General features: G+C 45.7%; 1 protein-coding gene and 1 pseudogene across 5 annotated transcripts; one reads left to right on the top strand and one right to left on the bottom strand.

The window, feature by feature from the left end:
• The first annotated feature begins 46,583 nt into the window (after nucleotides 1-46,583).
• LOC134949790 (5S ribosomal RNA) lies at nucleotides 46,584-46,703 on the top strand (annotated as a pseudogene).
• Nucleotides 46,704-57,389: 10,686 nt separating this feature from the next.
• On the bottom strand, nucleotides 57,390-109,297 carry SLC25A51 (solute carrier family 25 member 51). 5 transcript variants are annotated; one of them, XM_063914256.1, is made up of 2 exons: nucleotides 109,174-109,297; nucleotides 57,390-59,175 (listed from the first exon to the last, which is right to left on the bottom strand). In XM_063914256.1, exon 2 carries the CDS (start codon nucleotides 59,154-59,156, stop codon nucleotides 58,230-58,232), a length of 927 nt encoding a protein of 308 aa, XP_063770326.1. In that variant the 5' UTR covers nucleotides 59,157-59,175; nucleotides 109,174-109,297; the 3' UTR covers nucleotides 57,390-58,229. The 5 variants fall into 5 exon arrangements, with proteins under 5 accessions (XP_063770326.1, XP_063770325.1, XP_063770324.1 ...); XM_063914255.1 differs by having other exon boundaries at nucleotides 109,102-109,185; XM_063914254.1 differs by lacking the exon at nucleotides 109,174-109,297 and adding an exon at nucleotides 109,029-109,167.
• Between the last annotated feature and the right edge of the window lie 34,882 nt (nucleotides 109,298-144,179).

A 144,179-nucleotide genomic window follows, 5' to 3' on the forward strand; every position in this document is an offset into this window, starting at 1 on the left:
TGCCCCACAGTGCCAGTTACATGCCCCACAGTGCCAGATACATTGCCCTACAGTGCCAGATACATTGCCAAACACAGTGCCAGATACATTGCCCCACAGTGCCAGATACATGCCCCACAGTGCCAGTTACATTGCCCCACAGTGCCAGATACATGCCCCAGTGTGCCAGATACATGCCCCACTGTGCCGGATACATGCCCCACAGTGCCAGTTACATGCCCCACAGTGCCAGTTACATGCCCCACAGTGCCAGATACATTGCCCCACAGTGCCAGATACATGCCCCACAGTGCCAGATACATTGCCCCACAGTGCCAGTTACATGCCCCACAGTGCCAGATACATTGCCCCACAGTGCCAGATACATGCCCCACTGTGCCAGATACATGCCCCATTGTGCCAGTTACATGCCCCACTGTGCCAGATACATGCCCCACAGTGCCAGTTACATGCCTCACAGTGCCAGATACATTGCTCCACTGTGCCAGATACATTGCCCCACTGTGCCAGATACATGCCCCACTGTGCCAGTTACATGCCCCACTGTGCCAGATACATGCCCCACTGTGCCAGATACATGCCCCACTGTGCCAGATACATGCCCCACTGTGCCGGATACATGCCCCACAGTGCCAGATACATGCCCCACAGTGCCAGTTACATGCCCCACAGTGCCAGACAGTGCCCCACTGTGCCAGATACATGCCCCACTGTGCCAGATACATGCCCCACTGTGCCGGATACATTGCCCCACAGTGCCAGATACATTGCCCCACAGTGCCAGTTACATGCCCCACAGTGCCAGATACATGCCCCACAGTGCCAGTTACATTGCCAGATACATGCCCAACTGTGCCAGTTACATGCCCCAGTGTGCCAGATACATGCCCCACAGTGCCAGTTACATTGCCCCACTGTGCCAGATACATGCCCCACTGTGCCAGATACATGCCCCTCTGTGCCAGTTACATGCCCAACTGTGCTCCCCCCCCCAGTCACTCACTGCTTGTGATGATATGTGAGCGCAGCGCCTCTCCTTCCACTCACCGCTCCAGGTCTCCGGCGGCTGTGTGGCGCCGGTTCGCTAGCCAATCAGAGCTCGCGGACCGGCAGCCAATCAGGAGCCGGTCCGCAAGCTCTGATTGGCTAACGCCGCCGGAGACCGGACACATGCAGCGCTGCTGACAGCGCTGCTAGTGCTGGCAGCGGAGAGGAGGGAGAGACGCTGCGCTCTCCTCCCCTCACATTTCGGCGTAACGGGGGCGAGTGGGGCATGATCCTCTGGCGGTGCTCCCCTCTCCTGGGCCTGCCCAGGGCACGTGCCCCACTCGCCCTACCCTAGTTACGCCTCTGTATACGTCTAAGTCTAGGGGAGTAGTTATAATGTCACGACGTACATTACCATGTGAACTGACGAAAGTGGTATCAGATATTGAAGGTAGATATGTTATTGCTAACGTTTTACTTCACTCCCAGCCCTACACGTTGTGCAGTGTCTATGCCCCGCCTGTCTACACTACCAAATTCTTTAGTACACTACTTGCTGAACTGACACCTCACATGGGAGGGAAGCTGATAGTATGCAGGGATTTCAATCTTGTTTCTGACAAATACCTTGACAGGTCCTCTGCCCCCCAAAAATAATTTTCTTTACCAAACTTTGGGATCCCTCAATTCCTATCCCAATTATCCCTAGTTGATGCTTGGAGGGCCGTCAACCCTACCACCAGGGAATACACTTGCCTCTCCTCTGTTTATCACACTCTATCGAGAATTGACTATTTAATGGTCTCCCAGACTTTGTTCACAAGGGTATCAGACGTCGAGATTGAGCCGATATCATTATCGGATCACTCCCTGCAGCGATTTTCTTTGCGTGTCTCTGATGAACCATCTCCCAGACGGATTTGGAGATTTCCTTCACATTTATTGGTCTCTCCTGAATTCCAAACTATGCTGGTCGAATGCTGGGAGGAGTTCTGCTCCAACAACCAATCTCACGCAAGATCCAACCCTCCTCTATTCTGGCAAACAGCGAATTTCGGTCTTGAGGGGCGCAATTCTCTCATATATGGCTAAACTAAACAAAGCCTATGCTTCTTCCTACCTCAGGTTGCAAAATCAACTATCCTCTACTTACTCTGCTTACTGCCGTAGCCCTACTATGTCCAATAAGCATAACTACACTATCGCTAAGTCCCACTTTAACGAATACTTGACCAACAGGGGCAATAAATCTCTCTACAAGGTCAACTATAAATATCACCGTTTTGGAAACAAAATGGGCAAGCTACTAACTAACATACTGAATGGCACTAGGCCGTCTGCTGTCGTCCATCCCCTACAGAATGTGGATGGCACACTCACCTCCTCCAACGCACAGATATTGCAGATCATGACTTATTACTATTCCGCTCTTTACTCTCATACTTATCCAGCTCCTGCAGTGGATGTGCAATCCGACCCTATGTTTGACCCCTCTGTGCCTACGGACCCCTTCCCGCAAATGGACTCTGCACTGGAACCTGCACTGATTGGCCCTGTCACTGCTGCAGAAGTCACATCTGTAATTAAAAATCTGAAACACGGTAAAACTCCTGGCCAGATGGGTTTGGGGGTAGCTTCTACAAATTCATGCTTCCCCATTTTCTAGACACGCTGGTGGCTACCTTTAACCATATGTTACGATCTGGCCTCCCCCCTCTATACTTTAATGCAGCCTATGTTAAAGTTCTGCCTAAACCGGGTAGGGATCTCACCAACCCAGGATCTTATAGGCCGATATCACTACTGGATTCGGACTATAAGATCTTGGCGAAAATACTAGCGGACAGGCTTAAAGTGGTACTACCGTCTATTATTCACCCGGACCAAACGGGGTTCATTGTGGGCAGACACTCTGTGGTCAATGTGAGGAAGGTCATAGCTGCTGTCCAACATCTCCAACAATCTGTTGACTCCTCTCCTCCATGTGTCATTTTATCCCTAGACGCCGAGAAGGCCCTTGACCTGGTGCTTTGGCCCCACTTATATTCCACCATGGCCCGTTTTGGTCTTCCCCCGACTTTTATTTCCTATGTCAAACTGCTGTATTCCACTCCACTTTCACAAATTATTTGCAATGGCCAAATATCAGACTATTTTCCCTTGTACAAAGGCACTAGACAAGGGTGCCCTCTGTCACCCTTACTCTTTGCCATCGCCATTGAGCCTCTGGCTATTCTACTACGTAACTCAACTGGGTTTCATGGGATCAGGATTGCATCGAATGAATTGAAGGTATCACTGTTCGCAGATGATATGCTTCTATTTATTACTGACCCCCTGACCTCCATTCCCCACATTATGGCATTGATTGATGAATTTGGTAAATCCTCAGGGTATAAAATCAATGTCAATAAATCTGAACTTCTACCAATAGGCAAGTACTCGCTAGATCTTGCTTCCTCCCCGACTTTTTCATATTTTAAAATTAGTACCTCAATGATTAAATACTTGGGTATATCTATCACTAGCAAAATTGTGACATTATATAAGGCCAATTTCACCCCGGTGATACAAAAGATAACAACATTAATGTTATCCTGGGACGCGCTTCCACTCTCCCTACTGGGTAGGGCCACCGTAGTTAAATCAATTATCTTCCCTAAACTGTTCTACACTATCCAATCGTTGCCACTTGCTTTGACTAACAGTGATATTTTGCGAATTAACTCCTCTATCTCCTCCTTTCTTTGGAAGGGCCAACGAGCTAGAATTGCGCTCTCCAAGCTAATGCTTCCTCGGTCACTTGGAGGGCTGGGTATCCCTGACTTTAAATCTTATACCGTGTCGGTATTCTTTCGCTATGCCCGGGATTGGTTGTTGGACAGATCTACCTACACTGATATAAGTTTGGATCAAGCAGTCTTTTTACCTTATTCACCCTCAGCATTGCTGCATCTCCCATCCTCAGTTATTCCGAAACATATCTATTCTAATGTACTCTTCCATGATATTTATCTCCTATGGATTAGTTTAAATAAGAAATTGAAAAGAGACTTTCATTTCTCTCCCTTCCTTACCCTTTGGGGCAACCCCGCTTTCCCGCCTTCAATTTGCAATCCGTTGCTCCAAGTCTGGAAAAGTAAAGGTATCGCCCTTGTGAACAAAGTCTTTGACCCAGGGGGCACGGTTTGCACGTTTGCTGACCTACAACGCCGACATCACCTCCCCAACAGCCATTTCTACTTATACCTACAGGTGAGGCATTATGTTCAGTCACTCCCCTATACACAGCTCACTGACTCTATTGCACATGGTTCCCATGTTATCCTGAAAGTTTTACTTCATAGAACTTCTGCACAGTACAAACTCTGCCACTTATACCCTTACTTAGTAGAGGCCAGGATTGATATACCCTTATGCTCACGTAAATTACTCACTCAATGGACATTGGATTTGCCCACCATTTCCAGTGTGTCAAATGATCTTCTAGTGCAATATAATAAATACACTAAAGGTTTACAATCTGCCTATCTACAGGAAACGCACCTTAGATTTTTCCATAGGGCATATATCTCCCCTGCCCAGTGGAAGTATATGGGAGGTGGGGACACTGGGTCCTGTAATAAATGTACTATGCAAAATGCCAAGCTATTTCACTGTTTCTGGGAATGTTCTAAAATACGTAGGTTCTGGTGTAAATTAACCTCCTTTCTGAGCTCTATCCTTCATGTGCCTCTTACTCCCAACCCTGAGGCTTGCCTTTTGCTCCACTTTCACGAGTGGCAGTTTGGAATGCACTCTCCTCGCTGTATACCGCTTATTGTCCTCATACTGACTCTCGCCAACAAATTAATACCAATACACTGGACCAATAAATCTGCACCCACGCTTCAGGAATTGAAGGTTCGACTTCTAATGTTCTTGTACTTTGATATGCGCTCTCTTTTGCTGAACGAAGTCTTCTTATTGAGGACTTTCCACAACAAATGGGACTTATATATTCTTACCCTGGATGCTGATTCCATAATTACTATTTCATCTTATTTTGGTACTCGTAACTGGTCGAAAGTGAAGCTCTGCCTCGCTCCTTAGATTATCCCCTTCAGTTCCAGTTACCTAAATGTGGTTTATTTATCTTAGACAATGTTATTATGTTATTTGACCTTCCTGCTGTATGAACCCCATACATGTTTGCAGTTATGTGAAATGGTACCCATGAGCTTTCTTTCTTTTATCTCCCTCTCCCCTCTACCTTCCCTTGTCTTATTCCTCTATGTGTGTTTCTTATTTGTGTTTATGCTTATTATATGTTATTACTAGAATGGTCAGCAATGTAATGATTATTCTGATTTATTGAATTTTGTCGACCTTTGTACTCCTGACCTTGATTGTACACCACCCATTGATAAAAACTTCAATAAAATGTTATAATAAAAAAAAAAAGAGGAGGTGGAGGGAACACATACACTGACGTGAACACCCACGGTGTTACCGGTGCGTCCACTGCCACTGCCTGTGGTCTCTCGACCTGGAACAGTAGCTCCGCAGCCTCTTGTTGAGGCGGGAGGCCATCATGTCTATGTGAGGAACCCCCCACCAACCAGTTACCTCCTCGAACACCTCCGGATGGAGGCTCCACTCTCCTGGATGGAGATCGTGTCTGCTGAGGAAATCTGCTTCCCAGTTATCTACACCCGGAATGAAGATTTCTGACATCGCCACCGCATGCCTTTCTGCCCAGAGTAGGATTTTTGACACCTCTGACATGGCAGCCCTGCTCTTCGTTCCATCTTGTCGGTTTATGTAGGCCACTGTGGTCACGTTGTCCGACTGCACCTGAACACCCTGAACAGCCCAATCCTGCAGAAGGTGTGCTGCTTGCAGAAAAGCATTATACACGGCCCTGAGTTCCAGGATGTTTATTGGGAGAAGTGTTTCTTGATCCGACCATCTTCCCTGAAAGGGATCCAGTCTTGAATTCCAAACCTTCGTCCTTCCAGAAGGTGCAGAAGTTGCAGCCACCAGGGGAGTGAAATCCTGGCTTTCCGACACAGGCGTATCCTCTTGTGCATTTGTAGGTGAGAGCCCGACCACTGGCCCAAGAGGTCCAGCTGAAAAGGTCGAGCATGAAACCTGCCGTACTGCAGAGCCTCGTAGGCGGCAACCATATTCCCCAGAAGGCATATGCACTGATGAACCGATACCCGGGTAGGCTTTAAGACATCCCGGACCATTTTTTGAATCACCAACGCTTTCTCCACCGGGAGAAATACCCTCTGCACTTCCGTGTCGAGGATCATTCCCGGGAAAGACAGCCTCCTTGTCGGCTCCAGATGAGACTTTGGAAGGTTCAGGATCCAGCCGTGCTTCCTGAGCAGCTGTGTCGTGAGCGCGATGGATCACAACAACCTCTCCCTGGACGACGCCTTGATCAGGAGTTCGTCCAGACATGGATTATGTTCACCACCTGTTTGCGGAGGAGAACCATCATCTCCGCCATCACCTTGGTGAAGATCCTTGGTGCTGTGGAGAGGCCAAACAGAAGCGCCTGGAACCGATAGTGATCGGCCAACAGTGCAAACCTGAGATATGCCTGATGCGGTGACCAAATGGGAATGTGGAGGTAAGCATCCTTGATGTCTAGAGACACCAGGAACTCCCCCTCTGTCAGTCCTGAGATGACAGCTCTCAGAGATTCCATCTTGAATTTGAACTCCCTGAGATAAGGGTTCAAAGACTAAGTTTAGAATAGGCCGTACCGAACCATCCGGTTTTGGTACCGCAAAAAATGTTCGAATAATAACACTTGTTCCACTGCTGAGGCGGAACTGGAACAATGACCTCTGACACCACCAGTTTTCTGATGGCCTCCAGAAGAACCGTTCTGTCTGCCTGCAGAGCTGGCAAGCCTGACTTGAAGAAACGGTGAGGTGGGGGATTTTGAAACTCCAGTCTGTACCCTCTGGACACTATATCCAGTACCCAAGGGGTCCAGGCCAGATGACACCCAGACGTGGCTGAACTGCCGGAGTCTTGCCCCCACCTGACCCTCCTCCAGGGTTTTTGGTTATAAACAAGGTTTGTTTTTTAAGTGTTTAATTTAATTTAATATAAATATTCTCTTTATATAAATCTATAAATCTTTATATAAATATCTGCAACATCATATTTGTACAATAAATTCTTTATATACCGATTCTCTCTGGCTGGGACTTCTGATTATACTGCGGCAGGATGTTTCCAGTAGCAACCACTGGAATTACTACTGAAACAGCAACAACGGGAACACCAGTCACATAATTTTAGTAGGAAATCTGACTCTCAGAAGGATATATAGGGCATGCAGTCACCATATCCAAAAACAGTTCACTGGTCCCTAGATGCTTGTGTTTGTATTGAGATGACAGGTTGTTAAAGGGGGATACAGTTAGACATTTCTGCACTGGACTTGAGTATTTCAATTCTGAAAACAGGCAAAATTCTAACCAGCATACATTATAATATTACACTATGGGCCTGATTCATAGCTGTACGGTATTGCACAACCACAGGGAAGTCATCTGGTGTAAATAGACAGGTTCTGGCTGCTTCTGTGATCTGCTGCTGCGTCTGAGGATGCAGCATCGTATCACTCTGCAGGAACATCGGTCAAGGATGCAGGTCCGTTCTGCATATGAGAAGAACCGAGTCCTGCGCGTTTGCATTGCCCCCACCATCGGATATGAATCACGCCCAATGTGTGAGAAATATCTCTGTTGGCAGTGCTCCCTAGTGTCAAGGTACCTTCAACTACCAATTTACCACAGCAAAAGTCACCATATATGCATATAAATATTTTCTGGGTAAACTAATCCAGTGGTACCCAAACTCGGTCCTCAGGTCCCACACAGTTCACGTTTCCCAGGTCACCTAGCAGATGCACAGTTGTACTCATTACTCCCTGCCACAGGAGGAGCTACTTATTTCACCTGTGATTCTATGAGGAGATCTTTAAAATGTGAACTGTTGGGGTCCTTGAGGGCCCAGTTTGGGAACCACTAAACTATACAGATATATACGTTATGGTAAGAACTTACCGTTGATAACGTGATTTCTCTTATGTCCACAGGTATCCACAGGATAACATTGGGATATTGTCGAGCGACAGCGAAAATGGCACCAACACAGTCACGAGCTTTCTGACCTCCCAGGATGCATCGGGGCCCTCACCATATAGTCCCGCCCACTGACTCAGTCAAATCAGTTCTTTCCACAGCGATTTTAGGCAGGAACATCAGGTAGAGACCTGTTTAGGCGATAAGAACACACATGCACACCCTTCCATACAAGAAGGAAGAGGTTTTAGTGATTGTCTAGATCCTCAAATCAGATGCGTCAGGGTGGGATCCCTGTGGATACCTGTGGACATAAGAGAAATCACGTTATCAACGGTAAGTTCTTACCATAACGTATATTTCTCTGGCTGGGTCCACAGGATTATCCACAGGATAACATTGGGATTCCCAAAGCCATTTTAGTGGTGGGGACGCTCCTGATTGCACAGGAGGACCTTTCGCCCGAAGTCTGCGTCATGAAAGGCAAAAGTATCCAAGGCATAATGTCTAATGAATGTGTTTATGGAAGACCATGTGGCTGCCCTACATATCTGTTCTGCTGAAGCACCCTGTTGTGCTGCCCAAGAAGGACCTACCTTACGTGTAGAGTGTGCAGAGACATTAGCCGGAATAGGGAGATCTGCATGAGAATAAGCTTCTGATATTACCATTCGGAGCCATCTCGCCAGCGTCTGTTTACTAGCAGGCCATCCTCTTCTATGGAATCCGTAGAGGATGAAGAGAGAATCTGTTTTTCTGATGGCACTAGTACGATCTATGTAGATTCTTAAAGCCCGGACCACGTCCAGCGACGCTTCTCCCGCAGATAGTCCCGATACCTGAAAAGCTGGGACTACAATCTCTTCATTCAGGTGAAACATTGATACCACCTCTGGAAGATAACTAGATCTCGTTCTGAGAACTGCTTTGTCTGGGAAAAAAACTTAGGAAAGGAGACTTACATGGTAATGCTCCTAAATCTGACACTCTTCTGGCTGACGCCATTGCCTGTAAAAAAAACACTTTAGCCGTTAACCATTTAAGATCTGCTCTCTTAAGTGGTTCAAACAGAGGGCCCTGGAGAAATTTAAGAACTAAATTCAAATCCCAGGGAGCTGCAGGAGGAACAAATGGAAGTTGAATATGTACTACTCCCTGGAAAAAAGTACGTACATCCTGTAAATCAGCAATCTTTCGCTGGAACCATACAGTTAACGCTGATACTTGAACTCTCAAGGAAGCAACGTTCAAACCTTTATCCAATCCTGCTTGAAGGAAATCCAAAATCCTGGATACTTTAAAGGATCTTGGATTGAATTTTTTTCCAGTACACCAATGAATATAGGCTTGCCATATTCTATGATACACAGGGGCCGAAGAAGGCTTTCTTGCTCTAAGCATAGTTTGGATTACATGTTTCGAAAATCGTTTAGCCTCTAAGATAGAGGTTTCAACAGCCACGCCGTCAAAGACAGGCGATCCAGATGACTGTGACAACAAGGACCCTGCATTAGCAGATCTGGACGTTGAGGGAGCAGTATCAGTGCTTCCACGGACATCCTCAGTAGATCTGTGTACCAATGCCTTCTTGGCCAAGCTGGAGCTATTAGAATTATTGCTCCTTTTGCTTGCTTTATTGTTCTCACTACTCTGGGTAACAGAGATATTGGAGGGAACAGATACGCCAGCTGAAACCTCCATTCTACTGACAGTGCGTCTACAAGGACTTGTTCTCGATCCGTACCTTTGAACTTTGTTGTTTAGACGAGACGCCATGAGGTCTATCTCTGGTAGACCCCATCTGTTCACCAGTGTCTGAAACACTTCTGGGTGTAATGCACATTTGGTTTCCTGATTGGTGTGTCGACTGAGAAAATCCGCTTCCCTGTTCAGTACACCCGGGACAAATACTGCTGACAATGCTGGGAGATAGAGTTCTGCCCATCTAAGAATGGGAGTTACTTCCTCCATCAATCTTTTTTTGACTGAGGTACGCTACTGCCATAGCATTGTCTGAGCGAATCTGGACTGGTCTTCCTTGCAGACTGTCCTTTGCCTGAACTAGAGCCAAGTAAATGGCCCTTATTTCCAACAGATTTATTGGCAGGCGACTTTCCCTTGCGGTCCATTTTCCCTGGAACCACAGGCTTCCGAGTACTGCACCCCAGCATTGCAGGCTGGCATCTGTTGTCAGGACTTGCCACTCTTTTATCCGAAAGGGTCTCCCCTTGTTTAAATGGTCTGTCTGTAGCCACCACGCTAGAGACCTTTTTACGTTTACTGGAAACTTTATCATCTGCTTTTTTATCGTCTGATGATTTCCGTTCCATTTGGTCAGAATAAGGTGCTGCAATGGTCTGGAGTGGAATTGCGCATATTATACCATGTCGAAGGTTGATACCATCAGACCCAACAGTCGCATTGCTGCATGGACTGACATTGTCTGGGCGTGTAACGCTTCCTGAGTCATGACCTGCACCTTGACTATCTTTTTCTCTGGTAAGAGAACTTTCTGTAGGTCTGAATCCAATATGGCCCCCAAATGAACCATCCGCTGTGACGGATTCAGGGACGACTTTTCCCAATTTATGAGCCACCCGTGTCTCTGTAAACAAACTATCGTCTGTTGAAGATGGCTCAACAGTAAATCTTGCGAATGTGCTAAGATTAACAGGTCGTCGAGGTATGGGAATATTCTTATCCCCTGTTTGCGCAGACAAGCTGCCATAACCAGCATGATCTTGGTAAACACCCTGGGTGCTGTAGCTAGCCCGAAGGGCAGAGCTTGGAACTGAAAATGTTCTTGGAGGATGGCAAACCTGAGGTAACACTGATGCAACAGTGCTATAGGCACATGTAGGTAAGCATCCCGTACATCCAGAGATACCATGTAATCTCCCGGTTCCATAGCCAACATTATGGAGTGTAACGTCTCCATGTGGAACTTCGGGATCCATATGTATTTGTTCAACATTTTCAGATTGAGAATTGGTCGATATGACCCATTTGGCTTCTGGATTAGAAATAGATTGGAGTAAAACCCCTGTCCCCTTTGTGATGGAGGTACTGGGACAATCACACCTGACTGCAGTAATTTTTGGACTGCTTCTTGCAGGGCACTGGCCTTCGACTCTATACGAGACGGGCTGGTGCAAAAAAATCTTTGAGGAGGCTGCCTCCTGAATGGGAACCCATACCCCATAGATACTACCTTCTGCACCCAAGCATCTGCTGTTGACTGTTGCCATATATGTGCAAAATGAAGGAGTCGGCCCCCAACCCTGGAATCCTCCAGGCGGAGGCCCGTCTCTTCAGGCTGACGGTTTCTGTTCAGGCTTGGAAGCTGGCTTTTTGTTAGCCCACTGCTTCCTACCCCTGGATTTAAATTGGGGTTGCTTAGGCTCCTCTTTAGCTATCGCTTTGCTTTGCCAACGAAAAGAGCGAAATTTTAAACCCTTGGACTTAGGCCCTTGGACTTAGGTTTATAAGTAGCCGGAAATCTGACCTTCTTCGATTCAGGTGATAAAAGGTAAGGTATATACAGCGCTAACAGAAAACTGGATATGGGAAAATAATCACAATTTATTAAAAGACATTGTTGCAACAAATAAATTCATATATAAAAGGAGGACAATATTTTGTCATTAAAAAATAAATAAATAAAGAAATATATATAGGGCAGGCACAGCAATTTTTGTTTGATAAATTACCACACGAGGAGACCGAATAGATGTACTGGTATGAGTCCTTGGAATGGTAGCCACAGTCCTAGGGAGCAGTTTGCAGTGCTAGCAGGTGAGGTCCAAATATAAGAGGCAGATCTTTCAGATGTTTGATCCGGGCTGAGGTGCGTCCTGTTGGATTCGTGGATCTTTCTGCGCCTCGTGGACATCCGCTATTTTTCCCAATTAGCTGGTGGACTTCTAGGCTGGTTTCCAAGTTCCAAGAATAGTTCCAGTAATATACGGCTCCTCAGAACCAACGCGTTTCGCTGTATTCACAGCTTTTTCAAGGTGTATGTGCCCTCTGTGTGGATGCCCTTTTTAAAGGCTGTGCTAATTGCCCATTGAAAACAGCTGAGATCGATTTTAAATATCTCAATAAATCAAAAAACAAAACCATATCCAGTTCAAACTAATTGTAATTGGTGGAGACAAATGTATATTCATAAACCCAACAGAAATAATTAGTATAAAAGAAGATGTATAATAAGAATACAGGAATACTTCCTGTTTATTTATGGGCAGGTCACATGACCGCCTGTGTGCGTCGTCATGTATTGGTTCAATCATAACACATGACCTAATCACGTGACTCGGTCACGTGTCTCGCTCCGGTCACGTGACTCGCTCCGGTCACGTGACTCGCTCCGGTCACGTGACTCGCTCCGGTCACGTGACCGGCGCCATGTCCGGACATACAGCAGCTCGTGTCACTTCCTATCTTGTATTTATTAGACATCAGGTCACATGTTGGAAACAAACATGTGACCGGCATCATAGGCCGGAAATACATCATTCCCTTACTCTGAAGCCTCTAAAGGGTCACGTGACCGGGTGCAGAAATAATATTGCCCATAGTAGATGTTTTACCTTTATTCCACAATACAAATTAGTTATTATACTTGTGAAACTTCACTATAGGCAGTATAAATTCTTTAGATAGATAATTGTGGGTATATAAGGAAAAAATAATAAAGATCCCATAACAACGATAGTTGTCAGCAGTTCCAATGAATAATTCGATGCAGTATTAATAAACATAAATAAACACATAAAGTATAGACTTCTTTCAATTTGTTTTATCATAGACTACGATCAGGTATAGACATTATTCCAAATATATATCCAAAAGGTTGTCACATCGTTTATTTAGAGAAAATAAATATATACTTGGAAAGAGCCTTTTCCTCTTCCTCTCTTTACTGCCATCTTGTGGTGGATTTCCATAATGGTATGTTTTGTGAAACCGATGGTAATGTTTCTACGATGTTCCATAAATCTAGATTTTAAGGCTCTGGTTGTTCTACCAACATATTTGAGACATAGTGTATCAAGGCACTTCTTTCACCACCATAACAAAGATCCTAGCTCCCTACGGCTAATCGGATTAGAACATATTCCGCAAACAACCCGGGGGGGAGACAGATTTACTAAACTATGCCGTCAAGAGATCTTTTGGACTTTTCAGCTTAATACATTACACCCCAGTGGTCTCAATGAAGGGTTGGAATTAAATGCAGTACTATAATTTTAGGAAAATGAATTGATCCCCTTACATATGGTTTAAATGATTAATCCACCCATATCTTTAATAATTAATATGGAATATGTGTTCTATATTCCTTTTTTCTTTGTGAAAGGAAATATATACACATAACATGAAAGGTTTATGTATACAATATATTTATATATCCTCCATATACTTGAAAGAAATCAACCCCCTAGATCACATCTTTGATGGTGGTTGTGAAAATCACTAGATATCTCCTTAGGAAATACCATTATGGAAATCCACCACAAGATGGCAGTAAAGAGAGGAAGAGGAAAAGGCTCTTTCCAAGTATATATTTATTTTCTCTAAATAAACGATGTGACAACCTTTTGGATATATATTTGGAATAATGTCTATACCTGATCGTAGTCTATGATAAAACAAATTGAAAGAAGTCTATACTTTATGTGTTTATTTATGTTTATTAATACTGCATCGAATTATTCATTGGAACTGCTGACAACTATCGTTGTTATGGGATCTTTATTATTTTTTCCTTATATACCCACAATTATCTATCTAAAGAATTTATACTGCCTATAGTGAAGTTTCACAAGTATAATAACTAATTTGTATTGTGGAATAAAGGTAAAACATCTACTATGGGCAATATTATTTCTGCACCCGGTCACGTGACCCTTTAGAGGCTTCAGAGTAAGGGAATGATGTATTTCCGGCCTATGATGCCGGTCACATGTTTGTTTCCAACATGTGACCTGATGTCTAATAAATACAAGATAGGAAGTGACACGAGCTGCTGTATGTCCGGACATGGCGCCGGTCACGTGACCGGAGCGAGTCACGTGACCGGAGCGAGTCACGTGACCGGAGCGAGTCACGTGACCGGAGCGAGACACGTGACCGAGTCACGTGATTAGGTCATGTGTTATGATTGAACCAATACATGACGACGCACACAGGCGGTCATGTGACCTGCCCATAAATAAACAGGAAGTATTCCTGTATTCTTATTATACATCTTCTTTTATACTAATTATTTCTGTTGGGTTTATGAATATACATTTGTCTCCACCAATTACAATTAGTTTGAACTGGATATGGTTTTGTTTTTTGATTTATTGAGATATTTAAAATCGATCTCAGCTGTTTTCAATGGGCAATTAGCACAGCCTTTAAAAAGGGCATCCACACAGAGGGCACATACACCTTGAAAAAGCTGTGAATACAGCGAAACGCGTTGGTTCTGAGGAGCCGTATATTACTGGAACTATTCTTGGAACTTGGAAACCAGCCTAGAAGTCCACCAGCTAATTGGGAAAAATAGCGGATGTCCACGAGGCGCAGAAAGATCCACGAATCCAACAGGACGCACCTCAGTCCGGATCAAACATCTGAAAGATCTGCCTCTTATATTTGGACCTCACCTGCTAGCACTGCAAACTGCTCCCTAGGACTGTGGCTACCATTCCAAGGACTCATACCAGTACATCTATTCGGTCTCCTCGTGTGGTAATTTATCAAACAAAAATTGCTGTGCCTGCCCTATATATATTTCTTTATTTATTTATTTTTTAATGACAAAATATTGTCCTCCTTTTATATATGAATTTATTTGTTGCAACAATGTCTTTTAATAAATTGTGATTATTTTCCCATATCCAGTTTTCTGTTAGCGCTGTATATACCTTACCTTTTATCACTCATTCAGGGACCAACTATCCCTTTAAAACAGCAGCTGTAAAGGATAAGCATACCCTCTCAACAGCGCCGGACAAATTACCTTGGTAATTTATACTTTTTTTGCTTCTTCGATTCAGGCTCTGATTCTAGGATATCCGATAAAGGTTTTCCAAATAATATATTACCAACGAAAAGCAATGCTTCCAATTCTTTCTTGGATTCCGCATCTGCCTTCCAGGTACGTAGCCAAACTGCTCTGCGAGCGACTACTGTCAAGGCTGAAGCTTTAGAAGCAACTGTACCTACATCAATTGCTGCTTCTTCTAAGTACTGGGCAGATTGTCTTAAATGGCAAAAACGATCCTCTTGCTCCCTAGTAGGAGAAGGGGTGTCATTCTCTAGTTCCTCTATCCATTCGCCCATTGCCTTTGCTACCCAGGCCGAAGCCATAGTAGGTCTTACCATTGCTCCTACTAGAGAAAATATATTTTTCAAAAGGCTATCTACCCTTCTGTCTGTGACATCATTTAGTGAGGTAGATGACAGTGGTAAAGCAGATTTATGCACGAGTCGCAGAACATGTGCATCTACTTTTGGAGGAACTTCTCTTTTCGAACAATCCACAGCTGGAAATGGATAATAAGAATTCCATCTTTTAGGAATCTTATACTTTTTACTGGGCTCCACGAAAGACTCATCCATCATTTCCGTCAGCTCATCTGACGCTGGGAATTCAGCTTTCACTGATTTTGTTCGTTTAAATACAGGTGCTTTAGCTTTTAACACTCCCTTGGCTGGCTCTTCCAACGAGAGAACAGCCTTCACGGCATTAATAAGTTCAGCTACAACTTCTGAACTAAAACTCTGCGACTGATCATCATACGAAGTATTCGAATCTACTGTATCATCATCCGTTGTATCATCTTGTGTAGTCTGCCACATAGACGTATCTGTCTTAGTCTTACCTGTCCCTTGGTTGCTTGTAGAGGCTACTGGAACCAAGCCATAGGAAGGGAGCTGCATGTATGGGTTCATAGTGTAACCTAACCCTTGAGGTGGTGCTACCAGAGTTAACCTGTCCGCTACAGAAGTTAGAGTCTTTGCGAACATATTCCATGGTGGCTCTGTTGGTGGTTGAACCAACTCCTGTTTTTTACTTTGCTGAAAAGCGAAACCGTTTGCACACAAACCCTCATAAGTGACCAATTGATTCATATCAATTACCCCTGACTTACAAGATAAGCATGTTAGGGCTGTAGGAGTTGTCAAAGTCGAAAAATATCATGATTCATATGCCTTGTATTAACCCCTAATGTGTGCGCATGCTACTCGTCGCCTGGTCCCCCGTGCGTACACATCCCCGCAGGTTTTGTAAGGGACGCTCCAGCGTCTCGTGCGCATGGGATGTGTAAATACGGCGGAGTTTGTGAGCTTGTAGCGTGCGACTCGATCGTAACATATTTAACCCAAATAGCGTATATTATAGTTAAATATTCCCCTTAACAATGTCAGCAAGTATGGTAAGTTTAAAACTTCTTGGACAGAGAGATTCCTCCTTACATACTAGGAAGGCTCAGACAAAGGTTGGAAGGTAGTGTTTAGTATCCAGCTGTAGGGTATTAAAAGGGTATTATGCCTATGATAGTTAGGAAAGATTTGCATATTCCTGCGCATAGTTATGCGCAGAAGTAGAAAATAAGATAAATTGTATTCAGAATTAAATTATAAATAAGTGCAGGGTAAGTAAATGGAATTCAGTCATTTCTTTCCCACAGACTGAATACAATGGCCTTATTTACACTAAGCTTTGAGATTCTATGAAGAGGGCTTACACCTTTGTTTATGAATAGGGCCAGGTTTCTCTCCAGAATAATGAGTGCTGAGTTGTCAATTGTCTCAACTGAAGGAGGGGACAGTGGGGTAAACAAAGCCCAGAGACAGAGTTTGTTTAGAAGATTCAAAACAATAGCTTTCCACAATATAACCAGGCAGACAGGAATTTGGAATACTAACAAGTCCTAGTCATCACCCACTTCTTGAACTAACCAATGGCCCCTGGTGCAGGACATGTCCCACCCCCCTAACCAATGGAAAAAGAGCACACAGTGTCTATTGTAGTATGTCTTGAGCTAGTGAATAAATATAGCTTACAATAGGCTTGGTCACACAAGACTCTGCAAGGTTTTCACACTGAAGGCTGGAGGCCTGGTCCAGGAGCGCCTGCGAATCATTCCCATATGTGTAAGTTCACTGCAGCCATTTTGTTATCCTTTAAGTGTTTGCCATTTATTCTCTTTGGGTTTATTCTATTTGCGATCGTACGCTACTGTTTATATTTCTGTTTAGTTATTCTGTTTAGTTATTAATGTTAGGACTGTAGTGTATAAGCTGTAACTGTTTTTCTTTTCCCCTTTTACATACTAAAATCATCTAGAAAGGTGTTGGAACCTTAACAAGTGTTTGTGTGTTTCACCATTTATTACTAAGGGTTTCTGAGCATCTCAATCGCTCAAACAGCTTGCTTAATCACAAGGTTTAGTGTTACACCATTACAGTATCACGGTATTAAGGTTTACAGTGTAAGCATATTCTGTGTTTAAGGTTTAAAAGGTTATTGTCTGTGTGTACGCTCGCTGTGTGTATTCCGTACACCCAGCGCAGCGTGTGTACGTAACTTTCGTACCACGTGCGGGGTCTTTGTACGCAAATAGCGTACAAAGTGCGTAGCACGTGCACGTGGTTTAGCGGCCATTACGGCTACACGGTATTAGTAAATAGCTTATGTTAAAGGTAGATATTTGACTCTATCAATTGAGGGCTCGTCCGTCCTCCTCTTGTCCGCGGCTTAGCGAAGCCGTGCAGACTTTAGTCATCAGCAAAGGGCGGAAAGGTAGTATCCTGGGGATACGGTAGTGCTGATTGAGTAGGCGTCTGCATCTGCTCCGCTCGGTTTGCGGGGATGCTGGTGGAATCCAGAACCGGAAGGTAAGAACGGTAAGCTATTGTTTTTTCAATCTGGTTTAAATTTCTGTATTGGTACAAATTACATACGCAACACATACACCTGTATTTTCATTTGTGTATTTTTCGCATATCTACCTTCCTGTTTTCCATTTGCATTGATAACGTGCTGAGAAAAATTTGTTGCTATTTTAGTTAAAAGTAAGATTAATACTTAAAGGGAGTAATTATAAAGCACGCACACAGCCTGGCCTAGTTACAGGTTGATACAGTGGAATACTGTGTGGTGTTCGGTAAGCGATTATATTTAAATATCGTTTACATTTATAGAAGCGTGTTATTTGTATTACTGCGGACGTATCCAGGCTGTGTACACGTGTCTCTCACCGAGTGCGAGTCAAGCGTACGCGACGCAAAGGCCTACGCAAGTAGCGTGTTTACGCAACGTGCGTACAGATACGCCCACTAGATACAGATCACACGATAGCATTGTTTTAGTGTGGGCGGTATAGTAGCCACGTGATAATAGCACAAATTGATTTCAGTTTCCTAAAACTAGTTTTAAAAAAAAGATCCTTCTCTTGTTGCAACTCCTCTGGGATAAGCCTGTGTTACCTGAATGAAAGAAATTTTCTGTACAGAAAAATCAAAGAGTATATGAAGTGTAAGAGCGTGTGTATGCAAAAGTTTCTTCTTTTTGGGTGACCCTTGAGAAAATTCGAGGTCTCGTAGAAGTACATCCGTGAAGTGATATCACGTGGTGGCGTGGGAGGAATCTCACGTTAAATAGTATATTCCGTGCCCAGAGAAGGGTTGGCGACGAAAAGAGAGCAAGTAGTGTTAGAAATAGCCGACCAGGAGGTCCGCTAAGGTAAAAGGTAAGACCCATATAGGCCCGTTTTGATAAAGCTCCGGCTAAAGGTTTCGCAGCCCAAACAACCGATTCCGTTGGTCGTACAGCGTATAAATAATAGTTATTTATACGAAGTGCGACTGTACCGCATGTAATTGTGTGCATTAGTTTGTTACCTTGATACCCACTAAAATTTGCTGTGGGATCATAAACGCTATTTGTACATTCTAACGTGATTTGTGTAGGTTTTTTTTATTTTAAGGGAGGTTCGTTGATCACTCAGGAATTCTCCAACAACCGATACTTACTGGGGAGGGTAACCTACTCCCACACGCCCCAGTAAATAAAGGTTTATAGGGGCCCTAGGTTGAGTACGCCAGCACTAAAGCAGTTTCTGTGTGTATTGGTCAACGTGGGCGAGAGTGAGTGAAAGCACTCGTTAAACTTTCACCGTTGCCTTATATTGAGTATTTTGGTTTTTTGTGGGCATTCGCTAAGAAGCCAATACCTGCAAATAATGGGGGCCAGTTGCTCAAATGAGGGACGTTCAACCAAGGTTCAGGTTGATGTGGTACCACGACCTGCTGGATCGGCCAGGTACATAATGTGTGATGGTTCACACGCCGAGGTTTTATGCAATGAATGGGAACGTATGACTGTGAACGATGGAGAACAGTTCTCCAGGGTAGGCAGTTTTAGTCCTGAGGTTTTGCAAAATTTAAGGAGAAGGACAGGTCTAATAAAGGCCGGGAAGCAACGAAATAGACATTATGATTGTTTACATTTATGGCAACAGGAAGGTGAGATACAAAGGGAATTAGCTTACACAGCTGGTTCTCACCTTATCAGGGAAAACATGGCAACTGGAGAACAAATGGCTGCAGAGAATAGCACACTGGTATATGATAAAAATGCACTTAGTAACTGTATTATTAATGATAAGAGTAAATGTAATAAATGTAATAATTGTAATAAATGTAATAATGATAGAAGGAAAACTGATAAATGTACAAATTCTAACCCGTGCAAGTTGCACCCCATGTTAAACTTCCCTCAGGATTACAAGCAAGAAAGTGAGCCCAGCACGATGTCGGCACCTTTTCCAGCAGCCATCATACAAGACACCCAGGTGGGCACGGCCCAATCGGTAAAGGCAGTAGTCAAACCCCCTAACGGAGGGTCAGGTGAGGTCGTGTCCACAGGTAAGTACGGTATTGTATATTATGCACAGACAAATGTACCTCATATTGTAGAGCCAACGCAAGATGATGTAGTTGAACTTAATCCTGTCGGGGTGATCACAGTCCCAAATGGACAGACTGACGCTCTGGGAATCACTCCCGCCAGGAACAGTGCAATGCACCGCCCCTGGTCCCGGACAGAATTAAAGACAATTATGTCTGAATTTCCTGATCCCAGGAGAGATCTAGCCGCATGTCAGAGGTGTATTAAAGAACTAGGAAACTCCACAGAACCCACCAACAAAGATTGGCGGACAGTGCTGAGGGCATGTTTGCCCTCCAATATTGACCCTGCGAAATTCATTACTGATTGTAAGTTAGACACAGAGGTACCTCTTACTGAGGAACACAATCAGGAAAATGTTAAGCAGATCAACATTCAATTAGGAGTATATTTCCCAGCTGTTGTTAAGTGGAACGAAATCTTCTCCATAAGACAAAAAGAAGGTGAAATTGCTTCTAATTATTTCAATCGAGCACTGCAGGTAATGGTTAGATACACTGGGATCACGGACATTGAGGAAAATGTACATCATAGAGAAGTAGTGGTTTACGTATTAATGAAAGGTTTAACAAAAGTGTTGAGAACAAGGGTACAGACCACTCAACCTAACTGGAGAAATATCTCGGTGGCTGCATTAAGAAAGTCCGCTGTTGGGCACGAACGGAATATCAGCAAGCACAGGGAGTCACAGGGGGGTAAGAAGCCTCAGACCCCTGTGGGTAAGTCAAATGTGTTAACATGTTATAACTGTAACAAAGAGGGACATTATGCACAAAGTTGTAGGTTTAAAGATCTACAGAAGGTATATCAACCCCCTAGACAAGAACACGAGCAAAGTTATGACACACAAAATCGTAATCAGGGATCATATATGAAGAATTTTGGGCCGCACCTGTAATGTGCAGCCAGTAAAGTTGATCATTAGCCTTGATAGTAAGCCTGCCTGAGGTTACCGTTAATGTAATTGGGAGGTCAGTTTCTTGTAGACACAGGGACGGCCGGGTAAACTTTGAAATTTATCTTAAAAATGTTTTCTTCTCATCTGTAACGTTCACCAACAGAACTCAAACGTCGCATGGCTACTTGGTCTTTCCAGAGGTCTACCTAACCCCAGTATGTCTTACCAGCATCGTTGTGTTTGGCCAGACGCAAAGGGTGGAGAGGGGAAATACTGGTGGGGGGGGAGACTATGCAGAGATACTGGTGGACATGTTGATGCGACAGCCTGTTGATGAAAATCTGATAATGTTTTTTTTTCTTTTCAAATTGTTCTCTCTCTTTTTGTTCTTTCATGTTTTACGGATGGTATGTCACACAAAAGTTAGACAAATGGTAATGCAAGATTTATGCTCCTTACAGAAAGATCACTGATTGGGAAAGAATATTGTATCACCGGAGTGTTCGTTTTGGGAAGATTGTGAGACAGCACCTTTGAGATGACATCTGAGCAAGAAGAACAACAAGACCAGAGGACAAATTATCGTAACAAGTTTTTTCCCCCTTCAATTATTTTCTGTACCCCCATTACAACTTTCTCTTTCTCCTCCTGTAAGATGGACTCGCCCCAAGAGACTGCAGTCCGTGTTTTCCTGTTGTTGACCAGAGCAGTCTGTTTCGGTGAGAGTACCAGTGAGGTCGAGAAAGGATCTGGAATGGGTTCTGATGATCAGGATGGAGTCGTAGGATTCCAAGAGCAACACAATCACCGGGCAAAGGCGAGTATCAGAAAACGATCTGGTAGCCATGACATTAATAGACATTGTGAAGGATTGTTAGCTGAAGAGAAATGCATCTGTAGGAATTGTGAAAATATAGTTGAGGACGGTTGCATCAAGGAATGTCAGTCCAGTTTCAATATCAACATGGACCGGCATCCATTGAGTTACTATCACTCATTGGTGGGTAAAGTGTTAAATCAGACAGACTGTTGGGTGTGCTCACAAGTACCTCAAGGTCATAGAAAGTCAGGAATAGTGCCATATCCTTTAACGGTAGATGAGGTACTTGAGTTAAAGGGTGGGAGACCGGTGGACAAGAGATTTAATATTTCTAGTCCTCCTAGTTTGAAGCTCCATCAATACCATGTAGATAGGTCCCTAATATGTTTTAACATTTCCAATCCCCGAAAGCCGGGAAATTGGGAAGTGTCATGGAACAACCAAACCATGACCTTTTCACACAGAGCCGACAGAATGCCCATAGATTCAGAGCTTATACGCCACATAGCCGACAGTGGAAAATATTTCCAGTATAGGTACACTCTAGGAAATAGGATCATGCGAGTTGGAGAAGTATCACCAAGATACTGTGCACATGTCATACAGCCTGATAAGTGTACTAGACAAATGAGAGAGCTAGGCATAGGACTGTTTTCATGGAAGGTTTGTAATATGGTTATGTCAATTCTGTCCCATATGTTCTCCCCGATGACGCATATTTCATATGTGGGAGAAAGGCGTATATGTTCCTTGCCCCAAACTCAGAGGGATTGTGTTACGTTGGAAAAGTGTTGCCGGAAGTGAATTTATTACCAAACGATTGAGACAATGTTGTGATAAGATATGATTCCAAGGACCGTTTCTTTCACCTGTTTCTCCTTTGATTTTCTCCGAGGTACCAAGAGATCCGCCTGGAAGAAGAATTTGATGACCTTTTATACAAGACCACTGATGAACTGTGTCACAGACACCTAACGAGCTTTTAGAGACTGTAATTCTTTTTATGGACACTTGAATAAGCTTTTTGTTTGCCAATAAACCTTAAAGCTACAGTAAAGATACGACAATCCGGACAAGACATCAACAAGACCCCAATCCGTGACTGCATACTAAATCTCACATAATCATATGACTGCATTTATAACGCTTGTTTCTTATCTTCATCTCTACAACCTCCAGGTAGTACCCCACATAGTCGACAGGTAATATAGGCACATATATTAGCACTCACATACTCTCCCCCTTCATGTATCATCAACTAATGTGCACCCCATTTGTTGGAATTAAAAGCCGAAAAGAGCTCGGTAGAGTTTGACAGCCCATCCACAGACCCTTAATACGGGATAAGAAGGATTCAAATGTATACTTCGCAATACCTCGAAGCTTGATTTAGAACACGTACGGCACGATGATACATGACCCCTCAGACATGGATCTCATACACACATGCTTTTACTATCTCACTAGGTCATACATTTCCCACCTCCTCCTCTCCTCCCTACTCCCAATCATAATGAGGTATTTTCATGATAACATATATTTTTCTGTTTGGATTATTTAGATAGTGGCAGTTATTGTTGACTGCCAAAGGCTGGACTGTCAAAGTCGAAAAATATCATGCTTCATATGCCTTGTATTAACCCCTAATGTGTGCGCATGCTGCTCGTCGCCTGGTCCCCCGTGCGTACACATCCCCGCAGGTTTTGTAAGGGACGCTCCAGCGTCTCGTGCGCATGGGATGTGTAAATACGGCGGAGTTTGTGAGCTTGTAGCGTGCGACTCGATCGTAACATATTTAACCCAAATAGCGTATATTATAGTTAAATATTCCCCTTAACAATGTCAGCAAGTATGGTAAGTTTAAAACTTCTTGGACAGAGAGATTCCTCATTACATACTAGGAAGGCTCAGACAAAGGTTGGAAGGTAGTGTTTAGTATCCAGCTGTAAGGTATTAAAAGGGTATTATGCCTATGATAGTTAGGAAAGATTCGCATATTCCTGCGCATAGTTATGCGCAGAAGTAGAAAATAAGATAAATTGTATTCAGAATTAAATTATAAATAAGTGCAGGGTAAGTAAATGGAATTCAGTCATTTCTTTCCCACAGACTGAATACAATGGCCTTATTTACACTAAGCTTTGAGATTCTATGAAGAGGGCTTACACCTTTGTTTATGAATAAGGCCAGGTTTCTCTCCAGAATAATGAGTGCTGAGTTGTCAATTGTCTCAACTGAAGGAGGGGACAGTGGGGTAAACAAAGCCCAGAGACAGAGTTTGTTTAGAAGATCCAAAACAATAGCTTTCCACAATATAACCAGGCAGACAGGAATTTGGAATACTAACAAGTCCTAGTCATCACCCACTTCTTAAACTAACCAATGGCCCCTGGTGCAGGACATGTCCCACCCCCCTAACCAATGGAAAAAGAGCACACAGTGTCTATTGTAGTATGTCTTGAGCTAGTGAATAAATATAGCTTGCAATAGGCTTGGTCACACAAGACTCTGCAAGGTTTTCACACTGAAGGCTGGAGGCCTGGTCCAGGAGCGCCTGCGAATCATTCCCATATGTGTAAGTTCACTGCAGCCATTTTGTTATCCTTTAAGTGTTTGCCATTTATTCTCTTTGGGTTTATTCTATTTGCGATCGTACGCTACTGTTTATATTTCTGTTTAGTTATTAATGTTAGGACTGTAGTGTATAAGCTGTAACTGTTTTTCTTTTCCCCTTTTACATACTAAAATCATCTAGAAAGGTGTTGGAACCTTAACAAGTGTTTGTGTGTTTCACCATTTATTACTAAGGGTTTCTGAGCATCTCAATCGCTCAAACAGCTTGCTTAATCACAAGGTTTAGTGTTACACCATTACAGTATCACGGTATTAAGGTTTACAGTGTAAGCATATTCTGTGTTTAAGGTTTAAAAGGTTATTGTCTGTGTGTACGCTCGCTGTGTGTATTCCGTACACCCAGCGTGTGTACGTAACTTTCGTACCACGTGCGAGGTCTTTGTACGCAAATAGCGTACAAAGTGCGTAGCACGTGGTTTAGCGGCCATTACGGCTACACGGTATTAGTAAATAGCTTATGTTAAAAGGTAGATATTTGACTCTATCAGAGTGCTTGATAAATTCTCCTCATCACTTTGCCGCTCACAGACATGGTAATTATCTGTTATTGACTACACAATTTGTGACTGAAAATCACTCTATATGTAAGTATATAGAGGTGAGATCAATCTGACCACAGTGCACCTGATTTGAGGGTCAGAACAGGACTGACATTACACAGAAAAGTCAGCACACATACTAGCAGTCCGTCACATGTTAAAGCATTAGACATTGTCATATGAGAATACAACCTCCATAACAACTTATACATAAGTAGGAAAATTGTACTTCTGTTTTTAACTGGTTCTTTTTTCAACATAACATGCAGAAAACACAGTAATATACAGGTCTCATATGCAATAGGTACTAAAAATTAACAATTCATACTAAGAAGTAGAGAGAATTTTTAGTACTGTATACCCTGCCTCCAGAGAGCGGGATACAGGGAGACTCACCACACTTCCATATCCAAGCAAATACGCTCGTTAAGACGCTGAGTGGATTCAGACGCTACTGATGTACACTACCGCTCCTGATAACTGATAACGGACACGGTCGCTCACTGACGGACACGGACGCTGAGCGGCTTCCACGTGTATGCAGACGCTAAGTCCTGCGCAACCGCAGCGTCTAAGCTGCGACCGAGTACCCTCGTGGTAGCGTCTGAGCCGGAAGTGAGGTCATTCAGTTCATGAAACGAGAGACGCACGGAAACTGGCCATGAACTCGGAGGAGGGGCAGCCAGGAGAGCGTCTGAATCCCCCTGTTGACTTAAACTCCCAGGATCGTGGCCTCTACCTAGTCTTAGCGCCTATGATCCCCAGAGCGTAGCGCTGTCGCACTCGAGATGTTCGGCGCATCAACACACTGTTTGTAGTCTCCACCAAATCAGTGTAGCTGTGTCCTGACCCCTCTAGTAAGAGGAAGTCCATAGACTCACCGTCTCCCCATGCTCCGGCCACAGCCTGGTTACGTCTGCTGGACCTGCTAGAACATCCGACACAGACGCCCGTCGAGACAGCACTAATATCCGAAGGTAAGCGATATTGCGACCCGGTGGGGAGTTGTTGGAGTGACTCTAATATGCGTTTAAGACGCTGTTAAGAGAAGTCGCTCAAAAAAATATAGTAAGTCTATAAAAATAAAATAATAAAAGCTTGAGGCTGCTCTCACAGCAGCCCTGTGACCATGCGGCTTCCTGTCGCACCAAGCAAAAAACTGATTTGACTGAGTCAGTGGGCGGGACTATATGGCGAGGGCCCCGATGCATCCTGGGAGGCCAGAAAGCTTGTCACCGTGTTGGTGCCATTTTCGCTGTCGCTCGACAATATCCCAATGTTATCCTGTGGATAATCCTGTGGACCCAGCCAGAGAAAATTGTCTTATCTCCTCTATGTTATTTTCTTCTTTTCAACATGTGTCACAAATTTACAGAGTACAATTAGCAATAACAGCGGAAAATAAAAAAAGAATCACGCATATACTCATAGGGGGTATTCAATTGTAGTCGGAAACTGCCGTCTTGTTGGAAAGATGGCAGTTTCTGACTTTTTTAGGACGGAAAACACATGGATCGGCAGATTAGCCACTGATCTACATGTTTTGACTGATTCAGCAGCCAAATCCGACAAGTTTTGGCCCCGTTTTTTCGACAATGTCAATCCGACTTTAGTCTGTCAAACGCCCGCTGTGTGTGAAAACGCACAGCAGCAATCAGGCCTGAATCGGGCCCAAAGTTGGTATTCTACACATACATACATAATACTGTGCAAAAGTTTTACGCAGGTGTGGAAAAAAATGCTGCAAAGTAAGAATGCTTTCAAAAACAGAAGTGTCAATAGTTTATTTTTAGCAATTAACAAAATGCAAAGTGAATGAACAGAAGAGAAATCTAACGCAAATCAGTAAATCTAAAACCAGCATCAATTCTTCTAGGTACACTTGCACAGAGTTTTTGAAGGAATGCTGTTCCAAAATCTTGGAGTACTAACCACAGTTCTTCTGTGGATGTAGGTTTCCACGTCAAAGGTATGGCTTTTTGGCAGCAATTCTTCCGTGAAGACCACTTCTGACCAGACTTCTCCGAACAGCAGATAGATGTAACTGGGTCCCACTGGTTTCTACCAGCTCTGAGCTGATGGCACAGCTAGACATCTTCCGAATTCGAAGGGAAGTAAGCATGATGTGTCTTTAATCTGACGCACTAAGTCTCCTTGGCCAACCGCTGCATTTCTGACCCTCAACGTTGCCAGTTTCTTTGTGCTTCAATGGTGTGTAATATAGGCAGGTACTTCTCTATCATACAATACCATCAGGGAGGTGTCTGATTGGCTTCAAATTTATTCTGCAGCAGGACAACGACCCCACACATGCTGCCAATGTCTTTAAGAACTATCTTCAGCGTAAAGAACAACAAGGAGTCCTGGAAGAGATGATATGGCCCCCACAGAGCCATGACCTCAAACATCATTGAGTATGTCCAGGATTACATGGAGACACTGATTTGAGCAAGCCTACACGTACAGATCTGTAGTTTATTCTATCTAGATGTTTAGAACAACCTCCCTGCAGAGTTTCTTCAAAAACTGTACAAGTGTACCTAGAATTGATGCCAGGGCCATAACTAGGTGTGTGCAGAGTGTGCTCCGCACATAGCGCTGTAGGGTAGGGGCCCCTTTTCAACCCTGTCTCCTACCCTCACCCCTTTTGTCACTAATACCTATACAGCATTCATGGACTTGACTTGAGAGCTCTTTGTTGTTCGGTCCTTTATTGCATTTTGGGATGCTGATGTGCCCGGAATTCAAACCCGTTGCCTATGATATTGCAGACGGATACACTATTCATCGAGTGATCTGCCCTTGCAAAGAAAGCTAGAGATTTCCAAGCTGGAGAGTTAACTTTTTGAAGCTTACCTTGGACTTAGTGATGGGGTGATCAACATTGCGGCTGGGCAGATCTATGTAGAATGTGGCTGCACACTACATAAATCTGCTCGATTTTGGTGCTGGTTATTTTTTTACATGAATGTGGTATAAAGAGGATTTGTTTCCAAATCCATTTTCTTGCAGTGTTCTATAAATGTGTGTATAATATAATGTGTGTGTGTGTGTGTGTGGGGGGGGGGGGGGGGGGGGGGCATCATAGTATGGGCTGTATCTGTGATAAATTTTGTTATGCCCCTTCCCCATGAGCCTTATGTCCCTCTTGGACAAATGAAGGAGGAGGGGGGGGGGGCACCAATTCTCTTTCTAGCACAGGGCCCCAAAAAGTCTAGTTACGGCTCTGATTGATGCAGTTCTGAAGGAAAAGGGTAGTCGCACCAAATATTGATTTACTTTAGATATCTCTTAATAGACAATTGTTAATAGACAAAAAAAAATAATAATAAGATTTTACTTACCGGTAAATCTATTTCTCGTAGTCCGTAGAGGATGCTGGGACTCCGTAAGGACCATGGGGAATAGACAGGCTCCGCAGGAGATAGGGCACTTTAAGAAAGCTTTGGACTCTGGGTGTGCACTGGCTCCTCCCTCTATGCCCCTCCTCCAGACCTCAGTTAGGGAAACTGTGCCCAGAGGAGATGGACAGTACGAGGAAGGATTTTTGTAAATCTAAGGGCAAGATCCATACCAGCCACACCATATAATTTGTGATAAACTTACCCAGTTAACAGTATGAACAACAACATAGCCACGGTTCAACTGAAAAACTATAACATAACCCTTATGTAAGCAATAACTATATACAAGTCTTGCAGAAAAAGTCCACACTTGGGACGGGCGCCCAGCATCCTCTACGGACTACGAGAAATAGATTTACCGGTAAGTAAAATCTTATTTTCTCTAACGTCCTTGAGGATGCTGGGACTCCGTAAGGACCATGGGGATTATACCAAAGCTCCCAAACGGGCGGGAGAGTGCGGATGACTCAGCAGCACCGATTGAGCAAACAGGAGGTCCTCCTCAGCCAGGGTATCAAACTTATAGAACTTTGCAAAGGTGTTCGGCACCGCTGTAATGCCGAGACCCCTCAGGCAGCCGCCCAAGAAGAGCCCACTTTCCTAGTGGAGTGGGCCTTAACCGATTTTGGTAACGGCAATCCTGCCGTAGAATGCGCCTGCTGAATCGTGTTACAGATCCAGCGAGCAATAGTCTGCTTTGAAGCAGGAGCGCTAACCTTGTTGGCCGCATACAGAATGAACAAAGCTTCAGTCTTCCTGATTCTAGCCGTTCTGGTCACCTAAATCTTCAAAGCCCTGACTACATCCAAGGACTCGGAATCCTCCAAGTCCCGTGTAGCCACAGGTACGACAATAGGTTGGTTCACATGAAAAGATGAGACCACTTTTGGCAGAAAGTGAGGGCGAGTCCTCAACTCTGCCCTATCCAAGTGAAATACCAAGTAAGGGATTTATGTGATAAAGCCGCCAATTCGGAAACACGTCTTGCCGAAGCTAACGCCAACAACATGACCACTTTCCACGTGAGGTATTTCAACTCCACAGTTTTAAGTGGTTCAAACCAAGGTGACTTGAGGAAACGCAACACCACTTTAAGATCCCAAGGCGCCACCGGAGGCACAAAGGGAGGCTGAATATGCAGCACCCCCTTCACAAAGGTCTGTACTTCAGGAATAGAGGCCAATTCTCTTTGAAAGAAAATGGCCGAAATCTTGACCTGTATGGACCCTAATTTTAGGCCCACAGTCACTCCTGTTTGAAGGAAGTGAAGTAGACGGCCCAAATGGAACTCCTCCGTAGGAGCAGCTCTGGCCTCACACCAAGAAACATATTTCCGCCATATACGGTGATAATGTTTTAACGTCACGTCTTTCCTAGCCTTGATCAGGGTAGGAATTACTTCCTCCGGAATCCCTTTTTCCGCTAGGATCCGGTGTTCAACCGCCATGCCGTCAAACGCAGCAAGTCTTGGAACAGACAGGGCCCCTGCCGCAGCAGGTCCTGTCTTAGAGGAAGAGGCCACGGATCCCCTGCAAGCAACTCTTGCAGCTCCGGATACCAAGTCCTCCGTGGCCAATCCGGAACAATGAGTATTGTTCTGACCCTGCTTCTTCATATTATTCTCAACACCTTGGGTATGAGAGGAAGAGGAGGAAACACAGACCGATCTGAACACCCAAGGTGTTACCAGAGCGTCTACCGCTACCGCCTGAGAGTCCCTTGACCTGGCGCAATACCGCTTTAGCTTTTTGTTGAGACGGGATGCCATCATGTCGATTTGAGACAGTCCCCAACGATCCGTGATCTGTGCGAAAACTTCTTGATGAAGTCCCCACTCTCCCGGATGCAGGTCGTGCCTGCTGAGGAAGTCCGCCTCCCAGTTGTCCATCCCCGGGATGAACACCGCTGATATCGCACTTACATGGCCTTCCGCCCAGCGTAGAATCCTGGTCGCTTCTGCCATGGCCATTCTGCTCCTTGTTCCGCATTGGCGGTTTATATGAGCCACTGCCGTGACATTGTCTGACTGAATCAGAACCGGTTTTCTCCGAAGCCATTCCTCCGCTTGACTCAGGGCGTTGTGTATGGCCCTCAACTCCAGGACGTTGATGTGGAGACAAGACTCTAGGCTTGACCAGAGACCTTGGAAATTTCTTCCCAGTGTCACTGCTCCCCAGCCTCGGAGGCTTGCGTTCGTGGTCACCAGGACCCAGTCCTAAATGCCGAACCTGCGACCTTCTAGTAGGTGAGCACTGTTCAGCCACCACAGGAGAGATACCCTGGTCCTGGGAGACAGGGTGATCCTTTGATGCATTTGTAAATGGGACCCGGACCACTTGTCCAAGAGGTCCCATTGAAAAGTCCTCGCATGGAACCTGCCGAAAGGGATGGCCTCGTAGGAAGCCACCATCTTCCCCAGGACCCGCGTGCACTGATGCACTGAAACCTTATTTGGTTTTAATAGGTTCCTGACCATGGCTATGAGTTCCTGAACCTTTTCGATCGGAAGAAAAACCTTTTTCTGGTCTGTGTCTAGAATCAGCCCCAAAAAGGTCAGACGCGTTGTAGGGACTAGCTGGGACTTCGGTATATTGAGAATCCAGCCGTGTATCTGCAATGTCTTCATGGACAGAGACACGCTGTCCAGCAACCTCTCCAGAGATCTCGCCTTTATGAGGAGATCATCCAAGTATGGGATAATTGTGACCCCCTGCCTGCACAGGAGCACCATCATTTCCGCCATTACCTTGGTGAAAATTCTCGGGGCCGTGGAAAGCCCAAACGGCAACGTCTGAAAATAAGAATTTACTCACCGGTAATACTATTTCTCGTAGTCCGTAGTGGATGCTGGGAACTCCGTAAGGACCATGGGGAATAGACGGGCTCCGCAGGAGACTGGGCACTCTAAAAGAAAGATTAGGTACTATCTGGTGTGCACTGGCTCCTCCCTCTATGCCCCTCCTCCAGACCTCAGTTAAGGAAACGGTGCCCGGAAGAGCTGACACAACAAGGAAAGGATTTGGAATCCAGGGTAAGACTCATACCAGCCACACCAATCACACCGTAAAACTCGTGATAACCATACCCAGTTAACAGTATGAACAACAACTGAGCCTCGGTAACAGACGGCTCATAACAATAACCCTTTAGTTAAGCAATAACTATATACATGTATTGCAGAGAGTCCGCACTTGGGATGGGCGCCCAGCATCCACTACGGACTACGAGAAATAGAATTACCGGTGAGTAAATTCTTATTTTCTCTGATGTCCTAGTGGATGCTGGGAACTCCGTAAGGACCATGGGGATTATACCAAAGCTCCCAAACGGGCGGGAGAGTGCGGATGACTCTGCAGCACCGAATGAGCAAAGGCAAGGTCCTCCTCAGCCAGGGTATCAAACTTGTAGAACTTAGCAAATGTGTTTGAACCCGACCAAGTAGCAGCTCGGCAAAGCTGTAAAGCCGAGACCCCTCGGGCAGCCGCCCAAGAAGAGCCCACCTTCCTTGTGGAATGGGCTTTCACTGATTTAGGATGCGGCAATCCTGCCGCAGAATGAGCTTGCTGAATCGTGTTACAGATCCAGCGCGCAATAGTTTGCTTTGAAGCAGGAGCACCCAGCTTGTTGGGTGCATGCAGGATAAACAGCGAGTCAGTTTTCCTGACTCCAGCCGTCCTGGCTACATAGATTTTCAAAGCCCTGACTACATCTAGTAACTTGGAGTCCTCCAAGTCCCGAGTAGCCGCAGGCACCACAATAGGTTGGTTCAAATGAAACGCTGATACCACCTTAGGGAGAAATTGGGGACGAGTCCTTAATTCTGCCCTGTCCATATGGAAGATCAGATATGGGCTTTTACATGACAAAGCCGCCAATTCTGACACACGCCTAGCCGAAGCCAAGGCCAATAGCATGACCACTTTCCACGTGAGATATTTTAGTTCCACGGTCTTAAGTGGCTCAAACCAGTGGGATTTCAGGAAACCCAACACAACGTTAAGATCCCAAGGTGCCACTGGAGGCACAAAAGGGGGCTGAATATGCAGCACTCCCTTAACAAACGTTTGAACTTCAGGCAGTGAAGCCAGTTCTTTTTGAAAGAAAATAGATAGGGTCGAAATATGGACCTTTATGGATCCTAATTTTAGGCCCATAGTCACTCCTGACTGTAGGAAGTCCAGGAATCGACCCAGCTGGAATTCCTCTGTAGGGGCCTTCCTGGCCTCACACCAAGCAACATATTTTCGCCATATACGGTGATAATGTTGTGCTGTCACGTCTTTCCTAGCCTTTATCAGCGTAGGAATCACTTCATCTGGAATGCCCTTTTCCGTTAGGATTCGGCGTTCAACCGCCATGCCGTCAAACGCAGCCGCGGTAAGTCTTGGAACAGACAGGGCCCCTGCTGTAACAGGTCCTGTCTGAGAGGCAGAGGCCATGGGTCCTCTGAGATAATTTCTTGTAGTTCTGGGTACCAAGTTCTTCTTGGCCAATCCGGAACGATGAGTATAGTTCGTACTCCTCTCTTTCTTACTATCCTCAGTACCTTGGGTATGAGAGGAAGAGGAGGGAACACATAAACCGACTGGTACACCCACAGCTATCGCCTGAGGGTCTCTTGACCTGGCGCAATATTTTTTTAGCTTTTTGTTGAGGCGGGACGCCATCATGTCCACCTGTGGCCGTTCCCAACGATTTACAATCTGTGTGAAGACTTCTTGCTGAAGTCCCCACTCTCCCGGGTGGAGGTCGTGCCTGCTGAGGAAGTCTGCTTCCCAGTTGTCCACTCCCGGAATGAACACTGCTGACAGTGCTAGCACGTGATTCTCCGCCCATCGAAGAATCCTTGTGGCTTCTGCCATCGCCATCCTGCTTCTTGTGCCGCCCTGGCGGTTTACATGGGCGACCGGCGTGATGTTGTCTAATTGAATCAGCACTGGTTGGTTTTGAAGCAGGGGCTCTGCTTGACTCAGGGCGTTGTAAATGGCCCTTAGTTCCAGGATATTTACGTGTAGTGAAGTCTCCTGACTTGACCACTGTCCTTGGAAGTTCCTTCCCTGAGTGACTGCCCCCCATCCTCGGAGGCTTGCGTCCATGGTCACCAGGACCCAGTCCTGTATGCCGAATCTGCGGCCCTCGAGAAGATGAGCACTCTGCAGCCACCACAGCAGAGACACCCTGGCCCTTGGGGACAGGGTGATAAACCGATGCATCTGAAGATGCGATCCGGACCATTTGTCTAACAGATCCCACTGAAAGATCCTTGCATGGAACCTGCCGAAGGGAATTGCTTCGTAAGAAGCCACCATCTTTCCCAGGACTCGCGTGCAGTGATGCACCGACACCTGTTTTGGTTTCAGGAGGTCCCTGACCAGAAATGACAATTCCTGGGCCTTCTCCACTGGGAGAAACACCTTCTTCTGTTCTGTGTCCAGAATCATGCCCAGGAAGAGCAGACGCGTCGCAGGAATCAGCTGCGACTTTGGTTTATTCAGAATCCAGCGGTGCTGTTGCAACACTTCCCGAGAAAGTGCTACGCTGACTAACAACTGCTCTCTGGACCTCGCCTTTATAAGGAGATCGTCCAAGTACGGGATAATTATAACTCCCTTCTTCCAAAGGAGTATAATCATTTCGGCCATTACCTTGGTAAATACTCTCGGTGCCGTGGACAGACCAAACGGCAACGTCTGGAATTGGTAATGACAATCCTCTACCACAAACCTGAGGTACTCCTGGTGAGGTGGGTAAATGGGGGACATGCAAGTAAGCATCCTTGATGTCCAGCGACACCATAAAATCCCCCTCTTCCAGGCTTGCAATAACCGCCCTGAGCGATTCCATTTTGAACTTGAACTTCCTTATATAAGTGTTCAAGGATTTTAAATTCAGAATGGGTCTCACCGAACCGTCTGGTTTCGGTACCACAAACATTGTGGAATAGTAACCCCGTCCCTGTTGAAGGAGGGGGACCTTGATTATCACCTGCTGGAGGTACAGCTTGTGAATTGCCGCCAGTACTACCTACCTTTCCCTGGGAGCAGCTGGCAAGGCTGATTTGAGGTAACGGCTAGGGGGAGTCGCCTCGAACTCCAGCTTGTATCCCTGAGATACAATTTGTACAGACCAGAGATCCATTTGTGAGCGAACCCACTGGTTGCTGAAGTTTCGGAGAAGCGCCCCCACCGCACCCGGCTCCGCCTGTGGAGCCCCAGTGTCATGCGGTGGACTTAGAGGAAGCGGGGGAGGATTTTTGTTCCTGGGAACTGGCTGCCTGGTGCAGCTTCTTTCCTCTACCCCTGCCTCTGGGCAGAAAGGATGCGCCTCTGATCCGCTTGCCTTTCTGAGGCCGAAAGTACTGTACATGATAATACGGTGCTTTCTTAGGCTGTGAGGGAACCTGAGGTTAAAAAAAAAGTGGACTTCCCGGCTGTTGCCGTGGATACGAGGTCCGAGAGACCGTCCCCAAACAATTCCTCACCCTTATAAGGCAAAACCTCCATGTGTCTTTTAGAATCAGCATCACCTGTCCACTGCCGAGTCCATAATACTCTCCTGGCAGAAATGGACATTGCATTAATTCTAGATGCCAGCAGGCAAATGTCCCTCTGTGCATCCCGCATATATAAGACGACGTCTTTAATATGTTTTATGGTTAGCAAAATAGTATCCCTGTCGAGGGAATCAATGTTGTCTGACAGGGTATCAGACCATGCGGCTGCAGCACTACACATCCATGCTGAAGCAATAGCAGGTCTCAGTATAGTACCTGAGTGTGTATACACAGACTTCAGGATAGCTTCCTGCTTTCTATCCGCAGGCTCCTTTAAGGCGGCCGTATCCTGAGACGGCAGTGCCACCTTTTTTGATAAGCGTGTGAGCGCCTTGTCCACCCTAGGGGATGATTCCCAACGTAACCTATCCGTTGGCGGGAAAGGGTACACCATCAGTAACCTCTTAGAAATCACTAGTTTCTTATCGGGGGAACTCCACGCTTCCTCACACAATTCATTTAATTCATCAGATGGGGGAAAAGTCACTGGCTGCTTTTTCTCCCCAAACATAATACCCTTCTTGGTAGTAACCGGGTTAATATCAGAAATGTGCAATACATTTTTCATTGCAGTAATCATGCATCGGATGGCTTTTGTAGACTGTGCATTTGTCTCATCCTCATCTACACTGGAGTCAGACTCCGTGTCGACATCTGTGTCTACCATCTGAGCTAGCGGGCGTTTATGAGCCCCTGATACGCCTGGGCAGGCGCGGGCTGAGATCCCGGCTGTCCCAAGGCTGCTGCGTCATCGAACCTTTTATGTAAGTTGTTGACATTGTCTGTTAAGACCTTCCACATATCCATCCAATCCGGTATCGGCCCCGTCGGGGGCGACACCACACTTATCTGCCCTTGCTCCGCCTCCACGTAACCCTCCTCATCAAACATGTCGACACAGCCGTACCGACACACCGCACACACACAGGGAATGCTCTGACAGGACCCCACAAAGTCCTTTGGGGAGACAGAGAGAGAGTATGCCAGTACACACCACAGCGCTATATAACACAGGGATTTACACTATAATGAGTGATTTTTCCCAATAGCTGCTTAATATATATTATTTGCGCCTAAATTTATGTGCCCCCCCCCCTCTCTTTTTTACCCTTCTTGTATCAGGAATACTGCAGGGGAGAGCCTGGGGAGCTGCTTCCAGCGGAACTGTGAAGGAAAAATGGCGCTGGTGTGCTGAGGAAGAAGGCCCCGCCCCCTCAGCGGCGAGCTTCTCCCTGCAGTTTCTGACTGAAAAATGGCGGGGGTTTTACACATATACAGTCACAGACTGTATTATGTGTATTTTTATGCCAAAAGGTATTCTTATTGCTGCCCAGGGCGCGCCCCCCCCCCAGCACCCTACAGTGACCGGAGTGTGTGGTGTGCAGTGGGAGCAATGGCGTACAGCTGCAGTGCTGTGCGCTACCTTAATGAAGACCGGAGTCTTCTGCCGCCGATTTCATCTCCTTCTCTTCTGTCTTCTGGCTCTGCAAGGGGGACGGCGGCGCGGCTCCGGACGATCGAGGTCAGGCCCTGTGTTCGAACCCTCTGGAGCTAATGGTGTCCAGTAGCCTAAGAAGCACAAGCTAGCTGCACGCAGGTAGGTTTGCTTCTCTCCCCTCAGTCCCTCGTAGCAGTGAGTCTGTTGCCAGCAGATCTCACTGAAAAGAAAAAACCTAACAAATACTTTCTTTCTAGCAAGCTCAGGAGAGCCCACTAGGAGCACCCAGCTCTGGCCGGGCACAGATTCTAACTGAGGTCTGGAGGAGGGGCATAGAGGGAGGAGCCAGTGCAAACCAGATAGTACCTAATCTTTCTTTTAGAGTGCCCAGTCTCCTGCGGAGCCCGTCTATTCCCCATGGTCCTTACGGAGTTCCCAGCATCCACTAGGACGTCAGAGAAATTGGTAGTGACACTGCAAATCTCAGGAACGCCTGATGCAGGGGGAATATCGGAACATGAAGGTAAGCATCCTTTATGTCCAGGGACACCATCCAATCCCCCCCTCCAGGCTGGCGATGACCGCCCTGAGTGATTCCATTTTGAACTTGAACCTCTTCAAGTACAGGTTCAGAGATTTCAGGTTTAAAATGGGTCTGACCGAACCGTCCGGTTTCGGGACCACAAACAGGGTTGAGTAATATCCCTCTCCTTGCTGGAGATGAGGAACTGTGACAATCACCTGTTGAATACACAATTTTTGGATTACTGCCAACACTAGCTCCCTCTCTGACAGGGAAGCCGGCAGAGCCGATCTGAAAAATCGGCGAGGAGGCAAGTCTTCGAATTCCAGCCTGTATCCCTGAGAAACAATCTCTAACGCCCAGGGATCCACCTGCGAGTGAACCCAGACGTGGCTGAAAAACCGAAGACGAGCCCCCACCAGATCTGCCTCCCCTCGGGAAGCCCCAGCTTCATGCGGTGGACTTTGCAGACGCAGGGGAGGACTTCTGCTCTTGGGAACTAGCTGTGTGCAGGTATTTTTCCCCTGCCTTTCCCTCTGGCAACAAAGGATGATCCCCGTACCTTCTTGTTTTTATTGGAACGAAAGGACTGCATTTGATAATGAGGTGCCTTTTTTGTATGCTGCGGGGGAACATAAGGTAAGAAATTTGACTTACCAGCCGTAGCGACAAGATCCGAGAGGCCGTCTCCAAACAACTCCACCCCTTTGTAAGGCAAGGACTCCATATGCCGCTTTGAATCGGCATCTCCCGTCCACAAGAGCCGCCTAGCAGAAATAGACATAGCATTTATTCTGGAGCTTAATAAACAAATGTCTCTCTGAGCATCCCTCATATACAAGGCAGCATCTCTGATATGCTCTATGGTCATATGAATGGCATCCCTATCTAAGGTGTCGATTTTCGTAGATAAGGAATCTGCCCATGCCACAACCGCACTACAAACCCAGGCCGACGCCATAGCCGGTCGAGCAATAGTACTGGAATGATTGTAAATGTGCTTTAAGGTAATTTCCTGCCTGCGATCAGCAGGTTCCTTGAGGGAAGCCGTATCCTGAGAAGGCAGTGCCACCTTTTTGGACAAACGGGTCAGCGCCTTGTCAACTTTTGGCAAAGATTCCCAGCGTATCCTATCAGTTTGTGGAAAAGGATACGCCATGAGAATCCTTTTGGGAACTTGTGGTCTCCTATCCGGAGATTCCCAAGCCTTTTCGCACAAGTCACTTAATTCAAATGAGGATGGAAAAGTGACTTCAGGCTTTTTCCCTTTATACATGTGTACCCTCGTGTCAGGGACAGGGGGTTCCTCAGTAATATGCAAAACCTCTTTAATGGCAATAATCATGTACCGTATACCCTTTGCCACCTTCGGCTGTAATTTTGCATCTTCATAGTCAACACTAGAGTCAGTATCCGTGTCGGTATCTGTGTCATCGATCTGGGATATGATGCGCTTCTGAGACCCCGACGGACCTGGCGCCCCAGGGACAGGCATGGACTGGCTACCTGACTGATCCCTAGCTTCTGCCTTGTCTAACGTTTTATGCAATAGATTGACATTTGCATTCAAGACATTCAGCATATCCACCCATTCCGGTGTCCGCGTTGCCGACGGCGACCTAACATTCAAGCACTCCCCCTCCACATTAAGCGAGCCTTCCTCGTCAAACATGTCGACACACGCGTACCGACACACTTCCCACACACACAGGGAACCCCTTTCCTGAAGACAGTATCCCTGTCAAGGCCCTTTGGAAAGACAGAGAGAGAGTATGCCAGCACACACCCCAGCGCAATGACCCTGGAGACCAACACAAAATGTTTTTCCCCAGCAGCGCTTTATAATATTTAGAGATAATAACACTTGTTATCAAGGGAGCACAAAAATAAAATATACAAACTCTTTATTTTTAAAATGTATATAAACAGAAAAAACCCACATTCAATAAATACATTGGAGTCAATATACATAAACACCGCTATCCATATCTATATGAAAACTAATATATCTATTTCATATTGCCCTTTACGACAACGGAAAATGTCTATTAAAGTGTCCAAGAAATCCTCATGGATAAAGCTGTTGTAAATTTATAATCGTTACTTTCCAGTAGTAGTTGATACTTAAAGTTCCTTCTTGTGGATAAACAGCAACAATTGTAACCACCGCCTCTATTTAATGTTACTGCAGTTGAAAGTTCATATATAACTCACGTGAGTATCAGAGGAAAGCAGGGGGAGAACGCCGTGGTAGTTGGTAAATCACAGCGGTATGCTACGACCCCCGCTATTCGTGGCTGGATCTTAATGACACTCGCGGTTGGAATATTTTTCTCTCGGGTGGGGTAGAGACCTCCTTTGCTCAGCCTCAGATTGCTTTTTCTTCCCCACCGCTGTCTTAGCCATGGACGTCCACCGCAGTGTAGCTTGTTGTAAACGGGCTTAAAGTGTCAGCATTCAGGATGTCCGGTAAAGCACCTTCCTTACGCGTTTCTCCGCTGTTATCCAAGAGCGGTTTCGTCAGAGGATACATCAGCAGCCTAACAGGCTCTTTTTAAACTGCACCGGACCAATAGCATTACTAATTAATTAATTAAATGCATTCATGTAATGACTCCCATATGTATTAGCTTGCTAATTACACATATAAACAGCATTTCACAATCTATTATAGTTAAAAATAAAAATAAGCAACATGGTGGTTTAAGAATAACAATAGTATGTAATTATATGTGCTGTATAATATGTAAACCGCCAATTATGTGCCCCCCCCCTCTTTTAAGCACCCTTTCACCGTGTGTAAGCAGGGGAGAGTCCGGGGAGCTTCCTCTCAGCAGTGCTGTGGAGAGAAAATGGCGCTGGTGAGTGCTGAGGGAGAAGCCCCGCCCCCTCGGCGGCGGGCTTCTGTCCCGCTCAAACTTAGTAAAATATGGCGGGGGCTCTTTTATATACATGTACAGAGCCCACCTGTACATGTATATAGTCTTTTTGCCATGCAGGTTTATATTGCTGCCCAGGGCGTACCCCCCCTGCGCCCTGCACCCTTACAGTGACCGGAGTATGTGAGGTGTATGGGAGCAATGACGCACAGCTGCAGTGCTGTGCGTTACCTCAGTGAAGCTGAAGGCTTCTGCCGCCTGACGACTTCTGTCTTCTTACTTCTAGCTCTGTGAGGAGAAAGGCGGCGCGGCTCCGGGGTTGGACGCCCAGTAAGAACCTGCGTTCACCCCCTCTGGAGCTAATGGTATCCAGTAGCCGAGGAACCAGAGCCTATCTTTGACAAGAAGGTCTGCTCCTCTCTCCTCAGTCCCTCGATGCAGGGAGCCTGTTGCCAGCAGTGCTCCCTGTGAAAAAGTAGTAAAAGGTAGAAAAAAATCTAAACAAAAATGCTTCTAGGCAGAGAACTCTGGAGAGCTCTCTGGAGTGCACCCATCTTGCTCTGAGCACAGTGTAAAACTGAGGTCTGGAGGAGGGGCATAGAGGGAGGAGCCAGTGCACACCCAGAGTCCAAAGCTTTCTTAAAGTGCCCTATCTCCTGCGGAGCCCGTCTATTCCCCATGGTCCTTACGGAGTCCCAGCATCCTCAAGGACGTTAGAGAAAAAAATATTAAACACTTCTATTTTTTAATGCATTCTTCCTTTGCAGCATTTTTTCCACACCTGCCTAAAATGGTTCAGTCATCAATGAATCTTTAATCAACAATTACAATTGGCAAGCAGGTGCAACAGTATGGTGGCAGGAATGGATGGAGAGATTACACAGATTTGGGGATATTATTAGACTTGCACATATGTAGCTACTTGTTTCATGAGTACTTTAAGATGTCGCAGGTGGTGCTTCTAAGTGAAGCAAACAACTGAATCAGTAAGTATCTTTCAGGAAGAAAAGTTACCTACTGTGAAAGAAAAGTAATTGGACAACAGATGAGGTGATAGAGTCACAGCTAATTCAATTTCCATAAAAGCTGTAAATACTGTTTTTTGTGCACTTGTGTCAAGAATATAGCAAATATATGATGTTTTATTGTGTTTTGTTCTAATTCGCATTTATATGTACAAATACAAAATTATATAGATTTAATTTGAGGGGACATACCCCCTTTTTTTTTTTTTTTTTACGATTTGAAACACAGAAAAAAGAAAAAAAGAAAGTTCTTTTGTCCAAGTGATTTATTTGTACAATGAATCAGGAACATAGCTTTTATTTTATAAACATTACTTTTGTATGGAACTTCAAATTTATCATAAATCCATATTTACTGTACATTTTAAAACAGAATAAAAATACGAAAATGTACACACACAACTGTGCAACCATATTTTATACATTCTGACAAACACATTAGCACCCAGTATGGCTGTTTTTGTTCGGCATTCAAAAAAAACCCAAATGCTCTATTGGTTCAGGATTGGTACAGCACGACATAAATAAATACTTTTGGCTATTATATAAATCATAAAATTATGCTATACCAAATTTATAATATTCTCCATAATATTTTTAATATATCTTTAAGCATGTTCTGTAAAATTGTGCATTATCCCATTGTCCACAAACAGTTTTAAGAAGCATATACTGTATGTTTGTCCCACTTGGGCTCCATCTTTAAAAAAACAAACAAAAAAAAACCGAAACAATATTTATGCAAGGACCATCTTATGCTAGGTACAAACTGGTAGATATATTTGCAGATCAACTGATCTGCAAATATATCTACAGATGGACCGGGCAGTGTGTTGCATACACACTGACCGATCAGTCAGGACTGACGTCACGAACTGGGCCCGCCTAGTTGTGCGGTCAATCACCGCCAGCTGCTGCAGCATGTGTACGAGCGGCTGGCTGACCGCCCGTACACACAGAACAATGTATTGGTCAGCATGTGTGCTGCACGACCGATGCAGTATGTCTGTGAATGACGGCATTCACAAACATATCCTTGGTACACACGGGCCAGTGATATATTGGCCATTCAATAGACCAGCCGATACATTGGCCAGTGTGTACCCTGCATTACAACATAAAATAAAACTCCTTTTTGCTGATGAGACCTGCACCGCACAAATACATATTGGAAAATTAAAAACAAAAACATCCACAATATTGGGGTGACACCATGGAAAGCCAGGGGGGACAGATGTATTAAGCCTGGAGAAGTGATAAAGCAATGATAAGTGCATGGTGATAACGCACCAGCCAATCAGCTCCTAGCTAATTTTTCAAACCTGTAATAATTGGCTGGCGCGTTATCACCTTCCACTTATCACTTCTTTATCACTACTCCAGGCTTAATACATCTGCCACCAGGTGTCTAATCTGTAATGGCTTTCATGAATACATATAGATGCATCCGCTTACATCCTTGCTGCAATCACATTAAACAGCCCTCTTAGTTAAGAGCGAGTTACTAACGATGGGTGTATTTTTGTTCATTTTTATACCTATGCCTATATTCTGTGTGCAACTCCAGATGTACCTGTATTCTGGCTGTTTTACTGGAAAACACTGCAACATAACATTTCTTATGCAGATACAGCCGCAGCCACACACACAATATAGGCATGCCGCATACCATTTTGATAAGCAATGCAAATAAGACCCATTTTTGTAAAAAAAAAAAAAAAAAAAAAAAAACAACGACATTCGCAGAGCAGCTTGGGAACTGGCGGATCACTAACAGCAGGCATCTCGTGGTACGTGGCGTATTGAGGCTAGATGAGGACACATCTGTAGATAACGACGGAGTTCTGATCCACGGTTTTGTTTTGTTTTCCCTTTGGAACACTTCTTCACTATAAATTGTAACTTGCCAAGTACATCCTCCTAATAAAACCAGTAAGAGGGACTTATTGTAATCTACAGACAATATAGTACATGTACAGAGTGACTCAGCACATACAAAATAAACCCTGACACTGTCACTACTTTTAAAAGCACGATTACACCAAAATATTTTAACCTCTTTAAAACTGGTTTAGAGATAAATCTGCAATATGACCACAAGTACATTCCATGGGAAATCCAAACCTTCACTTTGTAAAAAAAAAATGAATAACCATCCCTGATGTTATAAGTGTCTGATCAACAGAAGACTCTCATAGGCTTGCTGCGACCACCAATTTACCTGAGAATAGCCCTGCACTGAGGGCATTTGATCAACACCGTCCCTCTTTCCATAACAATTTTATACAGACGCAAATATACACATTAGTGTAGAGGATGTTCACAATACAGTAACAATACAGTAAAATCAGTATATATTGTTACCCATGGATATTACCAACAGGAAGACAGGCTGGAGATTCCCATATCATCTCAATGCCGAACTGTGTCTACACAGCCTTACAATTAATGACTGTAAGAACACATTGCTTGTTTGTTTTCCACATTCATTAGTCATCGGAACCCTCCTAAACTTGCTTACTGTCTTCTATTGCACAAACTTAGTTTGGAGAACTTTGGCACATGAGCTAACGGAAAAGAAAAAAAAAAAAGAAAACCCGCAAGAAACCTTTGTTTGTATTCATATACTACACAAGTACGCAGTTACCTTGTTTTATCGAATACAGAATGAAAACCAAAAATAAGCCCTCACTTCGCCTTTTCAGAGAAGGGGTAATAGAATCTAAATCTTGATTAGCCCCAGAAAAAGCAATTGGTACATGAGAATAGAAGAGGCTATGTTAATACAGTATGTTAAGGATTATGACAGCTGTTACCATACTGAAGTACTACAACATAAGAGAAAAAACACCACACACACACACACACTGTGACCTCTGGAGTAAAAGATAAAACATAATATAATATTTATACTGCTATGCAATAGCTATAGTTTGTGCATATTATAGTGTTTCATTTGGAAGCAGTCAATAGACATTGCAAGCTCCATAACTGGTATAAAAGAACCACCACACACTGGAGTGAAGGTGAGCATTAATGGGGGTATTTACCAAAGTCTGGAGAGTTAAAATTTGTGAGTGATAAAGTACTAGTCAATCAGCTTCTGTCTTACATTTTACAGGCTGTGTTTGAATAATGACAGGAGCGGATTGGTTGGTAATATCTATAGCAATTTTATCACTCTCAGAAATACATACACACACATTAAGTATTGGTGATTGGCGGTCGGGATACCGGCAATCAACGTACCGATGCCGGGATCCCGGCAACCAGAATGCTGGCAGGGGGGCAAGTGCAACAAAGAACCTTGTGGGCTCGCTGTGCTCACCACGGATTCTATTCCCACTCTATGGGTGTCATGGAATAGTCCTGGGCACCTTGCCGGCATTCTGCCGGCGTCGGTATGCTGACTGCCAGGATGGTGACTACATCCCATAATAAAAAGTAACACACATGAGTTCCATTCATGGTATGCAAGAGTTGTTAGGCATTACTGTAAGTACCTGTAGATACTGCAATGCATGGATGTCTAAGTAAAGGCAATCATAAGGCTTCTTTTCACTTTACAAAACACCAGGTGCCGGTAAGGAAAATTATCAGGTTTGTTAAAGAAAAATCATTGTGTTTCTTAAACGCCAAAATACCTACAATCAAATGTATAATTTCATATATGCAAAATAAAATAGAAAGAATGAGTTTGTGGAAATCGATTTTAAGCTAATCTGACATTCCTTTGAACAGAGGATGAACAGACAAGGGGGTATTAGTGTCAAATGCATTACAACGGATTTAAACCATCTTGGGCTTTGCACATCCCCCTCATATAAGGGTTATGTAACATATGTTGCATGACAAGACAATTACTTAACATGTACATAGGAGAAGCAAAACGCATGTGGCATTCTAACACGCACGCGTGTTTCTATAAACAAACGTCATTTTCAAGACAAATTTCATAAACTAAATGAAACTTCAGATAGGTTACTTTGTGAAAATCAATTATGACATAAGTTACCAATGTAGGATTGGCAAGGCATAACTAAATTTTATTTTTAAAAGTAATCCACTATTGATTTGTGGGTGAAGTCTCCCAGTGACATAAATGGAAGAATGTCAAATGTAAAAACCCTGTAAAGTATATTATATATGCCTATGTTAAGCTTTAAAAACACACTTCTACTTATGCACACAGGGGGGTGGGGGATATAGCGACCGTCGGTGTCTTAGAATAGTTCAGTAAGTGTGGATCTAAAACATGTATCTAAAAATGAGTAACCAGATCAAAAAAGTGAATTAAAAAAGGGGGATGTTTATTTAGACACTAAAACAATTTGCAATAGCTAAAATTTAAACAGCAATATTTCTTAAAAAATGGGACAAAAACAACATACACAATGCTTTAAAATACCAGTTAAAATGTGTTAAAAATATGTAAAACAATTTTAACTTAACTTGGTATGAGGTCACTGCCAGGTAGCCCAACGCGTTTCGTCATTCAGACTTCATCAAGGGGTAAAGGCAGAATGAGACTGGACTTCTATTTATACTAGTACTAATCTCATAGTGATTGTGACATCACTTCCTGTTAATTATTCATGACATTGTAAGATGGGTTAAAAATTCTATATTTAAAGAATCTATGGTTTTATTTATTGGTATATGTGTATATAATCTCAAGGCAATGTTCAATAGGCAGATTTGGTGTTTAAAAAGCTTATAAAACTAGCTTGTAAAGGCGCCGGCGGTTCTTTGCCGCCCCACTTCCGGTTTTCGTCCGTCGCGTCATTTCCGCCCCACTTCCGGTGTGCGACTGCGCATGCGTCCGCGGCTGCGGGCGTAAGAGACCAAACAGCACTATGAAGCATGTTCTCAGAAAGTTCATTGCGGCGGCCATCTTTGAGTGGATTTGTTCATAGTGAATTTCATTCAGCAGCCATGTTTGCGGGGACCAAAGTTAGAGACATAGGTTTTATATCTCCAGTAAAGTGCATGGAAATAAATAGATAAAAAAACGGGGATTAGTCACTGTTAATACCAATCTAGTAACGTAGACTTGTTACAGTGAATGTTATATATATGCACACATGGAAATATATAGATATATGAATATATGAAAATATATAAAACATATAAAAATATAAAAAACATATAGATATGTAAATATATAATTATATAAATATATATATAGTGCAAAGTGCAAACTGAAGATACTAGTATATAGTGTTAAGTGCTAAGTGCGAATTTAAATTATGATGCAGATATATTATACTGACATGCTCATGTAGGCTATATTATCGTTAGTTTGGTTACAGTACCTGATCTTCCCAGATGGTCTCCCTGGTCTGGTACTGATCAGGCCCGACACTGCTTCGCTTCCAAGATCGGGCCTTTCCAGTGTGGTCTGACTGTAATGATCACTCTTTACCGTACATGTGTCAATCTCAATATATCAATACAGCTAAGAGGTGATGTTTATCAGACAGGAATAATGTGGATGGGAATGGGGTACGGAAAGAAGGGGTGGGGGGGGGGGGGTGGGGGAGAGGGTGGGGGGTGGGGTGGGATGTGGTGGGTATGGGTGGAGGGATGGGGTCGGTCTAAGGTGAGGATCCAACCGTCACGGTTGGATCCTCACCTTAGACCGACCCCATCCCTCCACCCATACCCACCACATCCCACCCCCCCCCACCCCCCACCCTCTCCCCCACCCCTTCTTTCCGTACCCCATTCCCATCCACATTATTCCTGTCGGATAAACATCACCTCTTAGCTGTATTGATATATTGAGATTGACACATGTACGGTAAAGAGTGATCATTACAGTCAGACCACACTGGAAAGGCCCAATCTCGCCCGATCTTGGAAGCGAAGCAGTGTCGGGCCTGATCAGTACCAGACCAGGGAGACCATCTGGGAAGATCAGGTACTGTAACCAAACTAACGATAATATAGCCTACATGAGCATGTCAGTATAATATATCTGCATCATAATTTAAATTCGCACTTAGCACTTAACACTATATACTAGTATCTTCAGTTTGCACTTTGCACTATATATATATATTTATATAATTATATATTTACATATCTATATGTTTTTTATATTTTTATATGTTTTATATATTTTCATATATTCATATATCTATATATTTCCATGTGTGCATATATATAACATTCACTGTAACAAGTCTACGTTACTAGATTGGTATTAACAGTGACTAATCCCCGTTTTTTTATCTATTTATTTCCATGCACTTTACTGGAGATATAAAACCTATGTCTCTAACTTTGGTCCCCGCAAACATGGCTGCTGAATGAAATTCACTATGAACAAATCCACTCAAAGATGGCCGCCGCAATGAACTTTCTGAGAACATGCTTCATAGTGCTGTTTGGTCTCTTACGCCCGCAGCCGCGGACGCATGCGCAGTCGCACACCGGAAGTGGGGCGGAAATGACGCGACGGACGAAAACCGGAAGTGGGGCGGCAAAGAACCGCCGGCGCCTTTACAAGCTAGTTTTATAAGCTTTTTAAACACCAAATCTGCCTATTGAACATTGCCTTGAGATTATATACACATATACCAATAAATAAAACCATAGATTCTTTAAATATAGAATTTTTAACCCATTTTACAATGTCATGAATAATTAACAGGAAGTAATGTCACAATCACTATGAGATTAGTACTAGTATAAATAGAAGTCCAGTCTCATTCTGCCTTTACCCCTTGATGAAGTCTGAATGACGAAACGCGTTGGGCTACCTGGCAGTGACCTCATACCAAGTTAAGTTAAAATTGTTTTACATATTTTTAACACATTTTAACTGGTATTTTAAAGCATTGTGTATGTTGTTTTTGTCCCATTTTTTAAGAAATATTGCTGTTTAAATTTTAGCTATTGCAAATTGTTTTAGTGTCTAAATAAACATCCCCCTTTTTTAATTCACTTTTTTGATCTGGTTACTCATTTTTAGATACATGTTTTAGATCCACACTTACTGAACTATTCTAAGACACCGACGGTCGCTATATCCCCCACCCCCCTGTGTGCATTAGTCGTTGTTTCAGGGAATTACCATCCCTGTGTTTTTGGGGGACAGCTGACGCCCTGTGTTAGTCCCTAGGGAGTGTCATTTATTTTCTATACGTGGATCCTAGATCATTTGGTGTTGTACACAAGTGGCGCAATAATTTTCCCCCCTATTGTTGAAACACTTCTACTTATGTACATATTATGCAGGTTTGAATACTAGCCACAAATAGCAGCATCAGTACAGCAATCTAAAAAAACAGGCCAATAAATTGTATGTATATGCAGCAAGCCATCAGGGTATCTAAATCTCTGCTCTGTAGACGATCGATGTTGCAGCTTATGTGCAATCAGACAGATAGGTCCTTTATGGTCATAGATTTTGCCAAAACTGGAAACTGATCTGGTCTCTGGCAGCGAGAAGATTAGCACGTGTGGCCAGTGTAAGAAGATTATAAATCATAGGCGTTCTAAATCCATTTATAAAGATTGGGATTACATATACACTACTTCTAAGCAGAATATGCAACTCTGAGATGATCCTGCTGCAGTAAATATTATTTCTCTTACGTCCTAGAGGATGCTGGGGACTCCGTAAGGACCATGGGGAATAGACGGGCTCCGCAGGAGACATGGGCACTAAAAAGAACTTTAGATATGGGTGTGCACTGGCTCCTCCCTCTATGCCCCTCCTCCAGACCTCAGTTTGATACTGTGCCCAGAGGAGACTGGGTGCATTACAGGGAGCTCTCCTGAGTTTCCTGAAAGTAAGAATTTTTGTTAGGTTTTTTAAGTTCAGGGAGCCTGCTGGCAACAGGCTCCCTGCATCGAGGGACTGAGGAGAGAGAAGCAGACCTACTTAAATGCTAGGCTCTGCTTCTTAGGCTACTGGACACCATTAGCTCCAGAGGGAGTCGGAACGCAGGTCTCTCCTAGCTGTTCGTCCCGGAACCGCGCCGCCGTCCTCCTCACAGAGCCGGAAGATAGAAGCCGGGTGAGTATAAGAAGATAGAAGACTTCAGAGGAGGCAGAAGACTTCAGATCTTCACTGAGGTAACGCTGCGCGCCATTGCTGCCACAGAAAACACACATGGCAGGCACTGTAAGGGTGCAGGGGGGGCGCCCTGGGCAGCAATTTACACCTCTGGGACTGGTAGAACTAGATATATTGGCTTTATGGGCTGTATATGGGTATCCCCCGCCAGTTTTTGAATGCATTCGAGCGGGACCAAAGCCCGCCGCTGAGGGGGCGGAGCTTGATCCTCAGCACTCACCAGCGCCATTTTTCTCCACAGCACACGCTGAGAAGCTGGCTCCCCGGACTCTCCCCTGCTGAACACGGTGACAGAGGGGTTTAAAGAAGGGGGGAGGGGGCACATAATTTGGCGCAATCAAGAATATTATAATATATATATATATATATATATATATATATATATATATATATATATATATATATATATATATATATATATATATATATATATATATATATATATAGCGCTATCTGAGAATTTTGGTTTCCAAAGTTATTAGCGCTGGGTGTGTGCTGGCATACTCTCTCTGTCTCTCTTAAGGGCCTTGTGGGGGAACTGTCTCCAGATTAGAGATTCCCTGTGTGTGTGGGGTGTCGGTACGCGTGTGTCGGCACTTCTGAAGCGGAAGGCTCTTCTAGGGAGGAGGTGGAGCAAATGTGTGGTGTCTCCGTCAGCAACGCAGACACCTGACTGGGTGAATTTATTACACAAGAGGTTGGACAAAGCAGAGTCCAGGGAATGTACAGGCAGTCTAGACCGGCCTTTTACTATGTCGCAGGGGCCTTCTGGGTCTCAAAAGCGCCCACTATCCCAGGTTGTAGACACGGATACAGACACGGATTCTGACTCCAGTGTCGACTATGATGATGCGAAGTTGCAGCCAAAATTGGCTAAAAGTATTCATTACATGATTATTGCAATAAAAGAGGTGTTGCATATCACAGAGGGTCCCTGACACGAGGGTGCGCATGTATAAGGAATAGAAACCTGAGGCAACCTTTCCCCCTTCTCATGAGCTGAACGAGTTTTTTGAAAAGGCTTGGGAATCTCCAGACAAAAAACTGCAGATTCCCAAAAGGATTCTTATGGCGTATCCTTTCCCGGCTAAGGACAGGATACGGTGGGAATCCTCCCCAAGGGTGGACAAAGCGTTGACACGCTTATCCAAAAAGGTAGCGCTGCCATCTCAAGATACCGCAACCCTCAAGGATCCTGCTGATCGCAGGCAGGAGACTACCTTGAAGTAAATTTACACACATACTGGTACATTACTCAGACCGGCGATAGCGTCGGCTTGGGTTTGTAGCGCTGTAGCAGCGTGGACAGATACCTTAGCTGCTGATATAGATACGCTGGATAAGGAAACCATTTTATTAACCCTGGGTCATATTAAAGATGCTGTCCTATATATGAGAGATGCTCAGAGAGACGTTGGCCTACTGGGTTCCAGAGCCAACGCTATGGCGATTTCTGCTAGACGAGCCCTATGGACCCGACAATGGACGGGTGATGCCGACTCGAAGAGGCATATGGAGGTTTTGCCTTACAAGGGTGAGGAATTGTTTGGGGAAGGTCTCACGGACCTGGTTTCCACAGCTACTGCAGGTAAATCAACTTTTTTGCCTTATGTTTCCTCACAGCCTAAGAAAACGCTGCATTATCAGATGCAGTCCTTTCGGTCGCATAAACCAAGCGAGTACGGGGATCTACCTTCCTTTCTTGCCAGAGGTAAGGGCAGGGGGAAAAAGCTGCCAACTACAGCTAGTTCCCAGGAGCAGAAGTCCTCCCCGGCCTCTACAAAATCCACCGCATGATGCTGGGGCTCCGCTGAGGGAGTCCGCCCCAGTGGGGGCACGTCTTCGACTTTTCATCCACGTCTGGGTTCACTCACAGGTGGATCCCTGGGCAATAGAAATTGTTTCCCAGGGTTACAAGCTGGAATTCGAAGAGGTGCCTCCTCGCCGGTTTTTCAAATCTGCCCTACCGGCTTCTTCCCCAGAGAGGGAGATAGTTTTAATGTAATTCAAAAATTGTGTCTTCAACAAGTGGTGGTCAAAGTTCCCCTGCTTCAGCAGGGGATGGGGTATTACTCAACCCTGTTTGTGGTCCCGACCCATTTTAAAATTTAAAATCCTTAAACCTATACTTAAAAAGGTTCAAGATGGAATCGCTCAGAGCGGTCATCGCCAGCCTGGAAGGGGGATGGGGATTATATGGTGTACCTGGACATAAAGGATGCATACCTTCATGTACCCATTTATCCGCCTCATCAGGCGTTCCTGAGATATGCTGTACAGGATTGTCATTACCAATTTCAGACGTTGCCGTTTGGGCTTTCCATGGCCCCGAGGATTTTCACCAAGGTAATGGCGGAAATTATGGTGCTCCTGCGCAAGCAGGGTGTCACAATTATCCCGTACTTGGACGCTCTCCTAATAAAAGCGAGATCAAGAGAGCAGTTGCTGAACAGCGTATCACTTTCCCTGAGGGTGTTGCAGCAGCACGGCTGGATTCTCAATATACCGAAGTCACAGTTGGTTCAGACGACCCGTTTGCCTTTCTTAGGCATGATTCTGGATACAGACCAGAAAAGGGTTTATCTCCCGATGGAAAAGGCCCAAGAACTCATGAATTTGGTCAGGGACCTCTTGAAGCCAAAAAGGGTGTCGGTACATCACTGCACGCGGGTTCTGGGAAAGATGGTGGCATCTTACGAGGCCATTCCAGTCGGCAGGTTCCATGCGAGGGCTTTTCAGTGGGACCTTCTGGACAAGTGGTCCGGGTCACATCTACAGATTCATCAGATGATCAGCCTGTCCCCCAGGGCCAGGGTATCTCTCCTGTGGTGGCTGCAGAGTGCTCACCTTCTGGAGGGTCGCAGGTTCGGCATTCAGGACTGGGTTCTAATAACCACGGACGCGAGCCTCCGAGGTTGGGGAGCAGTCACACAGGGAAGAAACTTCCAAGGTCTCTGGTCAAGCAAGGAGGCTTGTCTTCACATCAACGTACTAGAATTAAGGGCCATATACAACGGCCTTCGTCAAGCGGAGACTTTAGAAACATAGAAACATAGAATTTGTCGGCAGATAAGAACCACTTGGCCCATCTAGTCTGCCCCTTTTTTTTTTTTATATATTATTTTTTTTTATCACTAACCTTATTTGATCCTTATTTCTTTGTAAGGATATCCTTATGTCTATCCCATGCATGTTTAAATTGCTCTACTGTCTTAGCCTCTACCACCTCTGATGGGAGGCTATTCCACTTGTCCACTACCCTTTCTGTGAAATAATTTTTCCGCAAATTTCCCCTGAACCTCCCCCCCTCCAGTCTCAGTGCATGTCCTCGTGTCCTATTGCTTCTCTTCATTTGGAGAATGTTTCCCTCCTGGACTTTGTTAAAACCCTTGATATATTTGAAAGTTTCTATCATGTCCCCCCTTTCTCTTCTCTGCTCCAAACTATACATATTGAGATTTCTTAGTCTTTCTGGGTATGTTTTGTGATGTAGGCCATGCACCATTTTAGTTGCCCTCCTTTGTACAGTTTCTAATGTATTAATATCCTTTTGAAGATATGGCCTCCAGAACTGAATACAGTATTCTAGATGAGGCCGTACCAATGACCTATACAGTGGCATTATTACTTCTTTCTTTCTGCTGCTTGCTTCGCGACCTACCGGTTCTGATTCAGTCAGACAACATCACCGCAGTGGCTCATGTAAACCGCCAAGGCTGAACAAAGAGCAGAGTGGCAATGGCAGAAACCACCAAGATTCTTCGCTGGGCGGAAAATCATGTAAGCGCTCTGACAGCAGTCTTCATGCCGGGAGTGGACAACTGGGAAGCAGACTTCCTCAGCAGACACGATCTACATCCAGGAGAGTGGGGACTTCATCAGGAAGTCTTCGCAGAGATTGCAAGTCAGTGGGGACTGCCTCAGATAGACATGATTGCGTCACGCCTCAACAAAAAACTACCGAGGTATTGCGCCAGGTCAAAGGACCCTCAGGCGGTAGCAGTGGACGCTCTGGTGACACCGTGGGTGTTCAAGTCAGTCTATGTGTTTCCTCCTCTTCCTCTCATCTCCAAGATATTGAGAATCATAAGACGAAGAGGAGTACAGACAATTCTCATTGTTCCAGATTGGCCTCGAAGGGCCTGGTATCCGGATCTGCAGGAAATGCTCACAGAAGATCCGTGGTCTCTTCCTCTCAGAGAGGACCTGTTACAACAGGGGCCCTGTCTGTTCCAAGACTTACCGCGGCTGCGTATGACGACATGGCGGTTGAACGCCAGATCTTAGCGGAAAAGGGCATTCCGGATGAGGTCATTCCTACTCTGATAAAGGCTAGGAAGGACGTGACAGCAAAACATTATCACCGTATATGGCGGAAGTATGTATCTTGGTGTGAGTCCAGGAATGCTCCTCCGGAAGAATTCCATCTGGGCTGTTTCCTTCACTTCCTACAGACTGGAGTGAATTTGGGACTAAAATTAGGCTCCATTAAGGTTCAGATTTCGTCCCTATCCATTTTCTTTCAGAAGAAATTGGCTTCTCTTCCGTAAGTACAGACTTTTGTGAAGCGAGTGCTGCATATCCAGCCTCCTTTTGTACCTCCAGTGGCACCCTGGGACCTTAACGTGGTGTTGCGGTTCCTTAAGTCTCACTGGTTTGAGCCTCTTAAAACGGTGGAATTAAAGTACCTCACTTGGAAAGTGGTCATGTTGTTGGCCTTAGCATCGGCAAGGCGAGTGTTGGAATTGGCGGCTTTATCTCACAAAAGCCCCTACCTGGTTTTCCATGTGGATAGAGCGGAGTTGCGGACTCGTCCTCAATTTTTGCCCAAGGTGGTTTCATCTTTTCATATGAACCAACCTATTGTGGTGCCTGTGGCTACGCGGGACTTGGAGGATTCAGAGTCCCTTGATGTGGTCAGGGCATTGAAAATTTATGTGGCCAGAACGGCTCGGGTTAGGAAAACAGAGGCACTGTTTGTCCTGTATGCAGCCAACAAGCTTGGCGCTCCTGCTTCTAAGCAGACTATTGCTCGCTGGATCTGTAGCACGATTCAGCAGGCTCATTCTACGGCTGGATTGCCGTTACCAAATTCTGTAAAAGGCCCATTCCACTAGGAAGGTGGGCTCTTCTTGAGCGGCTGCCCGAGGTGTCTCGGCATTACAGCTTTGCCGAGCGGCGACTTGGTCAGGTTCAAACACCTTTGCAAAGTTCTACAAGTTTGACACCCTGGCTGATGAGGACCTCATGTTTGCTCAATCGGTGTTGCAGAGTCATCTGCACTCTCCTGCCCGTTTTGGAGCTTTGGTATAATCCCCATGGTCCTTACAGAGTCCCCAGCATCCTCTAGGACGTAAGAGAAAATAAGATTTTAAACCTACCGGTAAATCTTTTTCTCCTAGTCCGTAGAGGATGCTGGGCGCCCGTCCCAGTGCGGACTGAATTCTGCAAGACTTGTATATACTTTCTGCTTACATAAGGGTTATGTTACAGTTTTGATCAGTCTCGGGCTGATGCTGTTTTGTTACATACTGTTGACTAGTTCGTATATCCATATTATACGGTGTTGATGGTGTGGGCTGGTATGAATCTTGCCCTTAGATTAACATAAATGCTTTCCTCGTACTGTCCGTCCCCTCTGGGCACAGTTTCTCTAACTGAGGTCTGGAGGAGGGGCATAGAGGGAGGAGCCAGTGCACACCCATATCTAAAGTTCTTTTTAGCGCCCATGTCTCCTGCGGGGCCCGTCTATTCTCCATGGTCCTTACGGAGTCCCCGGCATCCTCTACGGACTAGGAGAAAAAGATTTACCGGTAGGTTTAAAATCTTATTATAAGCATTATTTACAATTCTGTTATGTTATATTTATATGTAATAGATAACATTTTCTAGATTCATTTTAATGGTGTTATAAGTAAACTGCAGATACAAATGAAAACCGGAGCATTTTGCAGTGATTACCTACTGGTTATTGTTATTACCCCCTTCCTCCTAACACCATTTTATAGAATGGGGGGGGGGGAACAAAACCTTACGATTACTCATCTTTTCTATTGCCTTTATCACAAAAGAAAACATACTTTCACTTAAAAGTACAAAATGGAATACCGGTAATATAAAAATGGCAAAATGTTGCTTTCCAACTATTTGGTGGATCCCCTAAATGGACTTGAGGCCTTTCCCCTGATGATACAAACTCATGTTTTGTACATGACCATCCAGAGCAATCCACACATTCTAATTGGAAGCGGCTTTGGTAACCGCTAAGAAGGCCTAAACAAAGTAAGCGGTAGTATCTTAGTCCATAAGATCAGGTGACCACATAAATATAAACATATGACCTGATGAAAATGCACGAATAAAATGCATTGAAACGTTGCCCTTTATCTGGAACATATCCTGACTGTGCTTCTGCAGTGCCACACCTCTCGTTGCTATAATATATATATATATACACACACACACACACACACACACACACACATATATATATATACACACATACATACATACACATATATACACACACACATATACATACACACACGCTTTTCCAGCTCATTGGAAAAAAGCACAACAAGCCAGCACTCACGGTTTAGATGAGAAAACTAAGAAGATTTATTCCATATCAAGGCGACAAGTGTACATACAGGCACAGCCCAACAGCTGTTTCAACCGATACAGGTCTTCCTCAGGGGCTATCTGAGCAGTGTCTAGCACAGGGATATAAACATAAATTGGCGCCAAAACAGCATCCAATGGGAGGAGAGGGAGGCGGGACAAGCCCTGTATTTTTTTTATTTTTTATTATGAAGATTTATTCCATATCAAGGCGACAAGTGTACATACAGGCACAGCCCGCGGCTCCCCAGCTCAGTCGTGTCATCGCCCCCGTCCGCACAGGGGACGGGGACAGTGTAGGCTGCACGGTATATAACAGCCTACACTGTCCCCGTCCCCTGTGCGGGCTCAGTGTTGTCTGTGCTGGTGTCCCCCTCCTCGCACCAGAGCAGTTGCCAGGGGCGGCGCCGGCTTTGTTTACATTAGCGATGACACGACGGAGCTGGAGAGCCGGGGGAGCCGCGGGCTGTGCCTGTATGTACACTTGTCGCCTTGATATGGAATAAATCTTCGTTTTCTCGTCTAAACCGTGAGTGCTGGCTTGTTTTGCTTTTTCCAATGAGCTGGAAAAGAGAGTGCCTTTATGTTATTTTACTGCCTTGCACCATCTATTCATTCTGTACTATGGTTTTGAGTGCTGTCATTTTTGTATGTATACAGGTTGAGTATCCCATATCCAAATATTCCGAAATATGGAATATTCCGAAATACGGACTTTTTTGAGTGAGAGTGAGATAGTGAAACCTTTGTTTTTTGATGGCTCAATGTAAACAAACTTTGTTTAATACACAAAGTTATAAAAAATATTGTATTAAATGACCTTCAGGCTGTGTGTATAAGGTGTATATGAAACATAAATGAATTGTGTGAATGTAGACACACTTTGTTTAATGCACAAAGTTATTAAAAATATTGGCTAAAATTTACTTCAGACTGTGTGTATAAGGTGTATATGAAACATAAATGCATTCTGTGCTTAGATTTAGGTCCCATCACCATGATATCTCATTATGGTATGCAATTATTCCAAAATCCGGAAAAATCCGATATCCAAAATACCTCTGGTCCCAAGCATTTTGGATAAGGGATACTCAACCTGTATGTGTGTGTGTATATATATATATATATATATATAATATATATTATATATATATATATATATATATATATATATATATATATATATAATATAAGGTTTTTTTTGGTTTTTTTTTAGAGAACCGTGTGAAATTTGCATTTAATTAGAAAAAGATAAAATTAAAATAGCTTGTGAAAAACTGAACAGAAATTAAGTTAGGAATTAGAGTAGAAAATTATATACGGTTATATTTATGAAAGTTAAGTCAGCAGTATTAAAAAACACTGATAGATTTTTTTTTTTTTTTGTGATGTCCACACAAGAGGAAATGACAACTACATGAGCATCAGAATTCTTAACACACTAAGAGGGGGGAATTAAATTATTTTTGTGCACGTGTAAGTAATGGAACATCCAAATGCGTAAAGTAGCTAAACCTGTGCAACATAATGGGGGCGCTACCGAAACGACAGTTTGGGTTCCCAAAAGTGTGACTTTGGGTGGATTTTTTGCCAACCACCTCAGGAGGTAGTGAGCTGTAATAATGGGCACACATGGGACTTACGCTCAGTGGCACAAACAATTGAATAGCTCTCGTCACTTAAGACGGGGGGTTGCGAGTTCCCACAAAGAATTGAATTCTTCCCTAAGACTGCATGAGGAAAGCTACAACTGTGGCAGTCTCTTGCAACCATCAAAGTATTACCGCAATTACTTCTAAGAGTTCTAAGACATGACAGAACTACAAGGTGCATGCTGTCACATATGTGATTTTAAACAATATATTTCAAGGGAAAATGCAATCTAAAACGTAACTTTACAAAACATTTACAAAATGTAGATTTACATTTTATTCCATAGCTTAGGTTAGTTGTTTTAGCTCTACAATATACAAACTTAATTTCGTATATATGCTGCAACACAATTATTTTTATGATCAAACGTGGTTGAAAACATAAGTTCTGTCATGAAAGCTTGAACCCAATTCCTACCTAATATTTACCTGACAAATGAGAAGCTGTATATGAGGTGGGTGCTGTTTAGACTCAATCCTCCCTTAGGAGTAGCACAGGTTTTAATAATTAGTTCACAACTGGAGCCACGTGATTTGAGTATTATGTCCTCTGGCAAAAGCACATAAAAAGTGAAGGCTGACAGAAATAAAACTCGCACAAAATAAAGATTGTATTCCACCACATAATAAAAGGCCAACAAAATAAATTAAAAGTGGAGAAACTTCTTACAGTGTTCCTGTTATACAAATTAGGTTGTAAAAAATGGCACCCAGTTTATATAATAATACGGTAAGAAGTACTTTGACACACACAAAATGCATTTCACGTGAACTATAGCATCCTAAGACTAATGTACTCATTTCAGGTTAATTTTCCAGATATTTAAGATTTTAAAAGTTGTAATTCCAACATTAAGCAGTAGTACTACATGACAACATGTCTGCAAAAGAGTAAGTCACTTACAAATAAAGGACAGACAGGCACTTTTGTTCACCAAAAACCAAGCCCACTAGAATATCTGCAACCACCTGTCTGCTCTCACAGATCATATTACATTGTTATATTTCGTGGTGAACAGTCTTTGTATTGTATTTGGTTTTGTGATTATTTGATCCCTAGTGTAAAGAAAAACAAGTGACGTGGCAGCATCGGTCCATCTCAGAACAATTTTAATAGCAGCTCATAAGTTGCATTGATTATACCCCAGGATAAAATGGACCGGTGATAGTTTAGATGGGCACCACGGAAAAGGTGTGTCAGTTTTCCATCACGTTCTGTCCAGATGGTTGTGAGCACTTTACCAAAGGACGTAAAGTCACCTCCAATTTGGGACTGCATGCGGGCTTTCACCACATTAATTGGGAAAAACATAAAACCTAACATGGCTCCAAGCAATCCCCCACAAATAAAGTCAATTATTAAGTGAGCACTGTAAGTTTTAGCTTCTGGCAAACATTGTTTGATTGGGTTGCGGAGTCCAAAGAAAAGTGCATTGCTTGGTCCATTCCGGACCAAGATAGGGACTAAGCCACGGTAGTATTCCCTAATTCCATAGGGCCGCAGAACTTTGAAAGCCTGAAAAGTATTTGTAAATCGGTCATGATGTTTGTAGTCCTGAAGCAAAGTCTGAACCCTCTCAAAAGGTGTAAGTAGAGCTTCAGTGGTTCCAGCTAGGATTGCTGCTACACTGCGTGTAACAATCTCAGGAGAATCTGTATGCCTTAGCAAGAGACTTGAGAAGTCCTCATAAAGGCCAAACATCAGAGCAAGAGTAGTAGTTTTCTGCATGAGAGGAGGCAATATTCCTCTGTAAAGGTTCCGGATCCCATCTTTCTCCAACTGTCTAATAGCATCTCTGGTTCTCAGGCCATAAAGCTGTTGCCGAAACAGCACCTTCTGAATAGGGAAGGTGATTGCAATGTTTGTGAATGCAGCACAATAGCCACAGAGATAATGCTTGCCAGCCCCAATGCTGACTTTACGATGCTTAAGGTCTTGTTTTGGTGCGGAGAGAACCAAGTCACTTTTCCTTTTCTCATGGGCTTCTGAATCCATCACAAGTTTGGGAGTGTTGGTATACGTCATATAGGAAATGTCAGCTTACCTAAAATATCAAGTGAAATGCAGAGGAATTATTAAAAAGAATTGTGTGCAATATACATTCAGTAAAGTGTTAAAATTATCGTTTGATGAGAGCAATATGAGATAACACATGGAAAAGCAAATATATTACTTTACCAAAGCAAAGCCTGCCAAAACCTGGAACTGGAGATCTGCCATTGTAGTGTCCATCACAGCAATCTGATACCTAAGCTTACACACACGATTGGTTTACTAGTCTATGCCATAATGAGGCAATGTGCCATCAGCTACTTTTTTTTTTAACACACTATAAGCACAAAGCCTATGTACACATGGGTGCAGTCCATATCACTGCTCACAGCATTATTCTTGTGCTGTAACAGCATCTACCATGAAACTTATAGCATGTGCAATCATTGTCAGGCACATATTTAAATAATGAATGAGAAGTCACCTTCATTTTTAACTGGAAAAAAATTAGTCACAATATACAAAACCACTGTAAATAAATTATGCGATAAGGAGGTCGCTGCAATGAAACGCGTCTAATATTAATCACTGTGGGCAATTTAGTTGATATCCCCATTATGCAATCTATACCCAAGATTTTATAACTAACTAAACACTTCTGAACCGCTCAAAGCAGTTTAGCTAGTGATGCATTTTAAATCACTGCAACAACAGCTGACAGAAATTTGTAACCACAGTATTAAAACCCATATAGATACTCACAGCATTAAAGTCAATAGTCATTTGTACAGCTGTTGCAATGAATATGTAAAGGTTTAGAACATAACAGCAGGGAAAAATATATTTGGAAACTAATGATTTAGTAACATGCATATATGGGGGTATATTCAATTGAAGTTGGATCAATTCCGAAATTCATTTGTCAGAATGGATCAGACTTGGGCTATTCAATGCATTATCAATTTTTTTTTTACCCCTTATTATTCCTATTACATCTGAATACATGTGGATAGACTAAACACATTAATACAAAGTAAACTCAGAGATCGATGAAAATGAAAATAAGAAAAAGTCAATATTAAGCATTAGTCCTACTTATTACTTATTCTAATTATATAAATCTGAATAGTAATACAAAATGGAAAATGCAAAAGCACTTTTCAGAGAAAACCACAACACACAAGGAGGAGTTACGCATCAGCACTGGGCATACCACTGTCATTATACATCTTGAATGAAAACATTAGTTTTTTAGTATACAGGTTGAGTATCCCTTATCCAAAATCCCACATTTTTGGGTCCCTACTGAGTTAATTATAAAAGGGATACTCAACCTGTAATAAGCCTTTTTTTTTTTTTTGCAAGTCACAGCACCGTGCCAGTAGTGACAGAATATAAAGACCACGAGTAGTTTAAAAAAACAAAAGCAAAACAAGAACAAATAAAAACAAAACATTTGGTTTTAACCAGCCAACCCTGATCCGGTACCCAGTCAAAAATACAGAATTAAAAAAAAATAAAAAATAAAAAATAAGAATTTACTTACCGATAATTCTATTTCTCGTAGTCCGTAGTGGATGCTGGGAACTCCGTAAGGACCATGGGGAATAGCGGCTCCGCAGGAGAATGGGCACAAAAGTAAAGCTTTAGGACTACCTGGTGTGCACTGGCTCCTCCCCCTATGACCCTCCTCCATGCCTCAGTTAGGATACTGTGCCCGGACGAGCGTACACAATAAGGAAGGATTCATGAATCCCGGGTAAGACTCATACCAGCCACACCAATCACACCGTACAACTTGTGATATGAACCCAGTTAACAGCATGATAACAGAGGAGCCTCTGGAAAGATGGCTCACAATAACAATAACCCGAATTAGTTAACAATAACTATGTACAAGTATTGCAGACAATCCGCACTTGGGATGGGCGCCCAGCATCCACAACGGACTACGAGAAATAGAATTATCGGTAAGTAAATTCTTATTTTCTCTGACGTCCTAGTGGATGCTGGGCACTCCATAAGGACCATGGGGATTATACCAAAGCTCCCAAACGGGCGGGAGAGTGCGGATGACTCTGCAGCACCGAATGAGAGAACTCCAGGTCCTCCTCAGCCAGGGTATCAAATTTGTAGAAGTTAGCAAACGTATTTGCCCCTGACCAAGTAGCTGCTCGGCAAAGTTGTAGAGCCGAGACCCCTCGGGCAGCCGCCCAAGAAGAGCCCACCTTCCGTGTGGAATGGGCTTTTACAGATTTTGGCTGTGGCAGGCCTGCCACAGAATATGCAAGCTGAATTGTACTACAAATCCAACGAGCAATAGTCTGCTTAGAAGCAGGAGCACCCGGCTTGTTGGGTGCATACAGAATAAACAGCGAGTCAGATTTTCTGACTCCAGCCGTCCTGGAAACATATTTTCAGGGCCCTGACTACGTCCAGTAACTTGGAGTCCTCCAAGTCCCTAGTAGCCGCAGGTACCACAATAGGCTGGTTCAGGTGAAACGCTGAAACCACCTTAGGGAGAAATTGAGGACGAGTCCTCAATTCTGCCCTGTCCGTATGAAAAATCAGGTAAGGGCTTTTACAGGATAAAGCCGCCAATTCTGACACGCGCCTGGCCGAAGCCAAGGCCAACAACATGACCACTTTCCACGTGAGATATTTTAAATCCACAGATTTAAGCGGTTCAAACCAATGTGATTTTAGGAACCCCAAAACGACATTGAGATCCCAAGGTGCCACTGGAGGCACAAAAGGAGGCTGTATATGCAGCACCCCCTTGACAAACGTCTGAACTTCAGGCACTGAAGCCAGTTCTTTCTGGAAGAAAATAGACAGGGCCGAAATCTGAACCTTTATGGATCCCAATTTGAGGCCCATAGACACTCCTGTCTGCAGGAAATGTAGGAATCGACCCAGTTGAAATTCCTCCGTAGGGGCCTTCCTGGCCTCGCACCAAGCAACGTATTTCCGCCAAATGCGGTGATAATGCTTTATGGTTACATCCTTCCTGGCTTTGATCAGGGTAGGGATGACTTCCTCCGGAATGCCTTTCTCTTACAGGATCCGGCGTTCAACCGCCATGCCGTCAAACGCAGCCGCGGTAAGTCTTGGAACAGACAGGGTCCTTGCTGGAGCAGGTCCCTTCTTAGAGGTAGAGGCCATGGGTCCTCTGTGAGCATCTCTTGAAGTTCCGGGTACCAAGTCCTTCTTGGCCAATCCGGAGCCGCGAGTATAGTTCTCACTCCTCTCCGTCTTATAATTCTCAGTACCTTGGGTATGAGAGGCAGAGGAGGGAACACATACACTGACTGGTACACCCACGGTGTTACCAGAGCGTCCACAGCTATTGCCTGAGGGTCCCTTGACCTGGCGCAATACCTGTCCAGTTTTTTGTTGAGGCGGGACGCCATCATGTCCACCTTTGGTTTTTCCCAACGGTTTACAATCATGTGGAAGACTTCTGGGTGAAGTCCCCACTCTCCCGGGTGGAGGTCGTGCCTGCTGAGGAAGTCTGCTTCCCAGTTGTCCACTCCCGGAATGAACACTGCTGACAGTGCTATCACATGATTTTCCGCCCAGCGAAGAATCCTTGCAACTTCTGCCATTGCCCTCCTGCTTCTTGTGCCGCCCTGTCTGTTTACGTGGGCGACTGCCGTGATGTTGTCCGACTGGATCAGTATCGGCAGACTTTGAAGCAGAGGTCTTGCTTGGCTTAGAGCATTGTAAATGGCTCTCAACTCCAGAATATTTATGTGAAGTGATGTCTCCAGGCTTGACCACAAGCCCTGGAAATTTCTTCCCTGTGTGACTGCTCCCCAGCCTCGCAGGCTGGCATCTGTGGTCACCAGGACCCAGTCCTGAATGCCGAATCTGCGGCCCTCGAGAAGATGAGTACTCTGCAACCACCACAGGAGAGACACCCTTGTCCTTGGAGACAGGGTTATCCGCTGATGCATCTGAAGATGCGATCCGGACCATTTGTCCAGCAGGTCCCACTGGAATGTTCTTGCGTGGAATCTGCCGAACGGGATTGCTTCGTAGGAAGCCACCATTTTTCCCAGGACCCTTGTGCATTGATGCACTGATACTTGGCCTGGTTTTAGTAGGTTTCTGACTAGCTTGGATAACTCCCTGGCTTTCTCTTCCGGGAGAAACACCTTTTTCTGGACTGTGTCCAGGATCATTCCAAGGAATAGAAGACGTGTCGTCGGGATCAGCTGCGATTTTGGGATATTGAGAATCCAACCGTGTTGCCGCAGCACTACTTGAGATGGTAGTCGGAGTAGCACTAACTGTTCCCTGGATCTTGCCCTTATCAGGAGATCGTCCAAGTAAGGGATAATCAAAACTCCTTTCTTTCGAAGGAGTATCATCATTTCGGCCATTACTTTGGTAAAGACCCGGGGCGCCGTGGACAATCCAAACGGCAGCGTCTGAAACTGATAGTGGCAGTTCTGTACCACAAACCTGAGGTACCCTTGATGAGAAGGGTAAATTGGGACATGGAGGCAAGCATCCTTGATGTCCAGAGACACCATATAATCCCCTTCTTCCAGGTTCGCGATCACTGCTCTGAGTGACTCCATCTTGAATTTGAACCTCTGTATGTAAGTGTTCAAAGATTTTAGATTTAAAATAGGTCTCACCGAGCCGTCCGGCTTCGGTACCACAAACAGTGTGGAATAATACCCCTTTCCCTGTTGCAGGAGGGGTACCTTGATTATCACCCGCTGGGAATACAGCTTGTGAATGGCTTCCAATACCGCCTCCCTGTCGGAGGGAGACGTCGGTAAAGCAGACTTTAGGAAACGGCGAGGGGGAGACGTCTCGAATTCCAATTTGTACCCCTGAGATACCACCTGAAGGATCCAGCGGTCCACTTGTGAGTGAGCCCACTGCGCGCTGAAATTCTTGAGACGGGCCCATACCGTACCAGAGTCCGCTTGTAAAGCCCCAGCGTCATGCTGAGGACTTGGCAGAAGCGGGAGAGGGCTTCTGTTCCTGGGAACTGGCTGTCTGCTGCAGCCTTTTTCCTCTTCCTCTGCCACGGGGCAGAAAAGAGGAGCCTTTTGCCCTCTTACCCTTATGGGGCCGAAAGGACTGCGCCTGATAATACGGCGTCTTCTTATGTTGAGAGGCTACCTGGGGTAAAAATGTGGATTTCCCAGCAGTCGCCGTGGCCACCAGGTCTGATAGACCTACCCCAAATAACTCCTCCCCTTTATAAGGTAATACCTTCCATATGCCTTTTGGAATCCGCATCACCTGACCACTGCCGCGTCCATAACCCCCTTCTGGCAGAAATGGACAGCGCACTTACTCTTGATGCCAGTCGGCAAATATCCCTCTGTGCATCACGCATATATAAAAATGCATCTTTTAAATGCTCTATAGTCAGTAATATACTATCCCTATCCAGGGTATCAATATTGTCAGTCAGGGAATCCGACCAAGCCACCCCAGCACTGCACATCCAGGCTGAGGCGATTGCTGGTCGCAGTATAACACCAGTATGTGTGTATATACATTTTAGGATATTCTCCTGCTTTCTGTCAGCAGGTTCCTTAAGGGCGGCCGTATCAGGAGACGGTAGTGCCACTTGTTTTGACAAGCGTGCGAGCGCTTTATCCACCCTAGGGGGTGTTTCCCAACGTGCCCTATCCTCTGGCGGGAAAGGGTATGATGCCAATAACTTTTTAGGAATTATCAGTTTTTTATCGGGGGAAACCCACGCTTCATCACACACTTCATTTAATTCATCAGATGCAGGAAAAACTACGGGTAGTTTTTTCTCACCAAACATAATACCCTTTTTAGTGGTACTTGTACTATCAGAAATGTGTAAAACATCTTTCATTGCCTCAATCATGTAACGTGTGGCCCTACTGGAAGTCACATTTGTCTCTTCACCGTCGACACTGGAGTCAGTATCCGTGTCGGCGTCTGTATCTGCCATCTGAGGTAACGGGCGTTTTAGAGCCCCTGATGGCCTTTGAGACGCCTGGACAGGCACAAGCTGAGTAGCCGGCTGTCTCATGTCATCAACTGTCTTTTGTAAAGAGCTGACACTATCACGTAAGTCCTTCCATAAGTTCATCCACTCAGGTGTCGACTCCCTAGGGGGTGACATCACCATTACCGGCAATTGCTCCGCCTCCACATAATTTTCCTCCTCATACATGTCGACACAATCGTACAGACACACAGCCCACACACAGGGAATGCTCTGATAGAGGACAGGACCCCACTAGCCCTTTGGGGAGACAGAGGGAGAGTATGCCAGCACACACCAGAGCGCATATATATATATATATATATATATATATATATATATATGGGATAACCTTATATAAGTGTTTTTCCCCTTATAGCTGCTGTTATGTTAATACTGCGCCCAATTAGTGCCCCCCTCTCTTGTTTTACCCTTTTCTGTAGTGCAGGACTGCAGGGGAGAGTCAGGGAGACGTCCTTCCAGCGGAGCTGTGAGGGAAAATGGCGCCTGTGTGCTGAGGAGATAGGCTCCGCCCCCTTCTCGGCTGACTTTTCTCCCGCTTTTTGCTGTATTCTGGCAGGGGTTAAAATACATCCATATAGCCCTGGGGGCTATATGTGAGGTATTTTCGCCAGCCAAGGTGTTTTTATTGCTGCTCAGGGCGCCCCCCCCAGCGCCCTGCACCCTCAGTGACCGGAGTGTGAAGTGTGCCTGAGGAGCAATGGCGCACAGCTGCAGTGCTGTGCGCTACCTTGGTGAAGACTGATGTCTTCTGCCGCCGATTTTCCGGACCTCTTCTTGCTTCTGGCTCTGTAAGGGGACCGGCGGCGCGGCTCTGGGACCGGACTCCGAGGCTGGGCCTGTGTTCGGTCCCTCTGGAGCTAATGGTGTCCAGTAGCCAAGAAGCCCAAGCTGGCTGCAAGCAGGCAGGTTCGCTTCTTCTCCCCTTAGTCCCTCGATGCAGTGAGCCTGTTGCCAGCATGTCTCACTGAAAATAAGAAACCTAAAAGTGAACTTTTTCTTAGAAACTCAGGAGAGTCCTAGAATGCACCCTTCTCGGCCGGGCACAAAAATCTAACTGAGGCTTGGAGGAGGGTCATAGGGGGAGGAGCCAGTGCACACCAGGTAGTCCTAAAGCTTTACTTTTGTGCCCAGTCTCCTGCGGAGCCGCTATTCCCCATGGTCCTTACGGAGTTCCCAGCATCCACTAGGACGTCAGAGAAAAAAAAGTTACACTACAAAGATATGCACTCAAGAAACAAACCACTTCCCTGCTATAAGAACTTGCAGATGTGCAAGACTTTCTCTGTTCTACTACTAAATCTGTATTTAACTATACGGGTATCATTTAACAAGTCAAATATTTGTATAATTTAGGAAACAAAGTTTTTCAGGATATATTCCTTTGGATATAGGACAAACATGTAAAAGATCATTGAAAACACAGCCACTAAATTCCATTCCCTTTTAAAATGTCACCCCACTTTTCATTAACAAGACAAGATACACTGTAGATGTAAACCTAACAGTACACTAAATGGACAGAAATACACTCCATGGCCAGAAGGATGTGGACACTCCCAAATATTATATTTCCCCATTTTATCCCATAACAATTCAAACAGGTGCATAAAATAAAGCATACAGCCATGCACACTCCATTGTCCAACATAAGCAATAGACCCCAACCCACTGAACGGATTGGGATCGATACGCAGGCGGTTGTGATGTCGGAGGTCAGAATACCGACAATGGCATGCCAATGGTGATAATTCCGACAGGGGCAAAGTAAGTATATTTACCACCCCACAATGCCCCCCTAACCCTCCCTCCCACACAGTCTAACCTTAACTGTCCCCGGTAGTGCCTAAACCCAACCCCCACCTCCCCCCTGCAGCTTACCTCTCCGGTGGCCCAGCAGTCACTCGTTCGGTATCCCGGCTGTCGGGATACCGGCGCCGAGATTGTGATCACATTCCGGATGCCGGCACCAGCATTCCGAGCAGTGTTGGGATTCTGGCATTGTTATTTCGACTGCCGGGACCCCAACCGGATCCCCACGAACAGCTTAGTGACTTTCCAAGTGACACAGTCATTTGATGTCACCTTTCCAACAAGGCTACCTACACCCTCCCGCACAGCTACCTACACCCTCCCTCCCTTCCCCGCCGCCTACCCTCCAGCGCTGCTCCCTACACCCTTCTTCACTGATCCCTACTGCAATCCCGGGATTGAGCGTTTTTCAATCCCGAATTCCGGGATTGAAAAAAACGGCCCGGGATTGGCCTCCCTAGCTGCATCAGTCACTTCCTTATCACCTCAACAGGCATTGTACTTAAAATATGTGCAAAATATTCACCACTGTTTACATTGTAAACTACAAAGTTATATTCTGTAAGACTCTATTTATATATACACACCACTTGCCTCATTTGATACCTGTAACTTTATAGTCAGAGTTATATACTCTGGAGAATACAGAGGATATTCATTCCTCCACCATGGAGGACCATAAACAACAGGAGAGTTACCACCATGTCCCTGGCCCATTCATCCACCAGTTTTACTAAAACAAAGTATTACTTTGCACTGAATTATTTGCTCTGAGACTTCACTTCAAACCTGTGCAGACGGAGAGTTGTTTCTGCACCCGGCCCCCCCAAGAGCCCTCTCTCTTTCAGGACATTTTGAACATGGTGGTCAGCATACAGTGAAGGAGGGCAGAGACGGCATACAACAGAACTGCCTGTGCCAGCACTCATTAATATCACCAAATGAGATTTGGCCAATGTATATGTTAAACAGATGCTCATAAAAATAAGATTTTACTTACCGATAAATCTATTTCTCGTAGTCCGTAGTGGATGCTGGGGACTCCGTCAGGACCATGGGGAATAGCGGCTCCGCAGGAGACAGGGCACAAAAGCAAGCTTTTAGGATCACATGGTGTGTACTGGCTCCTCCCCCCATGACCCTCCTCCAAGCCTCAGTTAGGTACTGTGCCCGGACGAGCGTACACAATAAGGAAGGATCTTGAATCCCGGGTAAGACCCAAACCAGCCACACCAATCACACCGTACAACTTGTGATCTGAACCCAGTTAACAGTATGATAACAATGAAGTAGCCTCTAAAAAAAGATGGCTCACAACAACAATAATAACCCGATTTTTGTAACAATAACTATGTACAAGTAATGCAGACAATCCGCACTTGGGATGGGCGCCCAGCATCCACTACGGACTACGAGAAATAGAATTATCGGTAAGTAAATTCTTATTTTCTCTGACGTCCTAGTGGATGCTGGGGACTCCGTCAGGACCATGGGGATTATACCAAAGCTCCCAAACGGGCGGGAGAGTGCGGATGACCCTGCAGCACCGAATGAGAGAACTCCATGTCCTCCTCAGCCAGGGTATCAAATTTGTAGAATTTAGCAAACGTGTTTGCCCCTGACCAAGTAACTGCTCGGCAAAGTTGTAAAGCCGAGACCCCTCGGGCAGTCGCCCAAGATGAGCCCCCTTCCTTTTGGAATGGGCTTTTACCGATTTTGGCTGTGGCAGGCCTGCCACAGAATGTGTAAACTGAATTGTATTACAAATCCAGCGAGCAATCGTCTGCTTAGAAGCAGGAGCACCCATCTTGTTGGGTGCATACAGGCTAAACAGCGAGTCAGATTTTCTGACTCCAGCCTTCCTGGAAACATATTTTTCAGGGCCCTGACAACGTCAAGTAACTTGGAGTCCTCCAAGTCCCTAGTACCCGCAGGTACCACAATAGGTTGGTTCATGTGAAAAACAGAAAACACCTTAAGGAGAAATTGAGGACGAGTCCTCAATTCTGCCCTGTCAGAATGAAAAATTAAGTAAGGGCTTTATATATGATAAAGCCGCCAATTTTGACACACGCCTGGCTGAAGCCAGGGCTAATAAAATATCTCACATGGAAGGTGACGATGCTAAGTCCACAGTGGTGAGTGGTTCAAACCAATGTGACTTTAGGAAACTCAAAACAACATTGAGATCCCAAGGTGCCACTGGGGCACAAAAGGAGGCTGTATATGCAGTACCCCTTTTACAAACATCTGAACGTCAGGCACTAAAGCCAGTTCTTTCTGGAAGAAATTCGACAGGGCCGAAATTTGAACCTTAATGGACCCTAATTTTAGGCCCATAGACAGTCCTGTTTTCAGGAAATGTAGGAAACGACCCAGTTGGAATTCCTCTGTAGGGGCCTTCTTGGCCTCACACCACGCAACATATCTTCGCCAAATGCGGTGAAAATGTTTTGCGGTTACATCCTTCCTGTCTTCGACCAGGGTAGGGATGACTTCATCTGGAATGCCCTTTCAGGATCCGGCGTTCAACCGCCATGCCGTCAAACGCGGCCGCGGTAAGTCTTGGAACAGACAAGGCCCCTGCTGGAGCAGGTCCTTTCTTAAAGGTAGAGGCCACGGGTCTTCCGTGAACATCTCTTGAAGTTTCGGGTACCAAGTCCTTCTTGGCCAATCCGGAACCACGAGTATCATTCTTACTCATCTCCCTCTTATGATTCTCAGTACTTTTTGTATGAGAGGCATAGGAGGGAACACATACTCTGACTGGTACATCCACAGTGTTACCAGAGCGTCCACCGCTATTGCCTGAGGGTCCCTTGACCTGGCGCAATATCTAGTTTTTTTTTCAGGCGGGACGCCATCATGTCCACCTTTGGTTTTTCACAACGGTTTACAATCATGTGGAAGACTTCCCGATGAAGTCCCCACTCTCCCGGGTGGAGGTCATGCCTGCTGAGGAAGTCCGCTTCCCAGTTTTCCACTCCCGGAATGAACACTGCTGAGAGTGTTATCACATGATTTTTCGCCCAGCGAAGAATCCTTGCAGTTTCTGCCATTTCCCTCCTGCTTCTTGTGCCGCCCTGTCTGTTTACGTGGGCGACTGCCGTGATGTTGTCCCACTGGATCAATACCGGCTGACCTTGAAGCAGAGGTCTTGCTAAGCTTAGAGCATTGTAAATTGCCCTTAGCTCCAGTATATTTATGTGGAGAGAAGTCTCCAGACTCGATCACACTCTCTGGAAATTTTTTCCTTGTGTGACTGCTCCCCAGCCACTCAGGCTGGCATCCGTGGTCACCAGGACCCAGTCCTGAATGCCGAATCTGCGGCCCTTTCATAGATGAGCACTCTGCAGCCACCGCAGAAGAAACACCCTTGTCCTTGGAGACAGGGTTATCCGCTGATGCATCTGAAGATGCGATCCGGACCATTTTTCCAGCAGATCCCACGTAAAGGTTCTTGCGTGAAATCTACCGAATGGGATCGCTTTGTAAGAAACCACCATTTTTCACAGGATCCTTGTGCAATGATGCACTGATACTTTTCCTGGTTTTAGGAGGTTCCTGACTAGCTCGGATAACTCCCTGGCTTTCTTCTCCGGGAGAAAACATCCTTTTCTGGACTGTGTCCAGAATCATCCCTAGGAACAGTAGACGTGTCGTCGGAAAAAACTGCGATTTTGGAATATTTAGAATCCACTCGTGCTGTCGTAGAACTACTTAAGATAGTGCTACTCCGACCTCCAACTGTTCTCTGGACCTTGCCCTTATCAGGAAAGCGTCCATATTTCTTTTAAGAAGAATCATCATTTCGGCCATTACCTTGGTAAAGACCCGGGGTGCCGTGGACAATCCAAACGGCAGCGTCTGAACTGATAGTGACAGTTCTGTACCACGAACCTGAGGTACCCTTGGTGAGAAGGGCAAATTTGGACATGTAGGTAAGCGTCCCTGATATCCAGTGACACCATATCGTCCCCTTCTTCCTGGTTCGCTATCACTGCTCTGAGTGACTCCATCTTGATTTGAACGCTTGTATGTAAGTGTTCAAATATTTCAGATCTCACCTAGCCGTCTGGCTTCAGTACCACAATATAGTGTGGAATAATACCCCTTCCCTTGTTGTAGAAGGGGTACTTTGATTATCACCTGCTGGGAATACAGCCTGTGAATTGTTCCCAATACTGCCTCCCTGTCGGAGGGAGACGTTGGTAAAGCAGACTTCAGGAACTTGTGAGGGGGAGACGTCTCGAATTTCCAATGTACACCTGGGATACTACGTGTAGGATCCAGGAGTCCACTTGTGAGTGAGCCCACTGCGTGCTGAAACTCTTGAGATGACCCCCTACCGCACCTGAGTCCGCTTGTACGGCCCCAGCGTCATGCTGCGGACTTGGCAGAAGCTGTGGAGGGCTTCTGTTCCTGGGAATGGGCTGCCTGCTGCAGTCTTCTTCCCTTTCCTCTACCCCTGGGCAGATATGACTGGCCCTTTTGCCCGCCTGCCCTTATGGGGACGAAAGGACTGAGACTGAAAAGACTGTGTCCTTTTCTGCTGAGATGTGACTTGGGGTAACAAAAGGTGGATTTTTCAGCTGTTGCCATGGCCACCAGGTCCGATGGACCGCCCCTTTATACGGCAATACTTCCATGTGCCGTCTGGAATCTGCATCACCTGACCACTGTCGTCTGGCAGATATGGACATCACATTTACTCTTGATGCCAGAATGCAAATATCCCTCTGCGCATCTCGCATATATAGAAATGCATCCTTAAAATGCTCTATAGTCAATAAAATCTTGTCCCTGTCAAGGGTATCAATATTTTCAGTCAGGAAATCCGACCAAGCCCCCTCAGCGCTGCACATCCAGGCTGAGGCGATTGCTGGTCGTAGTATAACACCAGTATATGTGTATATACTTTTAGGATATTTTTCAGCTTCCTATCAGCTGCCTCCTTGAGGGCTGCCGTATCTGGAGACGGTAACGCCACTTGTTTTTATAAGCGTGTGAGCGCCTTATTCACCCTAAGGTGTGTTTCCCAACTCGCCCTAACTTCTGGCGGGAAAGGGTATACCGCCAATAATTTTCTATCGGAGGAAACCCACGTATCATCACACACTTCATTTAATTTATCTGATTCAGGAAAAACTACAAGTAGTTTTTTCACACCCTACATAATACCCTTATTTGTGGTACTTGTAGTATCAGAAATATGTAACACCTCCTTCATTGCCCTTAACATGAAACGTGTGGCCCTAAAGGAAAATACGTTTGTTTCTTCACCGTCGACACTGGAGTCAGTGTCCGTGTCTGTGTCTGTGTCGACCGACTGAGGTAAATGGGCGTTTTTACAAGCCCCTGACGGTGTCTGAGACGCCTGGACCGGTACTAATTTGTTCGCCGGCCGTCTCATGTCGTCAACCCACTTGCAGCGTGTTGACATTATCACGTAATTCCATAAGTAAGCCATCCATTCCGGTGTCGACTCCCTAGAGAGTGACATCACCATTACAGGCAATTTGCTCCGCCTCCTCACCAACATTTTCCTCATACATGTCGACACACACGTACCGACATACAGCACACACATAGGGAATGCTCTGATAGAGGACAGGACCCACTAGCCCTATGGGGAGACAGAGGGAGAGTTTGCCAGCACACACCAAATTGCTATAATTATACAGGGACAACCCTTATATAAGTGTTCCTCCCATATAGCATTTAATATATATGTATATCGCCAAATCAGTGCCCCCCCTCTCTGTTTTAACCCTGTTTCTGTAGTGCAGTGCAGGGGAGAGCCTGGGAGCCTTCCCCTCAGCCTTTCTGTGAGGGAAAATGGCGCTGTGTGCTGAGGAGAATAGGCCCCGCCCCCTTTTCGGCGGGCTTCTTCTCCGGAGATTGTGAAGTCTGGCAGGGGTTAAATACATCCATATAGCCTCAAGGGCTATATGTGATGTATTTTTCGCCATACAGGTATTCTACATTGCTGCCAGGGCGCCCCCCCCCGCGCCCTGCACCCTCCGTGATCGCTGTGGGAAGTGTGCTGACAGACAATGACGCACAGCTGCAGTGCTGTGCGCTACCTGAGGAAGACTGAAAAGTCTTCTGCCGCCTGGTTCCGGACCTCTTCAATCTTCAGCATCTGCAAGGGGGTCGGCGGCGCGGCTCCGGGACGAACCCCAGGGCGAGACCTGTGTTCCGACTCCCTCTGAAGCTAATGGTGTCCAGTAGCCTAAGAATCCAATCCATCCTGCACACAGGTGAGTTGAAATTCTCTCCCCTAAGTCCCTCGATGCAGTGAGCCTGTTGCCAGCAGGACTCACTGAAAATAAAGAACCTAAAAACTTTTTCTAAGCAACTCTTTAAGAGAGCCACCTAGATTGCACCCTTCTCGGACGGGCACAAAAACCTAACTGAGGCTTGGAGGAGGGTCATGGGGGGAGGAGCCAGTACACACCATGTGATCCTAAAAGCTTGCTTTTGTGCCCTGTCTCCTGCGGAGCCGCTATTCCCCATGGTCCTGACGGAGTCCCCAGCATCCACTAGGACGTTAGAGAAAGTAACATGTACCAAAACGATTTAATAATTATAACATTGTTAGCAATTTCCTTTTTGCTAACAAAACATTTAAGTTTCCATTAATCTGCCAGAAAAAGATTTCTCTTTGCAAGTGACATGAGATAGAGATTCTCTCTCTCTCTTTAGCTCTCTCTGTGGTGACAAAATGCCATGTTGGATCAGTTACATGCTAGCATGAACCGTTTCCAAGGAACTCAAAAAACAAACAAAACTATACAACAAAAGTTTGTTTCGCAGAAACATTTGTATAAGGGATATCATACCAATGAGTGCTAACTCACTGTATCCCAGGATCAAGAACTGCTGAAATAAGATTTATGTCAGCAATCACTATACGTGGTCCTGTATAAAAGTCTTCCAACAGAAAGCAGACAGCTGCCCAAGCTGAAATACAATGCAAAACTATTTTTTCATATATAATTATCTTTTTATGTTAGGACACACTAAAGGGAGAGCCCAAACCACAAAGCTTTGTAACACTTTCTGTAAAGCTTGTACAGTTGAAAAATAAATCTAATACCACATGCATCTAATTAAGTTATTGCAAAGGGGAGACACATAGCATCCCAACACTTTATTCTTTAGTGTGTATAAATGTGCAAACATGTCAGTGGGGGTAATTCTGAGTTGATCGCAGCAGGAAATTTTTTAGCAGTTGGGCAAAACCATGTGCACTGCAGGAGAGGCAGATAATAAGAATTTACTCACCGGTAATTCTATTTCTCGTAGTCCGTAGTGGATGCTGGGGACTCCGTAAGGACCATGGGGAATAGACGGGCTCCGCAGGAGACTGGGCACTCTATAGAAAGATTTAGGACTATCTGGTGTGCACTGGCTCCTCCCCCTATGACCCTCCTCCAAGCCTCAGTTAGGAACTGTGCTCGGAAGAGCTGACACAATAAGGAAGGATTTTTGAATCCCGGGTAAGACTCATACCAGCCACACCAATCACACCATGTAACACGTGATAGGAACCCCGGTTAACAGTATGATAACAAATGGAGCCTCTGAAGAGATGGCTCACAACAAAACCCGATATTTGTAACAATAACTATGTACAAGTATTGCAGACAATCCGCACTTGGGATGGGCGCCCAGCATCCACTACGGACTACGAGAAATAGAATTACCGGTGAGTAAATTCTTATTTTCTCTGACGTCCTAGTGGATGCTGGGGACTCCGTAAGGACCATGGGGATTATACCAAAGCTCCCAAACGGGCGGGAGAGTGCGGATGACTCTGCAGCACCGAATGAGAGAATTCCAGGTCCTCCTCAGCCAGGGTATCAAATTTGTAGAATTTTGCAAACGTGTTTGCCCCCGACCAAGTAGCTGCTCGGCAAAGTTGTAAAGCAGAGACCCCTCGGGCAGCCGCCCAAGATGAGCCCACCTTCCGTGTGGAATGGGCTTTTACAGATTTAGGCAAGCCTACCGCAGAATGCGCCAGCTGAATAGTGCTACAAATCCAGCGCGCAATAGACTGCTTAGAAGCAGGAGCACCCAGCTTTCTGGGTGCATACAGGATAAACAGCGAGTCAGTCTTTCTGACTCCAGCCGTCCTGGAAATAATAAGAATTTACTTACCGATAATTCTATTTCTCATAGTCCGTAGTGGATGCTGGGGACTCCGTAAGGACCATGGGGAATAGCGGCTCCGCAGGAGACTGGGCACATCTAAAGAAAGCTTTAGGACTATCTGGTGTGCACTGGCCCCTCCCCCTATGACCCTCCTCCAAGCCTCAGTTAGGTTACTGTGCCCGGACGAGCGTACACAATAAGGAAGGATTTTGAATCCCGGGTAAGACTCATACCAGCCACACCAATCACACCGTATAACCTGTGATCTGAACCCAGTTAATAGCATGATAACAAAGGAGCCTCTGAAAGATGGCTCACAACAATAATAACCCGATTTTTGTAACAATAACTATGTACAAGTATTGCAGACAATCCGCACTTGGGATGGGCGCCCAGCATCCACTACGGACTATGAGAAAATAAGAATTTACTTACCGATAATTCTATTTCTCGTAGTCCGTAGTGGATGCTGGGGACTCCGTCAGGACCATGGGGAATAGCGGCTCCGCAGGAGACAGGGCACAAAAGTAAAAGCTTTAGGATCAGGTGTGTGCACTGGCTCCTCCCCCTATGACCCTCCTCCAAGCCTCAGTTAGGATACTGTGCCCGGACGAGCGTACACAATAAGGAAGGATTTTGAATCCCGGGTAAGACTCATACCAGCCACACCAATCACACTGTACAACCTGTGATCTGAACCCAGTTAATAGCATGATAACAGCGGAGCCTCTGAAAAGATGGCTCACAACAATAATAACCCGATTTTTGTAACAATAACTATGTACAAGTATTGCAGACAATCCGCACTTGGGATGGGCGCCCAGCATCCACTACGGACTACGAGAAATAGAATTATCGGTAAGTAAATTCTTATTTTCTCTGACGTCCTAAGTGGATGCTGGGGACTCCGTCAGGACCATGGGGATTATACCAAAGCTCCCAAACGGGCGGGAGAGTGCGGATGACTCTGCAGCACCGAGTGAGAGAACTCCAGGTCCTCCTCAGCCAGGGTGTGCCCCTGACCAAGTAGCAGCTCGGCAAAGTTGTAAAGCCGAGACCCCTCGGGCAGCCGCCCAAGATGAGTCCACCTTCCTTGTGGAATGGGCATTTACATATTTTGGCTGTGGCAGGCCTGCCACAGAATGTGCAAGCTGAATTGTACTACACATCCAACTAGCAATCGTCTGCTTAGAAGCAAGAGCACCCAGTTTGTTGGGTGCATACAGGATAACAGCAAGTCAGTTTTCCTGACTCCAGTCGTCCTGGAAACCTATATTTTCAGGGCCCTGACAACATCTAGCAACTTGGAGTCCTCCAAGTCCCTAGTAGCCGCAGGTACCACAACAAGCTGGTTCAGGTGAAACGCTGACACCACCTTAGGGAGAAACTGGGGACGAGTCCGCAGCTCTGCCCTGTCCGAATGGACAATCAGATATGGGCTTTTGTGAGACAAAGCCGCCAATTCTGACACTCGCCTGGCCGAGGCCAGGGCCAACATCATGGTCACTTTCCATGTGAGATATTTCAAATCCACAGATTTGAGCGGTTTAAACCAATGTGATTTGAGGAATCCCAGAACTACGTTGAGATCCCACAGTGCCACTGGAGGCACAAAAGGGGGTTGTATATGCAGTACTCCCTTGACAAACTTCTGGACTTCAGGAACTGAAGCCAATTCTTTCTGGAAGAAAATCGACAGGGCCGAAATTTGAACCTTAATGGACCCCAATTTGAGGCCCATAGACACTCCTGTTTGCAGGAAATGCAGGAATCGACCGAGTTGAAATTTCTTCGTGGGGCCTTCCTGGCCTCACACCACGCAACATATTTTCGCCACATGTGGTGATAATGTTGTGCGGTCACCTCCTTCCTGGCTTTGACCAGGGTAGGAATGACCTCTTCCGGAATGCCTTTTTCCCTTAGGATCCGGCGTTCAACCGCCATGCCGTCAAACGCAGCCGCGGTAAGTCTTGGAACAGACATGGTACTTGCTGAAGCAAGTCCCTTCTTAGCGGCAGAGGCCATGAGTCCTCTGTGAGCATCTCTTGAAGTTCCGGGTACCAAGTCCTTCTTGGCCAATCCGGAGCCACGAGTATAGTTCTTACTCCTCTACGTCTTATAATTCTCAGTACCTTAGGTATGAGAAGCAGAGGAGGGAACACATACACCGACTGGTACACCCACGGTGTTACCAGAACGTCCACAGCTATTGCCTGAGGGTCTCTTGACCTGGCGCAATACCTGTCCAGTTTTTTGTTCAGGCGGGACGCCATCATGTCCACCTTTGGTCTTTCCCAACGGTTCACAATCATGTGGAAGACTTCCCGATGAAGTCCCCACTTTCCCGGGTGGAGGTCGTGCTGAGGAAGTCTGCTTCCCAGTTGTCCACTCCCGGAATGAACACTGCTGACAGTGCTATCACATGATTTTCCGCCCAGCGAAGAATCCTTGCAGTTTCTGCCATTGTCCTCCTGCTTCTTGTGCCGCCCTGTCTGTTTACGTGGGCGACTGCCGTGATGTTGTCCCACTGGATCAATACCGGCTGACCTTGAAGCAGAGGTCTTGCTAAGCTTAGAGCATTGTAAATTGCTCTTAGCTCCAGTATATTTATGTGGAGAGAAAAGTCTCCAGACTTGATCACACTCCCTGGAAATTTTTTCCTTGTGTGACTGCTCCCCAGCCTTTCAGGCTGGCATCCGTGGTCACCAGGACCCAGTCCTGAATGCCGAATCTGTGGCCCTTTAGTAGATGAGCACTCTGCAGCCACCACAGAAGAGACACCCTTGTCCTTGGAGACAGGGTTATCCGCTGATGCATCTGAAGATGCGATCCGGACCATTTTTCCAGCAGATCCCACTGAAAAGTTCTTGCGTGAAATCTGCCGAATGGAATCGCTTCGTAAGAAGCCACCATTTTTCCCAGGACCCTTGTGCAATGATGCACTGACACTTTTCCTGGTTTTAGGAGGTTCCTGACTAGCTCGGATAACTCCCTGGCTTTCTCCTCCGGGAGAAACACCTTTTTCTGGACTGTGTCCAGAATCATCCCTAGGAACAGCAGACGTGTCGTCGGAGACAGCTGCGATTTTGGAATATTTAGAATCCACCCGTGCTGTCGTAGAACTACTTGAGATAGTGCTACTCCGACCTCCAACTGTTCTCTGGACCTTGCCCTTATCAGGAGATCGTCCAAGTAAGGGATAATTAAGACGCCCTTTCTTTGAAGAAGAATCATCATTTCGGCCATTACCTTGGTAAAGACCCGGGGTGCCGTGGACAATCCAAACGGCAGCGTCTGAAACTGATAGTGACAGTTTTGTACCACGAACCTGAGGTACCCTTGGTGAGAAGGGCAAATTGGGACATGGAGGTAAGCATCCTTGATGTCCAGGGACACCATATAGTCCCCTTCTTCCTGGTTCGCTATCACTGCTCTGAGTGACTCCATCTTGATTTGAACCTTTGTATGTAAGTGTTCAAATATTTCAGATTTAGAATAGGTCTCACCGAGCCGTCTGGCTTCAGTACCACAATATAGTGTGGAATAATACCCCTTTCCTTGTTGTAGGAGGGGTACTTTGATTATCACCTGCTGGGAATACAGCTTGTGAATTGTTTCCAATACTGCCTCCCTGTCGGAGGGAGACGTTGGTAAAGTAAACTTCAGGAACCTGCGAGGGGGAGACGTCTCGAATTTCCAATCTGTACCCCTGGGATACTACTTGTAGGATCCAGGGGTCCACTTGCGAGTGAGCCCACTGCATGCTGAAACTCTTGAGACGACCCCCCACCGCACCTGTTTGTACGGCCCCAGCGTCATGCTGAGGACTTGGCAGAAGCGGTGGAAGGCTTCTGTTCCTGGGAATGGGCTGCCTGCTGCAGTCTTCTTCCCTTACCTCTATCCCTGGGCAGATATGACTGGCCTTTTGCCCGCTTGCCCTTATGGGGACGAAAGGACTGAGGCTGAAAAGACGATGTCTTTTTCTGCTGAGATGTGACTTGGGGTAAAAAAGGTGGATTTTCCAGCTGTTGCCGTGGCCACCAGGTCCGATGGACCGACCCCAAATAACTCCTCCCCTTTATACGGCAATACTTCCATGTGCCGTTTGGAATCTGCATCACCTGACCACTGTCGTGTCCATAAACATCTTCTGGCAGATATGGACATCGCACTTACTCTTGATGCCAGAGTGCAAATATCCCTCTGTGCATCTCGCATATATAGAAATGCATCCTTTAAATGCTCTATAGTCAATAAAATACTGTCCCTGTCAAGGGTATCAATATTTCCAGTCAGGGAATCCGACCAAGCCACCCCAGCGCTGCCCATCCAGGCTGAGGCGATCGCTGGTCGCAGTATAACACCAGTATGTGTGTATATACTTTTTAGGATATTTTCCAGCCTCCTATCAGTTGGCTCCTTGAGGGCGGCCGTATCTGATAAGCGTGTGAGCGCCTTATCCACCCTAAGGGTTGTTTCCCAACGCGCCATAACTTCTGGCGGGAAAGGGTATACCGCCAATAATTTTCTATCGGGGGAAACCCACGCATCATCACACACTTCATTTAATTTATCTGATTCAGGAAAAACCACATGTAGTTTTTTCACACTCCACATAATACCCTTTTTTGTGGTACTTGTAGTATCAGAAATATGTAACATCTCCTTCATTGCCCTTAACAAGTAACGTGTGGCCCTAAAAGGAAAATACGTTTGTTTCTTCACCGTCGACACTGGAGTCAGTGTCCGTGTCTGTGTCGACCGACTGAGGTAAAAGGACGTTTTAACGCCCCCGACGGTGTTTGAGACGCCTGGACAGGTACTAATTGGTTTGCCGGCCGTCTCATGTCGTCAACCGACCTTGCAGCGTGTTGACATTATCACGTAATTCCTTAAATAAGCCATCCATTCCGGTGTCGACTCCCTAGAGAGTGACATCACCATTACAGGCAATTGCTCCGCCTCCTCACCAACATCGTCCTCATACATGTCGACACACACGTACCGACACACAGCACACACACAGGGAATGCTCTGATAGAGGACAGGACCCCACTAGCCCTTTGGGGAGACAGAGGGAGAGTTTGCCAGCACACACCAAAAATAAGATTTTACTTACCGATAAATCTATTTCTCGTAGTCCGTAGTGGATGCTGGGACTCCGTAAGGACCATGGGGAATAGCGGCTCCGCAGGAGACAGGGCACAAAATAAAAGCTTAAGGATCAGGTGGTGTGCACTGGCTCCTCCCCCTATGACCCTCCTCCAAGCCTCAGTTAGGATACTGTGCCCGGACGAGCGTACATAATAAGGAAGGATATTGAATCCCGGGTAAGACTCATACCAGCCACACCAATCACACCGTACAACTTGTGATCTGAACCCAGTTAACAGTATGATAAACGCAAAGGAGCCTCTGAAAAGATGGCTCACAACAATAATAACCCGAATTTTTGTAACAATAACTATATACAAGTATTGCAGACAATCCGCACTAGGGATGGGCGCCCAGCATCCACTACGGACTACGAGAAATAGATTTATCGGTAAGTAAAATCTTATTTTCTCTGACGTCCTAGTGGATGCTGGGACTCCATAAGGACCATGGGGATTATACCAAAGCTCCCAAACGGGCGGGAGAGTGCGGATGACTCTGCAGCACCGAATGAGAGAACTCCAGGTCCTCCTCAGCCAGGGTATCAAATTTGTAGAATTTAGCAAACGTGTTTGCCCCTGACCAAGTAGCTGCTCGGCAAAGTTGTAAAGCCGAGACCCCTCGGGCAGCCGCCCAAGATGAGCCCACTTTCCTTGTGGAATGGGCTTTTACTGATTTTGGCTGTGGCAATCCTGCCACAGAATGTGCAAGCTGAATTGTACTACAAATCCAACGAGCAATCGTCTGCTTAGAAGCAGGAGCACCCAGCTTGTTGGGTGCATACAGGATAAACAGCGAGTCAGATTTTCTGACTCCAGCCGTCCTGGAAACATATATTTTCAAGGCCCTGACAACGTCAAGCAACTTAGAGTCCTCCAAGTCCCTGGTAGCCGCAGGTACCACAATAGGTTGGTTCATGTGAAATGCAGAAACCACCTTAGGTAGAAATTGAGGACGAGTCCTCAGTTCCGCCCTGTCAGAATGAAAAATTAAGTAAGGGCTTTTATATGATAAAGCCGCCAATTCTGACACACGCCTGGCTGAAGCCAAGGCTAACAGCATCGACACCTTCCATGTGAGATATTTTAAGTCCACAGTGGAAAGTGGTTCAAACCAATGTGACTTTAGAAAACTCAACACCACATTGAGATCCCAAGGTGCCACTGGAGGCACAAAAGGAGGCTGTATGTGCAGCACCCCTTTTACAAATGTCTGAACTTCAGGTACTGAAGCCAGTTCTTTCTGGAAGAAAATCGACAGGGCCGAAATTTGAACCTTAATGGACCCTAATTTTAGGCCCATAGACAGTCCTGTTTGCAGGAAATGAAGGAAACGACCCAGTTGAAATTCCTCTGTAGGAGCCTTCTTGGCCTCACACCACGCAACATATTTACGCCAAATGCGGTGATAATGTTTTGCGGTTACGTCCTTCCTGGCTTTGACCAGAGTAGGGATGACTTCTTCTGGAATGCCTTTTTCCCTCAGGATCCGGCGTTCAACCGCCATGCCGTCAAACGCAGCCGCGGTAAGTCTTGGAACAGACAAGGCCCCTGCAGTAGCAGGTCCTTTCTTAGAGGTAGAGGCCACGGTTCGTCCGTGAGCATCTCTTGAAGTTCCGGGTACCAAGTCCGTCTTGGCCAATCCGGAACCACGAGTATAGTTCTTACTCCTCTCCTTCTTATGATTCTCAGTACTTTTGGTATGAGAGGCAGAGGAGGGAACACATACACTGACTGGTACACCCACGGCGTTACCAGAGCGTCCACTGCTATTGCCTGAGGGTCCCTTGACCTGGCGCAATATCTGTCCAGTTTTTTGTTTAGACGTGACGCCATCATGTCCACCTTTGGTTTTTCCCAACGGTTTACAATCAGGTGGAAGACTTCTGGGTGAAGTCCCCACTCTCCCGGGTGAAGGTCGTGTCTGCTGAGGAAGTCTGCTTCCCAGTTGTCCACTCCCGGAATGAATACTGCTGACAGTGCTATCACATGATTTTCCGCCCAGCGAAGAATCCTTGCAGCTTCTGCCATTGCCCTCCTGCTTCTCGTGCCGCCCTGTCTGTTTACGTGGGCGACTGACGTGATGTTGTCCGATTGGATCAACACCGCCTGACCCTGAAGCAGAGGTTTTGCTTGACTTAGGGCATTGTAAATGGCCCTTAGTTCCAGAATGTTTATATGAAGAGACGTTTCCAAGCTTGACCACAGGCCCTGGAAATTCCTTCCCTGTGTGACTGCTCCCCAGCCTCTCAGGCTGGCATCCGTGGTTACCAGGATCCAATCCTGAATGCCAAATCTGCGGCCCTCTAGTAGATGAGCACTCTGCAGCCACCACAGGAGAGACACCCTTGTCCTTAGCGACAGGGTTATCCGCTGATGCATCTGCAGATGCGATCCGGACCATTTGTCCAGCAGATCCCACTGAAATGTTCTTGCATGGAATCTTCCGAATGGAATCGCTTCGTAAGAAGCCACCATTTTCCCCAGGACCCTCGTGCACTGATGCACTGAGACCTGTCCTGGTTTTAGGAGGTTCCTGACTAGCTCGGATAACTCCCTGGCCTTCTCCTCCGGGAGAAACACCTTCTTCTGGACTGTGTCCAGAATCATTCCTAGGAACAGTAGACGTGTCGTTGGAATCAGCTGCGATTTTGGAATATTTAGAATCCACCCGTGCTGACGTAACACTACCTGAGATAGTGCTACTCCGACTTCTAACTGTTCCCTGGATCTTGCCCTTATCAGGAGATCGTCCAAGTAAGGGATAATTAAAATGCCTTTTCTTCGTAGAAGAATCATCATTTCGGCCATTACCTTGGTAAAGACCCGAGGTGCCGTGGACAATCCAAACGGCAGCGTCTGAAACTGATAATGACAGTTTTGTACTACAAACCTGAGGTACCCTTGGTGAGAAGGGTATATCGGGACGTGGAGATAAGCATCTTTGATGTCCAGAGACACCATATAGTCCCCTTCTTCCAGGTTTGCTATCACTGCTCTGAGTGACTCCATCTTGAATTTGAACCTTTTTATGTAAGTGTTCAAGGATTTCAGATTTAAAATTGGTCTCACCGAGCCGTCAGGCTTTGGTACCACAAACAGCGTGGAATAATACCCCTTTCCTTGTTGCAGGAGGGGTACCTTGATTATCACCTGCTGGGAATACAGCTTGTGAATGGCTTCCAAAACTGCCTCCCTGTCGGAGGGAGACTTTGGTAAAGCAGACTTCAGGAAACGACGAGGGGGAAACGCCTCGAATTCCAGTTTGTACCCCTGCGATACTACCTGTAGAATCCAGGGATCCACTTGCGAGTGAGCCCACTGCGCGTTGAAATTCTTGAGACGGGCCCCCACCATATCTGAGTCTGCTTGTAAAGCCCCAGCGTCATGCTGAAGACTTGGCAGAAGCAGGGGAGGGCTTCTGCTCCTGTGAAGCGGCTGCATGGTGCAGTCTTTTTCCTCTTCCTCTGCCCCGGGGCAGAAAAGAGTGGCCTTTTGCTCGCTTGTACTTATGGGAACGAAAGGACTGAGTTTGAAAAGACGGTGTCTTTTTCTGCTGATGTGGAGTGACCTGGGGTAAAAAGGTGGATTTTCCAGCCGTTGCCGTGGCTACCAGGTCCGATAGACCAGCCCCAAATAACTCCTCCCCTTTATACGGCAATACTTCCATGTGCCGTTTGGAATCCGCATCCCCTGACCACTGTCGCGTCCATAACGCTCTTCTGGCAGAGATGGACATAGCACTTACTCTTGATGCCAGGGTGCAAATATCCCTCTGTGCATCACGCATATATAGTAATGCATCCTTTAAATGTTCTATAGTTAACAAAATATTGTCCCTATCCAGGGTATCAATATTCTCGGTCAGGGAATCCGACCATGCGACTCCAGCACTGCACATCCAGGCTGAGGCGATTGCTGGTCGCAGTATAACACCAGTATGTGTGTATATACTTTTTAGGATATTTTCCAGCCTTCTATCAGCTGGTTCTTTGAGGGTAGCCGTATCAGGAGACGGTAACGCTACTTGTTTAGATAAACGTGTGAGCGCCTTATCTACCCTAGGGGGTGTTTCCCAACGCGCCCTAACCTCTGGCGGGAAAGGATATAATGCTAATAATTTTTTAGAAATTAGCTGTTTTTTATCGGGGGAAACCCACGCTTTTTCACACACCTCATTTATTTCCTCTGACTCAGGAAAAAATATTGGTAGTTTTTTCTCACCCCACATAATACCCTTCTTTGTGGTACTTGTAGTGTCAGAAAGGTTCAATGCCTCTTTCATTGCCGTGATCATGTAACGTGTGGCCCTACTGGACATTACGTTTGTCTCGTCACCGTCGACACTAGACTCAGTATCTGTGTCAGGGTCTGTGTCGACCCACTGAGGTAACGGGCGTTTTAGCGCCCCTGACGGTGTCTGAGACGCCTGGACAGGCACTAATTGATTTGCCGGCTGTCTCATGTCGTCAACAGTTTTTTGCAAATTGCTGACATTATCACTTAATTGTTTAAATACAATCATCCAGTCAGGTGTCGACTCCCTAGGGGGTGACATCACCAACACAGGCAACTGCTCCGCCTCCACATCATTTTCCTCCTCATACATGTCGACACACGCGTACCGACACACAGCACACACACCGGGAATGCTCTGATAGAGGACAGGACCCCACTTAGCCCTTTGGAGAGACAGAGGGAGAGTCTGCCAGCACACACCCAGCGCTATATATATATACAGGGATAACCTTATATAAGTGTTATTCCCTTATAGCTGCTGTTATTATCGTTATTTGCTGCCAAAAATGCCCCCCCCTTCTCTTTTTTACCCTGATTCTGAAGCAGGACTGCAGGGGAGAGTCAGGGAGCCGTCCTTCCAGCGGAGCTGTGAGGGAAAATGGCGCTTGTGTGCTGAGGAGATAGGCTCCGCCCCTTCACGAAGTCCTTATCTCCCGCTTTTTTGTGTAAAATGGCAGGGGATTAAAATACATCCATATAGCCCAGGAGCTATATGTGATGTATTCTGTTTTGCCACCTAAGGTATTCTGTTATATTGCGTCTCAGGGCGCTCCCCCCCCCCAGCGCCCTGCACCCTCAGTGACCGGAGTGTGAAGTGTGCTGAGAGCAATGGCGCACAGCTGCGGTGCTGTGCGCTACCTTAGACTGAAGACAGGATGTCTTCTGCCGCCGATTTCACCGGACCTCTGCGTCTCTTCTGGCTCTGTAAGGGGGACGGCGGCGCGGCTCCGGTGACCCATCCAGGCTGAACCTGTGATCGTCCCTCTGGAGCTAGTGTCCAGTAGCCTAAGAAACCCGATCCACTCTGCACTCAGGTGAGTCCGTTTCTTCTCCCCTTAGTCCCACGATGCAGTGAGCCTGTTGCCAGCAGGACTCACTGAAAATAAAAAAACCTAACTAAACTTTTATTCTAAGCAGCTCAGGAGAGCCACCTAGATTGCACCCTTCTCGGCCGGGCACAAAAATCTAACTGAGGCTTGGAGGAGGGTCATAGGGGGAGGAGCCAGTGCACACCACCTGATCCTAAAGCTTTACTTTTTGTGCCCTGTCTCCTGCGGAGCCGCTATTCCCCATGGTCCTTACGGAGTCCCAGCATCCACTAGGACGTCAGAGAAAATAAGAATTTACTTACCGATAATAAGATTTTACTTACCGATAAATCTATTTCTCGGAGTCCGTAGTGGATGCTGGGGTTCCTGAAAGGACCATGGGGAATAGCGGCTCCGCAGGAGACAGGGCACAAAAAGTAAAGCTTTTTCCGATCAGGTGGTGTGCACTGGCTCCTCCCCCTATGACCCTCCTCCAGACTCCAGTTAGGTACTGTGCCCGGACGAGCGTACACAATAAGGGAGGATTTTGAATCCCGGGTAAGACTCATACCAGCCACACCAATCACACCGTACAACTTGTGATCTAAACCCAGTTAACAGTATGATAACAGCGGAGCCTCTGAAAGATGGCTTCCATCAACAATAACCCGAATTAGTTAACAATAACTATGTACAATTTATGCAGATAATCCGCACTTGGGATGGGCGCCCAGCATCCACTACGGACTCCGAGAAATAGATTTATCGGTAAGTAAAATCTTATTTTCTCTATCGTCCTAGTGGATGCTGGGGTTCCTGAAAGGACCATGGGGATTATACCAAAGCTCCCAAACGGGCGGGAGAGTGCGGATGACTCTGCAGCACCGAATGAGAGAACTCCAGGTCCTCCTTAGCCAGAGTATCAAATTTGTAAAATTTTACAAACGTGTTCTCCCCTGACCACGTAGCTGCTCGGCAAAGTTGTAATGCCGAGACCCCTCGGGCAGCCGCCCAAGATGAGCCCACCTTCCTTGTGGAGTGGGCCTTTACAGATTTAGGCTGTGGCAGGCCTGCCACAGAATGTGCAAGTTGGATTGTGCTACAGATCCAACGAGCAATCGTCTGCTTAGACGCAGGAGCACCCATCTTGTTGGGTGCATACAATATAAACAACGAGTCAGATTTTCTGACTCCAGCTGTCCTTGCAATATATATTTTTAATGCTCTGACAACGTCCAGTAACTTGGAGTCCTCCAAGTCACTTGTAGCCGCAGGCACTACAATAGGCTGGTTCAGATGAAATGCTGACACCACCTTAGGGAGAAAATGCGGACGAGTCCGCAGTTCTGCCCTGTCCGAATGGAAAATCAGATATGGGCTTTTGTAAGATAAAGCTGCCAGTTCTGACACTCTCCTGGCCGAAGCCAGGGCTAGTAACATGGTCACTTTCCATGTGAGATATTTTAAATCCACCTTTTTTAGTGGTTCAAACCAATGAGATTTTAGAAAGTCCAAAACCACATTGAGATCCCACGGTGCCACTGGAGGCACCACAGGAGGCTGTATATGCAGCACTCCCTTAACAAAGGTCTGGACTTCAGGGACTGAAGCCAATTCTTTTTGAAAGAAAATCGACAGGGCCGAAATTTGAACCTTAATAGATCCCAATTTGAGACCCATAGACAATCCTGATTGCAGGAAATGTAGGAATCGACCCAGTTGAAATTCCTCCGTCGGAGCACTCCGATCTTCGCACCACGCAACATATTTTCGCCAAATTCGGTGATAATGTTGCACGGTTACTTCCTTCCTTGCTTTAATCAAAGTAGGAATGACTTCTTCCGGCATGCCTTTTTCCTTTAGGATCCGGCGTTCAACCGCCATGCCGTCAAACGCAGCCGCGGTAAGTCTTGAAACAGACAGGGACCCTGCTGAAGCAAGTCCCTCCTTAGAGGTAGAGGCCACGGATCTTCCGTGATCATCTCTTGAAGTTCCGGGTACCAAGTCCTTCTTGGCCAATCCGGAACCACTAGTATCGTTCTTACGCCTCTTTGCCGTATAATTCTCAATACTTTTGGTATGAGAGGCAGAGGAGGAAACACATACACCGACTGGTACACCCAAGGCGTTACCAGCGCGTCCACAGCTATTGTCTGCGGATCTCTCGACCTGGCGCAATACCTGTCCAGTTTTTTGTTGAGGCGAGACGCCATCATGTCCACCATTGGTCTTTCCCAACGGGTTACCAGCATGTGGAAGACTTCTGGATGAAGTCCCCACTCTCCCGGGTGAAGATCGTGTCTGCTGAGGTAGTCTGCTTCCCAGTTGTCCACTCCCGGGATGAACACTGCTGACAGTGCTATCACATGATTCTCTGCCCAGCGAAGAATCCTTGCAGCTTCTGCCATTTGCACTCCTGCTTCTTGTGCCGCCCTGTCTGTTCACATGGGCGACTGCCGTGATGTTGTCCGACTGGATCAACACCGGTTTTCCCTGAAGCAGAGGTTCTGCCTGGCTTAGAGCATTGTATATTGCTCTTAGTTCCAGAATGTTTATGTGAAGAGACGTTTCCAGGCTCGTCCATACTCCCTGGAAGTTTCTTCCTTGTGTGACTGCTCCCCAGCCTCTCAGGCTGGCGTCCGTGGTCACCAGGATCCAATCCTGTATGCCGAATCTGCGGCCCTCCAATAGATGAGCACTCTGCAACCACCACAGAAGAGACACCCTTGTCCTTGGAGACAGGGTTATCCGCAGGTGCATCTGAAGATGCGACCCTGACCATTTGTCCAACAGATCCCTTTGGAAAATTCTTGCGTGGAATCTGCCGAATGGAATTGCTTCGTAAGAAGCCACCATTTTTCCCAGGACTCTTGTGCATTGATGTACAGACACCTTTCCTGGTTTTAGGAGGTTCCTGACAAGCTCGGATAACTCCTTGGCTTTTTCCTCCGGGAGAAAAACCTTTTTCTGAACCGTGTCCAGAATCATCCCTAGGAACAGCAGACGAGTTGTCGGCATTAACTGGGATTTTGGAATATTCAGAATCCACCCGTGCTGTTTTAGCACTTCTTGAGACAGTGCTAATCCCATCTCTAGCTGTTCTCTGGACCTCGCCCTTATTAGGAGATCGTCCAAGTATGGGATAATTAATACGCCTTTTCTTCGAAGAAGAATCATCATCTCGGCCATTACCTTTGTAAAGATCCGAGGTGCCGTGGACAATCCGAACGGCAGCGTCTGAAACTGATAGTGACAGTTTTGTACAACGAACCTGAGGTACCCCTGGTGTGAGGGGTAAATTGGAACGTGGAGATACGCATCCTTGATGTCCAAGGATACCATAAAGTCCCCCTCTTCCAGGTTCGCTATCACTGCTCTGAGTGACTCCATTTTGAACTTGAACTTCTTTATGTACAGGTTCAAGGACTTCAGATTTAGAATAGGCCTTACCGAGCCATCCGGCTTCGGTACCACAAAAAGAGTGGAATAATACCCCTTCCCTTGTTGCAGAAGAGGTACCTTGACTATCACCTGCTGAGAGTACAGCTTGTGAATGGCTTCCAAAACCGTCTCCCTTTCGGAGGGGGACGTTGGTAAAGCAGACTTCAGGAAACGGCGAGGTGGATCTGTCTCTAATTCCAACCTGTATCCCTGAGATATTATCTGCAGGATCCAGGGATCTACTTGCGAGTGAGCCCACTGCGCGCTGTAATTTTTGAGACGACCCCCCACCGTCCCCGAGTCCGCTTGAGAAGCCCCAGCGTCATGCTGAGGCTTTTGTAGAAGCCGGGGAGGGCTTCTGATCCTGGGAAGGAGCTGCGTGTTGCTGTCTCTTCCCTCGACCTTTGCCTCGTGGCAGATATGAATAGCCCTTTGCTCTCTTATTTTTAAAGGAACGAAAGGGCTGCGGTTGAAAAGTCGGTGCCTTTTTCTGTTGGGGAGTGACTTGAGGTAGAAAGGTGGATTTCCCGGCTGTAGCCGTGGCCACCAAATCTGATAGACCGACTCCAAATAACTCCTCCCCTTTATACGGCAAAACTTCCATATGCCGTTTTGAATCCGCATCGCCTGTCCACTGTCGCGTCCATAAAGCTCTTCTGGCCGAAATGGACATAGCACTTACCCGTGATGCCAGTGTGCATATATCCCTCTGTGCATCACGCATATAAAGAAATGCATCCTTTATTTGTTCTAACGACAGTAAAATATTGTCCCTGTCCAGGGTATCAATATTTTCAATCAGGGACTCTGACCAAACTACCCCCGCACTGCCCATCCAGGCAGTCGCTACAGCTGGTCGTAGTATAACACCTGCATGTGTGTATATACTTTTTTGGATATTTTCCATCCTCCTATCTGATGGATCTTTAAGTGCGGCCGTCTCAGGAGAGGGTAACGCCACTTGTTTAGATAAGCGTGTTAGCGCCTTGTCCACCCTAGGAGGTGTTTCCCAGCGCTCCCTAACCTCTGGCGGGAAAGGGTATAATGCCAATAATTTCTTTGAAATTATCAGCTTTTTATCAGGGGCAACCCACGCTTCATTACACACGTCATTTAGTTCTTCTGATTCAGGAAAAACTATAGGTAGTTTTTTCATACCCCACATAATACCCTGTTTAGTGGTACCTGTAGTATCAGCTAAATGTAACGCCTCCTTCATTGCCAAAATCATATAACGTGTGGCCCTACTGGAAAATACGGTTGATTCGTCACCGTCACCACTGGAGTCATCGCCTGTGTCTGGGTCTGTGTCGACCGACTGAGGCAAAGGGCGTTTCACAGCCCCTGACGGTGTTTGAGTCGCCTGGACAGGCACTAATTGATTGTCCGGCCGTCTCATGTCGTCAAACGACTGCTTTAGCGTGTTGACACTATCCCGTAGTTCCATAAATAAAGGCATCCATTCTGGTGTCGACTCCCTAGGGGGTGACATCCTCATATTTGGCAATTGCTCCGCCTCCACACCAATATCGTCCTCATACATGTCGACACACACGTACCGACACACAGCAGACACACAGGGAATGCTCCTAACGAAGACAGGACCCACTAGCCCTTTGGGGAGACAGAGGGAGAGTTTGCCAGCACACACCAAAAGCGCTATATATATATCAGGGATAGCCTTATAATAAGTGCTCCCTTATAGCTGCTTTGTTATATCAAAATATCGCCATAAATGTGCCCCCCCCTCTCTGTTTTACCCTGTTTCTGTAGTGCAGTGCAGGGGAGAGACTTGGGAGCCGTCCTGACCAGCGGAGCTGTGAGAGGAAATGGCGCCGTGTGCTGAGGAGATAGGCCCCGCCCCTTTTCTGGCGGGCTCGTCTCCCGCTATTTAGAAAAATTAGGCAGGGGTTAAATATCTCCATATAGCCTCTAGGGCTATATGTGAGGTATTTTTAGCCTTTATAGGTAATCATTTGCCTCCCAGGGCGCCCCCCTCCCAGCGCCCTGCACCCTCAGTGACTGCCGTGTGAAGTGTGCTGAGAGGAAAATGGCGCACAGCTGCAGTGCTGTGCGCTACCTTTAGAAGACTGCAGGAGTCTTCAGCCGCCGATTCTGGACCTCTTCTGATTTCAGCATCTGCAAGGGGGCCGGCGGCGTGGCTCCGGTGACCATCCAGGCTGTACCTGTGATCGTCCCTCTGGAGCTTGATGTCCAGTAGCCAAGAAACCAATCCATCCTGCACGCAGGTGAGTTGACTCCTTCTCCCCTCAGTCCCTCGCTGCAGTGATCCTGTTGCCAGCAGGAATCACTGTAAAATAAAAAACCTAGCTAAACTTTTTCTAAGCAGCTCTTTAGGAGAGCCACCTAGATTGCACCCTTCTCGGCCGGGCACAAAAATCTAACTGGAGGAGGGTCATAGGGGGAGGAGCCAGTGCACACCACCTGATCGGAAAAAGCTTTACTTTTTGTGCCCTGTCTCCTGCGGAGCCGCTATTCCCCATGGTCCTTTCAGGAACCCCAGCATCCACTAGGACGATAGAGAAAATTCTATTTCTCGGAGTCCGTAGTGGATGCTGGGGTTCCTGAAAGGACCATGGGGAATAGCGGCTCCGCAGGAGACAGGGCACAAAAGTAAAGCTTTTACAGGTCAGGTGGTGTGTACTGGCTCCTCCCCCTATGACCCTCCTCCAGACTCCAGTTAGGTACTGTGCCCGGACGAGCGTACACAATAAGGGAGGATTTTGAATCCCGGGTAAGACTCATACCAGCCACACCAATCACACCGTACAACTTGTGATCTAAACCCAGTTAACAGTATGATAACAGAGGAGCCTCTGAAAGATGGCTTCCTAAACAATAACCCGAATTAGTTAACAATAACTATGTACAAGTATTGCAGATAATCCGCACTTGGGATGGGCGCCCAGCATCCACTACGGACTCCGAGAAATAGAATTATCGGTAAGTAAATTCTTATTTTCTCTATCGTCCTAAGTGGATGCTGGGGTTCCTGAAAGGACCATGGGGATTATACCAAAGCTCCCAAACGGGCGGGAGAGTGCGGATGACTCTGCAGCACCGAATGAGAGAACTCCAGGTCCTCCTTTGCCAGGGTATCAAATTTGCAAAAATTTACAAACGTGTTCTCCCCTGACCACGTAGCTGCTCGGCAGAGTTGTAATGCCGAGACCCCTCGGGCAGCCGCCCAAGATGAGCCCACCTTCCTTGCGGAATGGGCCTTAACAGATTTAGGCTGTGGCAGGCCTGCCACAGAATGTACAAGTTGAATTTTGTTACAAATCCAACGAGCAATCGACTGCTTAGAAGCAGGTGCACCCAACTTGTTGGGTGCATACAGTATAAACAGCGAGTCAGATTTTCTGACTCCAGCCGTCCTTTAAATGTATATTTTTAAGGCTCTGACAACGTCCAACAACTTGGAGTCCTTCAAGTCGTCTGTAGCCGCAGGCACTACAATAGGCTGGTTCAGGTGAAACGCTGATACCACCTTAGGGAGAAAATGCGGACGCGTCCGCAGCTCTGCCCTATGTCGAATGGAAAATTAAATAAGTGCTTTTATAAAACAAAGCCGCCAGTTCAGATACTCTCCCGGCCGAAGCCAGGGCCAGTAACATAGTCACTTTCCATGTGAGATATTTCAAATCCACATTCTTTAGTGGTTCAAACCAATTGGATTTGAGGAAATCTAAAACTACATTTAGATCCCACGGTGCCACCTTAGGCACCACAGGAGGCTGTATATGCAGTACTCCTTTGATAAAAATCTGGACCTCAGGGACCGAGGCCAATTCTTTTTGGAAGAATATTGATAGGGCCGAAATTTGAACCTTAATAGATCCCAATTTGAGACCCATAGACAATCCTGATTGCAGGAAATGTAGGAAAACGACCCAGTTGAAATTCCTCCATCGGAGCACTCCGCCGCTCGCACCACGCAACATATTTTCGCCCAATATGGCGATAATGCTTCGCGGTGACTTCCTACCTTGCCTTTATCAAGGTAGGAATGACTTCTTCTGGAATGCCTTTTCCTTTTAGGATCTGGCATTCAAACGCCATGCCGTCAAACGCAGCCGCGGTAAGTCTTGAAAAAGACAAGGACCCTGCTGAAGCAGGTCCCTTCTCAGAAGTAGAGGCCACGGAGCGTCCGTGACCATCTCTTGAAGTTCCGGGTACCAAGTCCTTCTTGGCCACTCCGGAGCCACTAGTCTTACTCCTCTTTGCCGTATAATCCTCAATACCTTTGGTATGAGAGGCAGAGGAGGAAACACATATACCGACTGGTACACCCAAGGTGTTACCAGCGCGTCCACAGCTATTGCCTGCGGATCTCTTGACCTGGCGCAATACCTGTCCAGTGTTTTGTTGAGGCGAGACGCCATCATGTCCACCATTGGTTTTACCCAACGGTTTAATAGCATGTGGAAAACTTCTGGATGAAGTCCCCACTCTCCCGGGTGAAGGTCGTGTCTGCTGAGGAAGTCTGCTTCCCAGTTGTCCACGCCCGGGATGAATACTGCTGACAGTGCTATCACGTGATTCTCCGCCCAGCGAAGGATCCTGGCAGCTTCTGCCATTGCCCTCCTGCTTCTTGTGCCGCCCTGTCTGTTTACATGGGCGACTGCCGTGATGTTGTCCGACTGGATCAACACCGGTCTTCCTTGAAGCAGAGGTTCCGCCTGGCTTAGAGCATTGTAGATTGCTCTTAGTTCCAGAATGCTTATGTGAAGAGACTTTTTCAGGCTCGACCACACTCCCTGGAAATTTTTTCCCTGTGTGACTGCTCCCCAGCCTCTCAGGCTGGCATCCGTGGTCACCAGGATCCAATCCTGCATGCCAAATCTGCGGCCCTCCAATAGATGAGCCTCCTGCAACCACCACAGAAGGGATACCCTTGTCCTCGGCGACAGGGTTATCCGCAGGTGCATCTGAAGATGCGACCCTGACCATTTGTCCAGCAGATCCCTTTGCATGGAATCTGCCGAAAGGGATTGCTTCGTAAGAAGCTACCATTTTTTCCCAGGACTCTTGTGCATTGATGTACAGACACCTTTCCTGGTTTTAGGAGGTTCCTGACCAGGTCAGATAACTCCTTGGCTTTTTCTTCGGGAAGAAAAACCTTTTTCTGAACTGTGTCCAGAATCATCCCCAGGAACAGCAGACGAGTTGTCGGCATTAATTGGGATTTTGGAATATTCAGAATCCATCCGTGCTGCTTTAGCACCTCTTGAGATAGTGCTAAACCCATCTCTAGCTGTTCTCTGGACCTTGCCCTTATTAGGAGATCGTCCAAGTATGGGATAATTAATACGCCTTTTCTTCGAAGAAGAAATATTATCTCGGCCATTACCTTTGTAACGACCCGAGGTGCCGTGGACAAACCAAACGGCAGCGTCTGAAACTGATAGTGACAGTTTTGTACAACGAACCTGAGGTACCCCTGGTGTGAGGGGTAATTGGAACGTGGAGATACGCATCCTTGATGTCCAAGGATACCATAAAGTCCCCTTCTTCCAAGTTCGCTATCACTGCTCTGAGTGACTCCATCTTGAACTTGAACTTCTTTATGTACAGGTTCAAGGACTTCAGATTTAGAATAGGCCTTACCGAGCCATCCGGCTTCGGTACCACAAAAAGAGTGGAATAATACCCCTTCCCTTGTGGTAGAAGAGGTACCTTGACTATCACCTGCTGAGAATACAGCTTGTGAATGGCTTCCAAAACCGTCTCCCTTTCTGAGGGGGACGTTGGTAAAACAGACTTCAGGAAACGGCGAGGTGGCTCTGTCTCTAATTTCAACCTGTACCCCTGAGATATTATCTGCAGGATCCAGGGATGTACCTGCGAGTGAGCCCACTGCGCGCTGTAATTCTTGAGACGACCGCCTACCGCCCCCGAGTCCGCTTGCGAAGCCCCAGCGTCATGCTGAGGCTTTTGTAGAAGCCGGGGAGGGCTTCTGTTCCTGGGAAGGAGCTGCCTGTTGCTGTCTCTTCCCTCGTCCTCTGCCTCGTGGCAGATATGAATAGCCCTTTGCTCTCTTATTTTTAAAGGAACGAAAGGGCTGCGGTTGAAAGGTCGGTGCCTTTTTCTGTTGGAGAGTGACTTGAGGTAGAAAGGTGGATTTCCCGGCCGTAGCCGTGGCCACCAAATCCGATAGACCGACCCCAAATAGCTCCTCTACGCATCGCCTGTCCACTGTCGTGTCCATAAAGCTCTTCTGGCCGAAATGGACATAGCACTTACCCGTGATGCCAGTGTGCAGATATCTCTCTGTGCATCACGCATATAAAGAAATGCATCCTTTATTTGTTCTAACGACAGTAAAATATTGTCCCTGTCCAGGGTATCAATATTTTCGATCAGGGACTCTGACCAAACTACCCCAGCACTGCACATCCAGGCAGTCGCAATAGCTGGTCGTAGTATAACACCTGCATGTGTGTATATACCTTTTTGGATATTTTCCATCCTCCTATCTGATGGATCTTTAAGTGCGGCCGTCTCAGGAGAGGGTAACGCCACTTGTTTTGATAGCGCTAACACGCTTTTGTCCACCCTAGGAGGTGTTTCCCAGCGCTCCCTAACCTCTGGCGGGAAAGGGTATAAAGCCAATAACTTCTTTGAAATTAGCAGTTTTTTATCGGGGCACCCCACGCTTCATCACACACGTCATTTAATTCTTCTGATTCGGTAAAAACTACTGGTAGTTTTTTCACACCCCACATAATACCCTGTTTAGTGGTACCTGTAGTATCAGCTAAATGTAACATCTCCTTTATTGCCAAAATCATATAACGTGTGGCCCTACTGGAAAATACGGTTGATTCGTCACCTTCACCACCGGAATCAGTGCCTGTGTCTGGGTCTGTGTCGACCGACTGAGGCAAGGGGCGTTTTACAGCCCCTGACGGTGTTTGAGGCGCCTGGACAGGCACTAATTGAGTGTCCGGCCGCCTCATGTCGGCAAACGACTGCTTAAGCGAGTTGACGCTATCCCGTAATTCCACAAATAAAGGCATCCATTCTGGTGTCGACCCCCTAGGAGGTGACATCCTCATATTTGGCAATTGCTCCGCCTCCACACCAATAACGTCCTCATACATGTCGACACACACGTACCGACACACAGCAGACACACAGGGAATGCTCTATACGAAGACAGGACCCACTAGCCCTTTGGGGAGACAGAGGGAGAGTCTGCCAGCACACACCAAAAAACGCTATATATGACAGGGATAGCCTTATGATTAAGTGCTCCCTTATAGCTGCTTTTATATTAATATATAGCCATTTATTTTGCCCCCCCTCTCTGTTATACCCTGTTTCTGTAGTGCAGTGCAGGGGAGAGACCTGGGAGCCTTCCTGACCAGCGGAGCTGTGACAGAAAATGGCGCCGTGTGCTGAGGAGATAGGCCCCGCCCCTTTTCCGGCGGGCTCGTCTCCCGCTATTTAGTACATTTAGGCAGGGGTAAATATCTCCATATAGCCTCTGGGGCTATATGCGAGGTATTTTTAGCCTTTTTAAAGGTTTTCATTTGCCTCCCAGGGCGCCCCCCTCCCAGCGCCCTGCACCCTCAGTGACTGCCGTGTGAAGTGTGCTGAGAGGAAAATGGCGCATAGCTGCAGTGCTGTGCGCTACCTTAAGAAGACTGCAGGAGTCTTCAGCCGCCGATTCTGGACCTCTTCTTGCTTCAGCATCTGTGAGGGGGCCGGCGGCGTGGCTCCGGTGACCATCCAGGCTGTACCTGTGATCGTCCCTCTGGAGCTTCATGTCCAGTAGCCAAGAAGCCAATCCATCCTGCACGCAGGTGAGTTCACTTCTTCTCCCCTCTGTCCCTCGTTGCAGTGATCCTGTTGCCAGCAGGAATCACTGTAAAATAAAAAACCTAAGCTAAACTCTCTAAGCAGCTCTTTATGAGAGCCACCTAGAATTGCACCCTTCTCGGCCGGGCACAAAAATCTAACTGGAGTCTGGAGGAGGGTCATAGGGGGAGGAGCCAGTACACACCACCTGACCTGTAAAAGCTTTACTTTTGTGCCCTGTCTCCTGCGGAGCCGCTATTCCCCATGGTCCTTTCAGGAACCCCAGCATCCACTTAGGACGATAGAGAAAACGCTATATTATACAGGGACAACCTTTATATAAGTGTTTTTCCCTTATAGCATTTTAATATATATAGTCATATCGCCAAATAAGTGCCCCCCCTCTCTGTTTTAACCCTGTTTCTGTAGTGCAGTGCAGGGGAGAGCCTGGGAGCCTTCCCACCAGCATTTCTGTGAGGGAAAATGGCGCTGTGTGCTGAGGAGAATAGGCCCCGCCCCCTTTTCGGCGGGCTTCTTCTCCCGTTTTTCTGAGACCTGGCAGGGGTTAAATACATCCATATAGCCCCCAGGGGCTATATGTGATGTATTTTTAGCCAGAATAAGGTACTATCATTGCTGCCCAGGGCGCCCCCCCCAGCGCCCTGCACCCTCAGTGACCGCTGCTATGAAGTGTGCTGACAACAATGGCGCACAGCTGCAGTGCTGTGCGCTACCTTATGAAGACTGAAAAGTCTTCTGCCGCCGGTTTCTGGACCTCTTCACTTTTCGGCATCTGCAAGGGGGACGGCGGCGCGGCTCCGGGACGAACCCCAGGGTGAGACCTGTGTTCCGACTTCCTCTGGAGCTAATGGTGTCCAGTAGCCTAAGAAGCCAATCCATCCTGCACGCAGGTGAGTTCACTTCTCTCCCCTAAGTCCCTCGATGCAGTGAGCCTGTTGCCAGCAGGACTCACTGAAAATAAAAAAACCTAACAAAACTTTTACTCTAAGCAGCTCTTTAGGAGAGCCACCTAGATTGCACCCTTCTCGGCCGGGCACAAAAATCTAACTGAGGCTTGGAGGAGGGTCATAGGGGGAGGAGCCAGTGCACACCACCTGATCCTAAAGCTTTACTTTTTGTGCCCTGTCTCCTGCGGAGCCGCTATTCCCCATGGTCCTGACGGAGTCCCCAGCATCCACTTAGGACGTCAGAGAAATAGAATTATCGGTAAGTAAATTCTTATTTTCTCTAACGTCCTAAGTGGATGCTGGGGACTCCGTAAGGACCATGGGGATTATACCAAAGCTCCCAAACGGGCGGGAGAGTGCGGATGACTCTGCAGCACCAAATGAGAGAACTCCAGGTCCTCCTCAGCCAGGATATCAATTTTGTATAATTTTACAAACGTATTTGCTCCTGACCAAGTAGCTGCTCGGCAAAGTTGTAAAGCCGAGACCCCTCGGGCAGCCGCCCAAGATGAGCCCACCTTCCTTGTGGAGTGGGCATTTACAGATTTTTGGCTGTGGCAGGCCTGCCACAGAATGTGCAAGCTGAATTGTACTACAAATCCAACGAGCAATAGTCTGCTTAGAAGCAGGAGCACCCAGCTTGTTGGGTGCATACAGGATAAACAGCGAGTCAGATTTCCTGACTCCAGCCCTCCTGGAAACATATTTTCAGGGCCCTGACAACGTCTAGCAACTTGGAGTCCTCCAAGTCCCTAGTAACCGCAGGCACCACAAATAGGTTGGTTCAGGTGAAACGCTGAAACCACCTTAGGGAGAAACTGAGGACGAGTCCTCAATTCCGCCCTGTCCGAATGGAACATCAGATAAGGGCTTTTTCAGGATAAAGCCGCCAATTCTGACACGCGCCTGGCCCAGGCCAGGGCCAACAGCATGACCACTTTCCATGTGAGATATTTTAACTCCACAGATTTAAGTGGTTCAAACCAATGTGACTTTTGGAACCCAAAACTACATTGGAGATCCCAAAGTGCCACTGGAGGCACAAAAGGAGGCTGTATATGCAGTACCCCTTTTACAAACGTCTGAACTTCAGGGACTGAAGCTAGTTCTTTTTGGAAGAAAATTGACAGGGCCGAAATTTGAACCTTAATGGACCCCAATTTCAGGCCCATAGACACTCCTGTTTGCAGGAAATGTAGGAATCGACCCAGTTGAATTTCCACCGTCGGGCCTTACTGGCCTCGCACCACGCAACATATTTTCGCCAATTGCGGTGATAATGTTTTTGCGGTTACATCCTTCCTGGCTTTGATCAGGATAGGGATGACTTCATCCGGAATGCTTTTTCCTTCAGGATCCGGCGTTCAACCGCCATGCCGTCAAACGCAGCCGCGGTAAGTCTTGGAACAGACAGGGTCCTTGCTGGAGCAGGTCCCTTCTTAGAGGTAGAGGCCACGGATCCTCCGTGAGCATCTCTTGAAGTTCCGGTTACCAAATCCTTCTTGGCCAATCCGGAGCCACGAATATAGTGCTTACTCCTCTCCATCTTATCAATCTCAGTACCTTGGGTATGAGAGGCAGAGGAGGGAACACATACCCTGACTGGTACACCCATGGTGTTACCAGAGCGTCTACAGCTATTGCCTGAGGGTCCCTGGACCTGGCGCAATACCTGTCGAGTTTTTCCCAACGGTTTATAATCATGTGGAAGACTTCTGGGTGAAGTCCCCACTCTCCCGGGTGGAGGTCGTGCTGAGGAAGTCTGCTTCCCAGTTGTCCACTCCCGGAATGAATACTGCTGACAGTGCTATCACATGATTTTCCGCCCAGCGAAGAATCCTTGCAGCTTCTGCCATTGCCCTACTGCTTCTTGTGCCGCCCTGTCTGTTTACGTGGGCGACTGCCGTGATGTTGTCCGACTGGATCAACACCGGCTGACCTTGAAGCAGAGGTCTTGCTAAGCTTAGAGCATTGTAAATGTCCCTTAGCTTCAGGATATTTATGTGAAGTGATGTCTCCAGGCTTGACCATAAGTCCTGGATATTCCTTCCCTGTGTGACTGCTCCCCAGCCTCGCAGGCTGGCATCCGTGGTTACCAGGACCCAGTCCTGAATGCCGAATCTGCGGCCCTCTAGAAGATGAGCACTCTGCAACCACCACAGGAGGGACACCCTTGTCCTTGGTGACAGGGTTATCCGCTGATGCATCTGAAGATGCGACCCGGACCATTTGTCCAGCAGGTCCCACTGGAAAGATCTTGCGTGGAATCTGCCGAATGGGATTGCTTCGTAGGAAGCCACCATTTTACCCAGGACCCTTGTGCATTGATGCACTGACACTTGGCATGGTTTTAGGAGGTTCCTGACTAGCTCGGATAACTCCCTGGCTTTCTCCTCCGGGAGAAACACCTTTTTCTGGACTGTGTCCAGGATCATCCCTAGGAACAGAAGACAAGTCGTCGGAACCAGCTGCGATTTTGGAATATTGAGAATCCAACCGTGCTGCAGCAACACTACCTGAGATAGTGCTACACCGACCTCCAACTGTTCCCTGGATCTTACCCTTATCAGGGAATTGTCCAAGTAAGGGATAACTAAAATTCCCTTCCTTTGAAGGAATATCATCATTTCGGCCATTACCTTGGTAAAGACCCGGGGTGCCGTGGACCATCCATACGGCAGCGTCTGAACTGATAGTGACAGTTCTGTACCATAAACCTGAGGTACCCTTGGTGAGAAGGGTAAATTTTGACATGAAGGTAAGCATCCTTGATGTCCCGAGACATCATGTAGTCCCCTTCTTCCAGGTTCGCAATCACTGCTCTGAGTGACACAATCTTGAATTTGAACCTCTGTATGTAAGTGTTCAAAGATTTTAGATTTAGAATCGGTCTCACCGAGCCGTCCGGCTTCGGTACCACAACAGTGTGGAATAATACCCCGTTCCCTGTTGCAGGAGGGGTATCTTGATTATCACCTGCTGGGAATACAGCTTGTGAATGGCTTCCAAAACTGTCTCCCTGTCAGAAGGAGACATCGGTAAAGCAGACTTTAGGAAACGGCGAGGGGGAGACGTCTCGAATTCTAATTTGTACCCCTGAGATATCACCTGAAGGATCCAGGGGTCTACTTGCGAGTGAGCCCACTGCGCGCTGAAATTCATTGAGACGGGCCCCCCACCGTGCCTGATTCTGCTTGTAAAGCCCCAGCGTATACTGAGGGCTTGGCAGAGGCGGGAGAGGGTTTCTGTTCCTGGGAACAGGCTGATTTCTGCAGCCTTTTTCCTCTCCCTCTGTCACGGGGCAGAAATGAGGAACCTTTTGCCCGCTTATCCATGAAAAGACTGCGCCTGATAATACGGCGTCTTCTCATGTTGAGAGGCGACCTGGGGTACAAACGTGGATTTCCCAGCTGTTGCCGTGGCCACCAGGTCTGAAAGACCGACCCCAAATAACTCCTCCCCTTAATAAGGCAATACTTCCAAATGCCGTTTGGAATACGCATCACCTGACCACTGACGTGTCCATAACCCTCTACTGGTAGAAATGGACAACGCACTTAGACTTGATGCCAGTCGGCAAATATTCCGCTGTGCATCACGCATATATAGAAATGCATCTTTCAAATGCTCTATAGGTAAAAATATACTGTCCCTATCTAGGGTATCAATATTTTCAGTCAGGGAATCCGACCACGCCAACCCAGCACTGCACATCCAGGCTGAGGCGATTGCTGGTCGCAGTATAACACCAGTATGAGTGTAAATACATTTTAGGATACCCTCCTGCTTTCTATCAGCAGGATCCTTAAGGGCGGCCATCTCAGGAGAGGATAGAGCCCTTACAAGCGTGTGAGCGCTTTATCCACCCTAGGGGGTGTTTCCCAACGCACCCTAACCTCTGGTGGGAAAGGATATAATGCCAATAACATTTTAGAAATTATCAGTTGTTATCGGGGGAAACCCACGCATCATCACACACCTCATTTAATTTCTCAGATTCAGGAAAACTACAGGTAGTTTTTCCTCACCGAACATAATACCCCTTTTTGGTGGTACTCGTATAATCAGAAATGTGTAAAACATTTTTCATTGCCTCAATCATGTAACGTGTGGCCCTACTGGAAGTCACATTTGTCTCTTCACCGTCGACACTGGAGTCAGTATCCGTGTCGGCGTCTATATCTGCCATCTGAGGTAACGGGCGCTTTAGAGCCCCTGACGGCCTAGGAGACGTCTGGACAGGCACAAGCTGAGTAGCCGGCTGTCTCATGTCAACCACTGTCTTTTATACAGAGCTGACACTGTCACGTAATTCCTTCCAACAGTTCATCCACTCAGGTGTCGACCCCCTAGGGGGTGACATCACTATTACAGGCAATCTGCTCCGTCTCCACATCATTTTTCTCCTCATACATGTCGACACAAAAGTACCGACATACAGCGCACACACACAGGGAATGCTCTGATAGAGGACAGGACCCCACTAGCCCTTTGGGGAGACAGAGGAAGAGTTTGCCAGCACACACCAGAGCGCTATATATATACAGGGATAACCTTATATAAGTGTTTTTCCCCTTATAGCTGCTGTATAGTTAATACTGCGCCTAATGTGTGCCCCCCTCTCTTTTTTAACCCTTTCTGTAGTGTAGTGACTGCAGGGGAGAGCCAGGGAGCTTCCCTCCAACGGAGCTGTGAGGGAAAATGGCGCCAGTGTGCTGAGGAGATAGGCTCCGCCCCCTTATCGGCGGCCTTATCTCCCGTTTTTTTATGTATTTTGGCAGGGGTTAAATGCATCCATATAGCCCAGGAGCTATATGTGATGCATTTTTTTGCCATCCAAGGTGTTTATTATTGCGTCTCAGGGCGCCCCCCCCAGCGCCCTGCACCCTCAGTGACCGGAGTGTGAAGTGTGCCGAGAGCAATGGCGCACAGCTGCAGTGCTGTGCGCTACCTTGTTGAAGACAGGACGTCTTCTGCCGCCGATTTTCCGGACCTCTTCTGCCTTCTGGCTCTGTAAGGGGGCCGGCGGCGCGGCTCTGGGACCCATCCAAGCTGGGCCTGTGATCGTCCCTCTGGAGCTAATGTCCAGTAGCCTAAGAAGCCCAATCCACTCTGCACGCAGGTGAGTTCGCTTCTTCTCCCCTTAGTCCCTCGATGCAGTGAGCCTGTTGCCAGCAGGTCTCACTGAAAATAAAAAACCTAAACTAAAACTTTCACTAAGAAGCTCAGGAGAGCCCCTAGTGTGCACCCTTCTCGTTCGGGCACAGAGATCTAACTGAGGCTTGGAGGAGGGTCATAGGGGGAGGGGCCAGTGCACACCAGATAGTCCTAAAGCTTTCTTTAGATGTGCCCAGTCTCCTGCGGAGCCGCTATTCCCCATGGTCCTTACGGAGTCCCCAGCATCCACTTAGGACGTTAGAGAAATAAATTTTTAGGGCCCTGACTACGTCCAGCAACTTGGAATCCTCCAAGTCCCTAGTAGCCGCAGGCACCACAATAGGTTGGTTCAAGTGAAAAGCTGAGACCACCTTTGGGAGAAACTGAGGACGAGTCCTCAATTCTGCCCTATCCATATGGAAAATCAGATAAGGGCTTTTACAAGACAAAGCCGCCAATTCTGAAACCCGCCTGGCCGACGCCAGGGCCAACCGCATGACCACTTTCCACGTGAGATATTTTAAATCCACAGTCTTAAGTGGTTCGAACCAATGTGATTTCAGGAATGCCAAAACCACATTGAGATCCCAAGGTGCCACTGGGGGCACAAAAGGAGGCTGAATATGCAGTACTCCTTTGACAAAAGTCTGAACTTCAGGCAGTGAAGCCAGTTCTTTTTGGAAGAAAATCGACAGAGCCGAAATCTGGACCTTTATGGACCCCAATTTGAGGCCCAACGTCACCCCTGCTTGCAGGAAGTGCAGGAATCGACCCAGTTGAAATTCCTCCGTCGGGGCCTTCATGGCCTCACACCACGCAACATATTTTCGCCAAATGCGGTGATAATGTCTTGCAGTGACATCCTTCCTGGCTTTGACCATGGTAGGGATGACTTCCTTCGGAATACCCTTTTCCTTCAGGATCCGGTGTTCAACCGCCATGCCGTCAAACGCAGCCGCGGTAAGTCTTGGAAGAGACAGGGTCCCTGCTGCAGCAGGTCTTGTCTGAGCGGCAGAGGCCAAGGGTCCTCTGTAAGCATCTCTTGAAGTTCCAGGTACCAAGCTCTTCTTGGCCAATCCGGAACCACGAGTATGGTTTTCACTCCTCGCCTTCTTATTATTCTCAGTACCTTGGGTATGAGAGGTAGAGGAGGAAACACATAAACCGACTGGTACACCCATGGTGTCACTAGAGCGTCCACCGCTATCGCCTGAGGGTCTCTTGACCGGGCGCAATATCTTTTCAACTTCTTGTTGAGGCGGGACGCCATCATGTCTACCTGTGGTTTTTCCCACCGGTTGACCAGCATTTGGAAGACTTCTGGATGAAGTCCCCATTCTCCCGGGTGGAGGTCGTGCCTGCTGAGGAAGTCTGCTTCCCAGTTGTCCACTCCCGGAATGAACACTGCCGTCAGTGCTAACACATGATTCTCTGCCCATCTGAGAATCCTTGTGGCTTCTGCCATCGCCATCCTGCTTCTCGTGCCGCCCTGTCTGTTTACATGGGCGACCGCCGTGATGTTGTCTGACTGGATCAGTACCGGCTGATTTTGAAGCAGGGGTCTTGCCTGGCTTAGGGCATTGTAAATGGCCCTTAGCTCCAGGATATTTATGTGAAGAGAAATCTCCTGATTTGACCACAGTCCTTGGAAATTTCTTCCCTTTGTGACTGCCCCCCAGCCCTGAAGGCTGGCATCCGTGGTCACCAGGACCCAGTCCTGTATTCCGAATCTGCGGCCCTCTAGTAGATGAGCCCTCTGCAGCCACCACAGCAGCGACACCCTGGTTCTGACCGATAGGGTTATCCGCTGTTGCATCTGGAGATGGGACCCGGACCATTTGTCCAACAGGTCCCACTGGAACGTCCTTGCGTGGAACCTTCCGAATGGAATTGCTTCGTACGAAGCTACCATTTTTCCCAGGACTCGTGTGCATTGATGTACCGACACTTTTCCTGGTTTTAGGATGTCTCTGACCAGAGATGACAATTCCTCGGCTTTTTCCAGTGGAAGAAACACTCTTTTCTGGTCTGTGTCCAGAATCATTCCCAGGAACAGAAGACGTGTCGTCGGGACCAGCTGTGACTTTGGAATGTTTAGAATCCAGCCGTGCTGTTGTAGCACTTCCTGAGAAAGTGCCACCCCCACTATCAACTGTTCTTTGGACCTCGCCTTTATCAGGAGATCGTCCAAGTACGGGATAATTAAAACTCCCTTCTTGCGAAGGAGTATCATCATTTCGGCCATTACCTTGGTAAAGACCCTCGGTGCCGTGGATAACCCAAACGGCAGCGTCTGGAACTGATAGTGACAGTCCTGTACCACAAATCTGAGGTACTCCTGGTGCGGAGGGTAAATGGGGACATGCAGGTACGCATCCTTGATGTCCAGGGATACCATGTAATCCCCCTCCTCCAGGCTCGCAATAACCGCACTGAGCGATTCCATCTTGAACTTGAACCTTTTGATATAAGTGTTCAAGGCTTTTAAATGTAAGATGGGTCTCACCGAACCGTCCGGTTTCGGTACCACAAACATTGTGGAGTAGTAACCCTTTCCTTGCTGAAGGAGGGGTACCTTGACAATCACTTTCTGTGAATACAGTTTTTGAATAGCCACCAACACTGCCTCCCTGGCAGAGGGAGTTGCCGGCAAGGCAGATTTTAGGAAACGGCGGGGGGGGAGACGTCTCGAATTCCAGCCTGTACCCCTGAGATACTACTTGAAGGACCCAGGGATCCACTTGTGAGAGAGCCCACTGTGTGCTGAAAAACCTGAGACGTGCCCCCACCGTTCCCGATTCCGCCTGAGCAGCCCCAGCGTCATGCTGTGGACTTACCGGACGCAGGGGAGGACTTCTGCTCCTGGGAACTAGCTGTGTGCTGCAGCTTTTTCCCCCTTCCTCTGCCCCTCGGCAGAAAGGATGAGCCTCTAGCCCGCTTGGTTTTCTGGGGCCGAAAGGACTGTACCTGATAATACGGTGCTTTCTTTTGCTGTGGGGTAGCCTGTGGCAAAAAAGTCGATTTCCCAGCAGTAGCTGTGGAAACGAGGTCTGAAAGACCTTCCCCAAAAAGTCCCACCCCTTTATAGGGTAAAACTTCCATGTGCCGTTTGGAGTCGGCATCACCTGACCATTGCCTAGTCCATAACCCCCGTCTGGCGGCAATGGACATAGCGCTTATTTTTGATGCCAGCCGGCAAATATCCCTCTGTGCATCACGCATGTATAAGACCGCGTCTTTTATATGATCAACCGTTAGCAAAATATTGTCCCTATCCATGGTATCAATGTTTTCCGACAGGGAGTCTGACCACGCAGCAGCAGCACTGCACATCCAAGCTGATGCAATAGCGGGTCTCAATATAATGCCAGTGTGTGTGTATATAGCTTTTAGGGTACTTTCCTGCTTTCTATCAGCAGGTTCTTTTAGGGCGGCCGTATCCGGAGACGGTAGTGCCACCTTCTTTGATAAGCGTGTCAGCGCTTTATCTACCCTAGGGGGTGTTTCCCAGCGTGACCTATCCTCTGGCGGGAAAGGGTACGCAGCCATTAACCGTTTAGAAATGATCAATTTCTTATCTGGGGAAGTCCACGCTTCCTCACACACCTCATTTAATTCGTCAGATGCAGGAAAAACTACTGGTAGTTTTTTCTCACCAAACATAATACCCTTTTTTGTGGTACCTGGGGTATCATCAGAAATGTGTAATACATTTTTCATAGCCTCAATCATATAACGGGTGGATCTATTGGAGGGTACACTCGTCTCATCATCGTCGACACTGGAGTCGGTATCCGTGTCGACATCTGTATCTGTCATCTGAGGTAGCGGGCGTTTTATAGCCCCTGATGACATTTGAGACGCTTGGACAGGCACAAGCTGAGTAGCCGGCTGTCCTATGTCGTCAAACCTTTTATGTAAGGAGCTGACACTGTCACGTAATTCCTTCCATAAGTCCATCCACACTGGTGTCGACCCCGCAGGGGGTGACATCATATTCACAGGCATTTGCTCCGCCTCCACATCATTATCCTCATCATACATGTCGACACAGCAGTACCGACACAGCAGACACACAGGGAATGCTCTTACAGAGGACAGGACCCCACAAAGCCCTTTGGGGAGACAGAGGGAGAGTATGCCAGCACACACCAGGGCGCTATATAACACAGGGATATCACTATACAGAGTGTTTTCCCCTATAGCTGCCTATAATATATATATATATATATATATATACTGCGCCTAAATTGTGCCCCCCCCCCTCTCTTTTTTACCCTTTCTGTAGTGCAGGACTGCAGGGGAGAGCCAGGGAGCTTCCTTCCAGCGGAGCTGTGAGGGGAAAAATGGCGCCAGTGTGCTGAGGGAGTTGGCTCCGCCCCTTTTTCGGCGGGCTTTCTCCCGCTATTTTATCGTTAGTCCTAAATCTTTCTATAGAGTGCCCAGTCTCCTGCGGAGCCCGTCTATTCCCCATGGTCCTTACGGAGTCCCCAGCATCCACTAGGACGTCAGAGAAATAACATTTGCAGAGAGAGATAGATTTGGGTGTGGTGAGTTCAATCTGCAATCTAAATTGCAGTGTAAAAATAAAGCAGCCAGTATTTACCCTGCACAGAAACAAAATAACCCACCCAAATCTAACTCTCTCTGCACATGTTATATCTGCCTCCCCTGCAGTGCACATGGTTTTGCCCAACTGTTAAAAAATGTCCTGCTGCGATCAACTCAGATTTACCCCCAGTGTTAGGTCCTACATTACACAATGCATACAGAATAAAGGGACGCAGGATCATGCAAGGTCAAGGCAGACTTAAGAAAGACTTGTATCAATCATAAATATCTTTAAATATTTTCTCACTGGCCAATGTACAATAAAAAAAAAAAAAAAAAAAAAAAAAAACAGTATTGTAAGAGATACTTAGTTTTATAATGAAAATGACATTAATTTTAAAAGAAATTAATAGTCCTGTTAATCATTCAGCCAATGGGTAAACAATCAAACACACCTTAACAAGCGTTATTCTGGCCAAACACACATCAGAAAATGGGATTTCTATGATAGTGTGTAGCCACAAAACAGACAGCATATCTGATAATATTGGGCACAGCTGACAAGCCAGTTGATAGATCACCACCATTCTGAGTGCCGCCACCTGCAGACGCTGAACGTGACTTTTAAATCACATGCATAATTTTGATTTGATACATAAATATGCTTCCAGGGAAGTGACCCCTGCATTAATACTGCAATTTATCCCTTTGTTAAAAAGGATGGATACCCAGCCAGGGGCTCACCATGCTCTTTAACACATGAATAATTTGTATTAAATATTATGCAAGTCCATGATTTAATTTGGCACCTAAAAAATATAAAACGGAAAAGAAAGAAAGTGTACATATTACAAACAAGTATTATGCTCCTCTGTATATGCAAAGTTCACAGAGAGCTGGGTGGTAACCAGTACTTGCGAAACTCCAGTCAACTGAATGAATGAATGTGCTCCTGCTGAGCACATGAGAAGCTAGAATACTTCCGTGTCTGTGGGATTAAAGTAGAAGTAAGCCCTGGGGCTGACAGCGCAGCTGAGACCCTTGCCCAGTGTTACAGCACTACCATAGCAGCAGCAAGGTGCAATTACACCGGGGACGCCTAGCTTGTCAGACATGGGCATGGTGACTGCACGCCTGGGGCACACACACAGATAGCCCTGGAAGCCCTCTACAGCAGGCACAGGAAATATTTGGTCACCAGAAGGAGTGGCACTACAGGACCCAGCATAGACTACACTACAGCAATGCACTCTTACCCCACTGATAATGAGCCCACTATGGATGTAGTAGGTGTGAATGAAGCAAAATGCCCGTGTCAGCGATTTCACCTCACAGGGCGGATTAGTAGATGGATAAGGGGGAGGACTGACGGAGCCCCCGCTGGCTATGCGGGGCAGGTGTCAGTGGTCTGCAGGAATCAAACAAACACAGCGCCACGGCTACCTCTATGCCTGCTGCCCGCACACACAAGGGTGTGACTTCGGGACTCTCACCTGCCCGGGAAGCGCGCCCCGCCATTGCCAGCTCAGTGTCCCCGGCACACACACACAGTCACCGGCTACTCACACACTGGGCTCTTCATCACCCCCTCCTCACCAGCCGGTGACATGTGTGGGCGGTGGGGGTAACACAACTTACTTCCGGTCGAATGCAAAGCCGAGAGGCCATCCAATCAGCGTTCCTGTTGTCATCATGCTTAGCGCAGGCGCATAGCGACCTTGTCTCTGTCACCTTCAGTCGCCACCTGCCCAGTGTGCGCATACGTGATAACGTCTGACCAATCACCTGCCAGCATCGGCCAATCGCAGACGCGTGACGGGAAGAGAGGCAGTGGGCATGCGCTGCTCAGTGCTCATGCTATTATCGAATTTTATTTTTTGTCCGCTAACTTGGTCTCCAACAGAATGGTTGTCTAATGTCTAGTTCTATGTAATAAAACTGAGTTAGTAATGTTTTCATTTGTCTCCATACCAGGGGCCAGTCATGAAATAGTGCTTCTACAGTTTTTCTACCAGAAAATACCTAGGTGGACGTGTAGGTGAATAATTTAACACTAATAAAGAGGTAGCTGCCCACCCCTGATACGCACATGCACGTTACATACCTCCTCCCTATCGTGCGGCCACGCGATACAATTAGTTTTGCCACATTCTGACCATTTAGTTGACATACGTCAGGAATCCTGGGAGTCTAGAAATTCTCCGTCTCCCTTGCGAAAATGATATGAGAGTGCCACTTGCCAAGGTGAAGCCGTGCATTTCTGAACTTGTTTCTAAAAGGCAACAGCAAAAGTCACATTGATTTGCAGTAAATATTCATTGAGTTATGTTTTTGTGTGACATTCATGTTTTGTTGATTTTGTTCTTTGAACACAGTGATTTTATGTGCAACTGATGTATGGTTCATTTTGTGCACTAATAAAATATATATCTCTGTTTTTAATTAGAATTTTTTTTTTTTCCAACTCTGAAGGGTTCGGTGAAAGCACGTATGAAACTTGCCTGGTTCAGTAACTCCAACAAGGTTAAGAACCACTGGTTTAGAGCAAACAGAAATTAATCTAATCAGCTATGATAAACCTTTTAATTTATAAAAGGAAGCACTGCTGTGATAACCTGGTAGGCTGCACAGTGTGCCTGATTCAGATGTGGTTGGAGTTGCTATTACTTCCTTGGAAGCAGCAGTGATAGCTCTAATGCAGCAGGAGGCCTCTATTACAAGCAGACGCCTCCTTCAGTAGTGATCTGACCTGCATCCTGGGACGCAGGGATCGGATCATTCAATCACCATGGGGCGGCTTGCAGCACCCATGGTGCCACAAAACACATCCGTCACAGAGGCCAGGTAATCTCCATCCAACAATGGAATTCCCTGGCCTTCTCCCTCACCCTAAATGGCAGCAACATGCCTACATTTTGGAAAACGGCCGTCGCCGCCCACCAAACAGCAGCAGACTGTCAATCACTGCGCAGAACGGATCCTGCATATGCGCAAAGTACCAATAACGAGTAGCATCAACAATTGGACCTGAATATGGTCCAGTATTTGCTAGATGAACAGAAATAATAAATAAGCAGGAACAAAGGAGAAAGCAAATCAGCCAAAAATGCAAGGACAGTTTATATTCATTTACCTTTCTGTTTAAAGAACCATAGACAGCTATATAATGATGTATGTACACATTGCCTGTTCTGAATGTATGTAATCTGCATGTATTTGATCAGAACATATACAGAATGTACGTACTGATGGAAGGATGATGTAAAATCCAGTGCTGCGTTGTACTCACCTTCCTCTTGGCCACAGCACTATTCCTGCCTTGAGCAGCAGATTCTTCTGCCTGAGGTCCGAGAGCCGCTTAGAAATACTTCAATATCAGTACAAGCCTACTGACTACATTTGTGCTTTTCTTTTGCACATCTGGACCCTGTATGCTGCATTGGACAACCCACTGTACCACTCTTTTGGAGCTCTGACTCCTGTAAAGGCACAATTTCCTGTCTCCATAAGTGGGCAGAACTGCGGACCCCACACACTGGCTTCCTAAGGCTCTGTGTTAACCACTTTTACCCCATCCCTTTACTAAAGAGATGGAGTGAGAAGCAAAACTTTTACACCTTGCATCATCTGGGAGTAAAATCAGAACAAAAAGCCATTAATGGTAGGAAACCAGCTCACTTACGCCATTTATGGAAAACCATCAAACATCGTTCCCTAACCATCAATAATTGCCAAACATTGATTGTCAATGGACAGTCTTACTTGCATAGTATATTGCCATGTAGGATGTAGCAAAGTATTTTATTTGAGCTTCCTCCCCAGATGCCTATTTCCAAAGTGGTTGCAGGGAAATCTAAGGATGCGTAAATCCCTCTCAGCATATTTGGCGTGAAGGTTGACAAGCTAAGTGTAGTTTACAGGTGGGTTTTCTCATTTACATGCTACAGTGACACCCTTCAGTGTTCCCTCTCCTCCCACAGTATAATAGCTAGACACTTGACAGGACCAATGGATCTAATAATGTTGTCTTGTCAAACAATAGTATTAACTTTCTCCAGGTTTTTACTAGCTTTCCTTATGTGTCAGTTGGGTCTAAGAGCGGCTACCAGTCATGTCTCAGCTACAGTGCACCAGTGTGCAGACAGGCCTCCCATACAGAAATAGGGATAGGGCTTTTGTCTATTTGCCATGCCCTCCCTACTATGTGAAAAGCTATAACTGGCTACACACTTCACCATGGCTGTCTGGCATGGTCAAGTACTACTCAAATAAAGCATTTGCACCTTTTAATTCATTAAAATAATAATTTGCCTCTATTCCAGTGAAAGCAAAATGGTACGACCAAGACCGGGCCTCCATGTCCACTCTGCATGTGGGAATCGGCAAAGCCAGACAATGCATGTGCACTGCAAAGAAGACTGGCTGTTGAAGCAATGTCCCCTCTTACTGCTATCAGTCAGTATCGCTGGGGAGCTGAGTATCACTCAGAGCAAACTTTTCTTGAAAACCTGGGCCAAAACTAGATTAATGCAGCAATAGAAAAACTAGGATATTAACATGGCATAGTAAATAGGCACCCTAAGTATTTATTCTACTCAGAAGTAGCTACTGAAACAGATAGCAATAGTTTCTTGAGCCCTGGCAATGGACTTACATTTTTTAAGCTCTTGGACAAATCCATCAAGTACCCAACATTGTTTCTCATGTGTTACACTGGGGAACAAAGTATAGTGAGCATGCACACACGGCTGGGTTCAATCTGATTGTTAAATATCAAGCAGTGAAACGAGTGATGAAGTTGCTTAGGACTTTTATTGCCAAACTCCTCCAATTCAAAGATCGGAATGCTGTTTTACGCCTTGCTCGGGTTAAAGGTCCTCTGGAATATAATTTGCAGCAGGTGGCTCTCTTTCAGGACTTTTCTGCTGAAGTTCAAAAATCTCAAGCCAAATTTGTTAAAGTTAAAATTTGTTGCATGACTTACAATTACCATACGTACGCTATGCTTTTCCCTGCCCATTTGCGAGGGGAGGACAGTTCCATTTTTTTTAGATTCTCCTAAGGATACTGTTACCTGGCTCAATCATCAAGCGTAACACCCCGGGGGTTGGACGGTATGTCTAAATGGTTGGAAGAGGTATCACAGATGTTTTGCTTCATTATTTTTCTTTTATGTTAAGAGTCTCACGTGGCATAGATTAAGTTCTTTTATAAGAATCGTGAGTTGCAGTTGGAGCAGAGGAGCTTGTATTTATAACAGCCCCCTGATAGGATTGAATGGCTCATAGTACATAGACCAAATTATAACACAGATGGAAGTGAACCTACGCACACTAGGAGCTGCAAGCGTTATTAGAGTGAAGTGTATGTCACTCATACAATTATTACTAGCGCTCACTGCATAATAACAAACATATTAATGGATACTTAGAAATAGTCTCTATAAGGTGTTCGGAAAAATTGGTTCACAGTCCCCTGAAGAAGAGCTTCACTTTTCTATATGGGTCTAGACACTTCCCAAAGCCAAATAGTCTTCCTGGAAGAAGACTTTAAGATGAAACGCGTCAGTAGTGAAGCTGTGTACCTCATTGTGATTACTGTCACTGGATTTAGATACTACGTGTCTTTGGGAAGTGTTGTTCCGGACCGCACTTCCACACAGGTCATGTCAAAACTTTTTCCATCTTCCCAGTAAACAGTCACAGCAGATCTTTTTAAACATCAATATTTTTTATATTTTACCATTTATTTTTTTGTTTCTTTGTACTTATGTACATAATAAATGTATATACGCTTTACATAAATTACTGCCTGATTGGACCTCCCTTTATTTGTATATTACCTTCCACCATCTCATGGAGGAACAATAGAGTGATCCATTAGAGAAGGGACAACGAAAGAAACCTTTACAGGATTTATCTTGTCTGTGGAATTGTAAGTGGGGTACACCCATTCTTTTGAATCTTTTTTCACTGTTGGGTGTGGCTGTGGCGATAGGAGGTGGCCTTTTTGGTGGAAGATCCTTGTTAAAGATACCTTTATAGGCAGAATTCGCACCACCCCCTATCTTAGGGGGTGGTGCGAAGTATAGTCAAAAGTGGATTGACACACACATTATAGGTGTATTCCAATTCCTTTCAAGGACGTATTACACTATTTTCCTCTTTTGTGATTTCTTTTTATACGGATACCTATTCAGTATATATGGAAAAGTGAAGATATCCTTCAAGGGACTGTGAACCAATTTTTCCGATCACTTATAGAGCCTATTTCTAAGTATCCATTAATATGTTTGTCACAGTACATAGAGATTGAACTAATTTTCTTTTAGATAAATCCAAGCATCGGCTCCTCTTTTCAGCCCATGATCATTACATACAGGCTGATAGGACTGGTAAGTGTTTGGCATATATGGCTCGAGATGGGGTTACTGTGCACAGGCTGATTGGTGCGGATACGGCTATTCATACAATCACCCAATCAGGTCAGCTTGATCATTGCTCTCTCACACTGCCAGGGTAAAGAGGAGAGACTATTGAGTCTCTGTGAGAGAGAAACCTGCTGTTGAAAACAAGTGAGCTGTGCCTGCGATTTTTTTGGTCCTTTACCTTTGTTTACAATACACTTGGAAGAGGAGATGGATAGCCCACTCCCTTCCTAATGAGGATACATGTAAAGGAGGGACAAAAGAAACCGGTACGTGATTGAAACCATCCTGTGTTATGTGAGTACGGTACGTCCCAGGAATGGGATTGATGTGGGAAGGTGAATGTCGACTTTGATTCTTGGCACGTGGGATGATCGGTGACTAAAGATACCTTTATGGGAAATATTCACCCTGTCATAGTGTGAGTTTGGCATGCTGTGCTGGCTTGTACACCTACTGGATATATTTCACATTGGTGCACCCTTGAGTCCATAAACCTATACTGTTTTTTGGTTTTATTTGAGGTACATTTCTTGCTGGAGAGGAGATATCTTTAAAGCTTTCAAGGAAAAACAGAAAGGAGCTAAAAATGTACTCCACTGGCTATAAGGACTACACCTAGAAAAAGGTTATAACTGGACATTATTTTGTTGAAAAAGGACTGAGCGCTAAACTATACTCTTTCCTATATTTTTCACCCAATCATTTGCCTAGGTGTTTTATAACTATTTTATTGATGTTTATACTTCTCAGGCTCACAACAAGCAGGAAGAATTGGCTTCTTAATTGGACCAGGTATCCCTGTTGTCTTTGTCACCTGCCGCTCATGAATTCTTAAACTACCCTATCTCCTTAAAAGTTTGAGGATGTCATTAAATACAGGTATTTCCTGGGCACTAAGTTCCTGGAGGGGATGGCCTCCCAGTTGAACTTTCTAAGATGAATTTGGGTTTTTTGATCCTAAATTGCTGGAGACTTTTAATAACCTGTCTATTGCTGACTCTTTGTCTCCCTTTATGGATAAAACTTTGACAGTGGTCCTTCCCAAGCCAGGTAAGGATCTGGTTTATCCGGACTCCTATTGCTCTATTTCTTTGCTGTCCACCAATGTCAAAATCCTGGCTAAGGTACTAGCTATTCATTAAATGAAGGTCTGTTTGAATTATCTGAGTCAGGATACTGGGGAGTGCAGCGCAGGGAGTCTTTCCCTGGGGAAAGAGTGGATTGGTGAGGGGACACAGGGCTTTGGGATGGGGTGAGGAGCAGCATGGAGTCATTGGGGAGAGACAGACTGTGATGTGTGTGGGGGTGGAAGGAGAGATATACATATTCATATATGTGTATACATAAATGTGTGTGTATGTGTATATATATATATATATATATATATATATAAATGGTCTTGGTGGCGCGGCACTCACGTCTTATATATGAATAAATAATGCGGACTGCAGTCTGCTATCAACGTTTCAATATTATTCAATATTTTCGTCAGGATACAAAGTAACAAACAAACACATACCTTTATAGTTGCACACCACCATGTGAGGACTGCAAGCGTGCGGCTCGGGACCAAGCACCCGCCCCCACGTCGCATACTGCTGACATCATCAGTTACCGATGAATCAGCTGTGATCAAAAACCATCACCATAGAAACTAAAAATAAACATAAACATAAGATCGCTCCCTGGGACAAGTAATCATTGAAAATGTTACACCACAATAACATTATAGTGCATGGACAATTGAGTAAATGTAGAAATTCCTAACTAACTAGTCCACACATATTTAAATGCTTATTTATCTAAGCGCTGCATATGATACATTCTCATTGAGACCGCGGGGACTGATTACATCCAATCGATGTATCCATTGTGCCTCGCGTCTCAACAGTTGCTGACCTCTATTACCACCTCTTATGTTTTCAGGAATTGTGTCTATCATACGATAGCGCAATGTGTTCAAAGGATGTTTGTAATTACAAAAATGTCTTGCGACTGGTTGGTCGCTTTTGCCTGTTTGCAGAGCCGCTCTAATTGCGGCTCTGTGTTGGCCCATACGTTCTTTAAATTTGCAAGTGGTCTTTCCTATGTAACACAATCCGCACGGGCACAGAATCTGATAAATCACAAAAGTTGAATTGCAATTTAAATAATGACGAATTTTGTAAGCTTTTCCTGAATGAGGATGGTAAAAAGTGTCACCTGTTAACATGAATTGGCATGTGACACAGGTGCACTTAAAACAACCAACCCTGCTGTTATCCAAAAAGGTAGAACGGGTGGTTCTCTTTGGGATACTAGTGTCAGTCTTAATTAAGATGTCACGAAGACTGCGGCCTCTCTTATAACAGGGCATTAGTTGGCGCTGATCGATATTTAAAGACTCATCGCTCTGGATAATAGGCCACAACCCCTTAGCGATTTTATTAATCTGAGGGGATGATGTGTGATATCGGTTCACCCAAGGGAATTTTGTAGTAGTAATATCCTTACTTGAATGGGGTTTATTCAATAATTGTTGCCTATCCATAGCAAGCACTGCTCTCTTGGCTTCCTGTAATATCTCTGATTTGTAACCTCGTATGAGAAACTTTTCAATAAGTACATCAATTTCTTTCTCAGCTAATGTTGTATCATTATTGATCCGAAAGATTCGGATCATCTGAGAGTATGGCAAACCTGTTATTAATGGTCTTGGGTGACAACTCTGAGCCTTCAGTAGTGTGTTTCGGTCAGTGGACTTAACAAATAAGCTCGTTGTCAGCTTATTCTCACTAATGGTCAGTTTAACATCCAAAAAATTTGAGGATTGCTGACTATAATTGTGAGTGAACTTGATTGGACCCTCCTTGCTATTATGTTGGGCCAGCGCTTCATTCAAAAGTGTAATGTCATTTTGCCAAAAAATAAATATATCATCTATAAACCTAGTGTATAATAATATATTAGATGATAACTGTGAATCAGAAAAGAATAATTGATGTTCAATTGAAAACATATATATATTGGCATATGCCGGGGCAAATGAACTGCCCATGGCACACCCCTTAACCTGTAAATAAAATTCATTGTTGTACAGAAAAAAATTATTATGTAATAATAAATCAAATAATGACAGTATCATTTCAATTTTAGTCTGACTAAAAGTACTTTTACTAGCCAGAAAAGACTGAACAGCCTGTAGGCCCATATCGTGAGGGATGGAGGTATACAAATTTACTACATCTATGCAGACCATCCAGCTGTTAGGGGGGACTTTGGAAAAAGATTCAAGTTTACCCAAGAATGTGGTGGTGTCGAGTAGGAAAGTATTTTCATGTTGAATAAGTGGCTGCAATAGGGAGTCCAAGAAAGTGGCCACCGGTTGGAAAAGGGACCCACGGGCAGACACTATAGGTCTGCCCGGGGGTGGTGTTAACCCTTTATGTATTTTTGGTATTGTGTAAAATACCGGTGTCTTGGGAAATGGAGGATACAGAATCTCTTTCAGGTCTTCACTAATATTGCCAGTATCAACTGCTTGTTGAAGAATAGCTCTTAATGCATCCCGGCTCTCTTTAGTAGGGTCTTTTGCTAACCTTTTATATACCTAGGTATCTGCTAATTGGCGGATAATCTCTGCATGATAGCCGGGATGCATTAAGAGCTACTGTCATTATTTGATTTATTATTACATAATAATTTTTTTCTGTACAACAATGAATTTTATTTACAAGTTAAGGGGTGTGCCATGGGCAGTTCATTGGCCCCGGCATATGCCAATATATATATGTTTTCAATTGAACATCAATTATTCTTTTCTGATTCACAGCTATCATCTAATATATTATTATACACTAGGTTTATAGATGATATATTTATTTTTTGGCAAAATGACATTACACTTTTGAATGAAGCGCTGGCCCAACATAATAGCAAGGAGGGTCCAATCAAGTTCACTCACAATTATAGTCAGCAATCCTCAAATTTTTTGGATGTTAAACTGACCATTAGTGAGAATAAGCTGACAACGAGCTTATTTGTTAAGTCCACTGACCGAAACACACTACTGAAGGCTCAGAGTTGTCACCCAAGACCATTAATAACAGGTTTGCCATACTCTCAGATGATCCGAATCTTTCGGATCAATAATGATACAACATTAGCTGAGAAAGAAATTGATGTACTTATTGAAAAGTTTCTCATACGAGGTTACAAATCAGAGATATTACAGGAAGCCAAGAGAGCAGTGCTTGCTATGGATAGGCAACAATTATTGAATAAACCCCATTCAAGTAAGGATATTACTACTACAAAATTCCCTTGGGTGAACCGATATCACACATCATCCCCTCAGATTAATAAAATCGCTAAGGGGTTGTGGCCTATTATCCAGAGCGATGAGTCTTTAAATATCGATCAGCGCCAACTAATGCCCTGTTATAAGAGAGGCCGCAGTCTTCGTGACATCTTAATTAAGACTGACACTAGTATCCCAAAGAGAACCACCCGTTCTACCTTTTTGGATAACAGCAGGGTTGGTTGTTTTAAGTGCACCTGTGTCACATGCCAATTCATGTTAACAGGTGACACTTTTTACCATCCTCATTCAGGAAAAGCTTACAAAATTCGTCATTATTTAAATTGCAATTCAACTTTTGTGATTTATCAGATTCTGTGCCCGTGCGGATTGTGTTACATAGGAAAGACCACTTGCAAATTTAAAGAACGTATGGGCCAACACAGAGCCGCAATTAGAGCGGCTCTGCAAACAGGCAAAAGCGACCAACCAGTCGCGAGACATTTTTGTAATTACAAACATCCTTTGAACACATTGCGCTATCGTATGATAGACACAATTCCTGAAAACATCAGAGGTGGTAATAGAGGTCAGCAACTGTTGAGACGCGAGGCACAATGGATACATCGATTGGATGTAATCAGTCCCCGCGGTCTCAATGAGAATGTATCATTTGCAGCGCTTAGATAAATAAGCATTTAAATACGTGTGGACTAGTTAGTTAGGAATTTCTACATTTACTCAATTGTCCATGCACTATAATGTTTTCTCTATCGTCCTAGTGGATGCTGGGGTTCCTGAAAGGACCATGGGGAATAGCGGCTCCGCAGGAGACAGGGCACAAAAAGTAAAGCTTTAGGATCAGGTGGTGTGCACTGGCTCCTCCCCCTATGACCCTCCTCCAAGCCTCAGTTAGATTTTTGTGCCCGGCCGAGAAGGGTGCAATCTAGGTGGCTCTCCTAAAGAGCTGCTTCGAAAAGTTTAGCTTAGGTTTTTTATTTTACAGTGAGTCCTGCTGGCAACAGGATCACTGCAACGAGGGACTTAGGGGAGAAGAAGTGAACTCACCTGCGTGCAGGATGGATTGGCTTCTTGGCTACTGGACATTAGCTCCAGAGGGACGATCACAGGTACAGCCTGGATGGTCACCGGAGCCTCGCCGCCGGCCCCCTTGCAGATGCTGAAACGAGAAGAGGTCCAGAATCGGCTGCAGAAGACTCCTCAGTCTTCTTAAGGTAGCGCAAAGCACTGCAGCTGTGCGCCATTTTCCTCTCAGCACACTTCACACGGCAGTCACTGAGGGTGCAGGGCGCTGGGAGGGGGGCGCCCTGGGAGGCAAATGAAAACCTTTTTTGGCTAAAAATACCTCACATATAGCCTCCGGGGGCTATATGGAGATATTTAACCCCTGCCAGAATCCGTTAAGAGCGGGAGACGAGGCCGCCGAAAAAGGGGCGGGGCCTATCTCCTCAGCACACAGCGCCATTTTCCCTCACAGAAAGGCTGGAGGGAAGGCTCCCAGGCTCTCCCCTGCACTGCACTACAGAAACAGGGTTAAAACAGAGAGGGGGGGCACTAATTTGGCGTTAGAAATATATAAAAAAGATGCTATAAGGGAAAACACTTATATAAGGTTGTCCCTATATAATTATAGCATTTTTGGTGTGTGCTGGCAAACTCTCCCTCTGTCTCTCCAAAGGGCTAGTGGGTCCTGTCCTCTATCAGAGCATTCCCTGTGTGTGTGCTGTGTGTCGGTACGTGTGTGTCGACATGTATGAGGACGATGTTGGTGAGGAGGCGGAGCAATTGCCTGTAATGGTGATGTCACTCTCTAGGGAGTCGACACCGGAATGGATGGCTTATTTAGGGAATTACGTGATAATGTCAACACGCGCCAAGGTCGGTTGACGACATGAGACGGCCGACAAACGATTAGTACCGGCCCAGACGTCTCAAAAACACCGTCAGGGGTTTTAAAACGCCCGTTTACTTTAGTCGGTCGACACAGACACAGACAGGGACACTGAATCCAGTGTCGACGGTGAATAAACAAACGTATTCCTTATTAGGGCCACACGTTAAGGGCAATGAAGGAGGTGTTACATATTCTGATACTACAAGTACCACAAAAGAGGGTATTATGTGGGATGTGAAAAAACTACCGTAGTTTTTCCTGAATCAGATAAATTAAATGAAGTGTGTGATGATGCGTGGGTTCCCCCCCGATAGAAAATATGGGCGGTATACCCTTTCCCGCCAGAAGTTAGGGCGCGTTGGGAAACACCCCTTAGGGTGGATAAGGCGCTCACACGCTTATCAGAACAAGTGGCGGTACCGTCTATAGATAGGGCCGTCCTCAAGGAGCCAGCTGACAGGAGGCTGGAAAAATATCATAAAAAGTATATACACACATACTGGTGTTATACTGCGACCAGCGATCGCCTCAGCCTGGATGTGCAGAGCTGGGGTGGCTTGGTCGGATTCCCTGACTAAAAATATTGATACCCTTGACAGGGACAGTATTTTATTGACTATAGAGCATTTAAAGGATGTATTTCTATATATGCGAGATGCACAGAGGGATATTTGCACTCTGGCATCAAGAGTAAGTGCGATGTCCATATCTGCCAGAAGATGTTTATGGACACGACAGTGGTCAGGTGATGCAGATTCCAAACGGCACAAAGGTGTATTGCCGTATAAAGGAAGAGGAGTTATTTGGGGTCGGTCCATCGGACCTGGTGGCCACGGCAACTGCTGGAAAATCCACCGTTTTTACCCTAAGTCACATCTCTGCAGAAAAAGACACCGTCTTTTCAGCTTCAGTCCTTTCGTCCCTATAAGTGTCATATCTGCCCAGGGATAGAGGAAAGGGAAGAAGACTGCAGCAGGCAGCCCATTCCCAGGAACAGAAGCGTTCCACCGCTTCTGACAAGCTCTCAGCATGACGCTGAGACCATACAGGACCCCTGGATCCTACAAGTAGTATCCCAGGGGTACAGTTTGGAATGTCGAGACGTTTCCCCTGCGCAGGCTCCTGAAGGCTGCTTTACCAAGGTCTCCCTCCGACAAGGAGGCAGTATGGGAAAAAATTCACGAGCTGTATTCCCAGCAGGTGATAATTCAATTACCCCTCCTACAACAAGAAAAGGGGTATTATTCCACACTATATTGTGGTACTGAAGCCAGAAGGCTAGGTGAGACCTATTCTAAATCTAAAAAAATTTGAACACTTACAAAGGTTCAAATCAAGATGGAGTCACTCAGAGCAGTGATAACGAACCGGGAAGAAGGGGACTATCTGGTGTCCCGAGACATCAGGGATGCTTACCTCCATGTCCCAAATTTGCCCTTATCACTAAGGGTACCTCAGGTTCGTGGTACAGAACTGTCACTATCAGTTTCAGACGCTGCCGTTTGGATTGTCTACGGCACCCCGGGTCTTTACCAAGGTAATGGCCGAAATGATGGTTCTTCTTCGAAGAAAAGGCGTCTTAATTATCCCTTACTTGGACGATCTCCTGATAAGGGCAAAGTCCAGGGAACAGTTGGAGGTCGGAGTAGCACTATCTCGGATACTGTTACAACAGCAGGGGTGGATTCTAAAGATTCCAAAATCGCAGCTGATCCCGACAACAAGTCTCCTGTGCTTAGGGATGATTCTGGACACAGTCCAGAAAAAGGTGTTTCTCCCGGAAGAGAAAGCCAGGGAGTTATCCGAGCTAGTCAGGAACCTCCTAAAATCAGTGCATCATTGCACAAGGGCCATGGTAAAAAAATGGTGACTTCCTTCGAAGCAATTCCAGTCGGCAGATTTCATGCAAGAACTTTTCAGTGGGATCTGCTGGACAAATGGTCCGGATCGCATCTTCAGATGCATCAGCGGATAACCCTATATCCAAGGACAAGGGTGTCTCTCCTGTGGTGGTTACAGAGTGCTCATCTTCTAGAGGGCCGCAGATTCGGCATTCAGTTTTGGATGTTGGTGACCACGGAGGCCAGCCCGAGAGGCTGGGGAGCAGTCACACAAGGAAAAAATTTCCAGGGAGTGTGATCAAGTCTGGAGATTTTTCTCCACATAAATATAGCTAAGGGTAAATTTATAATGCTCTAAGCTTAGCAAGACCTCTGCTTCAAGGTCAGCCGGTATTGATCCAGTGGGATAAAACATCACGGCAGTCGCCCACGTAAATAGACAGGGCGGCACAAGAAGCAGGAGGGCAGTGGCAAAAACTGCAAGGACTTTTCGCTGGGCGGAAAATCATGTGATAGCACTGTCAGCAGTGTTTCATTCCGGGAATGGAAACTGGGAAGCAGACTTCCTCAGTAGGCACGACCTCCACCCGGCAGAGTGGGAACTTCATGGGGAAGTTTTCCACATAATTGTAAACCGTTGGGAATTACCAAAGGTGGACATGATGGCGTCCCGTCTGAACAAAAAACGGGACAGGTATTGCGCCAGGTTAAGAGACCCTCAGGCAATAGCTGTGGACGTTCTGGTAACACCGTGGGTGTACCAGTCGGTGTATGTGTTCCATCCTCTGCTTTTCATACCTAAGGTACTGAGAATTATAAGACGTAGAGGAGTAAGAACTATACTCATGGCTCCGGATTGGCCAAGAAGGACTTGGTACCCGGAACTTCAAGAGATGCTCACAGAGGACTTATGGCCTCTGCCGCTAAGAAGGGACTTGTTTCAGCAAGTACCATGTCTGTTCCAAGACTTACCGCAGCTGCGTTTGACGGCATGGCGGTGGAACGCCGGATCCTAAGGGAAAAGGCATTCAGGAAGAGGTCATTCCTACCCTGGTCAAAGCCAGAAAGGAGGTGACCGCACAACATTATCACCACATGTGGCGAAAATATGTTGCGTGGTGTGAGGCCAGGAAGGCCCCACGAAGAAATTTCAACTCGGTCGATTCCTGCATTTCTTGCAAACAGGAGTGTCTATGGGCCTCAAATTGGGGTCCATTAAGGTTCAAATTTCGGCCCTGTCGATTTTTCTTCCAGAAAGAATTGGCTTCAGTTCCTGAAGTCCAGAAGTTTGTCAAGGGAGTATTGCATATACAACCCCCTTTTGTGCCTCCAGTGGCACTGTGGGATCTCAACGTAGTTCTGGGATTCCTCAAAACACATTGGTTTAAAACCAGTCAAATCTGTGGATTTGAAGCATCTCACATGAAAAGTGAACATGCTCTTGGACCTGGCCTGGACCAGGCGAGTGTCAAATTGGTGGTTTTTTTCTCAAAAAAGCCCATATCTGTTTGTCCATTCGGACAGGGCAGAGCTGCGGACTCGTCCCCAGTTCTCTCCCTAAGGTGGTGTCAGTGTTTCACCTGAACCAGCTTATTGTGGTGTCTTGCGCCTACTAGGGACTTGGAGGACTCCAAGTTGCTAGATGTGGTCAGGGCCCTGAAAATATAGGTTCCAGGACGGCTGAAGTCAGGAAAACTGACTTGCTGTTATCCTGTATGCACCCAACAAACTGGGTGCTCTTGCTTTTAAGCAGACTTTTGCTAGTTGGATGTGTAATACAATTCAGCTTGCACATTCTGTGGCAGGCCTGCCACAGCCAAAATATGTAAATGCCCATTCCACAAGGAAGGTGGGCTCATCTTGGGCGGCTGCCCGAGGGGTCTCGGCTTTACAACTTTGCCGAGCGGCTATTTAGTCAGGGGCAAAACACGTTTGTAAAATCCTACAAATTTGATACCCTGGCTAAGGAGGACCTGGAGTTCTCTCATTCGGTGCTGCAGAGTCATCCGCACTCTCCCGCCCGTTTGGGAGCTTTGGTATAATCCCCATGGTCCTTTCAGGAACCCCAGCATCCACTAGGACGATAGAGAAAATAAGAATTTACTTACCGATAATTCTATTTCTCGGAGTCCGTAGTGGATGCTGGGCGCCCATCCCAAGTGCGGATTATCTGCATTACTTGTACATAGTTACAAAAATCGGGTTATTATTGTTGTGAGCCATCTTTTCAGAGGCTCCGCTGTTATCATACTGTTAACTGGGTTCAGATCACAGGTTGTACAGTGTGATTGGTGTGGCTGGTATGAGTCTTACCCGGGATTCATAAATCCTTCCTTATTGTGTACGCTCGTCCGGGCACAGTACCTAACTGAGGCTTGGAGGAGGGTCATAGGGGGAGGAGCCAGTGCACACCACCTGATCCTAAAGCTTTACTTTTTGTGCCCTGTCTCCTGCGGAGCCGCTATTCCCCATGGTCCTTTCAGGAACCCCAGCATCCACTACGGACTCCGAGAAATAGAATTATCGGTAAGTAAATTCTTATTATTGTGGTGTAACATTTTCAAAGATTACTTGTCCCAGGGAGCGATCTTATGTTTATGTTTATTTTTAGTTTCTATGGTGATGGTTTTTGATCACAGCTGATTCATCGGTAACTGATGATGTCAGCAGTATGCGACGTGGGGGCGGGTGCTTGGTCCCGAGCCGCACGCTTGCAGTCCTCACATGGTGGTGTGCAACTATAAAGGTATGTGTTTGTTTGTTACTTTGTATCCTGACGAAAATATTGAATAATATTGAAACGTTGATAGCAGACTGCAGTCCGCATTATTTATTCATATATAAGACGTGAGTGCCGCGCCACCGAGACCATTTCTACATTTTCCAGCGAAGGCACCGCAACATACCAATATAACTACGGAGTGCCAGACCCCCGAGATGACTATATATATATATATATATATATATATATATTTATTTTTCTTACGTCCTAGGAGATACTGGGAATCCATTTAATACTATGGGGTATAGACGGTTCCACTAGGAGCCTTGCGTACTATAGCAGGTTGATTGTGTGTACTGGCTCCTCCCTCTATGCCCCTCCTACCAGACTCAGTTTAGAAAATGTGCCCGGAGGAGCCGGTCACATCTCTGGAAGCTCCTGAAGAGTTTCTGCATTTCTTTTCTAAGTTTGTTATTTTCAGGCAGGACTGGATGGCACCAGCCTGCCTCCTTCATGGGACTTAGGGGAGGGAACGGCCCAACCCCGCTAAGGGTTAATGGTCCCGTTCCCCGCTGACAGGATGCTAGCTCTTGAGGGAACTATTCGCAAGCCCCACCACGGCGAGCATACATTCCCGCAGCATGCCACCACCCCTAACAGGGCCAGAAGAAAAAAGAATGGTGAGTACTAAGCCGACATCCCGGTTAGCGGGTCACCGGCCAATATGGTGGCATGAGGGTAAGGAGACGCATGGCTTCTGTGCGGGGCGGACTGAGTCTCCTGACTAAGTACAGTACACTGTTGTGTACACAGTACTCAGACTGGCAACACAGCCATAAAAGGAGTCTGTCTCCATTTTATGCACCCAGACACATAAGCCAGTATAAAGAAGAGCGGGAAGACCACGCACCATTGAAGGGGTGGGGTTTCACTATGAGCGGACCCAGCAGCTCACAAGCGCCATTTTCCCTACTGCAGCTGACATAGACGCTGACTGACAGGGAAGTGCAGCTCCTCCGGAAAGCCTCCAGTTTACCTCAACGGACAGCGGTACCAGGTGGTTATAGCAGGGGGGAAGCGATTACTAGTGTACTAAGTTCCTAATCTAGGTACTTAGTCTGCAGCCCGGCTAAGCTTGGCATTAGCGATAAGGGCGCTGTGTGCTGGTTCCATACTCTCTCTGTGTCTCTCTGGAAGGGCTCTTTGTGGGTTAATTGTGCTTTTAACCATTTTCCTGTGTGTGTGCTGTTACTACTGCAGTATGTCAGGCAAAGAGTGTGTTTCATGTAAGGCACAGTGTTCCTCTTCTTCAGGGGGTTCACTAGTGTGTACTCAGTGTAGTATCCCTTCCCAGGCTAGTGGGGCAGAACCAGCATGGCTGGACTCCATTAGGGGAATGATTTACACCATTTCTACAAAATTATCTTGTAATGAGAAAGAGATGCAATACTTAAGGCAGTCTATGGATGAGTTTATTAAAAAGGACTCAGTACCCAGACCAGCGTCTCAGTCCTCTACCAGTTGTCCACAGAAACGTACCTGGGCCCATATACTGCATTCTGACTCTGATGATGAAGGGTCAGAAAGGGAGGAAGGTGAGGTGGACACAGAGGTAGGGGATGGTACTCTGTCGCAAGGTGAAGAGGCTCTCATATATGCTATCAGAGAAGTTCTAAATATTCCTGCTAAGGTGACAGAGGAGAGTGAGGAATCTTATTTTAATATTAAGAAAAAATCCTCAGCCACTTTTCCTGTGTCAAAAGAACTAAATACCCTGTTTGAAGAACCGTGGGTTAATCCAGATAAGAAATTTCAAATTCCCAGGCGGCTGTTATCATCTTTTATTTTTACTCCTGAGGATAGGAAAAAATGGGAAAATCCACCAATAGTGAATGGATCAGTCTCCATTCTCTCACGTAAAATTGTACTACCTGTGCCTGGTGCAGCCTCCCTAAAAGATGCGACTGATCGCAAGATTGAGACTAAACTCAACTCTTTGTATACTGCTACTGGGGTGGCCCAGAGACCCACTATAACATGTGGGTGGATTACACGAGCCATTGCTAAATGGTCAAGTAATTTACTTGAGGGGTTAGACGCCTTACCTCAAGAGGAAATTATTTTGCTCCTGCAATATATACAAGACTCTGCGAATTTTATGGTGGAAGCCATAAAAGAAATAGGCTTGCTGAATGCACGCACTACAGCTATGGCAGTGTTGGCATGCAGAGGATTATGGCTACGTCAGTGGACTGCTAAGGCGGACTCCAGGAAAGGAGTGGAAGGCCTACCTTTCACAGGTGAGGCCCTATTTGGAGATGAACTCGACAAATGGATCTCCCGAGCTACTGCGGGTAAGTCCACATACCTAACTTCTGAAGCTCCGCCAGCAAGGAAAGCCTGCTTAGAAACATAGAAACATAGAATTTGACGGCAGATAAGAACCACTTGGCCCATCTAGTCTGACCCTTTTTTTTATCCTTTAGGTAATCTCAACCCTTCTTGAACCTTAATTCTTTGTAAGGATATTCATATGCCTATCCCAAGCATGTTTAAATTGCTCACAAGTCTTAGCCTCTACCACCTCTGATGGGAGGCTATTCCATTTATCCACTACCCTTTCTGTGAAGTAATTTTTCCTTAAATTTCTGCTGAACCTGCCTCCCTCCAGTTACTTAGGACCTAATCTACAGTTCTTTTGGACTGCTAAATTTAGGGGCAAGGCCAGAGGTTCTTCTACCGCCGCCAGAGGTGCTAGAGGTAAACCACGCAAACCAGGGACTGCTGGTTCACAGGAACAGGGCTCAGGCTCTGCTTCCTCAAAACCTTCCGCATGACGGTGGACCGCAATGCCTGGAAGACATGAGGGTGGGAGCCTGGCTAAAATTCTTCAGTCACATCTGGACAGGTTCACGCCAGGATCCCTGGGTCATAGACCTTATATCCCAGGGCTACAGACTGGAGTTCCAGGAGCTCCCACTTCACAGATTCTTCAAATCAGGCTTACCAGTTTCACAGGAGGCGAGAGTAAACTTACACAACGCCATTCAAAAACTGCTACAGACACAGGTCATTATTCCAGTTCCACCTCATCTACACAACAAGGGTTACTATTCCAGCTTGTTTGTGGTATCGAAACCGGACGGTTCAGTAAGACCTATTCTGAAACTCAAGTCATTGAACCCATACTTACGTGTGTTCAAATTCAAGATGGAGTCATTGAGAGCGGTAATCTCAGGTCTGGAGGAGTGGGAATTCATAGCGTCTCTGGATGTTAAGGATGCATACTTTCACATTCCGATCTGGTCGCTTCATCAGGCTTATCTACAGTTTGCACTGCAGGACTGCCACTGCCAGTTTCAGGCCCTGCCATTTGGTCTCTCCACAACACCGAGGGTGTTCACCAAAGTGATGTCGGAGATGATGATGTTGCTCCGCAGACGGAGTGAACATAGTCCCGTACTTGGATGATCTTCTGATAAAGGCACCGTCCAGAAAACAGCTATTGGAGAACATTGCCCTCTCAACCAGACTACTCCTGGATCATGGGTGGATTCTGAACCTGCCAAAATCTCACCTAGAACTAATGCAGAGGCTTCAGTTCCTGGGAATGATACTGGTCACAGGGTCTCAGAAAGTATTCCTTCCCTTGGAAAAGGCAATGGAGATCCAGTCGATGGTTCAAGCCATCTTGAAGCCGACCCGAATCTCAGTGCATCTCTGCATACACCTTCTGGGGAAAATGGTGGCTTCTTATGAAGCAATTCAGTACAGAAGGTTTCATGCGAGGCCATTCCAGCTGGATCTGTTGGACAAGTGGTCCAGATCACACCAAAGGATTCGTCTGTCACCATAAGCCAGGATCTCCTTCCTGTGGTGGCTACAGACTTCTCACCTAGTTGAGGGTCGGAGGTTCGGGATTCAAAACTGGATTCTGCTAACCACAGATGCAAGCCTCAGACGTTGGGACGCAGTCACCAAGGGGGTGCAGTTTCAGGGAAGATGGTCAGGTCAGGAAGCCGTCCTTCCAATCAACATCCTGCAATTCAGGGCTATATACAGCGCCCTTCTGCAGGCCTCATCTCTTCGATCTTCATTCTGGGAGAAGATAACTGGGAAGCAGATTTCCTCAGCAGACACGATCTGCACCCGTGGGAATGGGGACTCCATCTGGAGGTGTTCCGGTGGTTCACACATTGGTTGGGGTATCCACAAATCGACATGATGGCCTCTCGACTCAATAAGAAGCTCAAGCAGTATTGTTCCAAGTTGAGGGACCGACAGGCAGTGGCGGTAGACGCTCTGACAACTCCATGGGTCTACCAGCTGGTGTACTTGTTTCCTCCCATTCCTCTGATCCCAAGAAATCTAAAATTAATAAAGAGGGAAAAGGTTCAAGCAATCCTCATTGCTCCGGACTGACCACGAAAGGCCTTGTATGCGGATCTTCTCGAGATGCTGATTGAAGATCCGTGGCCTCTGCCTCTTCAAGAGAATCTTCTGCAACAGGGCCCGTTCGTCTATCGAGACTTACCACGGCTACGTTTAACGGCATGGAAGTTGAGTGGCTGATTCTAGCCAGGAGAGGGATTCCTGACAAGGTTATCCCGACAATGATCTAAGCCAAAAAGGGGGGTAACGTTTAAACATTACCATCGTATTTGGAAGAAATATGTCTCTTGGTGTGAGAGCAGACATTATTCTATGGTGGAATTTCATCTGGGACGTTTCCTGCTTTTTCTGCGGTCGGGAGTGGAGGTGGGCCTACACCTATGCTCCATAAAAGTTCAGATTTCGGCCTTGTCTATTTTCTTTCAGAAACAATTGGCTTCTCTCCCTAAGGTCCAGATGTTCTTGGAAGGTCTTCTACACATCCAACCTCCCTTTGTGCCTCCCATGGCACCTTGGAATCTCAATTTGGTGTTGCAGTTCCTCCAATCGAACTGGTTTGAACCGTTACAGGAGGTAAACGTAAAGTACCTTACGTGGAAGACCATCACACTGTTGGCCTTGGCTTCAGCAAGACGTGTGTCGGAGCTAGGGGCATTGTCTCACAAGAGCCCCTACTTAATTTTCCATGAGGGCAGAGCTGAACTCAGTACTCGTCAGCAATTTCTTTCTAAGGTGGTGTCTGCGTTTCACATAAACCAACCCAATGTGGTTCCGGCTGTTACGGACACCTCGGCTACTTCAAAGTCTTTGGATGTTGTAAGGGCTTTGAAGGTCTATGTGACGAGAACAGCTCGTCACAGAAAATCGGACTCGCTGTTCTTTCTTTATGATCCCAATAAAATTGGGTGTCCTGCAGCCCATTGCGCGCTGGATCAGGCTCACTATCTAGCATGCGTATTCCATGGCAGGTTTGCCGATTCCGAAATCTGTTCACGCGCTCTCTGCTAGGTCGGTGGGTTCCTCTTGGGCGGCTGCCCAGGGTATTTCGGCTATTCAGTCCTGCCGAGCAGCTACTTGGTCGGGTTCGAACACGTTTGCTATGTTTTACAAGTTTGATACTTTGGTCTCTGAAGACCTTCAGTTTGGTCAATCAGTTCTGCAGGAACCTCAGCACTCTCCCACCCGGTTTGAGAGCTTTGGTACTTCCCCATGGTATTAAATGGATTCCCAGTATCCCCTAGGACGTAAGAGAAAATAGGATTTTAATTACATACTGGTAAATCCTTTTCTCGTAGTCCGTAAGGGATACTGGGTGCCCATCTGGTGCTTCATTCTTCCTGCTCTGTTACTTGGTTAATTAATGTTGTTTGGTTCAGCTGTTGCTGTCCCTGTTTGCAAGTTTGGTTAGCGTGGCTTTCCTCTTGTTCTGGTTGTGCTGGTTCAAATTCTTACCACGTTCTTTTTCTATATCCTTCTCTCAAAGTATGTCCGTCTCCTCAGGCACAGTTTCGTAGACTGAGTCTGTTAGGAGGGGCATATAGGGAGGAGCTAGCACACACAATCAAACGTCTATAGTACCCATGGCTCCTAGTGGACCTGTCCATACTCCATAGTATTAAATGGATTCCCAGTATCCCCTACGGACTACGAGAAAAGGATTTACCGGTAGGTAATTAAAATCCTATTATCTCAACAGTTTCTTATATAGCGCAGCAAATTCCGTTGTGCTCATATTTTATATATAGATAAATATAGAGATAGATAATAGATAGATAGATAGATAGATAGATAGATAGATAGATAGATAGATAGATAGATAGATAGATAGAATCTGAGGGGGCCCCAGAGATAGCTGTTGCCGGCCCTGACTATGGCAGTGTTGTGTTTTTGACTTTACGCTGTAAACATTTTGAATTTCGCCAACATGACTGTTGATTCTATAACTGCTGCCCTCACTGAAGGCTGTAAACTAGCTATAGGAAGGATCTGCTGTTAATGCAGCATCCTGCCATTCAGCTCACTAGATAATTAAGACTATCCATCTTTCTTAATTGACACAGCGATGATTCTTAAAGGTTCTGGTATGAATGGTCGACCATGTTAAGGTCGACATTCATTAGGTCGACCACTATTGGTCGACATAGACATGGTAGACATGGACTAATAGTCGACAAATGAAAATGGTCAACACGGTACATGTCAACACATGAAAAGGTCAACACAGATTTTTTAACTGTTTTTGGTGTCATTTTTTCCGTAACATGGCTTTTTTCCTTTAATGGCTTGCTTCGCTTGCCATGCTGCGGGCAAGGTTCCTCACTCCGCTACAACTGCTCTGTGCACAGGTTACCATTCCCAATCGTAGTCCACGTGGATGGTAAAGTATGAAAAAGTTAACAACATTTTTTTTTTAAACCATGTCAACATTTTCATGTGTCGACCTGTCCGGTGTCAACCATTTTCATGTGTCGACCATTTGTCCATGTCAACCATGTCAATAGTCGACCATCCAAACGGATACTATTCTTAAGCATCCACATAATATTGTTCTGGGTTGGACTCCATACAAATGATTTACTGAAATATTTAATTGATTACCAAAGTATACATTAATTAAATGAACAGAAAAATACATAAACAATCCATAAATATATCCATATATAACTATTTTTCCATTCAGCATACCAAATGTCATTGACATATCAAAAATAATTGATTTATATCTCATAAGAAATCGACGATATGTAAAGAATATCTATTTTGATAGATTTGTTTAAATCCGATTGTAGACAAAGAAAAAAGTTATTATAGAAACCTATATGATCAAAAAAATTATAGAAAAGAACAGGTAAATTAGACCAAATAACACCTTACAGTACATTAAAATCTGTATTCAAGCCACTAGGGGTCAGGGTACCCTTATTGTATTCATAATAATCTAATGTCCCAGTTCCCTTTTTTCCAGGATTAAGAGGGTAATTCAGACATGATCGGTATCCTGCGTTTTCTCACAGCCTGCTATCAGGTCAGAACTGCGCATGCATATGCACCACAATGCGCAGGCGCGACGGGCCGCAGCAATGGGGATCAGTGCATAGCGATGGGATGGTGCAAAAAAAGCGATAGCATGGGCGAATGCAAGGTGATTGACAAAAAGAGGGCGTTTGTGGGTGGCAACTGACCGTTTTCAGGGAGTGTCTGGAAAAACGCAGGCGTGTCCACGCGTTTGCATGGAGGGTTCCTGACGTCAATTCTGGTCCCGGACAGGCTGATGTGATCACAGCGGCTGAGTAAGTCCTGAGCTGTGCAGGGACTGCACAAGATCTGTTTGTACAGCTCTGCTACACATGCGTTTGCACACTTGCACAGCTATAATATACTCCCCCTCTAGGCGGCGACTATCTGATCGCAGGCTGCAAAAATCGCTTGCTATCGAACAGGTCTGAATTAGGCACTCAGTTTTTCTGTCCCGCAAGATCCAAAATGTTCTGATATTTATAATTAATAAATAAATGAATAATACATATATAATGCTGGGCATACATGGGCAGATAAAATGCCTGTCAGACCGACAGGCATTTTACCTGACACTGCAGACATCACAGGCATACAATGTGAGATCTCTCACAGTGTATTGGCCATGATATCGGCACTCCGTCCCCAGTAAGAAGACATTTCCCCATTCCTTCCCATGTGAAGGACCAGAGGAAATATCCTTTGGTCAGCTGCGGTAAGGCATACACTGTCTGATGTGGTTGACATGACACTTTCAAAACATTGAATCTGAAGGACATGTAGGACAATCCAGAATATCTGACCAACTGATATTACCAATAATTATCTTGCCGATGCGCTGATATCGGGCAGATCCGCCAGATAATTGCAGCGTGTGTGCCGAGCATTAATGGGCAGAGTTTATCCAAACCTTTCCTAATATTAAACATGTGTTTTACTATCCTAGTCTCTATTTCCTAGAGTAATTGCTACAGTATGTAATTAAGCAGGATTTGCAAGTGATTTGAAGGTTCACCATCATTTGGAATTTGAAATTCACTCACTACATCCTAACCAGCAATCTGTGGGACCAAATCCATGTCATCTGGTCTCATTCATCTATGCATTATTGCTAATACTTAACAGAAGAGACTTTAGATCCCATGGACTTTAATGGTAGACCCATCTAGACTGGTTATCCATCTAGATTGTGATAATGATTTGCCATATATTTTGGCCTTTTTATTCACTTATGTGATGCATTATTGATAAATTATTGTGTTTTTTTAACTTAATTTTTAATGAATATCTGTAAATAAAAACATTTAATATTTTATCACACAGGTCCCTGCATATTATTGTTCCTATATTATTGATACAAAGCGGTTTAGTCCTTACTATGTAACCCCCGAACCTAGCATTCACTTGGGAGGGCTGTCAGAGGTGGAATGCACGTTGCAAGAGGAAGTCCAGATCTTAGGGACGTGCGATGAGCTAAATGGCTCAGGAGGCACTGGCTAACCGCAGAGCCAGATTTACATGTAATATATGAGCCAAAGCATACATCTGGGCATTATACACAGGTGCAGCATTATAAACTCCTGGAAATCTGGTGAGTTTTGATTAGAGATGTGCGGAAAGGATACACAGGTGAGGCACTGCCTCACCTGCCATAAACTTTTCACTCCAGAGTTTGGGCTATAAAAATTATTAGAATAATGCAAAGAAGATATTTCAAACAAATTATCAGTATTTTTCATATATTTTATTCAGTCAAAACTCTGGTTTAAACGTAAGTATGACAGGAAAGGCTTTGCCTCACCTGCCTCACTCCACCGCACGTCACTGCCAGATCCGCACCAGGAGGTGGATTTACTACAGGGTGAGTTTGTTAGCGTTTTCAACAACGCCGTAATTCGCCAGCATTTTATTTATTTTTATCTCTGAACCATTGGCTTAAAATTGTTAATCTCTGAAATGAATATATTTTTTTTAACACCAATTAACAGTTCATTAATATTAACGCTTTAATGTAATTACTACATAACATTGCTCTCATAATCAAATTGAATATTTTTGCACCAAAGTGTATTAATAAAATAATATTGCTCCCTTAAGAGTGTTATTAATATTATTTTCCTCCTTAATGAATACATAATGATTGCTCTTATTAATAGTGTACTGTGAGTCCTCATTTTCTGATTGGCCATAGAGCTCAAACAGTATATTCTTTTATCAATCTCACCAGTCCCAGCTATTTCTATTTTACTCTGGCGGTTTTTCAGTGGTTTTCAAAACTGCCGCTTGTTCAATCTGGCGGTTTCTATTGTATAACTATTAAAAATTGGGATGACGATGTGTCTGATGACATTTTTTTATTTTCATGTTACTGGCAGTTTTTTTTAGCATTTATAGACTTAATTCAGTGGTTTTCAAACTGTGTGCCGTGGCACCCTGGGGTGCCTCGGGACACTTGCAGGGATGCCTTGGATTGATGATTCAGGACCAATTCAAATTATTTATGGTCAAAGTAACAGGAAAAACCAGTGCTGGTGTCTTCTAATCATAAAATACATGGACAAACAGAAGCAAATCCTGTACCTCACCACACAATTGTACCTAAGGATGACATATAAACACAATTTACTTCATTTAATATTTACTTCTAAATTTCTCAATAAAAAACTTTTGGCCTAGGAGTGCCGTGGAAAAAATTCTTATACTCTAGGGTGCCATGACTCAAAAACATTTGGGAATGACTGCCTTAGTTAATCCAGTGGCTTCAAAATCTGTGATTATAACAAACCACCCCTCAGAAGTCTAGAGGGGAGTAAGGTGCAGTCCAGGGAGAATATGGAGCCATTCTAGATGTTTCAGTTGTGCCAGCTACTGCCACTTCTACATTATGGTCTAATATATAGCCACTATCTATAGCCAGGGGTGTAGCGAGGGTGGCTCCGGGCGCCGAAAAAATGAGAGGGCACGCTGCCACCAACCAGAGGGGCTTCCCTGTGGTCACCATACTGGCAGTCACAGAGGAGGAGGAGAAGCAGAGGGGGTGCACACTGACTCAGACTCCAGGGGCAAACGCAGGATTTGTGAAGGGGGGTTTCCAATGTGGGTGTGGAGCCATGCATACAGTAGGTGGGGCAGGGGAAGGACTAAAGTGACACTATATATGTACATAAATATATAGCACACATACCTCTTTCACGTTATACGCACACAAACACCTCTTTCACTTATTACGCACACACACACAATCTCTTTCACTTTGTATATGCACACACCCCTTTCACTTTATACGCACACCTCTTTCTCTTATTACACACACTTTTCATTTATCACGCGCACACATGCACATCTCTTTTACTTTATACGCACGCACACCCCTTTCACTTTATATGCAGACCGCTTTCACTTATTACGCACACACACACACCTCTTCACTTATTACAAACACACACTTCCAACTTAACACACACACACTTCACCTTAACACACACACACACACACACACACACACACACACACACACACACACACACACACACACACACACCTTAATAACACACACACACACACACACACACACACACTTCACCTTAATAACACACACACTTTACGTTCCCCTCTCCCGTATATCTCTTAATAATATGTACGCAAATAAAGACAGATGGATGCGATGCCTCCCCTGCCGTCCCCCAGCACCCCTTACTTGGGCCACACATGCTTGATCCGTGGGCTCATACTTGTGCCTATCGCTGCCCGGGACGGAGGAAGAGAGTGCTTCTCCCGGCCAACATTGTTACCATGGGCACTGCTGATCCCGAGGAGCTGTGCTCTCCAGCGCCACCTATTGTAGAGTCAGCCCGTTGCCGGCGGCTCTATGAATATAAGGAGGCAGCTGCCGTGTCATAGACCGGCAGCTCCTCCGTCTTATTAAAAAAAAAAAAAAAATTAATCGTTCAGTTGGGGCGATGGAGTGGAGAGCAGGAGGGGTTTCTAGGTACTCAGAAACCCCCCCTGCGTGCGCTAGTGGACTCGGAGACTAGATAGGGAACAGGGCAGGCCAGAGGTGACAGCAGGAGACACTGACAGCCGGCACATGCCGCAGCTCTGCCTGACCTCTTTATATGTCTCACTGTCTGCTTGTAGCTGTGCAGCAGGGTTACTTTTGTCCTGCAGCTCCACTCTCTGCCGCGCTGCTGGAGCACCTCTCTCTTTCCTGGAAGCTGTAGTACATGTCTCTACTTCAGATACTGCAGCAGCTCTCCCTGCCCTAGCTACTGCAGCATCTCTTTCTGCCCTGGCTGCTGTATAACCTCTCTCTGCCCCAGCTGCTGCAGCACTTCTCTGTACATTGATGCTGTATCACCTCCATCTGCCCAAGCTGTGCTGCAGCACCTCTCTCTGCAGCTGCTGCTGCAGCACCTCTTTCTGCCCCGACTGCTGCATCACCACTCTCTGCTATGACTGCTGCAGCACTTCTCTCTATATTGATGCTGCAGCACCTCTCTCTGCCCCAGCTGCAGCACCTCTCTCAGCATTAGAAGCTGCAGCACCTCACTCTGCCTCTCAGTCTGCTGCAGCACCTTTCTCTGCACCTCACGCTGCTGTGGCACAGCTCTCTCTGCCCCTCAGGCAATTTTGGGACGTTATTTTCATTGAAGCATGGTGGGATTTTCAGGTCTGGGATGGCATTTCTAGTAGAGATGAGCGCCTGAAATTTTTCGGGTTTTGTGTTTTGGTTTTGGGTTCGGTTCCGCGGCCGTGTTTTGGGTTCGAACGCGTTTTGGCAAAACCTCACCGAATTATTTTTGTCGGATTCGGGTGTGTTTTGGATTCGGGTGTTTTTTTCCAAAAACACTAAAAAACAGCTTAAATCATAGAATTTGGGGGTCATTTTGATCCCAAAGTATTATTAACCTCAAAAACCATAATTTACACTCATTTTCAGTCTATTCTGAATACCTCACACCTCACAATATTATTTTTAGTCCTAAAATTTGCACCGAGGTCGCTGTGTGAGTAAGATAAGCGACCCTAGTGGCCGACACAAACACCGGGCCCATCTAGGAGTGGCACTGCAGTGTCACGCAGGATGTCCCTTCCAAAAAACCCTCCCCAAACAGCACATGACGCAAAGAAAAAAAGAGGCGCAATGAGGTAGCTGTGTGAGTAAGATTAGCGACCCTAGTGGCCGACACAAACACCGGGCCCATCTAGGAGTGGCACTGCAGTGTCACGCAGGATGGCCCTTCCAAAAAACCCTCCCCAAACAGCACATGACGCAAAGAAAAAAAGAGGCGCAATGAGGTAGCTGTGTGAGTAAGATTAGCGACCCTAGTGGCCGACACAAACACCGGGCCCATCTAGGAGTGGCACTGCAGTGTCACGCAGGATGTCCCTTCCAAAAAAAACCTCCCCAATCATGTATAAAGAAAGAAAAAAAACCACGGTTAGGTGGTATATACAATTATGGACGGGCTGCCGAGTGCCGACACAGAGGTAGCCACAGCCGTGAACTACCGCACTGTACTGTGTCTGCTGCTAATATATAGACTGGTTGATAAAGAGATAGTATACTCGTAACTAGTATGTATGTATAAAGAAAGAAAAAAAAACCACGGTTAGGTCACTGGTATATACAATTAAGGACGGGCTGCCGAGTGCCGACACAGAGGTAGCCACAGCCGTGAACTACCGCACTGTACTGTGTCTGCTGCTAATATATAGACTGGTTGATAAAGAGATAGTATACTCGTAACTAGTATGTATGTATAAAGAAAGAAAAAAAAACCACGGTTAGGTCACTGGTATATACAATTATGGACGGGCTGCGGAGTGCCGACACAGAGGTAGCCACAGCCGTGAACTACCGCACTGTACTGTGTCTGCTGCTAATATATAGACTGGTTGATAAAGAGATAGTATACTCGTAACTAGTATGTATGTATAAAGAAAGAAAAAAAAACCACGGTTAGGTGGTATATACAATTAAGGACGGGCTGCCGAGTGCCGACACAGAGGTAGCCACAGCCGTGAACTACCGCACTGTACTGTGTCTGCTGCTAATATATAGACTGGTTGATAAAGAGATAGTATACTCGTAACTAGTATGTATGTATAAAGAAAGAAAAAAAAACCACGGTTAGGTCACTGGTATATACAATTATGGACGGGCTGCCGACTGCCGACACAGAGGTAGCCACAGCCGTGAACTACCGCACTGTACACTGGTTGATAAAGAGATAGTAGTATACTCGTAACAACTAGTATGACACTATGACGACGGTATAAAGAATGAAAAAAAAACCACGGTTAGGTGGTATATATTATAATAATAATACAATTATGGATGGACGGACTGCCTGCCGACTGCCGACACAGAGGTAGCCACAGCCGTGAACTACCGCACTGTACACTGGTTGATAAAGAGATAGTAGTATACTCGTAACAACTAGTATGACACTATGACGGTATAAAGAATGAAAAAAAAACCACGGTTAGGTGGTATATATTATAATAATAATACAATTATGGATGGACGGACTGCCTGCCGACTGCCGACACAGAGGTAGCCACAGCCGTGAACTACCGCACTGTACACTGGTTGATAAAGAGATAGTAGTATACTCGTAACAACTAGTATGACACTATGACGACGGTATAAAGAAAGAAAAAAAAATACCACGGTTAGGTGGTATATATTATTATATTGTAATACAATTATGGATGGACGGACTGCCTGCCGAGTTCCGACTGCCGACACAGAGGTAGCCACAGCCGTGAACTACCGCACTGTACTGTGTCTGCTGCTAATATAGACTGGTTGATAAAGAGATAGTATACAATACATACAACAATATACTACTATACTGGTGGTCAGGCACTGGTCACCACTAGTCACACTGGCAGTGGCACTCCTGCAGCAAAAGTGTGCACTGTTTAATTTTAAATTAATATAATATTATGTACTCCTGGGGGCTCCTGCTATAACAACCTGCAGTGCTCCCCAGTCTCCCCCACAATTATTATAAGCTTTGCCTTTTATACATTGATGTGCAGCACACTGGGCTGAGCTGAGTGCACACAGACTGAGTCACACTGTGTGACTGGCTGCTGCTGTGTATCGTTTTTTTTCAGGCAGAGAACGGATATAGCAGAGAACGGATATATTATATTAAAATAAATAAAAGTTAACTAACAACAACTGCACTGGTCACTGTGGTAAACTCTGTCTGACTCTGCACAATCTCTCTCTCTCTTCTAATCTAATTTCTAATGGAGAGGACGCCAGCCACGTCCTCTCCCTATCAATCTCAATGCACGTGTGAAAATGGCGGCGACGCGCGGCTCCTTATATAGAATCCGAGTCTCGCGAGAATCCGACAGCGTCATGATGACGTTCGGGCGCGCTCGGGTTAACCGAGCAAGGCGGGAGGATCCGAGTCTGCTCGGACCCGTGAAAAAAACATGAAGTTCGTGCGGGTTCGGTTTCAGAGAAACCGAACCCGCTCATCTCTAATTTCTAGGGTATTATTTTCATTGAGGCATTGGGAGATTATCAAGTTGGTGGGGGGCAATTTTGGTGCGATATTTTCATTGAGAGTTTGGAGGGGTTTCAGGTCTGTGGTGGGTCACATTTGGGGCATTATTTTTAATGAACATTGGAAGATTATAAGAACTGGGGGGGTCACTTTTGGGGCATTATTTTCATTCAGGTATTGGGGGGCTATCAGGTCTGTGGGGGTTATATTTGAGGCTTTATTTTCATTGAGGAACTGGGGGGTTGTGAGGACAGGTCAGTCAGGACATATATAGTGTTTTTAATTTATTTGAATTAAACAAGTAAATAGTTAAATACAGCTATTTCCATAGCGGCTCTACCATAGTGTAATGTGTATAAGGGTGTCTACTGTGTGGCATAACATGTAAAAGGGGCTCTACTGTGTGGCATAACGTGAATAAGGGGTATAACTATGTGGTATAATGTGAACAACGGACATTACTGTGTGGTGTGATATGAATTGGTACTATTTTGTGGCCACGCACCTTCCCAATGAAGACATGCCCCTATATTGTTATTGCAATCCTTCGGCACACACGGACCATATTTTAAACATGGGGGCACCCAAAGGAAACTGTCATCCTGAACTCCACAAGGTCTACACATCAATTTAGGATTTTTAAATAGTTTCTTTTCAAATGTAACAAGCCACTTCATGTTGGCGAGACCCCCAATTCAGTACAGGGGTGGGGGCACCGAAACATACCCTTGCTCCGGGCACCATGGCGCCTGGCTACACCTCTGTCTATAGCCACTGGATAGTGATGCATTACAACTTTTGTTCTGTATTCCAAGATCCCACCAGATTTCCAGAACTGGCCTGTGTCAATGGCAAGTGGGAGTAACTGTATACGTGCTGCTAAGCATCATACTATGGGGGTGGGGGTGATCACCAGTACTTTGACCCATCTGCACTAGATGTCTTGCCTTGAAGTTTATTCTTGTTCAAGGCTTAGCTACCCACATTTATTTTATTTTATGAACATTTATTTATATAGGTAATAATAGTGCCAACAGTTTCTATTGCATTTAAAATTGGGACATTGCCTTCTTCCTAATACCAAATATCATAGTTGCTGAGACCACTAGCTACAGTGTTCTTCATGCTACTCCTAGAAGTTATAATTGTTATTATTTGTAATGCAACCCCTTTCATCATTATCTTCTTTTCTTCTCCAAGTGATAGAGCATCATGACTTTACTGTCATCATAAGATACTCAGGACCTCATTCAGCTTTTAAATGTGCATGCAGTTCAGTTTACAGTGTGTGTCTTTTGGCTTAGCATATTTCCCAGTTATGGATTCCTGCACCAAGGATGCTGGGACAGGGAAACTGAGAAGGTGCAAATGCACCAGTTTAGAGTGGGGGGACTGGTGGGTACCTGATTCCTTGTGCAAGAGATGGTGATGATGGCTGCATCTGATTTGCGTATCTAATAGAAGGATTACAGTGTATTAAGCACTGATTGAATGGCTGCAGTGGGGAGGGTGTCTGTTTTAAAAAATGGGTGCATGTCGACTCCGTTTTCCTGGCATGCAGATTTACTGGCCATGGCAGTGGAATTCGGGCAGCCATTCCGGGTTAGCATAGAGGTATATTCCTGCTTCATGTAACCATACTTAAAAATACAATAAAAGTGATCCCATAAAGTGGCGTCATTTTGTAAAATAAACAAATTATTTTTTTGTAATATTTGAAATTACATTTTGCTGAAGCATTTACTGAGAAAGAATATGACCAACTCCTTTTCCTTTTTCCATGCCATCATCTCCGTTATTATAGTTTAGCATGTAACGGGTTAGGACCTGTAATATTGTAAATCAACAAGTTAAATAGAAATTTTGATAGGTCATTCTACACATATTAATGTTGTACCTACTATGGTGCTTGCTCCATCCGCAGTCAGTTTCCAGTAGGTCACATTATTATTGGGGGTCACATTATTATTATTAGTAGCAATCTTGCAAATTAGTCTGAATTGTATATACAGTGATTTTATTCTCATTTGTTTCCAAATCATGTAACTGCCTGGATGAATTTATTATGAAGCTGAATTAGGTTTTAGTAAAAATGTATCCCATGTGTCACGCCTCAAAGCAATATGACATATTACAGTAATATTTACGCCCTTGTGGTCTCCTAAGATCCACTTACAGTAGGCATCTTCTTCAGTCCAGAGCAACCAGAAAGGGGGGCACTCCCCCCCCCCCTGGTATCCCCCCAGCTCAGTGACTAATACCTGTAAAAATACTTGAAACTATCTGGTAATAGAATTTCAGAGATATTTGTTACATATATTTGCAAATAAATGGGAAGCTTCAGTCCACGTGATGAGGAAACTGATGTGCTCCTGAGATTCCCTCCCTGCTCACCTGCAACACCAATTAACTATACATGTTATAAGGTGGGAGCTAAATCAGTGTGCTTATTCAGGGATTGGTGGGTAATAGAGTATTAATCTCCCAAGTGCTCTGTATTGATATTGCCAAGCATACATCAAAGTGTCACCTGCACGTAGTTACAATGATTTACAAGCAATATATATATATATATATATATATATATATATATATGACAGCGACATTGCAATGCTTTATGTGTTGTATAGTGGTTACTGCTGTGTGTGGGTGTTATCGGGGGTTCTTGCTCTTGCCCAGGGCAACCATGTTAGGGTTCTGCGTGCATTTATTATTGGAGTGTGGTAATGCAGTTACCTGACAGTAGCCACTTTCCCCACCAACTGTTAAACTGCTGTTTCAGTTTAGCCACTCTAAACTCCAAAAGAATTTTTCATAGCTGTGTACTTGCATTATTTGTTTTAGCATGAATATTAACCACTTAACTGACAATTTCAAAACTGTTCATAACATTGTTTTTATACAAAATGTTTTATTTAAAAGTTTTAATATAGTTTAAAAACTATTTGTAAACATTCAAATATAATATTATGCACATCTGCAGAATGGATCTCCTCGTCAAAAACTGGGGAACACAGTGGGGTTACGCAGTCACATGTGATCTGGCCATGCCAGTTAAGTGGTTAAAGAGCTTTTTAGAGCATTGACCAACTCTAGATTTGTCTCAATCACAAATTAAATACCTGGGATCTATTCAATTGAAGTCGGAACTACTGTCTAGTTGGAAAGACGTCAGTTTCCGACTTTTTTAGGTCGAATCATGATTCGTCCTATTCAATTGGGCTGCCGTTTTTTACGACTTTCCGGATTAGCCGCGGATCAATGTGTTTTGTTGGATTTGCGGCCAAATCCAACAGGTTTTTGGTCCGTTTTTGACTGTCAATATGACTTTAAAAAAAGTCGGATTGACATTGTCGAAAACGCTAAAACCTGTCGGATTTGGCCTCAAATTGAATACTGAACTGTTGGATCCTTTCCTTTGTTTTCTTTCTTTCTTTCTTTCTTTCTTTCTTTCTTTCTTTCTTTCTTTCTTTCTTTCTTCTATACTGTATTTTATATATAAGACAACATATGGGCTCTGCTGCCACATACATAGGCATAGAACATTCAGTAAGATTTCAGATATATCTTATTTCTTCCTTCTTTCTCCTTCTTGCTTCTTCATTATTTTTCTTGCTTCTTTCTTCTTCTGTCTGACGTTGTCTTCTTCTGTCATCTTCTTCTGTAGTCTTTAATACTTTTATCTATAACACAACATAAGGGTTCTGCTATACCATACATGGGCATAGAACATTCAACAAGATTTCAGACAGATACACAAAATGACAGACAGTATAAACCACTATATACTTACAACTTACTTACTTAGGGGAAAGTCTGAGAGTATGATGACATTCCATAACAAGCAGGAGAGAAATCCTAAAGAATGGAGTGGAATCAAGATCATAGTGGAGAGAGGGTGTGTGTGTGTAGGTGTGTGTGTGTGTGTGTGTGTGTGTGTGTGTGTGTGTGTGTGTGTGTGTGTGTGTGTGTGTGTGTGTGTGTGTGTGTGTAGAAGAAGTCGGAGATGTAGGATGGAGAAACGGAGTGTATTGTAGGTGAATGAGAAATTTGATTCAACTGGTGGGGTGGCCATATCTATCTTTCCTGCATGTCTTTTTCCTCCTCTCCACACAAATTCATCATTGCTCCAATGCGAAAATCATTTGTCTCCACAAATTTTTTAACTGCTACTTTAATAGTAACATTAACATACATAGTAACATAGTTGTTAAGGTTGAAAAAAGACAGTTTGTCCATTGAGTTCAACCTATATTTAATCTAATAATTAGAGGCTGTATCCTTGGATTTCTTTTTCTGCTAAAAATTTGTCCAACACTTTTTCAAACTTATTAATTGAGTCAGCCAAGACAACCTTCTCCGGCAGAGGATTCCATATCCTTACCGCTTTCACTGTGAAGAAACCCTTCTTTCGCTGGGTTTGAAAAGTCTTTTCCTCTAACCTTAGGGGGTGGCTGCGTGTTCTGTGTACAGATCTCTTGATAAACCATTCCCTATATTGCCCCTCAATATACAGTA

Source organism: Pseudophryne corroboree, chromosome 1 (genome assembly GCF_028390025.1).
Source record: "Pseudophryne corroboree isolate aPseCor3 chromosome 1, aPseCor3.hap2, whole genome shotgun sequence".
Classification (NCBI taxonomy): Eukaryota; Metazoa; Chordata; class Amphibia; order Anura; family Myobatrachidae; genus Pseudophryne; species Pseudophryne corroboree.

Bases quoted from the DNA above. Each gene is read 5' to 3' on its own strand.
- SLC25A51 (XM_063914256.1), bottom strand. From the start codon at position 59,156: ATGACGTATACCAACACTCCCAAACTTGTGATGGATTCAGAAGCCCAT.